At 44.3% G+C, this 144,179-nt stretch overlaps 1 protein-coding gene across 1 annotated transcript; it reads right to left on the reverse strand.

The window, feature by feature from the left end:
* Positions 1–5,808: 5,808 nt before the first annotated feature.
* On the reverse strand, positions 5,809–78,821 carry BARX2 (BARX homeobox 2). Its single transcript, XM_081536558.1, has 4 exons — positions 78,164–78,821; positions 20,704–21,001; positions 15,179–15,263; positions 5,809–6,783 (listed from the first exon to the last, which is right to left on the reverse strand). Exons 1-4 carry the CDS (start codon positions 78,348–78,350, stop codon positions 6,517–6,519), a joined length of 837 nt encoding a protein of 278 aa, XP_081392684.1. The 5' UTR covers positions 78,351–78,821; the 3' UTR covers positions 5,809–6,516.
* Positions 78,822–144,179: the final 65,358 nt, after the last annotated feature.

A 144,179-nucleotide genomic window follows, 5' to 3' on the forward strand; every position in this document is an offset into this window, starting at 1 on the left:
GGCCTGGTGTCTGGTCAGAGGGTATAAAGAGACACGGAGCAGGGTCTGCTACCCTCTGTGTGTTTAAGAAGCGGGTGCTTGGGAAGAGATGCCACCTGGATGGAGGAGGGGAGCCCTGGCAGAACCGGCCCATCAACCAAGGACGTCAAGGGGCACCGACTCACCCAGCAGGCCTTGGGGCTCTCGGAACCACTCAGAGCAGGCGCACGCAGCCGAGACAAAGGAGTGAACTCTAGACCCCGCAGTCCCGTGGGCACGATGACACCTGTCTTGACGGACAGGGTGAGTGCGAAGCGGCTCCAGGCGCTGGCTGCATTCTTGAGCTGAGAGGCTGCGCTCAGGTTTCGGTCCCTCCTGGCCTCCTTACTGACCTGGGGCACTACTTCCTGGTCCTCTCCTCTCCCCCATCCCTCCCCACCTTCTTGTTAAAAAAATGTTTAAAAGGTTTTGTCAGTGAATAATCTTATTCATAAAGCAGGGGTGCTGACAGTTTGCAGAGCTAAATGGGCACTTAACTGCATGTCTAATAAATCTGCACCCAGAGTAAACAGAGGGAAGAGGGTTTGGGAAGGAAAGGTCAGTATGAAAGGGGCCTGTCACGGTGACTTACCAGCCCTCACCAATCACAGCGTCCGCCCGCACCCTCCCGGCCACCACTGACCTGGAGCAGCCAGGGGCCGACAGTGCGCATGGCTGGAAGAGCACACACACCTGGATGGGCACACACACCTGCAGGGGCACACACACCTGGATGAGCTCACACACCTATATGGACTCACACACCTGCAGAGGCACACACAGCTGGATGGGGGAGGAGGCGAGGAGGATCACGCATCCCCTGTCCACAGGAAAGGCCAGAGTAAAAGGAGGTAGGGAAGCCGAAGCAGGCTGGTACAGAGCTCTGTTCTTTTCAGCATCTGCACCCGGATTAGAGGCGGTGTTACCAGGACCTTTCTGCCTCCCAAACCACCCTCCGCCCAGGATTTGGGCAACAATCTGGGATTAGAGGCAGGTTCAGGTGACTTATCGCACACCTGTTGTTCCAGTGTTAATCACCCTCCCAGATGCACAAGGGTCCAACCTAAGGACTCAGTGCTACCTTAGCGGCCTAGCCTGGTAAGGACATGGTGGGGATGCGCCCTCCATGAATCACCTTCCTTGTCTGCAAAGAACATCAGCTCCTGGGTAGGGGCAGGGTAGAAACACAGAGATCTACCTGGAATCCCCACCTTGGCTCCAACACTCACTCAGGTGTGTCTCCGGCAAGCTTACTGAGGACAGAGACGTGTTCCTTGGCCCCTTCGCGGCTCCCCTGCCCTTGGCACCAGCCCTGGGCAGGCAAGGGATGCGCCTGCTGACTCCAGTGGGGCTGACACTGCTGCTGGCCCCAGAGGCTGGGGCACCCCGCTTTCTGAGGGCAGAGGTCGCTGCTGGCTTCCCGCCTGAATGTCAGGCCTCTCTCTGCCGTCTCCCCCAGCCCTCCCTCCCCACAACCTAAAAGTGCTGCCAGCCCCAAGGCTTTAGACGGGCCCGTGCTCTAAGCTGAGCCCCAGGCGCAGCTGCCACCTCCCCCTTCCTGTCCCCCCAATCCTCCAGGACCAACACCTCCCCTTCAGCCACCTTCCACATCGCCTCAGGAGCCAGATCAGACCGCCTCACCCACCTGCCACCAGCTACAAATAGGATTTGCGTCTAAATAGGAGATTTTTTCATTTTTTATTTATTTATTTGTTTTTGGCTGTGCTGGGTCTTCAATGCTGCTTGGGCTTTTCTCGAGTTGCGGTGAATGGGGGCTACTCTCTAGCTGCAGTGCTTTGGCTTCTCATTGCAGGAGCTTCTCGTTGTGGAGCACGGGCTCTAGGGTGTGTGGGCTTCGGTAGTTGGCAGCACATGGGCTCTGTATTTGTGGCGCACTGGCTTAGTTGCTTCTCAGCCTGTGTGATCTTCCCCAACTAGGGATCGAACCTGTGTCTCCAGGACTGGCAGGTGGATTCTTTACCACTGAGCCACTAGGGAAGCCCTAAATAGGATTTTAATTCTGTTTTAGACAAACACCTTTGTATGCATCTTTTTCCCAGGCTGCCAGCTGCATCTCAGGTTGTGATCTGGAGAATCTTTCAAGGGTTTCTTCTTCAAAGCCGCTTCAATGCTTTTCCCCTCAAAGGGTTAGCCAGATGGAGGTGAGCTGACCCTTGGCCCTGCAGGCCAGCAAGTGGGGGCTCTCCATCACCCTCCCCAGCGCCCCTGTCCCTGGGGAAGCAGCCTGGCACCACGTCCCTTGGCTGGTGGGACTCTTTCTGCGCACAACAGATGTTTTGTTTGGCCTTCTCTCTCGTCTCTGAAAAGTGCTGGCAGCCCCCTGCCCTGCCGCCAGCGAGTGAGATGCTAACAGGGGTCAGTGATGGAGAGGTGGTGCGTGGCTCAAAGCCAGACCGACCCTCCTGCTGAGAACACAGAAGCCCTGGGCCTGGAGCGGTGTCAGCAGGTCCTGATCCTCCAGTGCCTGTGTGTGGTTCTTGGGAGCCTCTGTGCAGAAACTCATAACGTATCAACTGGAAAACAGCCTGGAGGAATTCATGCTCTAACAGGGAAACCAAACAAATCCGTGTGCTCTTTGGAAGAATGGCAGGACCACAACGATGATGACAAAAGATGCATTAAGAGGAAGCAGGGAGAGAGAAGGGAACAGGTTAGACTGGCGTAGAGGTGAGCTTAATGAAAGAATGGGAAGACGTGGCTTCAAACTCTTATGCTGGAGGAGGGGAAGGGAGAGGGAGGCAGCAGGGAGGAGGACATTGTCTTCTGCATAGGGAGGGGCTCAGCCTCGCAGAGCGGGACTGGAAGGGTCCAAAGAGGAGGGAGAAGCCTCTGGAGAAGCCTGGAAGATGCAGCTCCTCCCTCCACGAGGATAGCAGAGAGAGGACCGCCAGGGAGTCTGTGTGGACACAGAACAGCAGCCCCCCGCCCTTCAGACAAACAGGCATTCAGTGTATAGAAATCCTGAGAAACAGGTGTGTGCGGGTGTGTGTGTGTGCGGGTGTGTGTGTGTGTGTGTGTGCGCGTGCGTGCGTGCGTGCGTGTGTGTGTGTGTGTGTGTGTGTGTGTATGTGTATAAAGCACATTTCAGCCTTCTAACCCCAGCACTTCCTGGTCTTCAAATATGATGGGGTAAGATTTCTGCGGCACCTACAGAAAATTGCCAGGGGCTCAGGCAATCGTACAGCAGGTAACCAGGGCAGGAGCTCTGTGGGGTGAGCCCCCAGAACGGTCTTTAACCCAGTCCTGTGAAGTCCCTGATCATTTTCTGCTGAGTGGACAACATGCAAGCAGGCTGACAGAGCACAGCTTCTTGAGGAAAGAGCTTCCTGCCCTGCAGTCCGGTTCCAGCCCCAGCCCTTCTCAGGCCGTGGGGCAAGGCCAGGTGAAGTTGAAAGGTGGTGAGAAGTGCAGGGGAATCTATACTCAGCTTGAAGGGCAGATCACTGAGGTCTGCAGACCCCCTTCTCCAAGATGGCTCTAGAACTGACAAATCTCTGAGACAGGCTGGAAACCAGCCCAGTTAAGATTGGTTTCTGATAGATCTGCCTGGGCTAGTGTGAGGGCTCAAAGCTCACAGCATGATCCACTGGGAGACTGTGAGTCAAGCTGGGTGAGACCTTTGTAGATCGTGGAGAAGTCATTCAGGGGGTGCCATGCCCCAGAACGTGAATGCAGAGCTCGGCAAGCAGGCCTGGGCACCCTGGGAGGCTGGGACCTGCCCTGAGAATCCAAGTGGTGGGAGTGGAGGCAGGGAGGCCGCCTCCCAACCCTGCATTAGGACGAAGCTGTGTGCAGGGAGCGGACTGCTGCTGGAAGCAATTTCCCCACCACCACCCTGAGAGAGTGAAGGCAATTTCCAAGCAGGGAGAGAGGGCAGACCAGCCATGGAGACCTCTGCAAGGATGAAGGCCACCAGGCTTGGTTCTTGGTGTGGCTCCCCACCAGCTGCGTGACCAGGGTTAGATGATCAACCTCACTCCAATGAATAAGCTTCCTGTAAAACTGTAAAAAAACAATCCACATTGCAGCCCAAGGGGCAGCATCAGCTTGTAAGAGACTCCTCCATCCTCACAGGGATGCAGGAATCTCACGTGGTCAGCTACCCTCCATGGTCAGTTTGCCTCAGCCCTCTTCCATCCTCTGGAAAACAAAAGGCAGCAGGTGAGCAGACCCCGAAATGGATGCTGGATGGAGAGCACTGAGCCCACCGCACCCAGGGCTTTAGGATCTGCCCACCAGGCGGTGTCACCATGGCCAAAGTATTTGCAGGTGAGTCCTGCCAGCCGGGTGAGAGGAGGAGAACTGGATGCTGGAGGAGAGAATGCTTTTGTTCAGCAGGGTCCTCAAAGGTAGACATCCAGCGGCTGCTGATAAAGAGAGGAGGCAGTCCCCCATAGGGACTTGTGGAGCTGGTTTCTGGGTGCTGGTCACGAGGCTCAAGAACTGGAAGGAAAAGGGAAGGATGGAGGTGGAGGAGGAGCTTGACTTGGCCCCTGAATCTGTGCCCACCGGCTTTGGAAAGGCCCAGCCCAGACCCACCTCTGAGCCACGGGGCTGAACTCCACAGAGCTGAGGCTGGAGGACAAGTTCAAGGCTGGTCAGTGGAAGTGACATTGAGCTCGGGGCTTCGAAAACAGGAGGGAAGATACCCCAAGCTCTTAAGACTCCCCACTCACCCCTCCAACCTGTAGGGCCAAGTGCTGTGCTGTGCTAAGTAGCTTCAGTTGTGTCCAACTCTTTGCAACCCCATGGACTGTAGCCCACCAGATTCCTGTCCATGGGATTCTCCAGGCAAGAATACTGGAATGGGTTGCCATTTCCTCCTCCAGGGGAACTTTCCAATACAGGGGTCAAACCCCTGTCTCTTACGTAGGGCCAAGAAACAATACCAAAGATGACGGGCCAGGAACCCAGGGCTGGAAGGCAAACAGTGTCCAGAGCCAGGATGGGGGAAACCCAGAGTGTGTGCACACACCTCTCCCTGAGCCGTGGTGGTCACTGTCGGACACCTATGAGAAGGACAGTGTGCGAGCCCAGACCACGGACCAAAAACCAGCCTAAGAAAGCTGCATCCTAATGAGGGCCTTCCTAGGGCAGGAGAACAGGACAGAAGGGTTCTTCAAGTGGGAGACCCAGCTGGCAGGACTCACCTGCAAATACTTTGGCCATGGTGACACCGCCTGGTGGGCAGATCCTAAAGCCCTGCGTGGGGTGGGCTCAGGTGAGGGAGGCAGTGGCCGACAGCTGGGTGTGGGCTGCACGAACTGGTTCACGGAGGCCAAGTCCTTTACCTCCACGTTAAGAGAGAGACTGCTTTCTCTTTGTTGATCTCAACGGCCAGGGGAAGGTACGGCCTTAGCAAAGTCGAAGTGGCAGTCACAACACTTGAATCCAGTCCTGTTGAAGGAGTTGTATACTACAAGCTCTCAGGCTTACGATTTTTTTTTTCCCTTAACTTTATTTTTGGCTGTGCTGAGTCTCTGTTGCTGTGTGTGGGGTTGCTCTAGTTGTGGTACAAGGGCTTCTCACTCCAGTGGCTTCTCTTGTTATGGAGCATGGGCTCTAGGGAGCTCAGGCTCAGCAGTTGTGGCACACGGGAATAGCTGTCCCATGGCACGTGGGATCTTCCCAGACCTGGGATCGAACCCGAGTCTCTTGTGTCTCCTGCATTGGCAGGCGGGTTCTTTACTACTAGCACCACCCTCTTTCCATAGGACATATTCAAGAAGATCTAAATACACTCCCCGGAAGAAACAACACACCCCATCCTTTTTGAAAGATTTATTTTTAATTAAAAAATAAAAGTTATCTTAACATATCTGCATTGCAGCTTCAGGGATGGCAACTGAATGAAGCGAGAAAAACAAGGTTTATCAGTTCCTGGATCACCTGGCTACCTTATAATGGGTAAAAAGGCACGCGTGTCTTCAAACAAACAAACTTTATTCTATTAACTCAAAACTCCCTTCCCCCAACTCTTATCTGCCCACCCTCACCGACCACCCGTCCCCACCCCCCAAAAAAACAACAATCAAAAACATTAAATTCTCTTTCAAAACTACAGAAATAAGTGCTGAGTCAGCAAGGAACCTGGGCATGCTGCCCACTCCTCCATCTCTCCCTGTTTCGATGGCTAGCTGCTCTGAGGCTGGTCGGAGTGTCCCCCATCATGCCAGGGGAAGCTTGGACCCAGACAGCCCCACGGTGTCACCCCAGCTGGGGCCGGCAGTTCCAAGGCACTATGTCCCTTAGTCAAGGGCTTGTGTGGCTTAGGCAGCCTTTCAGGAAGAACAGGCCAAGGCGAGCAAGTCTTCCTCAAAAGCTGGAGCTGGGAGCCATGGGCAGGAGGGAGGGAGCCAGCCATGGTCTTCTCCCCCACGTCTCGGGCTCTCGGCAGCTTTCTTCTCCCTGGTCTCCCTGCCCTCTCTCTTTCCCTTCTTCCCAGTCTCCCCCTCCCCCCCCACCAAGAGTTTTATTTTAGCTTGATGGTGGGGGTTCCGGAGAGGCTACTGGCAACTCCTGGGCCCGGCCTGGGGACTCGGCCACCTCCACGGGGACAACACATGCCTTTGGTTCCTGCGTATCGCAGAGCCCCTCCAGGCCCTGGGAGGGCTCCCGGAGCTCCTGGCTCTGAACCTGACTGTTCAGCTTCTCTTCAGCTTCGATCTCTTCTGATGTGGGGATGGAGTTCTTCTTGGGACGACCTTTGGGTTTTGTGGGTGCTTCCTGTCCACCTTTAAGAACCTACGTGGGAGACAAATGAGATTAAATCTAAGAAATAACTTCTTCCCTCCACTTTCCCATTCAACCTACCCCTAAACTAGCGGTCCCCAACATTCTGGCACCAGGGATTGGTTTCGTGGAAGACGGTTTTTCCACAGACTAGGGAGGAGATGGTTTCAGGATGATAAAAGCACATTACATTTTATTGTGTACTTTATTTCTATTTTCATTGCATCAGCTCCACTTCAGATCATCAGGTATTAGATCCCAGAGGTTAGGAACCCCTGCTCTAAACCATTCCTTCCCATCAGTGAAGTTGCAAAGTTTGGCAAAAAATATTCTCCATGAGTCACCTGCAGTCTACAAAGACAGCTTCATTCACAAAAGGTTCGATGCACTTTTAGTCAATATCATTTCTATTAAATACAATGATCATAAATACATTAAAAATCCAACTTCAAAAATAGGGAAATAAATGAAAATTAAAATATGAATGTGACAGCAAGTTGGTAAAAGAAAGAAAACAGTATTTGTCACAAACAGGAAAATAAACACTCATATACCTGTGTAAAAGTGTAATTGGTACAGCTTTTTCAAAAGACAACCTGAGGATGCAAATCAAAAGTCTTTAAAAAAATGTGCATAATGTTTGACACAGAAATTCTGCTTCTAACAATTTAGCCTGAGGAAGTCATCAAAGATTGGGACAATGATTGATGTGCAAAAATGTTCATCACAAAATTGGCAACAACAGCAAAAAAAACATACTCTAAAGTTTCCACCATATAATTGAGTACATAATTATAGTATACAGCAAAGAGAGAAAACTTAACAACCATTATGATCATTATACAGGAGAACATATAATAACATGGGAAATATTATTAATATATTTTTGTGAAAATGGGTTCTAAACCAGCATAATTTAATTTGGTGGCTAAACAACTACACACTACCCTGCTTGCAATCTCAAGATCAAGGATAATTTCAATTCTTTTTCTTTTTTTATGTATTTTTAAATTTTTCAACAATGATCATGTATAAATATTTCTGTAATCAGAAAAGGAGATATCATGAAACATATGGTTTTATGTTGTTTGAAGAAGCAGTAATGCATAGGAGAGAGTGTGTTCTTGTTTTGAAAGTAGAATAACTAGATTAAATACCAACTGTGCCCCTTGTCCACTTTGTTTTTGGGAGAGTCCTTTAAAGACTCTGGGCCTCAGTTTCCTATTCTGTAAAACAGTGATGCATGCGTGCATGGTAAGTCACTTTAGTTGTGTCCAACTCTTTGCAACCCTATGCACTGTAGCCCAGCAGCTCTTCTGTCCTTGGGATTCTCCAGGCAAGAATACTGGAGTGGGTTGCCATTCCTTCCTCCAGGGGATCTTCCTGACCCAGGGATAGAACCTGGGTGTCCCGCATTGCTGGCAGATTCTTAACCATCTGAGCCATAGGGGAAGTCCAAGACTGAAGAATTTCCAGACTGTTCTCTTAAAGCAGGAGCACCATGTTACATTCCAATCAGCAGTATGTGAGGGCTCCAGTGCTCCACATACTCTGCAAAACTTATTTTTTTAAGGGCTTTTTGATGTGGACCATTTTTAAAGCTTTTATTGAATTTGTTAAAATATTGCTTCTGTTTTGTGTTTTGTTTTGTTTTGGCCACAAGGCATGTAGGACCTTAGTTCCCCAGCCAGGGATCGAACCTGCACTCCTTGCATTGGAAGGCTAAATCTTAACCTCTGGACCAGAGGGAAGTCCCAATACTTGTTATTACCTGTCTTTTTGATTCCAGCCATCCTAGTGGTTGTGAAGTTGTATTTCATTGTGGTTTTGATTTGTACATCCCTGATAATTACTTAAGTTGAGCATCTTTTCATGTGCTTATGGGCCAGTTGTATATCTTCCTTGCAGAAGTGTCTATTCAAATCCTTTGCCTATTTAAGAATGTGGTTGTCTTTTTTAATTACTGAGTTATGAGTTGTCTATTAATACTAATATGTTGGACAAAAGCCCCTTATCAGATAGAATATTTACAAATATATTCTCCTGTTCTGTGTTGCCTTTTCATGTCCTTTCTAAAAATGTTTACTTATTTATTGGCTGCATTGCTCCTTGGCATGTGGGATCTTAGTTCCCTGACCAAGGATTGAACCCATATCCCCTACATTGCATGGCAGATTCTTAAGCCCTGGCAAATTAAGAAGGGAAGTCCCACCTTTTCACTTTGTTGATGATGTCCTTCAACAGAACAAAAGTTTTTAATTTTCATAAAGTCCAATTTTGTTGCTACTGCTTGTGCTTTTGGTGTCTTAACTAAAAAGGTTTTGCCTAACCCAGGGTCAAAAGCATTTACTCTAAAAGTAAATGTTTTCTTCTAAGGATTTCTTAGTTCTTTTTTCCTTTTATAACATTTAAATTTAATTGGAGGAAAATTGCTTTAAAATATTGTGTTGTTTATGCAGTATATCAGCATAAATCAACAACAGGTATATGTATGTCCCTTCCCTCTGAGTTTCATAGCTTTTTTTTTAATTAAATTTTTTATTGAAGGATAATTGCTTTACAGAATTTTGTTGTTTTCTGTCAAACCTCATCATGAATCAGCCATAGGAGTTTCATAGTTTTAACGTTTACCTTTAGGTTTATGATTCCTTTTGAGTTAACTTTTGCTTATGGTGTAAGAAAAACCATAAATTCGCATTAAACACCTCCATTTAGCTGGGCATCTACTCAGCCACTGTACTTTCAACCCAAACAGCTAACACAGAGATGTGAAGGGGACTTCTAACAAGCTAGAGATGCTGACAGAATCAATCTCTGGGGAGAAGACGTCTCTATCTTCCTTTTCATACGTCAGTATCTGATTTTGGTTTCAATGTGAGCGCAGGCTGTTGAAAGCACCCAAATGTGCCAAGATGAAATTGACATGTTGAAAGCAGCTCCACTCGGTATGAAAGAGCTTATACAAAATCGAGTTACCCCATGTAGTAATCAAGTTATAAACGAGCAGGTCTAAGGAAGCCACCTAATTGGCAAAGGAAAGTCCAGCCCAGCAATTAGGGAACACCACCCACACAGCTTGGCTAGACCCCACCTGGCTGTTTTCCTACAGCATGAAAAAAAAAAAAAACAATCAGACCATTTTCTAAACGGAATAAAACATTCCAGCACAAGCAATAATTAGGACATAACTACACTCTTGGCTGCTTTCTGCACCTGACCTCTGGCCCCTGCCTCCCAGCACACCTGAGACATGTAATTATCTAGCAACCACCCCGTGCTAGGACTATACACTTGCATGCACTCTGCAGCCCTTCTCTCAGGACCCCTCCTCCCTAGGCATCTCTGGAGCCAATTTACTTTCCTTCGTCCAGGGAGGCCAGGCAATCCGTTGCACGTGAGATCACCTGCCTCTGGGAAAAACACCCAGCACACCACCTACTTTTCACTTGCCTCTGGGAAAAACATCCAGCACACCACCTACTTTTATTAACCTGGCCCGCTGGCAGCCTTCCCCCGAACTCTAAAACTAGATTCTCCCGCGCCCTCCTGCTGGGGTTGTCGGGACCTTCCTCCTCGACCTGCACAGGTGGGCAGGGGACGGGCACATTGACGGGAGGGCCCAGCTGTCAGCGCAGAGAGAAACCTTCTACCTCCCTCACTTTTCAGGCAGAAGTGTTTTGTCATGTTGGAAAAGCAACCCAAGGCAGACCTGAGATTTGAACACAAAACCTCGACTGTCTGAATCTAACACTCTTATTGGTATTTTCATTGCACGTAATGTGCAAGGGAAGTGTTCGACTGATATTTCTACCACATTTATTTTACCGACCTCCTAACCTCCCAGCAGATCCTAGGCCATGGACTCATTAACCCACTGCCTTTTTGCTCCCTTTCTCTACCTGCAGCTCTGTGGGAATGATGAGAGCCATGTTGTTGTTTAGTTGCTAAGTTGTATCTGACTCTTTGCAACCCCATGGATTGTAGCCCACCAGGCTCCTCTGTCCATGGGATTTTCCAGGCAAGAATACTGGGTTGCCATTTCCTTGTCCGGGAGATCTTCTTGAACCAGGGATTGAACTTGCATCTCCTGCATTGGCAGGTGAATTCTTCACGAGGGAAGTCCGGAGAGCCATGTAACTGATGCAATTTCTCTGAAGCTGAGACGTTCACCATCTCCAGCACAGATCTTTCCCCAGCTCACTGTTTAGCAGATTTTATGCTAGAAGATGCGATGTTCCACTCAACTCAAGCCTGAATGCTAAAGCACTAACTGACTGGGGAAGGCTTGCAGGTGGGGAGGATGCAGAAAAACACCTGACTGTTTCAACCAGCATCCCAGAAACTTGCAGAATTCATTTTCAGGTTATTTCTCCTGGCCTTCAAAAGTTTAGATTTTCTGGAGACATGAATTTTGTGGATGGGTAAAGAATTAAAAAAAAAAACAAAACACTGAGACAAACAGCAGCTAACACTTCCTGACTGTATCCTATGGGGCAGACACTGTTCTGAGTCCTACAGCGATTGGCTCAGATTGGCTCACTGACCTCATTTGCATCTCTGTAAGGTGGACATTAGGCATTTAATGATGAGGAAACAGCCGCTTGCCCATAATTACATAGGTAGAAACCGGTAGCAGTTTTACAGAATTGTTGACCAGCTGGAGACTTTCGGTGCACAAGATGACCGCTGTGCGTGGGATGTGGCCCACCCAGTTCTGTGACTGGGAGAGGAAGGTACCACCCATCTGGACCCTTTCACAGAACAGAACCCTACTTTGGAGATGAAAAGTATCCCTGAATGATGAGGTACTTCTGGCCCGCTACGAAGCCCGCTGGACCCTACTGGAACCCAAGCCAAGCAGACACAGAAGGGAGGGTGAGCATCCCACCAAATGTGGGAAACCACATTTACCCAATCCGCTAAAGGTTCTACACGCTGACTGGTAAAAACTAGTCAGAGATGCTATCTCGGTTCTGGCAACATGCAAGTAACTCTGAGAAGCGAATGCTAATCTTTTTCCAGTTCCAATGAGGTTTCTTGCCTTGAGACATCTTTATTACTCAATTATTCTTTTCTTCCCGAGTCCTTGAAGAGACAGCCTTGAAAGTTTTACCAGGGGAAACTATGAAGCAATCAGGATCCCAACAATGCCTTGCTGTTTTGGGAGAGTCAGAACGTGACCCACACCTGAGCCACCTTGTTCTCATCTTCACTCCAGCTGTTCTGAGGTCTTTGCAGGGCCCCCACATACTTCTGTTCCTTCCTTCAGCCTGTGACACCCTTCCAACTTCATCTGGCAGGTGTCTATTCATCCATTAAACCCAACTTAGATGGCACCTCTTCCAGGAAGCCCTCCCTTCTCCTACTGATGCTGAACCTTTTATTTCCTTCCACTGTTGCCCTGATCACTCTGAATAATGAGAAACTCACAGGTCATCTACCCCCACTGACTGAGTACCTTTTTCGAATTTTTTTTAATGGATGGCCTGGTATCTTACTCATTGGAAAAGACCTTGATGCTGGGAAAGGTTGAGGGTAGGAGGAGAAGGGGGCAACAGAGGATGAGATGGTTGAATGGTATCACCAACACAATGGGCATGAATTTGAGCAAACTATGAGATAGTGAAGGACAGGGAAGCCTGGTGTGTTGCAGTCTACAGGGTTGCAAAGAATAGGACGCAACTTAGCAACTGAACAACAACAACTGGTGTCTTAAAGCCACATCTCTATTGCCCGGTGAAAAGTAACTACTCATGAGGAGAAATGAAGTGGACTCTAATTTACGGAAGGGGCCTGCATTCGGTTGGCTTGTGGACTGCTCGGAGATTTAAATCTGTGCAGTTACTTCCATTTTGTTTTCTACGACATTGATAACCATCGACATGCAGGCTGCAGCTGTGCCAGCAGCGCAGAGGCCAGTGGAAAACAGCTGACGTCAGCAGCAGGGGCACACGTGTTCCCCGCGGGCACTGGGCGGTGCTGGCACAGCCAGCGGGCTGTCAGTGCCTCCGTCGTCTGACTCACGAAAAGATCGCTGATAACCAACTCAAACAATGCCTCTGCCACTCAGGAGATGTCAATTTTGATGACGATGATGGGACAGGGAAGGAGGTGGGTGGTGGAACTTGCACAGAAAGCAGTGAAGAGACTTGCCCAAAGCCAAGCAGGGCGGGGCACGGCTGGAAACACAGCCCAGTGTTTCCAGGTCCCAGATCTGGTTCCCTTAGAGATCAGTCCCCTAAAAGGCTCCATGGGTGTCTGAGCATTCTAGAAGTTGAGAAGCAACAACATGTTTAATTGAATCTTATTTGTCTTTCCATTTCAACTTCTCCCTGCAAGCTGTCCCAATATTTCACTTCTCCTCTGGACTCTTGCTTGTGTGTGCTCAGTCGTGTCTGACTCTTTGTGACCCCATGGACCGTAGCCCACCAGGCTCCTCTGTCCATGGTATTTTCCAGGCAAGAATACTGGACTGGGTTGCCATTTCCTCCTCCAGGGTATCTTCCTGACCCTGGGATCAAACCTACATCTCTTATGTCTCCTGCACTGGCAGGCTGGTTCTTTACCACTAGCGTCATCTGGAAGCCTGTTAGCAGGCAATAGCAAGAACCAAAATTTTCAGAGAAAAAATATATATATATTGGATAAAAACACAAAATGGAGAAAACCCAAAATCTATTACCCATTATCAAAAAGTGTCTATTAACTTTTTTTTGTTTCTGAAAACTAGGTGGCTGGTGCAGGGGAAGGGGGTCTTAGTTATTTGGTCATTGTAGAAAATTCATACTCCAGACCTTGATACACCAAGGCTTGTGACCAGATGGCTTAGCAAATTAGGACATCATGCAGGCAGGCCTGAGATGCTCGGTCCACAGGACAAGGGAACGGCCCAGAGACCCAGCGAGGACATGGAAGGGCCTGGGTCAGAGGTTTCTTCCCACTCTCTTCCCAACCCTCCTGTTTTCTTTGGGCTTTGACTTTGACCCTTGGAATTTTCAAAACTGGAAGTGAGACAACTACTTTGGAAAATCTGGATTTAACTGTTGCCTTTTTTTTTGAATAAGAAAAAGAGAGAGGGCTAAACCATTATGAAATGAGTTCTTTAAAATGTAGAGATGTTTCTTTTTTAAAGAGATGTTTTTTATTTGTTGTTGTTGTTCAGTCACTAAGTCATGTCCCACTTTGTGCAACCCCATGGACTACAGCACACCAGGCTTCCCTTTCTTTCAGCATCTCCCAGAGTTTGATCACATTCATATCCATTGAGTCGGTGATGCTATGTAACTATCTCATCTTCAGCTGCTCTTTCTGTTTGCCTTCAGTCTTTCCCAGCATCAGGGTCTTTTCCAAAAATCCGCCTCTTCACATCAGGTGGCCAAAGTATTGGAGTTTCAGCTTCAGCATCAGTCCTAGTGAATATTCAGGACTGATTTCCTTTAGGACTGACTGGTTTGATCCCCTTGCAGTCCAAGGACTCTCAAGAGTGTTCTCCAGCACCACAATTCTAAAGCAGCAGTTCTTCGGCGTTCTGCCTTCTTTATAGTCCAGCTCTTATATCCATACATGACTACTGGAAAAACCATAGCTTTGACTATACGGACCTTTGTCGGCACAGTGTTATCTCTGCTTTTTAATATGCTGTCTAGGTTTTTCATAGCTTTCCTTCCAAGGAGCAAGCGTATTTTAATTTCATGGCTACAGTCACTGTCCACAGTGATTTTAGAGCCCAAGAAAATAAAATCTGTCACTGCTTCCACATTTTCCTCTTCTATTGCCATATAAGTTTATTTAAAAACCAAATAGGGAACGACTCATCTGTAAGGCACTAGAGTGGTATTTGGGAAACCAGAGTCACTATACCATGTGTATCAGAGGAACCTGAGTGCTAGTTAACCTGCCCTGCCTTGGGCCAGCAAAGCAGAATCTTAGGAAGGGCCTTGAGTTCTGCATTCATACCTGCCATCCAGGTTCCCCTGATGCCCACTGGAGTCGAGAATCCCTGTGTCAGGAGACACACAGCTACAAGAGCAGGTGCACCCTGCATGTCCTCTATAAACACAGAGGACTGACTTCTATTCTTAGCTATTGGTGGGAGGGGGAAGAGAGTTCTTTGAAAAGGCCAGCAGGTGGGGTTAAAAGCAGCAACTGACAAGCCTGGAGGCTTTGTCTTTCTTTTATTTCCAATGAAACTGTGAAAAAGAATATCCTTCTGGTCAGGAAATCTAGGTCAGAAAGAATTGCTTATCCTTTTGTTCAAACGGCCTCCCTCCCAGCCAGCATCGTAAAAGCCCTTCCAATCTCTGGAGCTCCATCCACCAAAAGGTCCTTGCTGCCTTCTCGCCAGCCCTGTAGTAAGAATTTTTCCCATCACGATGGGCCCGTGGTTAGGACTTACTCTCTTTCTTACCATTTTTTTCCATTTCATCCTGCGGTTCTGGTACCAGGTCTTCACCTGCAGTTGAGTGAGTCCCAGAGACTGGGCCAAGTCCAACCTAGAAGGCACGAGAGACAGTGGGAGGATGAGGAAGAGGGGAAGGGGCAGCAGAGGTGGGGGTCTGTTACCAACGCATGGACCTCTCCATTAAACCAGTTCCTCCCAAAGAGCTCTGCTTTCCTTCCCAGAATCCTATGGAGGAAACTCTGTGAAGCCAAGAAATAGATGCCCAAACCTAAGAACTGTCTACACTGAACCTGAAGAGAATTTCTGAGCCTTCACTGCAAAGTCCTCTCCCTGACCCGACAGACTCTTTACTCTGATCCTGCATAAAATGAAGGCTCTGACCCCAAATCCAAACTGGGGAGGAAAAGTAAAGTCCCATTTTTCTGGGGGGTAAGCCTCCTGCCACCCCCACCCCCCACCCCTGCTATCTCTCCACACCCCCTTGAAGGTTGCTTCCTATGCACAGGTCACCTCTCACCCAGGGGGCTCTGAGTTCTCACGGGTCTCTGCTTCTCCTGAGTTATTTCTGCCTCCCTAACTCCACTGCTTCTTTCACAATCACAAACGTGCTTACCACATTCTAAATCAAGAACAAGGGCTCAAAAATACATTTTGATGGGTTGACTCAGCCTCCATCCTGCCCTCAACTGTTAAGATGCCAGATTCCAAAGGGAACATTACATCCGTACCCCTCCTGCTCCCCATTCCACAGCTAAGCGTGGTCCTACATTTCTCTGTAGCCTGCAGAGCCACCAGCTTGGGCCACGGGGACTTGGGTACACATCCTCAGCTGCATCCAAGCTTCCCTGGGGCTTCCCTGGTAGCTCATCTGGTAAAGAATCCGCCTTCAATGCGGGAGACCTGGGTTCGATCCCTGGGTTGGAAGATCCCGTGGAGGAGGGCATGGCGACCCACTCCAGTATTCTGGCCTGGAGAATCCACATGGACAGAGGAGCCTGGCTGGCTACAGTCCATGGGGTCACCAAGAGTGGGACACAACTGAGTGACTAAGCACAGCACTTCAGCTTCAACTTTCTCTACCTGAGGAGTAACAAGCGACACCTCACCATCAGGAAGACCAGTGGTGCAGGAGTGAGGGCTCCAGGTGTGGCTCCTGGCGTGCCAGCTGCACTTCTCAGACCCCCTGCTTGGACCAGAGTGCCCAGTTCAACAGAAAAACCGTTTTCCTTCATGGACTTTAGCTCCTGGCTTCAATCCCCATTCACACCTATCTGCTTGCCCAGTAAAAGGGCTTCTGTAAGTTGACAGTTTTATTGAAAGTCATTAACAGACTGAAGCCAATAAATTCCTTGTGCTAGCAGGCCTCACCCTCCCCACTAATGAAGCCATGCATCCCAGGTGTGTGTGCATGCTCAGTTGTGTCCAACTCAGCGACCCCATGGACTGTAGCCCACCAAGCTCCTCTGTCCATAGAATTTTCCAGGCAAGAAGTACTGGAGTAGGTTGCCATTTCCTTATCCAAGGGATCTTCCTGATCCAGGGATTGAACCCATGCCCTTTGCATGTCCTGCATTAGCAGGTGGATTCTTTACCACTGGCACCACTTGGGAAGCCCAAGAAGCACATATGAGAATCCAAATTTTTTCTGTTAAGGTAGACATAAATTCGCAAAAGTGAAAACGAGACCATTTTTTCTCACTCTTTTGGAAAATTTTTTAAATTTAAAAATTGTTATTTATGTTAATATGATAGGTCTAATATTGTTATCCTGTAATGAATAACTAAATATTTTTAAACTTTCTCAACTTTAATACTTAATTTGATAAATATCAATAGTTTAACCAACAAAAGTTCTCTAGGGGGGAGTGGGGCTCAAAAATTTTTAGGAATGTAAAAGTGTCCCAAAACCAAACCCTTTGAGAACTGCTAATGTAAAGCACCTAACAGTGCCTGTCACCCAGTGGGTACGCTATAAGCAATAGTGTTATTAACAACCATATAGCAGTTCATGGTATCTCTGGATAGCTCTTTGGGGGGCATAGGTAAATTTTGTACCATAGCCTTTCTGGCCACAATTTGACATCCCAGGTAGGTATTCATTTAAACACCAAGAGCCCAGGGGGGCCATCCCATGGGTCTCCCAGACCTCTCTGGAGGCAGAGGGCTTCCCCCCTCCCCACAGCCTTCCTGGCCAGTTCACCTAAGGCCATCAGGTGCATCAGTGAATGGAACGATCAGTTCAGTTCGCAGCTCTGCCACGGCACTGGCAAACCAGGATGAGCTCACTTGGGAAAAATGCACTCCTGACTCATGCTGGCCCCAGAAACACACTTCGCTGTCATCAGCTCTCTCTCATTACCTGCCGCCGTTACAGATTCTCACTTCCCTGCGCAAATTCGCTTCAATGGGGTCACCTAGGAGACTGGAGAAACAAACACAGGGGAAGAGGGTGTGCGCCGTGGGAGGAGGCGTGCTCATGGCCCCGGTCACGTACAAGGTGAGGAACAGCTGGCGGGGCAGCTCGGACGGCAGCCTCCACGCCAGCCAAATGGTCCTCCTCTGCAGGCAAGTGAATCAAGCTCACCTGAGAGGTGCCTGGGCAGGTAGCAGGAAGTCCTGGGAGGTTGATTTGGAACTAACGTTTTTGCTAAAAAAAAAATTCTCTGACTTCTAAAATAAGCCTAGAATGTCATCTTGAGTGTGCTGATTCATAAATCCAGATGCCCACTCCACTTCCTGTACTCCATGTGTGTTGAGTACAGCAGGCACTTCTCGTTACACTGGGGTGCATCAGAATAGCAGAATACCATGTGTGTGTGCACGCGCATATGTGTACACGTGCATGTGTGCATGTGTGTGTGTGCTTAGTCACTTAATTGTATCTGACTCTTTGTGACCCTATGGACTGTAGCCCACCAGGCTCCTCTGTCCATGGAATTCTCCAGGTAAGAATACTGGAGTGGGTACCCATTCCCTTCTTCAGGGCATCTTCTCGACCCAGGGATCGAATCCAGGTCTCCTTCATTGCAGGCGGATTCTTTACCATCTGAGCCACCAGGAAGCCCAGAGATCTCATCTATTAATCCCCAAATCACACACCTGCCTCCATCCTCTGCCCAAAGGTGCCTCAAATTGCACATGTCCAAAACAGAACGCACTCTTTCCTCACCAAACTCACTCTGCCCTCTGCCTTCCAGCTTCAGCTAATGCTTGTTCCTCTTTCCCTGGTGGTCCATGCAGAAGCCACAGAATTCTCAGCTCTCTGCCTCACACCAATGGAAATTCTGTCTGTTCCGGCTTCAAAACAGGTCTCCGATCTATTCTCTCGTCTCTGTTCCCACTGGCTCCACCTTAATTCAGGTCTTCAGTGACCCTCCCTGGACTCTGTCCACCTGCTTTCCCTTCTCCACCTCTTCTCTCTCTTCCCTCTCTGTTACTTATTGTGCTACCAATATGAGGATTCCGAGATGTAAATCTCAGGACTTCTCTGGTAGTCCAGTGGTTAAGACTCCATGCTCCCAATGCAGGGGGACCAAGTTTGATTCCTGATCAAGGAACTAAAATCCCACGTGCTGTAGGGCATTGCCTAAATTTTTTAATAAATAAAAATTAAAAAAAATAAAACGTAAATCTGGCCACAGCACTTGCAGCTCTTCATGGCCGCTGACACACAGCCTGCACAACAAAGTCCACATCTTTTGGTCAGACATACAGGGTCCTTCCCACTCTGCAGCCTCATCTCCCCCCACACCCTCCTCCACTCCTGAAGCTGGAGACACCCGACCACCTGCAGGGCCCTCAGCGTGCCCAGCAGCAAGTCTGTGCCTTTTGCAAGTTGTTCCCTCTGTGGGATGCTCTCTCTCTCCTGGGATCAAAGTGCTTCTGAAGTGCTGCCTCCTCTGAGAAGGCTTCCTGGTTGCCACCGGACACACTCAGCAATACCTTTGTGCTCCTGCAGCCCTCGGGAACATGTTGGCATCCACACCCCAAGTTGTGATGTAGTTACCACAGCCACATCCTTCCCCGTGACCTCTTCTAGAGCAGGTCTCTTGTCTGCTATTTTCTGGACCCATAATCCCTGCCACAATGCCTTGCACACAGCTGCTGGGAGCTCAACTAACTGAATAAGTAAACAAATTCCCTTTTAGTCAATGACTTGCAGGCTCCTCTCTCAGATTTTTATCGAGCAGCTAATAAACAGCTTGAGATGCATTTGAGTTTCCTTTCCTTCGCTTTAATAGGGTCAGACCTGAAATGGACAAGGCAGTAAGCAAAGAAAGAGAAAAAGTACCTGGAAAATCCTTCCAATAAACAGGGTCACACATTAGGCCAGCCATTCCAGAGTGAGTTTGAAAGAACAAGGTAGAACACACACTCTTGCACTGTATTTCTTTGTTAAGATGCTAAATTAAAGAAAGCGGGGAGGTACTGAAGCCTCTGAATAAAGCAGGGGTCACAGCCACCCTCACTGAGATATCACAAGGGTTTAAAGAAGAGACCTTCATCCAGGTCCTCCTTGGTCTCAGCCAAATGGTTCTGACTTGCTACCTGTCAAGTCCATCAGGACATCTGACAGCTCTGCAGCCCCATTAATCCAGGCTGCCATGCAGGAGCCAGGTGTGCCTGCTGAGCCAGTTGGGGGTTAGAGGGTGGGGAGAAGCCTGGGAAAATCATGGACCTCAACTCCAGGTCTAGTCCCAGTACACCCAATCCTAAGTGTCAGTGGTTTTAAACGCCAAACCTGTTTCCCAGCTGAGTGCCTGGGCAACCATTTGCTAAGCTTTACCGTGCTTGTTGTATGGTAAACAAGCTTGTTGGGCTTCCCTTGTGGCTCAGCTGGTAAAGAATCTGCCTGCAATGTGGGAGACCTGGGTTCAATCCCTGGGTTGGGAAGATCCCCTGGAGAAGGGAAGGACTACCCACTCCAGTATTCTGGCCTGGAGAATTCCAAGGACTGTGTAGTCCATGGGGTCACAAAGAGTTGGACACAACCGAGCGACTTTCACTTTCACCATGCTTGTTGTACTGTAGTAGTTAACATACAGAGATGCAGTGAGGAGTGAAAATTCAGCATCAGGCAGGCTTCTGGGGCTAAGTATGATGAATTCAGGTGAGCTATGTGTGTGCTTAATGGCTCAGTCATGTCTGACTCTTCTGCGGCCCCATGGACTGTATGTAGCCCACCAGGCTCCTCTGTCTGTGGAATTTGCCAGGCAAGAATAGTGGAGCGAATTGACCATTTCCTATTCCAGGGGATTTTCCCCATCCAGGGATCAAACCTGGGTCTCTTGCATCTCCTGCATTGGCAGATGGATTCTTTACCACTGTACCACCTGGGAAGCCCTCAGGTGGGCTAGCTTTTGTTTAACCAAGGCTGAGATTACTTGAGCCAAGGCATGGACAGACTCCTGCCCTAGTGTTCTGCACAAACCCTAGAACAGTCCTTGTTGCTCTCCGTGCCACACTGAGAGCAAAAGGAGTCTCCCTTCTCAAGGGCCTTACCTGGAACAGTCCCTTCCCCATGTCCTCACCTGTCTGGGGTGGACAAGTACTTCTGCTTCTGGAACTTCTTCTCCAGGCCCATGAGCTGCAGCTCGGTGAAGATGGTGCGGCTCCGGCGGGGCTTTTTCTGCCGGGGCGTAGGCTGCTCAGTCTCGGACTCGCTGCTTCCATGGTTCTCGCCTGGGGCCTCTGCAGAGACAGCCTCGGTGGCCGGGTGGCGGGACAGAGCCTGGGCGATTCCCGGGGTGGTGGGGACCAGATGGGAGATGACTGTGGGCTGTCGGGTGATCACCGAGAGGAGAGGATATGCCCGGAGGGAAGCGGGACCTGGAAGACAAACAGGGAGGCGGGTCACATAGGGGCAGGGAGGGGGCAGGGGAGAGTAAGGGGGCCAGAGATCCCAGAGGACCCCACACTGAGCCCCATCTGTCTGCCTGGCAGGGCCTCCTGTTCACAAGCAGGTATAAATGGGGGAGACAGGACACATGCAGGTTAGATCAGCCTAATGGGTGAGAACATTCAAGTCTTCCACGACAAAGAAGATGGTCTTGAAATTCCTCTGGTTTTAAATGACTCTTTCCTCATCTCTTCCATTTGAATCTCTAAATTCTGGTTTCACAGATATGGGTCAGTGACACAGCAGATGGAAGGAAGTAGTCAGATAAAGCAAGGAACAAAGACTTAAGGAATCTGAAATAGATTTGTAATATACAAAGTACCTGAGAACCACCTCTGGTCTTTACAAAAAAAATACATGGTTGTAAGTATAAATTCTTCCTGGGAAGTCTACAAACCTTGAATCAGAACATTTTTCAGAGGTAGAAAGATGCTTAAAAGTTACTTCAACTCCCTCATTTCAGAGACAAGAAAACAGTCCCAGCCAGAAAGGCTAAAGGACTTAGATGGAGTCACAGAGCTAGAAACAAGCACATTCAGGAGTCAAACTAGGTTGTTTGGGCTTGAACTGTTGCTGCTGCTGTTAAGTTGCTTCAGTCGTGTCTGACTCTGTGCGACTCCATAGACGGCAGCCCACCAGGCTCCCCTGTCCCTGGGATTCTCTGGCTTGAACTACAGGGCAGTTACCACACCATGAATCACACAGATGCATCATTTAGAAGAGGGGCCCAAAAGATTTTAATTCATATGAAAATTCAGATCTGTTGTAGTGGCTGCCTCCAGCACTATGTTAAGGAGGATTCTCAGGCTGGGTCAAAGTCCCGCTGATGGAAGCAAGCTGGGGTTGATTAGCAATGTCTGCCCCAGGGTGGGGGGGGCGGGGGGGTAGCGGGCGTGGTAGTTCCCAGGACAGTTCTGTGCCTCTTCTGAATTTTGAGAGGAGAACTTTCCTGTCCAAAAATATGTTTTCTCTTTTGTTGACCGAAAAGAATTGCACAACCTAAAAGTTGAGAGTTATGTTTTATATTTTAGGGACTTTCTGAAGACACGAAGCCCTTGCAGATAGCTCCAAGGGACTGCTCTGAAGAGGTAAGGGAGGAGCCAGGATATATAGGAATTTTTGCAACAAAGACTAGGTGGTCACAACATCAAAGGATTACTATTAACTAAAGAAAACCATGGACAGACCTAGAGACTGTCGTACAGTATGAAGTAAGTCAGAAAGAGAGAAACAAATATCCTATAAGATCACTTATATGTGGAATCTAGAAAAATGGTCAGTATCCAGTTCCTTCTTCTCCTGAGTCCCCTCAGGATGCGCCGTTGGGGGCAGCTGCAGTGGTCAAAGGTAGTGGGTAGCCTGCAGCTTGTTGGTCTCCCTCCTGAGTTCCCTCAGGCTCACCAAGGGGCGGGGGTAGTGGCTGAGGGCTGAGTGGCTTGAGGGCTGCACTTTTTTTTTGTTTGCTGATACTTTTAAGGCTCAAGTGAAAAAGTTCTTCCTTTCCATTATTCCATAGAATTGCATTTAAAATGTCACTATCATTACCTATGGAAATCATTTTATCCCTCTGGGCCTCAGTTTTATCAGCTGTACAAGTGGGTAAAAGGAGAAAATTTCAAAGAATTCTTCAAACTCTTATATGGGCCTTCCGCGATGGCTCAGATGGTAAAAAAAAAAAAATCTGCCTGCGATGCAGGAGACCTAGGTTCAATCCCTGGGTTGGGAAGATCCGCTGGAGAAGGGAATGGCTACCCACTCCAGTATTCTTGCCTGGAGAATCCCATGGACAGAGGATACAAGACTGAGCGACTAACACTTTCACTTTTTCACTTTCATACTGATGTCATGAAAGCACCTTTCATCCCAAGCCCATCTTGATAGATGATGAAAACAGAGGAGGTTCTGTGGTGCCCTTTGGGACTCAGCCCAGCCCTGACAACTCACTACAAGAGCAAGGCGAATATCTGAGCCAGATAATACTCACGCTCGTTTAGGGTTAAAACCAACATCACAAAAGCTCCCAGGTGCTATGTGTGTGCTCTCTCCTCTAGGCTGGCATTTCTCTTCTTACTCAGTTCCATGCTTCTGTTTTGGACCCCAGTCACAGCTATGAAAACAGGTAACTTCTCCTGTTCTTTGACCACATGTCTGATAAGACCCAGTAGAAACCACAAAGTTGTTAAACAATATATCATCAAGGGCTACTACTTCCAATAACTATCCAGACAAGGCTAACACTTAAGGTTTTCTTCTTTCTTTTAATGAAAAAAAACAAACAAACAGAATCTGGGAATGATATTTTATAATAAGAAAAGTAGGATACCTAGTACAGTGGTTTTGCACCTGTATACATTATGAAATGCTGCTTCTTCAAAAGGAAACTATCAAAAAGCGTCTTATACTACTATTTTTAAAAAATTATTTCTTTTATTTATTTATGGCTGCAATGAGTCTTTGTTACTGCGAAGACTTTCTCTCGTTACAGTGAGCAGGGGCTACTTTTCCTGGTAGCGGGCAGGCTTCTCATTGCAGTGGTTTCTCCTATTGCTAAGCAAAAGCTCTAGATGCATGGGCTTCAAAGATGTGGCACATGGGCTTTAGTTGCTTGGAAGCATGTGGAATCTTCCTGGACCAGGGATCAAACCCGTGTCCCCTGCATTGGCAAGAGGATTCTTAACCACTGGACCACCAGCAAGATCCACTACTTTGTTTCTCATTACCAATGTAACACAATTTGTTATAAAAGAACTTTAAAACAATCGGAAACATACAAAATAGAAGTCTCCCCTCTCAGTTTTCAACCCCAAATCTTAGAGGTAAACTTCCATCACTGCCCCTGTGTATATACAGACATGGGCTTCCCAGGTGGCGCTGGTGGTAAAGACCCGCCTGCCAATGCAGGAGACTTAAGAGACACGGGTTCCATACCTGAGTCAGGAAGATCCCCTGAAGGAAGGCCTGGCACTCCATTATTTTTGCCCACTCCATTATTCTTGCCTGGAGAATTCCACGGACAGTGAAGCCTGGCAAGCTACAGTCCATAGATAGGGCTGCACAGAGTCAGTCATGACTGAAGCGACTTAGCACGCACATATTCACAAACATACATAAGTTCCAAATCTAATAATGTATATTCTAATCTACTGAAACCCATAGTTACAAAGTGTTTATTTGGTAAAATATAGACATGTCATTTTATTTTTTTCTAAACAGATAGCCAACAATTCCCCAAATACTTTACTGACTAGTCCATGACTTAAAATGCCGGCTTTGAGACATTAAGTTCCTAAAGAAATGAAGTTGGGAATTTCTGTTTATCAGAATTCTGAGAGTCTACTGGGGAATTTTAGTCACCATAAGTATGAAAACTTCCTGCTTTGTAGAAAAGCAGCCAAACTAGGACAAGAACCACCCTTCTCAAGGGCTGCTCTCTATTAATATGGTTATAAATAGGTGTAGAGCTGCTACATGAGGGCGGTGGGTGTGCAGGAGGAGAAGGGGTTGGGGAGGTTAGAGTTAGGAAACCAGGTGGAACAGAAAGGGGCAGATTTTGAGGGGGCTGCCAAGAGGCTGCACTTTGGGGAGAGTGAAGACTACTTTGAGGGGATTTCTGAGAAACATTTTAGGGGTGTACTAGGTAAAATCCTTGAATATATTCCTTTAAAAAAAACTAAAGTTCTTCATGTTCAAGGCTTTTGTAATCAGATTTCAGTTGTCATTGAGTAGAATTCGACAGATACACTGGGCCATATGGAGCCTTAGAAATAGATGGGTTACTTTATATATACGTATATCTGTTTCTGGACTCTATCTACTGAACTAATATATGATCCTGTTATAAGACCATTCCACTTTTATTATTGTGGGGTGTTGGGGAGTTTTATTATAGAACAAATTTCCCCTTTTTATTCTTTCTACAAAACTTTTTTGGCTATTGTCATTAAGTAATTTTTTCAGTTGAATTTTGGAATCAACTTGTTAGTCTCTAAAAAAGCAAATCCTACTAAAAATGTATTAGACTTCCACTGACCGTATAGATTAGTATAGGGAAAAATGATTCTTTTGACAGTTCTTGTCTCTAGTAGGCTGAAAGCAATTGTGGGTATTTAAAAATGGCTTTTGGAGATTTATAATATTTGGTTCCACAAAGCTTAAATCTAATGAAAACTTCACATTAAAAGACACAAACAAAACAAAAAACTTCGGAAGAATGGTAGTGATTTAAGGCAACATTCTAATCACCAAAGCTTATAATTTCAGGAATCTTTACCCAATACTCTGATGCAGATTCAGTAACAAAATTGTACTCCCCCAGTAGGCTTCCCTGGTGGCTCAGACGGTAAAGAACCTGCCTGCCAATGCAGGAGACACAGGAGATGCAGGTTCAATCCCTGGGTTGGGAAGATCCCCTGGAGAAGGGAATGGCTACCCACTCCAGGGTTCTTGCTTGGAGAATCCCATGGACAAAGGAGCCTGGGGGGCTACAGTCCATGAGGTTGCAAAGAGTCAGACACGACTAAGCGACTAACAGTTTCACTCAGTGGAAAGAGCACCTTCTGATGTTGGAGATACCCACGAGGCCTCTGGGATGCTGATAAATGTCTGGAGGGCTCAGGGAGGCCGTCGTTGTAAATAAACACAATCGCAGTGAGGCACCATGTTGTGTTTTTAGTATCTGATGTGTCCCTGAGGAAAGAACAGCGTGGCTGCACCAGGATGCAGGGTGGGTTCTGTGTGTGCAGCAAAGCGGTGCCATCTCCTGAGAGGCAAACCAATGGCAGCAGAAAAGCGAGACCAAATATACTCCAGCCAGCTGCTCCCTATCTTTCCTTGTTTTAATATATGACCTGATTTCTAACAAAACAGTACCCAGAGCTTTCATTCCACAAAGCACTTACACACTGCCATTTCACATTCTCACAGAAGTTCTGTGAAATCATCTAGCTCCCTATTCATATTTTGGCTAAAAAATCAAATTTAGGTTTTAAAAATAGAGGGGAAATGACAAATGAGCACATACAATGGAGGGAGGCCACTTGGGTTACTGAGAAGGCAGATAATGTATAACACTATGTATTAAGTATGCCTTTCTCTTTTCCTGAGAATTATCACTATGTGAAAATGTTGACTGAAGACAGCTGCCCAGCCACCCTGGATCATTTACATACACTCGTGAAATTCGAGCACAGTATCTGCTACTGAGGAGGAGTAATGACGGTCATAAACCAAAGACTTTGTTTAAACAGACACATTTTAGTTGACAAAAGGAGTATAAACATCATCACAGTGAATGCATCTTATAATAGCTGTTTTCTTCAACCCAGCCCCCTGACCAATAAGGCTGTAAGATGGGTATCACGTAACTGTGTGTACTGTCAACCTAGAAATAGCTGCCTGCCAAATGTTGGACTGTTTTGAGAATCTGTTTTGGGATTAGAAAACCTGAGCACATTTGTGATAGGCTGATGCTCAGGGACATCCCCGGCAGCCTGGGGAGAAGTAGAACATTCAGGAGGCTAAACAGAATGTTCCATCACATGGATTCTGCAAGTTGTTGTTTAGCGGCTCAGTCTTGTCCAGCTCTTTTGTGACCCCATAGACTGTAACTGGCCAGGCTTCTCTGTCTGTGGGATTGCCCAGGCAAGAATACTGCAGTGGGTTGCCATTTCCTCCTCCAAGGAATCTTCTCCACTCAGGGATCGAACCCTCATCTCCTGCATTGGCAGCTGGATTCTTTACTGCTGAGCCACCTGGGAAGCCCAAGTGGATTCTGCAAACTGAGTGGAAGTGATGCATGTGAATGCAACTGGGCCAAGTGTGGGCACAGTCCAAAATGGCCAATTTCAGGCACAGCTCCCCAACATAATTCTTCCTTCCCTACAAAGATCAGTCTACCCCTAGCTACAGCAGGACTTGAACCCCAGAGCCCCGTGCTGGCACCCATACACCTCCTGGGGGGCTCCTCTTCCATTCCTCCAAGACATCAAGTCCCCACATTGGCTCTCTATACCCACATTCTCGTTGACACTGCTGTTGCTGCTGCTGCTGCTAAGTCGCTTCAGTCGTGTCCGACTCTGTGCGACCCCATAGACGGCAGCCCACCAGGCTCCGCCATCCCTGGGATTCTCCAGGCAAGAATACTGGAGTGGGTTGCCATTTCCTTCTCCAGTGCATGAAAAGGAAAAGTGAAAGTGAAGTCGCTCAGTCGTGTCCGACTCTTAGCGACCCCATGGACTATAGCCTATGAGGCTCCTCCGTCCATGGGATTTTCCAGGCAAGAGTACTGGAGTGGGGTGCCATTGCCTTCTCCGTTGACACAGAGAAGGTCAAAGGTCTGAGTGGATAAGGATCTCTAAGCTGCCTGCTTGACTGATTTATGTCCTGGGAATGTGTGACCTGTATACCTGCAGAAAGCTTCCGAGGAACAGAGGCAGCATACACAGAGGCATGGGTAGAGATGTATTCAGTTAACCTAAAAGACAGACTTGGTGGAACAACTGGGAAGCTCTGGCTGAGTTTCCTGGGAAAAATCATAAAACCACCCACACCAAATGGCTCCCATGGACTCACATCCCTACACACTGGCTGGTAATCTAGGACAATGGAAAGAACGGGACCTCACTGACTCCTGGAGGGACCTTGAGCAGGTTAGCAAAACTTTCTTAGTTTCAATTTCCTCTTCTGTAAAGCAGGACTAATAATAGTTTCCCCGTGTAGATTACTGTAAAGATGAAATGCATTTAATTGCTGTTAGCTTTCTTTTCTTTCCTCTTTTCACTTCAGTGGTTTGATGCTCTGTGAATGAGCTCAGTGGAAGTTGGACTTATCAAGAAAGCAGACTGACTTGTAAGCTACCTATGTGTTATCTTCTTATCCTCTGCACATATACATGAAAAGCAAGATTCAGCAACACTAGAATATGCCAGCTTCTCTTTGCTAAATGGCGCTCTTTAAATGCCCTAACAGCAAAACAAGACAGCTAGAGTAAATCAGTGAGAGGGCTAATCTAGCCAGTGCAAGCGTGCTAAATCGCTTCAGTCATGTCCGACTCTTTGCGACCCTATGGACCATAGCCCACCAGGCTCCTCTGTCCATGTGATTCTCCAAGCAAAGATACTGGAGCAGGTTGCCATGCCCTCCTCCAGGGGATCTTCCCAACCCAGGGACTGAACCCACGTCTCTTATGTCTCCTGCATTGGCAGGCGGGTTTTTTTTACCACTATTGCCACTGATGTCCCCCTAAAACCATCAAGAAATAATTACTGTGGTTTTGCACACCTGGATAAACAATTCACAGCCCTTCCCAAGGTTAGTTGCAGGCAAAGAAGGATAAGGTGGTGGCACACAGGACCGTACCAAAGTCAATTTCTAAAAATTGCAGGGCAAACAGAGATGCATGGTTAAAATTAACATGCCTCATTTTATGTTGAAGGTGGACTAAGAAAAGGCTAAGCTTAGGGTAAGTGGCAACCAGACATGAAAGTTCAGTGCTTGTTTGTCTATAATCTTTTTTTAAGATTCTTTTTAACATGGGCCATTATTTAAAGTCTTTATTGAATTTGTTACAATATTGCTTCTGTATAATGCTTTAGCTTTTTGGCCCTGAGGCATATGGAATCTTAGCTCCCTGACCAGGGATCGAACCCACATCTCCTGTATTGGAAGGTGAAGTCTTAACCACTGGACCACCAGAGAAGCCTCCTCCCTTACCATTCTTGAAGATTATCCATATAGGGACTTTCTTGGTGTAACAGTGGTTATGAGTCTCCCTGATAACGCAGGGGACACTGGTTACATCCCTGGTCTGAGAGGATCACACGTGCTGTGGGGCAACTGAGCCCATGCACCACAACTACTGAAGCCCGTGCACCTTAGAGCCTGTGCTCCACAAGAGAAGCCACTGCAATAAGAATCCCATGCACCTCAACTAAAGAGTGGCCCCTGCCCACTGCAACTAGAGAAAAGCCCATGCAGCCAATAAACAAGTAATTTTTTAAATTAATTTTTTTAATAAAAACACACATAAAGAAAGATTTTCAAATTGTTTACAGTGGGTGAAAGTGAGTTTATATTTATTAAAATAGTATCATATGTTAAAAATTGTTCTCTGTTTCGGTTGATAATTGATGTAATTCATCCCAATACCTAAAGATATACTTACATAAACATTTTAAATACAGTGGTCTACACTGTGATTGCACTTGATGCTTATTCAGTCATTCCTCCCTTTGTGGACATTTAGGATGAAGAGGAACCAGAGATCAAATTGCCAACATGCGACGGATCATCGAAAAAGCAAGAGAGTACCAGAAAAACATCTATTTCTGCTTCATTGACTATGCCAAGGCCTTTGACTGTGTGGATCACAATAAACTGTGGAAAATTCTGAAAGAGATGGGAATATCAGACCGCCTGACCTGCCTCTTGAGCAACCTGTGTGCAGGTCAGGAAGCAACAGTTAGAACTGGACATGGAACAACAGACGGGTTCCAAATAGGAAAAGGAGTACGTCAAGGCTGTATATTGTCACCCTGCTTATTTAACTTATATGCAGAGTACGTCATGAGAAACGCTGGGCTGGAGGAAGCACAAGCTGGAATCAAGATTGCCGGGAGAAATATCAGTCACCTCAGATATGCAGATGACACCACACTTATGGCAGAAAGTGAAGAAGAACTAAAGAGCCTCTTGATGAAAGTGAAAGAGGAGAGTGAAAAAGTTGGCTTCAAGCTCAACATTCAGAAAACTAAGAGCATGACATCCGGTCCCATCACTTCATGGCAGATAGATGGGGAAACAGTGGAAAGAGTGGCTGACTTTATTTTTCTGGACTCCAAAATCACTGCAGATGATGATTGCAGCCATGAAATTAAAAGACACTTACTCCTTGGAAGGAAAGTTATGACCAACCTAGGTAGCATATTAAAAAGCAGAGACATTACTTTGCCAACAAAGGTCCATCTAGTCAAGGCTATGGTTTTTCCAGTGGTCATGTATGGATGTGAGAATTGGACTATAAAGAAAGCTGAGCGCCGAAGAATTGATGCTTTTGAACTGTGGTGTTGGAGAAGACTCTTGAGAGTCCCTTGGACTGAAAGGAGATCCAACCAGTCTATCCTAAAGGAGATCAGTCTTGGGTGTTCATTGGAAGGACTGATGTTGAAGCTGAAACTCCAATACTTTGGCCACCTGATGCGAAGAGCTGACTCATTGGAAAAGACCCTGATGCAGGGAAAGATTGAGGGCAGGAGGAGAAGGGGACAACAGAGGAGGAGATGGCTGGATGGCATCACCGACTTGATGGACATGGGTTTGGGTGGACTTAGGGAGTGGGTGATGGACAGGGAGGCCTGGCGTGCTGCGGTTCATGGGGTCACAAAGAGTCAGACATGACTGAGCGACTGAACTGAACTGAACTGAGGATAGCTATGTTTTTGCTACTACATGTAATGCTGCAATGAAAATCTATCCCTGCTGGGTACATTTTTCAATGTAAGTTTCTGGACCAAACGGCATGTGAATTTTATTTAAATATTTGCTTATCTATTTCTTTGGCTGTAGAGAAAGAATGGCAAGGAAGGGAGGAAAGGGGATATAATGAGGCTGAATGGCCATTTAACTCTGTGACACACTAAGTTTCTATCCCAGAAAGAGTTAATGGAATGCATGCTCCTTTACAGGTTATGGATTTGTATTACTAAAGAAAAAAGAAAATGTTTTAAGAGGCCAACTCAAAGGCTAACAAAACATCTCAGCCATTAACTACCTCATAAAAAAAAAAAAAGCGGGTGGGCATTTTGATGAGTTAAGTATAAATGAATTAGAAACATGTGGAATAAATTTATTCCACCATCCACATGTGACTGCCATAATGTCGATTCTGGAATAAGCATCTAGTTAAATTAAAAACTGAAGAAGGTTCACAAAGATTGACAAAGGGATGGAGTGGGGAGAAGACATTTTGGGTATTTAGAGCCATGAAGATTTGGGAAACAAAGAGGAGATGAGAGAGCAACCCCAGCAGCCTGGACTGCATCACGCCATCTTTTCAGATTCTTGATTTCGCAAAGAGACAAGCTCAGTCTTACCACATTCAACCTGCAGCATCATCAAAACAACAGACGCCCACAAAAACGCACGGCTTCACAGGGAGCTCCATGAAATCAATTAAGTTGGAAGATAGGTGTGTGGACCTTCTCATCCTGCCTAAAGTGACCCACCCAGATGTGGTCATCAACCACCCTCTAGCCGCCACTGCTCCACGTCCTCTGGCACCAAAGCACACATAAGAAATGACATCGTCTTTCTCCTCCTGGCCATTCTGCTGTCTCCATACACCCACACCTGCTTTCAGCCATTCCTCATAACCACTCATGGATGGAAAGCTTCCCAGAGCAGCTGTTGTTTAGTACAGAGATTGAATTCATCACTCCCACCTCCAGGCACCCCCACCCCAGCTTTTTGTATGTGTCCTTATTCACCTTTACTTAATTCAAACCTTGGAGCAAGAGTTAATGTGTTTACCCATATATTGCTCACTAGATTGCAAACTTCTTCAGGACAGAATTAAAAAGTGCATTGTTTTATGGACACAGGTCGGGGTGGGGGAAGGAAGGAGCGGGTGAGATGAATGCAGACAGTAGCATGAAACCATATACACTACTATATGTAAACTAGACAGCCAATGGAAATGTACTCAGGGAACTCAAACCGAGGTTCTGTAACAACCGAGAGGAGTGGGAAAGGGTGAGAGGTAGGAGGGAGAATCAAGAGGGTGGGGACATAGGTATACCTACGGCTAATTCAGGTTGATGTATGGCAAAAACCAAAGCAATACTGTACAGCAATTATCCTTCAAATACAAATAAAAAAATTTTTAAGTGCATCTTCTCAGTGAAAATGCCACTCCTGACTTGATCTGATTTTACCTAGTATCAGATGACTGGGGCTGAAGACATGGTTCTGACACGTTTGGGGTCTGTGGTCTTGGTCAAACCATCCTTCCAACCTTTGGCTTTCTTTCCTAAAAATGACACTAATAATACTTCTCCCAAGCTTGTTGAAAGATAGCAATGGATAATGAGTATAAAATAATTTTGTAAACAATGAAGAACTATAGCAAAAAAAGGCAGTCATTTTTTTTTTCCAACAGTCAAAAAAGCACTAGCTTTCCAAATGTCAGAGATGCCTCTATCTCCAAAGAAATCATAATCCTTCACAGGCAGTCCAGTGGTTAAGACTCCGTGCTTCCACTGCAGGGAGCATGGGTTCAATCCCTGGTAAAGGAACTAGAATCCCACAGGCCGTGTGACGCAGCCAAGAAAACAATCGAAAAAACAAACGTTAATCCTGCTTTCTGTGCTAACCTAATCCCCTCTTTGTCTTGTCGCTTGTACGCTGTCATTTCCAGTTAAGGTCCTATTGTCACAGGGATAGAGGCTACACAAAACTGACCAGGAGGGGCCCTCTGGTTCACTGTCACCATCATCTGTGAAGCCTACCGAATAGCTCTCCCTCCAGAAGCCAATTATCTCACTGGAGACATGAGGCATTACAATAAAAGTTAATAAGTAGACAAAGAAGCGTATGGCAAATGCTAGATGGCAGAAGACTCATGGGAATTCAGGATGGATTTCTGCACTCCAGAGCGTACAGTGGCTGGTCATGAAAAAAGAAGGAGCTAGGGTTCTGAGAGGGAAGGAAGGAACAGATTCCAGAGTCACTGGAACCCATAGGACCTGGAGAAGCACTAGATTGGGAAGAGAGAGGAGGGCAAACAGAGAAGATGCTGGAAGATTCAACACTGAAGCAGAACTGCTGGGATCAGAGAGCTTCTGCCTCTGTCACGTGACAGTGTTTCATTAGAAGAGATATGGCTTGCAGAGGCTTATTTAGTTTGAGGTAAAATCATACGCTGATTTTGACATATGATTCCTGGCAGGCATGCATGGTCACAAACTCATTTTTGCTGAAGGACTCGGAGATGAGTCTGTGGATTTTACATAGAATAAGAGTTGAAGAGCTGACTCATTGGAAAAGACACCGATGCTGCGAAACAATGAAGGCAAAAGGAAACGGAGTGGCAGAGGATGAAATGGTTTAGATAGCATCACCAACACAACGGACACGAATCTGAGCAAACTCCAGGAGATAGTGAAGGACAAGGAAGGCTGGTGGGGCGCAGTCCATAGGGTCGCAAAGAGTCAGACATGACTTAGCAAGTCAACAACAGCAACTCCTTCCACCTCTGTTATTACCAAGCTATAACCCAAGCATCTGTACCTGGGCCATTGTGATAGCATCTGCCAGAATGAGGTAAAATGCAAATTTAAACATGTTACTTTCATGGTTAAAACTGTTCTCCAGATTTCCACTGAATTTAAAACTAAACCCAAACTACTCACCAAGGCCCATGAGGGCCCTGCAGGATCTGGATCTTGCCTGCTTTCTACATCATGGGACAGTCTTCTCACTCCTGTGCTTTGGTCTCACTAGCTTTCAGTCAGCTCCTCAAAGACCCTGAGTCTTTTCCTCAACAAGGCATTGCCCTTTGGTCAGCGCATAACTGAAGGGTTGAAAGTAGAATTCATCTCCCAAGAAGAAAGATTTAAGACCAGCAGGGGATGAAGGACTAGGCCTTGGGGTACATCTTCATCAATGGGGCTAGGAAAGGAAATAGGACCAATAACGCAGACAGACATTGTAGCGTAAGAAGCAAGCACCACAAGTAGGAGTACAGGCTCAGTGGAAATGGCCAGAGAATTTCAAGAAGGATCCACTTTCCATAAGGTTACTCACTAGGAAATCTTTTGACCTTAAGTTTTGAAAAGTTCTCCCCTTCTCGGATACTTCCAGACCTATCTTATGGTATAGGAATCTCCACCAGGCAGGCTGGGAAAATACCCATTGTGCTAGGACCCTAGGCAGTGTCAAGGAGAAGCCACTGAAGAGTATTTTCTGTCAGTGGTCCCCGGGGGCCCAGGCAAGCTCTTGATTACCCAGGAGGAGAAGCAGCCGCCAAACACTGAGCATCTCATGCCAAAATGTAATTTTCTAAGTCCAGTTTAATTTTCTTCCTCTCCTTATACATTCTCTGTGTGTGTACTCAGTCATGTCTGACTCTTTTCGACCCCCTGGACTGTAGCCCACCAGGCTCCTCTATCCATGGGATTCTCTAGGAAAAAATACTGGAGTGGGTTGCCATTTCCTACCCCAAGGGATCTTCCCGACCCAGGGATTGAAGCCATGTCTCCTGCATTGGCAGGTGAATGCTTTACCACTGTGTCACCTGGGAAACCCTGGACCATGAAGGCAAATCATTAAACTGGAGGCCTCTCAAACCAGTGATCAGTAAGCCCCCAGTACAGTCAATGACCAGCACATCTCTCTCTGCTGTGATGACCAGCATAATGCAGGCCTTTCCATCAAGATTCCTCAATGACATGCAGATAGTCATGTGATTTCAATGGTTAAATCTCCTCTTCCTGGTGCCCCATTTTTTCTGATAAAAGTGTACTCTTGAAGCTTATGCAGATACAGAACTGTGTTGCAAAATGCACTCAAACTTTGGAGGAATCTACTAATTGAAAAGAGAGGGATAGAGCTCTGTTATTTGGTGGAAGGCTCTTGTTAGAGAGAATGAAAGAATTCCTCTCCTTTTTTCTTTTGTTCAAGGAGTTAAGATCAAATGGCAGCCAGCATACACCCAAACAGTAGTGGGAAAATTATACAACAGATATCGATATTTACTCATGCTTGAGTCTTGCTCTTGTAGGTAATAAGGGAAAACAATAAAAAAATTCTGCAACACACTGAATGTGAATCATGTGGACCATTGTAACTAACTGGTCAACTGGGACCAAAGAGAGTTGTTTCCTACAGCAAGATGCTCCCTGCACTGAGTCCCATCCTGTCTAAGATCCAACTCTACTCTCAACAATGCCATCCCCTTTCCTTAGCCTCAGTCCGCAGTGAGGCCTCTCTTTCTCTGAGTTTTCCTCATCAGTAGTTGGGGGAGTTGGCTGGTTTCTAGGATCCTTTTCGGTACCAAGGTACAATGACTTTACGAGCAATAACCACACTCGGACACACGGAGTCTCTTAACATTTGTCAACTCGATTGTAAAGTCTTTGTCTTATACTTTCTTTCCCACGATGTACTTCCCATGCTTTGCAAATGGCATCAACTAAATAAATATTAGCTGCAGTTAATGAGTGAGCTAAGAGCAAGAGTATTAATTCCTGCACGTAAACTTCCCCAGAACCACTAAATCTTGTCAGTTCACAAGGGAGTGGAGTGATGAACTATTTACTCATCTGATATCTTCATAGGTGATCCAGATTTTAACCATAAAGGCAAAAGACTATCTTTGAATAAATCTCACCATGCACAATTAAGACCTCGACGCTATTTGATTTATAGGGAATGACACACTGAATAACAAAACACAGAGAGTAGTTTTTTCTAACTGGGCCTTTGACGGGATAAAGTCACACAAAGTCAATGTCTGAACTAGGACCAGAGCCCAGACCTCCAGTTTGTTATTGTTGTCTAGTCGCTAAGTTGTGTCTGACTCCATGTGACTCCATGGACTGTAGCACACCAGGCTTCCCTGTCCTTCACTATCTCCCGGAGTTTGCTCAGACTCATGTCCATGGAAGAGACAAATGTTCTATTAACATCACTTTTTTCACGTCACGTATTGCCTTTCTAGGCAAGAGCCTGCCAAAGTGCTGAGTACTGTTTGGCTTCAGATACTTATTCTTCCACATTCATGTAGTCTATTTTAACGGTTAACGCTTTTATTCTGCAATCTAGTGTTAAAAGCACTATGGTTTTAATAATCTGAGAAGACATGGTAAATATTACCTTGGAAGTTACTAAGGTTTTGCAATTTCACTTCTTTTTTGCAAGCTTAACTGAATCATGATTGACAGATAAAAACTGTATCTACTGAAAGTATATGACATGATGATTTTATATATTTTTGTATATATACCCATTATGAAGTGATCACTGCAATCTAGCTAATTAACACATCCATCACCTCATACTGTTTTCTTTCGGGTGCATGGTAAAAACCTTAAGAGCTACTCTCTTAACAAATGTCAAGTATATAATACATTATTATTACCTTAATCACCTTGCTGCACATTAGGTCTCCAGAAGGTATTCATCTCATAACTGAAGTCTGTACCCTTGGACCAACAACTCCCCATTTCCCCCACCCATTAGCTCCCTACAACCACTCTTTTCTCAGTTTCTGTGAGTTATACAGTTTTTTTTTTTTTTTTTTAATTTTTGGCCACAAAAAGCAGCATGGGGGTAGGATCTTAGCTCCCAGAGCAGGGATGGAAAATGTACCCCTGCAGTGGAAACTAACCACTGGACCACCAGGGAATTCTCAGTCCTACTATTTTAGACTTCACCTATAAAGATCATGCTGTATTTGTCTTTGTCTGACATTTCACTTAGCCTGATGTCCTCCAGGTTCATCTATGTTGTCACAATGGCAGGATTTCCTCCTTTTTCAAGACTGAGTAATATTTCACTGCATAGAGAATGTTTATCTCACATTTTCTTTATTTATATGTCAACGAATACTTAGGTTGTTTCCATGTCTTGGCTGTCGTGAATAACATGGCACTGAACATGAGGGTACAGTTGTCTCTTTAACATAGTGATTTTACGTTCTTTGGATACATATCCAGAAGTGAAATTATCACATCATGTAATCTATCTTTCATTTTTTAGGAACTTTCACACTGTTTTCTGTAATAGCTATAATCATGTGGTCCAGTTTTTAGGAAGTTTGAACATATTAAAGATTAACAGCTAATAATCTTATATTTTTATCAGCCAGTCTGAAAGACTTCTGCTTGGAAATTTTTCCTAAATTGGGCTAGTAGATGTTTAGGAGAAAGGTGGAAATAAGTGTAGATCTCTGACTATATTACAGCTCAATGACCTGAAACACTGACATCGATTTGTTCATAAGAAAAAAATAATAACCCAATCTCTCCAAAAGAAGAGAGGCTCAACAGATGCTAAGTCAACCTCACATGCCTTAAATTCCACCCATAACCTCAAAGTGATGGACAGATGGAGGGGACAAAGGGAGGAGAGTTTACTGGCACCACTACTATGGGCTAAACTTTACACATACATATCTCTCTTACTCCTCACAAAGATTATCTGATGATGAGGGCAAATATCTGGAATCTGTACAGAAATTTGTTTGATTCATGGCCATGCTCATTATTATATCATGCTACCTTTCAAAATCCTAAAATACACCTTACCAAGGACTTTCCCTTTTGGCATTCTATTGTTCCAGACAGTTGATGCACATTCAAGCACAGTTAAACCTCTGCCTCTTCCAGGGTGTGCTTGTGAATTAGGCACTGAATTAGGCACATGGGCTTCCCAGGTAACACTATGGTAAAGAACACACCTGCCAATGCAGAAGACATAAGAGACGTGGGTTCGATACCTGGATGGGGGAAAATCCCCTGGAGAAGGGCATGGCCACCCACTCCAGCATTCTTGCCTGGAGAATTGCACGGTCAGAGGAGCCTGGAGGGCTACAGTCCATTAGTTCTCAAAGGGTCAGAAACAACTGAAGCAACTTAGCATGGGGCACGCGTGTTGGCTCACATGACATCCGAATAGTTAATTCTTATCTCAAGGCTCCATAATTTTCATGACTCAGTGCCCTATTCCCCCTTTTCAAAAGAAACAGGCAAAGGATATCATCTTTTGTTTCTTCTTAAATCACATTAATTTTTTCCCAGTAGAAAGCAACATGTTTCAGTATAGAAAATTTAAATCTACAAAACCACAGACACCAAAAAAAAGCTGTGTACATTCCCACATACAGAAAAACCAGCAAAGCTGGTTTCTGAAAGACACAGGAGGTCCTATTTGGATAGACTCTGGTCTGCCTGGAAGAAAGATGGTGCCATGGTTTTAGTCCAACAAGAAAAAGAGGACAAATAGTTGTGTTTCCTGGGGAACAGCTTGGATGGAAACAAAGTATGACATTCTGAAATCCATCTAACATAGCAATAATGAGCCTATTACCAAGACCAAAGAACTGAGCCAAGCCACACACATGGCAAGGAACTCAGATTTGTAGCCAGATGCCCAGGTATTTTCTCATTTTCCATGAGCCATTTCCCCACTGACCATGTGAGAAGCAGAGAGGCATTTTTATAGAACTTGCAACTCTTATTCCTAGAGGTATACATCAACACCGCTTCTCCCAATTAGTCCAATTTATTTCCAGAGCTGGGAACGAGTTAACAATTGCTGTAGAAAAGTTGTACAAGTACAGATAAATACTACTTCTCACTAGATTCTAAGCTCAGGACTACTGGTTCAAAAATTGTTAATTATTAACAGAAAAAAAATAAGGTCAATAAACTGCAGTGTAGAATTCTACCAAGATATCTCAAAGCACAGAATTTTTTAAATTGAAGTACAGTTGATTTACAAAGGCACAAATTTCTAAAATAAAGATATACAATTCAATATCCTGAGATAAACCATAATGGAAAAGAATATTTAAAAAAAATAATGGATATATACATATATATGTATGTATAATTGAATCACTTTGTTGTATAGCAGAAATTAATACAACATTGCAAATCCACTATATTTCAACAAAATAAATTAATAAATAAAATAAGGCTATATATATGTACTAAATTTAGGGTTGCTATGACCTATAAGATGAATATTAGTATAAGATTTTGAAATTTAATCAGAAAATGGAAAATGGTACAAATGTCAATGTAATAATTGATGTACTTCACTTACATATACTATTTTATACTATTATACTACTATATACATACTATTCTAAACTGAAAAGGGCAATACACCTATAGACTGAGAGTTATCATCTGACAGGGACCCCCAGACAGGCACAGTCCTCCCCAGAACTTCTCTGTCCCTGCCTTCAACATGACAGAAACCAGTTCCCACATGAAGCATAACTAACTACTAGCTCAGACTCAACGAGACTCTGCAGTAGGTTCAACAGTCAAAAAAGATTCATCTCCACTCTTTAGATTCAGCACAGAAAAGAGAGTTTTTGACCAAAGCAACTCAGGCCCCAATGAGAAGAGCTGAACACACAGTGTGTCCTGTAGGCACGAGCTCTCTTCCAGTGGCCCAACCTCGCAGGCCCTGCGCCCAGCATCCCTGGGTCCTTACTTCAGGCCAGAACCCGCCTTCCCTCTCTCATTACACATCTGAGAGATGAGCTGAGCGCTGCCCCAGGAAGCATCATCTCAGTCCTTGGAACGGAGCTGAGAGAATCAGAACACGGCGGGGTCCCTCGCTGGTCTGTTGCATCCACATCATTACCCCACAGCTCATTAGAGGGCTGGCAGAGGCAGGAGTGTGGTCGTGTCATTTAAAGTACAGATAAAGACCCTGGTTGGATGAACTCCCTGGACACTGCAAAAGCCTCCCAAAATAGCCTCACGCCAATCTACACCACACCAGGATCTCAGTGGCAAGCATCCATTCACAGAGAAGATGAAGAACCGCAGTTAGTCTTTTATATTTTTAGGCCTATAGTGAAGTTATTAGAGTCACACTCAGGCTGTCACTTTTCTAAGGTAGCAATTAAATACAGACTCGTGGTGACACCTGTTATCCTGCTCACTCAACTGATGAGGGCACCTGGATTGTCAAAGTTCAAAGGGGAAATAATCAGCACAAATACACCAACTCCAAGTACAGGTCATGGGCGCCACAATTTCTTCTTATTCTTAACCAGCAAGGATCTCTATAATCCTGAGTTTCAAAACTCTTTGGGCATTACAGCCAAAGATACATAGCCATTATAGCTTCCTTCAGAAGCACCAAGCCAGCTCATTTCTGCTAAGGAATTTCTGAGAAAGTTCATGTAAGAAGAGCCTGTCCTGCCAAACTTCTCCATCCCCTACGTGGCTCCTCCCACTGTCCACACACTAATGTTTGCTAGTCTTTCATAACCTGCATTCCCACCTCCACCCCAGCCACACCCTACTCTCCCCACAGCCATCACCAGTGTCACCTCTTGTCAAGGCCGGTAAACAATCTCAGAATCCACACACAGCATGGATCCCAAGCATGAGAGACAAGAGACCCAACTCAGAGTCAGGCATAAGGATCAAGAAAGCACCTCCAGGACTTTCCTGGTGGTCCAGCAGTTAAGGCTCTGTGCTTCCAACATAGGGGACGAGGGTTTGATCCCTGGCAGGGGAACTAAGATTCCCACGTGATGAGAGGTATGGCCAAAAAATAAAAAACAAATGAAATTTCAAAAAAGCACACCCCAGCCTTACCCTCCATGCCATCCTCGGCCCTGAACCCACCTGCAGACCAAACAGAGTGTTTACATGGAGGTCAGCCAGCCCATCCAACATTTCCCACACAAGACAAAGATGAAACAAAGGACAGGAGATTTCTGGGCTTCCCTGGTGGCTCGGTGGTAAAGAATCTGCCTGCCAATGCAGGGGACACACGTTCAATCCCTGGGTCCAGGAAGATCCCACATGCCTCGGGAACTAAGCCCGTGTGCCACAGTTATTGAGCCTGTGCTCTAGAGCCTGGGAGCCACAACTACTGAAGCCCACAAGCCCTAAAGCCCATGCTCTGCAACAAAAGAAACCACCACAATGAGAAGCCCGCAAACCACAACTAGAGAGTAGCCCCTGCTATCTGCAACTAGAGAAAAGCCTGCATAGCAACGAAGACCGAGCACAGCCAATAAATAAATAGATGTGTGTGTGCTTAGTCGCTCAGTGATGTCCAATTCTTTGCAACCCCATGGACTATAGCTCGCCAGACTCCTCTTTCCATTGGATTCTCCAGGTGAGAATACTGGAGTGGGTTGTCAGGCCCTCCTCCAGGGAATCTAGCTAAATAAATAAATCTTTTTTTTAAAGGGGGAGGGACAGGAGATTTCTAAAAAATCCACATCTCTGAAACCGATGGGTCTCTCTGGGCGTGAACTCTGAGAAGCCAAAAAAGGGAGAAAAGAGCCCAGGGGAGGTTGGACCTTGGAAGAAGGGGCCTCCAGGAACAGAATCTTTGAAAGATTCAGGGAAATTAGTGGGTCTTCAGCCACACTTTTACTTCAGAACCGCGAGAATCAGCTAAGGCTTCAGAGAAGACCTAAACTGGCCTATTGACCTCTTTTCTTCAGAAGGAGGAGAACAAAGAAAAGTTAGGGTGGGGGGAGAGGAATTTGTTCAACTAAATCTTGATAAATGTCTTGTGCAAACACAACTTGTGCAATAAAGGACACGATCAATCCTCGGCTTACAACTCTTTGAACACTTTAGTTATGGAAAGGAGCCCAAAGTTTCTAGGACTCAGTGCTCTGTGTTCTGAGAAACGGTTTGCAAGCAATCTGGTCTTTCTTGAGGAGAAGGGAGAGATGCCGAAGATGATGGGAGAGGCACTTAATATACAAATTAGGAGAAGTGGACTCTGGGGAGCAACCAGCATTGCTTGTCTGGAATCTCTGGGCAGTTGTAGGAAGGGAAGCTTGCTGCCTGGGTCAGTTGTGTGCGGGCAGTTCCCATGATATCCTGGAGGCCTGGCTATGAAAGCAAAGTGAAAGGTTTCTCTCGATACTTCTGGATCTAAAGGGAGGAGGAAATGGATATCTAAAGGGAGGTCCAGCGTACAGCATGCTCAGTTGCTCAGTCGTGCCTGACTCGTTTGTGACTCCATGGACTGTAGCCCACCAGGCTTCCCTGTCCGTGGGATCTCTTGACCAGGCAAGAATGTTGGAGTGGATCATCATCGACACATCAAAACAGTTATTGGGACCTTTATTATGGGGCCTATCACAGGAAAGGAAATCAGAAAGTTACAAAGCACCAAAAGCATTCTTGCTCATAAGGTTTATGATGAGGTGGGTATGAGGGATGGAATCTAATTTTTTAATTAAAATAAAAGACTTGGGACTTCCCTGGTAGTCCAGTGGTTAAGACTCCACGCTCCCAATGCAGGTGGCCTGGGTTCGATCCCTGGTCAGGGAACTCAATCCCACATGGTCCAAGTAAGAGTCCGAATACTGCAACTAAGACCTGGTGCAGCCAAATAAATTAATAAAATAACAGATTTGATATTAAATTAAAATTAAAACTAAAAGAAATGAAAAGTAAAATAACTATCAAATAAAGGTATACAATAACTATTAAATAAAGGTATAAATGAGCAATATCACTACTCGTCATCATGACAAAATGAAAGGCTTAATGCCCTGGAGCCAAAAAGAACAATGAACTGGTTCATTAATTGCCATCTCATTATTTGGTTGCTCTTCTGGTAGCTCTATTATTCACTCTAATTATTTTTGGCCCAAACACTTCGGCCCTTGTGAAAATCATTAGTAATAACGCTCTTGGCTCACCTACAAGTTTCTCACAACCAGGATCCCAGTAATCAAGGCACAAGGTCTTTCTTACACTAGCACAGGACAGCAATAGCAGAGAGCTCCAGGCAGACTCTGAACTGTCCCCTGCTTCTCCCTGCTGTCACTCACCCCAAGCAGTGCGAGCACAGCACTTGAAGACACAGGGGTCAGCACAGCATTAGGGAAGCTAATAAGATAAGATAAGATAAGACAGGATAAGATCTGGAAAGGCTTCCCATCCAAGACTTGGAGAAGATCTCATCTGGTAAAGTTTTGGAAAGGAAAGATCTGTACACAACCCAGGAGCTGTAATTAATACTAAAGAAAACAGGGGAAATGAGAACTCAGGCTTATTGGCTCACTGAGAAAATATTACCAGTTCTACATCAGAATGAAAGGTTGAACTTACATAATTCCTTTATCTCAGAAGCTCTAAGATAAGCCATGTGAAGCAGCTTAGTCCCTAGTCTCAGGGCCTAAATTAAATAATATCCAGGACTGAATTGAATCAAAGGTCATTCAGTCCTTACAAACCTAGAGCTAATTTAGATAAAAGTTAAACAATTTCAGAAAAATTGCCATTGGCCTTTTTCTTAAAAGAAGGAGAGACATTTTCAACTCCAAAATCTCCCTACCTTTCCTTAATGTAATGTAAGGAAATTCAAACTCAAATCAAACGAAAATAAGCCCCAAGGTACTTACTGTCCAATCCCACATGCCCTGCCATCTTTGGACATGAAGAACAGATATTCCCCTCCAAGGTGCCCCAAATCGAATGCTTCCTTGTCTCTCTATCACTGACCTTCTTCAGGCCCTTTGGCCTTCATGCCTTGACTTCTGAGACATTTTTTAAAATTTATTTTATTGAAGTATGTATGTGTGTGTGTGCTCAGTAGCTCAGTCATGTCCAACTCTTTTGCAACCCCACGGACTGTAGATTACCAGGCTCCTCTGTCCATGGGGTTTCCCAGATACGAATACTGGAGTGGGTTGCTGTTTCCTACTCTAGGGAATATTCCCAATCCAGGAATTGAACCAGCATTTTTTGTGTCTCCTGCATTGGCAGGCGGATTCTTTACCACTGCGCCACCTGGGAAGCCCTTATTGAAGTGTAGTTGATTTAAAATGTTGTGTTAATTTCTATCGTATAGCAAAGTGATTCAGATATATATATATAAAATATATGAAAATAGTTTTATATATATATATAATATATAAAATACTGAAAATAGTTCCCTGTGTTGTATAGCAGGACCTTGTTTTTAATCCATCCTGTATATAATAGTTGCATCTGCTGATCTCAAATTCCCAATCCAACCCTCTCCTGCCCCCTTCTCCCAGGCAGCCACAAGTCAGTTTTCTATGTCTTCACCACTAGACCACACAGGAAAGTCCCTGAGCTCAATTTCAAAACAGCATCTTAGTCCAGAATTAAATCTTAGAGACAGCATCTGGTAGAGTACTGAGCATTTAGTAGTTTACTCGGAGAAGGCAATGGCAACCCACTCCAATATTCTTGCCTGGAAAATACCATGGATGGAGGAGCCTGGTAGGCTGCATGCAGTCCATGGGGTCGCTAAGAGTTGGACACGGCTGAGCGGCTTTACTTTCACTTTTCACTTTCATGCATTGGAGAAGGAAATGGCAACCCACTCCAATGTTCTTGCCTGTAGAATCCCAGGGACGGGGGAGCCTGGTGGGCTGCCGCCTATGAGGTCGCACAGAGTCGGGCACGGCTGAAGCAACTTAGCAGCAGCAGAAGCAGCAAAGTTTACTGGGCTTCCTGGTGGCTCAGCGGGTAAAGAATCCACCTGCCAGTGCAGGAGACACAGAGTCGAGGGTTCGATCCCTGGGTCAGGAAGATCTCCTGGAGGAGGGCATGGCAGCCCACTCCAGTATTCTTGCCTGGAGAATCCCATGGACAGAGGAGCCTGGCAGGCTACAGTCTATGGGATCGCAAAGAATTGGACACGACTGAAGCAACTGAGCAGGAGCAAAGTTTACTGAATGAATAAATGAATTAAACAGATATAACATGGAAAACATGATTTAACAGCTGTCTGTGGAGCAGGTATGGTTGAAAGGGGGGATGTGGGTTGATCACAGTTTGAATCGCTAAAGACCGATCTCACAGAGCACTGGGCCCAATTGTTGAAAGCATCCTTTAAATGAGACTTGACTCCCCAGGAGAGGGTGATGGGATCAGGGTAATTAGAAATAATGTTCTGTCAAGAATTGCTAATTGAATCAGGCTATGAGCTCCTGGAGAAAAAGCCTGGTCTCAGTAAGTTTGGGAAAAGAAATCATGGGCACAAAGGCACAAAATGATGGGCATAAAAATATTATTATTTTTTTAATTTTAAATTAATTCTTACTGGATTATAGTCGGTTTACAACATTGTGTTAGCTTCTGCTATACAGAAAAGTGAACCAGTTGTACATATACATATAACCATTCTTTTTTAGATTTTTCTCCCACATAGGTCATTACAGAATACTGAGCAGAGTTCTCTGTGAATACAGTAGGTCCTATTATTAACAGTTATCTATTTTATGTATAGTACTGTGTGTATGTCAACCCCTGTCTCCTAATTTATCCCTTCCCTCCTTCCAAGGAATATTAGATAAATGTGTGGATATCATAGTTGGTACCATCCATCTGCTTTTTAAAGTATTTGTTTAGGGGTTACCTTATGCAGGGCACCATGCTATGCTCTGCAGGTAACAAATATGTTTAAGGGGAAAAACCATCCAACAACAGATGACTAGTTTAAGATGTGGTACATATATACGATGGGATATTACTGAGCCATAGAAAGAATGAAGTAATGCCATCTGCAGCAACATGGATGGACCTAGAGATTATCATACTAAGTGAAGTAAGTCAGAAAGAGAAAGATAAATATTATATAATATTACTTACATGTGGAATCTAAAAAAATAATATAAATGAGCCTATATATTTATATGTATAAATGTATAGAAACAGAGAGGGACTCACAGACATACAAAACAAACATAGTTACCAAAGGGAAAAGGGAGGGAAAGGAGGCACATATTAGGAGTATGGAATACTACTAATACACACTACTATACATAAAATAGATAAGCAACAAGGATATACTGTATAGCACAGGGAACTATATTCAGTATCTTATAATAGCCTATAATGGAAAATAATTTGAAAAAATATCAAATTACTTTGCCCTACGCCTGAAACTAACACAATATTGCAATCAACTAAACTTCAATTAAGAAAAAACAGTAAATAAAATAAACCCCACTTTGGTCCAGGAATCCATAATCTAGTAAGGAGACAGGTAAGAAATATACACAGGAAACTAGAAAGCAAGATATTCAATTAAATGTGGAATAAAGCATATAAGAGTTCTGGAAATTTAGTCAAGGGAGTGAAGATTTCTGCCTGGAATGTTCAGGAAGGACACGGCTATGAACCACTCTGATTAACAGGATTTTGATCGGCAGAAGGAACAAATGAATGCCAGCATTCTCGGCAGAGGGAGCATTGTGACACAGGTACAAAGACAAAAACTTGCAGGACTGGTCAGGGAAGAAAAGCCATGGAAAATAACTAGAGACCAGCATTAAATAGTGAAATGTTTCTAAACATTTACTCACTGCCGTCTTTTGAATGTCATTGTCTCTTCTCTGTTCTCCCAAGCGTCTAAAGTATATGAGCTTTCCACATCCTATCATATTATTATCCAAAATATTTTATGTATGTTATTCAATGTAAAGTTATACTATCAGTTAGGAAACTCTTGCATTAGTTCTGATCAGGTCAATGGCCTGAAGTCAGTGTCAATGAAGAGACAGACTAATAGAGAACGTTTATGGAGACTGATTGGAGGTTGAGAGCAAAGAAGACTAGGTCACTCCAGGGTTTTGTGGCTGTGAGCAGGCAAATGGTGGTCCCATTAAATAAGTGATAAGTGTCAGAAGAAAGACCTCCTTGGGAGGGAGGGGCACAGAAAAGAAGATGAATTTGGCCTCAGACTTGCAGACTCTGTTGTCTAAGTGTAAACCCATCGCCTCTACTACACAATCAAGTTACCTGCTGTCTACAGTTTGAGTAGCCTGCTTTTGGCAGATTAAGGAGGGTTGTCTTATTACACTTGAAATGATTACAGTGGGAATGTCTCAGAACTGCTGCATGTCCAAGGGACAGAAATGCTTCTGCCCAAGTGCTCTGAGCCCTTAAACTCCTCGAAGCATTAAGGGACTGGATTTTACTGCATCCGATGGAAATCTCTCTCAGATCCAGCGATGGTCACAAGGATGCAAAACCAGATCAAGAGGATATGTGTACGAATGTATATATAACCCACATATTTTTTTGCATACTTCCAAATTGCATTGTTTATGCAGCTGTCCCCAAACTCAGCTTCTCTGTTTATTTTTGTCCTTAGAGGAAACAGAGAAGAGGGTTCTGCCTATTAGGCGAAGCGAGATCAAAGAGTCCCCTTCCCAGCCCAAGAGGGGATCCCGCTAAAGCCTCCTATCTGAGTGAAGATCAAAACAAGCCTGGTGCCCCCCGAATGGACCAGAATGCTCCCCCAATGGCACCTGTTGGCCTCCTCCCTTCACTGCTCGCACCAAATGGACAGGCTCTGTGGGCGCCTGGGAAGGAAGCATGCAATAACAGTAGGCTCTCCAAAGAGAAAAGCATTTCCCACCAGATTCTTCAGGACTAAATGACTCTCACTGAGCAGGTAGCAACTCTGCTGTTTCAGGAACTAAGGGGAAGAAGAGCCCAGAAAGGTCAGTGGACAAGCTAAAGGTGTCCAACAGTTTACGGGCACTTGTGAAGCAGGCAGATGCAAACGCTTGCTCTCTCTCTTGGGCCAAGAGAAACCAACTGACACCCTCTGTGTTTTCCTTCTCCATCTCTGCTATGTGTCACCCTCTTAATTGGTTCTAATCACCTGAAGCAAGATTAGAAGAGTGACATCTATCCCAGGCACCATTTTGCTTGGCACAGGAGACAGGCCCGCCCTTGTAACCTGTGAATGGGGCATTGTTCCCCCACATCAGCCTGCAGCCTCCCACGATGACCCCTCCGATCTGGGTTTACTTAAGGATGTGGCAATAGCAGTCAGAACTGTAACAAAAATGGCTGTGTCGGCAGGTGTGCCTGTGGATCTCAATAATGCTCCTTCTGGGAAATTTCAGGGTGAAATGGACACTGGATTCTCTCTCACGGAAGTTTTGATCAAATCCTTATTTAGAACGGGTTCCTGCAGACATGTAGCTGCCAAGGATGGAGTGGGAGTTTGGGATTAGCAGGGGCAAACTAGTATACATAGGATGGATAAACAACAAAGTCCTACTATATAGTACAGGGAACTATATTCAATATCTTATGATAAATCATAATGGAAAAGAATTTGAAAAATAATGTATGTATGTGTATAACTGAGTCACTGTGCTGTACAGCAGAAATTAACACATTGTAAATCAGTATTTGTCACTTAGTCGTGTCCGACTCTTTGCAACCCCATGGACTGCAGCTCACCAGGCTCTTCTGTCCATGGGATTTCCCAGGCAAGAATACTGGAGTGGGTTACCATTCCCTTCTCCAGGGGATCTTCGGAACTCAGGGGTCGAACCCGGGTCTCCTGCATTGTAGGTGGATTCTTTACCACTCAGCCACCAGGGAAACCTCCAAAAAAGAAATGATCTTTGGTTCAGCACCCCATCGCTTATTCTGATGCAGTCCTTACTCCTACTGATCTTTCTTTGCCTACAGAAAAGTACAGATTTCCATTGGATCCAAATCCACTTGCAATGGAAGCAATTGAGATAGATCTCAGCAAGAAACAGGTGGAGGCTCTATTACTGCTTTCATATCCCGGCACCCACCACTCCACATCAGCTCTACAACACAACATGCCAACTGGTCATACAGGAAACATAAGCTGGAACCTCATGTGGTAGTAGGACTGTGCCCCCCACAGTCACCACCAGCTTGGGAAATACTCATGCTGAGTGAGCCCTGTGACCAAAGGTGCAGGGTGGGGAGTATACTGAGAAATGGTGGTCCAAGAGTGGAGGCTGCCACTGGGAAGCCGAAGCTTGAGAAACCAGGAGCAGCCTCACGGATGAACGGGGCATAACACTTCGAGGCAGATGCAAATTTCACACAGCCTTCAGGGATGTCCAAGAAGACAAAGCAGCAGTCACCCAATTTCCATGATGAAAATGAAGTTCACAAACCTGTCCTGTTACCATCCTCTTCTAGTTCTCCCACCACCTAGTCTGTATATAAAAAGCAGTGGAAAGGAAGAAATTTCAAAGTAATCAGTGACCACCATTCCAAATGAGCTAGTTCCTGATTAAGAAACTAAAGAGGCCGAGGGAGCCGCTGGGCTCAGAGCTCCTTGAAGTCGCAAAGCTGCCAGGGAGACTACTGCAGCTCAAGGAACAGGATTATTCCAAGGGCACCACTGGTCTTAGCAGCTGCCATTTCTTCAAACATAGTCCGAAAAAGAAGTGACTTGCTCTCCTCCTCCTCCTCTGAACAAGTTCCTGACTGTGAACTGTTTGAGCTGACATGGCTAGAATCACTTCTACCCTATCTATCATGTCTTTTGTTAGACTTGAAGCTCCTCATGGGCTTTTATTGTTGTTTGTTTGTTGTGGCTCTCCTTCAGTGTCTAGAATGTTCTCTTACATACATTAGACATTCAATGAGTCATTGCTGCCTGGAGAAGGAAATGCCAATCCACTCCAGTATTTCTGCCTGGAGGATCCTATGGACAGAGAAGCCTGGCGGGCTACAGTCCATGGGGCTGCAAAGAGTCAGACACGACTTAGCGACTATGCACAGATGCGTGAACGATTGCTGACTGATTACTTGACTGATTTCTCCTTTAGAGGATTTATGAGGAAACTGACATAGAAAAAGATAACCAACCAGTTAATTGTCGGTACTGTGAAACGTTTCCTTTAACTTCTGAAGCATTAAATTTCATACAGCTGTTTCAAAAATAGTTCCTTTTTCTCTTAATAAAATTCTATAAATGAAAGGGTGCTATTATTAGTCCTTTTCCACAGATGGGGAAATTGCAACATTCCAATATTAAACAGGCTGCCTAGTCACATGCTGATTTTTACATCAATTCTCTTAGTCATTCCTTCAAACAGTTGTTGAGTCTATGCTAATACGGGACACCCTAGAGTTTACATGCACACTTTCTCATTTAATCACCATGTTATCTCGCTATAGTGGATATTATTATGCCTTTTCTAGAAACGAAGAAACAAACGCTAAGAGTGTCTAGTTGATTTGTTCATGTTTACACACTTAATGGTGAGGGATTCGGAATTCAAACCAGGTCTGTGCCATAAATAGCTGTGGGCTATTATTAATACGCAATGTACTATTTTTTAAACATATGGGATTTTTAAATATTTATTTTTATCTATTTATTCCTTTGGCTGCACCAGGTCTTAGTTGCAGCATTTAAACTCTTAGCTGCAGCATGTGGGATCTAATTCCCTGACCAGGGACTGAACCCAGAGGCCACAAATTGGGAGTCAGTGTCTTAGCCACTGGACCACCAGGGAGGCTCCTATGATGTATTATTATTCATACATAAGATTTCTCAAAGAAACCTTGAAAAACAGAGCCAGAACTAAACCCCATGCCTCACAACACCAAGGCAACAACCATTTCTCTCTATCCCATTGTACAGTAATTTAAATTTTTTCCTACACTGCTATGAAAGGATATGTATGTCTTCTACATAATTGTTTTTTTCTTTAGCCACCTCCTTATCATAAATTTCAATCTTCCTACTTTCCTTTAGACCAAAAAAATGGGTACTCAAGTCTTAACCATGCTAAGAAATGTGTCTTCTTTTTTTAACATAAAATTTTTAATTCTTACCTTATTTTATTTTGGCCATGCTGTGTGGCATGTGGGATCTTAGTTCCCTGACCAGGGATCAAACCTGTTCACCCTGCACTGAAAGCACAGAATCTTGATCCCTGGACCACCAGGGAAGTTCCAGAAATGTGCCTTGTTGACTTATATCTGTCTCTAGCAAATTCACTTTCCTGTCTAGGTCAAGTTCTTTCAAGACAATATTAGTTCTACTTTCTCATTTTAACTCCCAAATTGTCTGCAGTGTTGATGCTGTCCCAGTCACTCCAATGAAGACTATCTGTCCAGATCATCAACAGCCATCCCCACATCCATACTATGTCTCTCAAGCATGGGTCACAAGTTTGCTCTTATGGACAGCCCCCAGATACTACTGGCACTGCCAGGCCACAGACCACCACTTTGGACACTTCTCAGTCTTTAGCCAGTTGGATTCCTCAGCTGTACTTAACACCTCTGATCACCCATTGCTTCTGAAATCCTCTTCTTGACACTCTTTGCTGATTTTTTCTTTTATCTCTCTGGGGTTTGGCTTAGGCTCCTAATTTTCTCCTGCCTGTTAAGGCTCCATCCTTGGCCTGATCCTACCATTGTCCTGTGTGCGTTCATGTGTGCTCAGTCATGTTCAACTCTTTGCAACCCCATGGACTGCAGCCTACCAGGCTCCTCTGTCCATGGAATTCTCCAGGCAGGAATACTACTGGGTTGCCATTTCCTCCTCCAGGGGATCTTTCCAACCAAGGAATTTGACCTGCGTCTCCTGCATTGGCAGGCAGATTTCTTACCACTTGAGCCACCTGACAATGGAAAGGCACCACTGCCCTAGTTCATCATCTTTTCCCTGGATGATGGCAAGAGCCTCCTAACTGGTCCTCCTGCATTCAGTCTTGTTCCTGCAAAGTCATCCCCCACAGTGATTCTCCCCAAATCCAAACTCAAGTGCTCTTCTCTTGCTTAGAGCCAGGCAGGGACTCTCCAGAGTGTACAGAACAAAACCTCTATGGTGTGGTCCTTTCCCATCCCGCCTCTCAGCGCTTGCTCTCTGCACTTTACCTCCTATTACTATTGAGCTGCCCGCAGCTCCCAGACACATGCTATCTCAAGCCACCTCATCTTTGGTTCTATTTCCCCTCTTCCCAGGATGCTGTTAGCCTCACCCCAGGACTCTCATTCCCCTAGCTAATTCTTTTCATCCTTTAAGACTCAGTTTAGGTTTTCTCATCCATAAAGCCTCCCCTAGCCCTTCCCTCTGCCTCCTACACGGATGGGGCTGAATCTCTTCCTTTGTGTTCCCACAGCGCCTCCATGGAGCATTTAAATTGACTTATGTTTGCAGCCCTTTACTGCTCAGTAAGCTCTTTGAGGGGATAATTCATCATTGTAGCTGCTCCCTCAACCTGGCAAAGAGTGGGCGCTCCAAGAATGTTTTCTGAGCTGACACACACCTGTTTCTCCCACGCCAAACAGAGGTCCTTAAGATGAATAGCCTCAGTACCTTTCAGGTCTACAGGTCTACAGTTCTAATCAAAGAGCCACAGACTCTCCAGGCTCGGGACAAGCAGCAGCTGACTTACACTCTAATCTGTTCTCCCAGCTTTCTAAAACCACTGGTCCGGTCCTCCCACTCTGCCCCTCCAGTCGATCTGTAAGTCTTCCCATGAGAATGGTAATCTCAAAAATAAGTTGCCTAATTAACTCGACTTCAGGAGAGCCTACAGCACCAAAGCCCTATGTGTTTTGAATGCAATCAAGAAAAAGGAGAAAGTGTCAGTTACTCAGTCATGTTCGACTCTTTTGTGACCCCATGGACGGTAGCCCACCAGGCTCTTCTGTCCCTGGAATTCTCCAGGCAAGAATATTAGACTGGGTAGTCATTCCCTTCTCCAGGGGATCTTCCCAACCCTGGGATCAAACCTAAGCCTCCTGAATTGCAGGCAGATTCTTTACTGTCTGAGCTGCCAGGGAAGCCCCTATAAATGCAATACTGATGGACTACTCTACTAGATGGACATGAGCTGATCCACTGACTGCCAAGTTGTCTGTATGATGTTCCCTGAAGAGCTACTGAACATTGTAAAGCAACTATACTCCAATTAAAGATAATTTTTTTAAAAAAGGACAGAATAGAAAGAGAAAGAAGTTGGTAATAGCTTGAAATGAGTATAAGGAAATGTAACTACACTTTCAAAATAGTAAAAAGAAAAAAGAAGAGCTATGGAAAAAAGTGGCTATACTTTTTTCTCTTTCTGAAAATATCTCTAGAGTTGAACTGCAATCCCAAAATAAGTTAGGGAGGTAAAGTAGTCAGAAATGGCTTTCTCCGAGCCACTATATTACCAAGGAACAAAACACAGTTAACCTAAGCATCTGAGGATAAGGAATCTCATAGCTACACAGCCCCTTCTCTCACAAACCCCAGCATGGCCACTGGGCTCTCTTGAGGTTCCATAAAGCAAGTATTAGAACTCAGACTCGGCTTTTGAATTAACATATTTCCTGACCTCCCACGCAGATTCTGATGAACTGAGCAAACCAAATGATGAATGGACCAGAATCAAAAATATTCACACACTTATGCTTTCACTGCCGAGGGCGGGGGTTCAATCCCTGGTCAGGGAACTAAGATCCCACAAGCTGTGTGGAATGCCCAAGAAATACTCTCACACGATGCTCTCAAAGTCCAATAGGAATATCAGTGAGATATTTTTTTCACCTGCTGCAACTAGAATTCCAATGCTTTACAATGAACTATGAATAGTTAAATTCTCAATCAGACTTACTTCAGGACACATTTATCGTACATCTGCTTGGAACAGGCAAACATTTGTATGTAGAGAATCATACTTTACATTTTCCTAAGCTTCCTGTTTGATATTTAAGAACCTCCAAGCACTTGACTAATGAGCATACTGTGTCTATTCAAAAGGAAAAGAGTTCAAAAGAAGTGAAACAGCTTACCCCTGTCACTCCAGGGCCTCATTATAAAATTAAAAGTAAATTCAGTACATCAGTGAACCTCCATTCCTGGTAAAACACAAAGTCCTAACTTCATCAAGAGACATGAATAATATCCTGACCTTCCAAGGGGAAAATGATGAAAAGGGGGAAAAAAATAGATTTATGAAGCAACAATAAGTCATGATTCAAAAACACACAATTCACCCTAATGGTTTTCACTGTCCTACCACACTAGTATTGAGTTTTATTTTTAAAATACAACTTCTAAAGATGCATTTCAGACCATGTTGTCATTAATATTACTACATTTGATACAATTTCATCTGCAATATTATATAAATACTGATTATAAAAATATTACTCTTGGATTTAACTGATGAAAATGAGTATACTTAGATGGACAAACAACAAGGTCCTACTGTACAACACAGGAAATTATTTCAATATCATATGATAAACTGTAACAAAAAAGAATATAAAAAAGAATGTATAAACATGTGTAACTGAATCACGTTACTATACAGCAGAAATTAACACAGCATTGTAAACCAACCACACTTCAGTTTTAAAAATACTAAAAAAAATAATTACCCTGAAGGTCATAAGATTTTCAACCATCAAAAAAAAAAGTTCAATTACATTCATTACAGCATTCAGAAACATGAACTCAGTTTAGCAATGTTCTGCCTCTGTTGGGGCACTGCTTTCAGCCTGCTTCTTCATCCTGCAGCTTCATCTTAATGCTGCCTTCGGTAACTGCTACCCCATCCCAGCCTGGGGTTAGACGCCCCTCCGCACACCAACCTTCCCCATCACAGAATGTGTCATGTCTTGTTGCGCTGGTGACTCCACATTTATTCCTCCGCATATTTCTCTCACAACCACAAGGGTAGAGCTCTGATGCTCTGTCCCCATCATAAGGACAATCTTAGCACAACACCTGTTTTGTTTTTAATGAACTCTAGTTGAAACAACAAGCGCTATTCGATTTTCTTTGTTTTAGCCAGAAAGTTAAGTATGGATCACTCCATCAATTAAGGGTTAGATTGAATTCACTAAGGTTTTCAATGTATACACTAAGTTTTTGATAAACTTGTTTAGAATCTAAGTTTGTATAAAATCCAAAAAATAACAGCCATGGCAATATTTCCTGTGCACAAAAAAATGGGCAAGCGAGCTTATTAATAATTTTTATTTCCAAATGGATCCACACTCTTTATTTAAATTTATTTTTAAATTGGAGTATAACTGCTTTACAATGCTGCTAGTTTCTGCTGTACAACAATGTGAATCAGCTATAAGTATACAAATATCCCCTCCCTCTTGGGTCTCCCTCCCACCCCCCAGGGGGTCCACACTCTTAAAATGATGCTTTCAACATTTTTAGGGCATTTTTCGATAGCCGCTAACTTAGACTAGATTCTTTCATGAAAAAAAATGTTGAATGCCAGTTGCATGCACTGGGTGGCTTCTTTCCATTTCTTACCACTTTTCATCTCTTAAAGTTTTAAAAGGTTTTGCAGTTTGATCATCAGCCTTATGGTTCATGAAGGGGGCAAGTCTGTATGTCTCTATCATAGGGAACTTGAAGGAAGAAATGACAGAGCGTAAAGTTCTGGGGAGCTACACCAGAAACTTGCTGGTAACCCCAGCAGCCCTTCTTGGGGACACTGGGGGGCTGAAGGGCTCAGGAGCTCTCGCTTTGGAAGCATGGTCATCGTCTGCAACTGCAAGTTCACGTCCCCTGTCCTGTAGCACTCAGTGTCCTCATCAAATTCCAGCATATTCTATTACTCCGATTCCTTTTTCATGTTTAAGCCCTTGTGAGGAGTTGCTATGCACTGTTTAACAGCTGCCATTTAACTCTGGTCTACCATCAAATAGGCTACACTTTAGTCTCCTAGATTAACTTGAAATGAACCGTTATCCCTCATGGTGCAGTACAATTAGGGTGAACTAAGAGAATTAAAAAAACAGCAGACACTGTAAAATAGACAAATAAAGCCTTCAACTTCAGGATTCTCACGCTGAAGCAGACCATTCCACACAATAAAGCCTATTAGCTAAGTACGGCAAGCTACATATTATAAATTTTTAGACCCCACCCCCAAAAATGTGGGTGGGGGGAGGAGCAGCAACGTGTGAAAACTGCATGTGTAGGATCTGGGTGGTCCCCAGACTGGGTAAAAAAGTCAAGTGTGTGGAGGAAGCAGGGAAGGCTGAGTGAGAGAGAAACCCATTAAATACAGTAAGAAAGATTTCTGTAGGGGCTTCCCTGGCAGCTCAGTGGTTAAGACTTCTGCACTTACAATGCAGGGGGTATGGGTTTGATCCCTAGCCAGGGAACTAAGATCTCACATGCCCTAAGGTGTGGACAAGAAAATATTACGGAAAAAAACAAGTTCTTGTAAAGAAACACCAGGGACAAACAATTCTCAACAGTTTGTTGCTGTTGCCCAGTCGTGTCCGACTCTTTGCGACCCCATGATGCAGTCTCTTCTGCCCATGGGATTTCCCAAGCAAGAATACTGGAATGGGTTGCTATTTCCTTCTCCAGGGGATCTTCCCAACCCAGGGATCTAACCCTCGACTCTTGCATCTCTTGCACTGGCAGAATAATTCTTTTTCACTAGCTGGGAAGCTTAGTACCTACCATGCACCACTAATATGTTAGACGCTAGAAGCACAAAGAAAAATGAAGCACAAACCTTGCCTGATGGAAGCTCAGAGTCCCACAGGAGGGACAGTCTGACAGTTTCAATATAATATCCCCATGAGGCAGTGCTGCTGGAGTGCAGGAGGAGGGCACTGGTGTGTGATGGGGCTGGACAGGCCATGAGCCCAGCAACCACCCACTAACACTCTGCCCTCCTGCAAACATGTTCCTGGTTTTGATGAAGAAACATAAGGAAATATGTAGGGTTTTTTTTTTCCCCTCTCAGATGTATTTCAGAGGTGAAATTATTTGTATAAAATTATGGAGATTCAGCTCAAAAAAGCAGTATTGGTGCTATTATACCTGCTTCACAATTGAAAAGGAGAGACCCAGGAAAGGATGGTGGCTGGTCCAGAGTCACCAAGAGAGGAGCCAGGCTGGACCCTCAGTCTCCACCGTGGGCCGCCATGCTCTGTTACATTCCTATCAGGTCTTTAAACAGATTTTAAGCCTTCAGATTCTCCTGAAAGGAAAAGAAAGTCAAAACCCACCCTAGGGCAAATGCAGGGCTCACCGGCAATTCCCCCACCTCCCCCGCTGAATTATGGCTTTTTCAGGATGGGGCAGAGTGTAGGGCGCTGGAGGGAGTGACAGGAGGGCCAGGGAGATTCCAGAAACACAAAAGGCCTCACATCCAGCCCCAAACACCCGTTATCCACTGCCTGTGATAGCAGCCTGATTCAGATGATCTTTCTGCCAATCCAGGTGGCACAGTTTCAGTCCCTGGTGAGGGAAGTAAGATCTCGAGTGCCATGCTGCAGGGCCAAAGGTTTAAAATAAAAAAAAAAAAAAGCACAGAAGATGGTCAATAAATTAAAAAAAAAAGAAAAGAAAAGCAGCTGTGGCTTCTAATTTAGAATTGAAATTGTAGCTCACATCGCTGTTTTAGAGAAATCATATCTAAAAGGCTAGAAGGCCTTGCTGTGATGGTGGTGAAGTCATCTAATTATTCGGAGCTTTGATTTTCCTTCCAGTCGAAAAAAAAAAAGCAGAGTGAATTCTAAATCCTTCTCCAACTAAATCTGTGCACAATCTGTGCACAGCTTGACTAGTGATTTCACAAGTTTTTCCAGGCCTATCTTTTTAAGTTGGAAAATGTTAAAAATTTCTTTTCTAGTCTCCAAATAAAAGAAGGGGGCAATGACCCTCTGAGCTACATAATGGAATATTGTTTGTTTGTTGCTCTGGATGACAAAAGTTTATTTAATTTAGAGAAGAAAGTCCTTCACATTCTAATTTAACTACTATTTTCAAACTTGTTTATCAAAATATTTACAAAGCCTTTCCTGTAAAATTGGGCAGGGTTTTTTTTTACAATCAATGCTTTGATTTGTGTATCAAATAAAATACAGAGATCATTGTTAATTCGGGAAAAAAATTAACCCAAAAAGCAACTGAAAATAAACCCATGTAATATGTAGTATGTGCCCCCAAATGAAAACTACATTTATCTGTGCAAAGAACAGACATTACAATTTTCATTAAGCTCTTAAGACTACGTTTTTTAATAAAAAAAAAAAAAAATTTAAATGGGTCCTCCTGGTCATTGTTTTTTAAAAAAGACTTTAGCAAGAATATTCAAGCAGCAATATTGGTAATAAGAACTGGAAACAATGCAAAAATCAATGGAGTGGATAAACATATTGTGTAATATTTATCTACTGGATTCTATACAGAAATGAACATGAGTGAACTGCAGCTACACACAGCATAGGTGATTCTTGGAATCTACATGATTCCAAATCTTGGATGTTTTGTGAGAAAACAAGTCACAAAAATACATTTATAACAAGTTAAAAAACTAGCAGAGCTAAACAATAAGTGATTAAGAGATGATGGACTCTTTGTTCAATCAGTTCATTCACATTTTAATTGCACTGTGGTTTAACTGTAAAACTTGTAATTTGAAAGGGAATGGTGGGTATGAAACCCAACAGTATTTCTCCTAACAATTTTATTTTATTCTTTCCATGGACCATTCTCTCACAATTAAAATGATAAGTAATTGATTTCTTGACCTGTCACAAGTCTCTGATGAATAATCAATCGACTCAGTGATTTTATTTTGCAGTTTATACTTAAAGAAAAAGGGAAGAGGGAATTTTTCCGAGAAAAAAAAAAGATAAATATACGGTAAAACTAAAGGGATTAAGAGATATAAATATATGATGTGCATGTGTGCACACTCAGTTGTGTCCAACTCTTGAGGTCCCATGATCTGTAGCCCACCAGCCTCCTCTGTCTATGGGATTTCTCAGGCAAGAATACTGGATTGAGTTGCCATTTTCTTGTCCAGATCCAGAAATCGAACTTGCATCTCTTGCATCTCCTGCATTGGCAGGCTGGTTCTTTACTAGCTGAGCCATCAAATACATGGTAAAACTACAGAAAACCACAAGGTGTGCAGAGAGAGCTGAGATACGGGTTCCTTAATGGGCAAAGGACTGAGGACAGTGTCAGGCAAGAGCATAGGCAGCCTGAGACAAAATGCCCTTTTTCTTAAACTGAGTGGCGGGTACACCTATTCACTGTTACTCTTTTTTATCGAAGTGTAGTTGATTTAAATGCTGTATTAATTTATGCTGTGCAGCAGTGATTCAGTTACGTGTATATACATATATATATTCTTTTTCATATTCTTTTCCATGACGGTTTACCACCAGATACTAAATAGAGTTCCCTATGCTATACAGTAGGACCTTGTTTATCCATTCTCTATATAATAATTTGCATCTGTTAATCCCAAATATCCCATCCCTCCCTCTTCTACCCCTCTGTATTGTTATTTTTTTCTATCCTACATATCTTATATAAATATTTTTATCTACCTGATATTTATATTAACAATATTAATAATCAGGTGACATTTATTTATTTAAAATTTTTATTGGAGTATAGTCACTTTACAATGTTGAGTTATTTTCTGCTGTACAGTAAAGTATATCAGTTATACATACACATATACCCCCCTTTTTATGGATTTCCTTCCATTTAGGTCGCCACAGAGCACTGAGTGGAGCTCCTTGTGCTATAGTGAAGGTTCTCATTAGTTATCTACTTAATACATAGTGGTGTATATATCTCCCAATCCATCCCACCCCTCCTTTCCCACCTTGGTGTCCAACAATCAGGTGAAATTTATTTAAATCATACCCACCCTGGAACAATACCTAAGGAAATGAAGCATAATGGATAAAATAGTGAACTCCGTCCATCACTAGCACACCTGGCATATTTGGGCATCCAGACATTCCCTAGGGCTCCAGCTGTGTAAGAACTTTACTGCTCCTTGAGGGGAAAAAAACATGTCCTCATCACTCTAGGGGTGTTTTATAGCCTAGAAATAAAGAACTAGGTAAGGAAAGTCAAATCGGTTGTAATAAAAGAAAAATAAATTTAAATATTACTGAAGACCTACTTTGGACCCAGCACCACGCTTTTGAAAATAAGTTCTTCTTCAGGTGTCTAAGCTCCAAATGAGGCAACACAGTTCCCTATGCGTGACCAGGTTTTGATTTCTCCTCTGCCTTCCCTCACATATTTTTGAGTAGAGTTTTTGTCTTTCTATACTAGCATCATAGAGCTCAGAGATTATCCCTTAATGTAGTCAATCTCTATACAGCCTAGAATCCTGCTGTCTCTCCTCTTCTCTCCCATAATCTCCCACCCAAGAAGAGGTCTATCTCCCTACTTCTTTCTATCTGCTTCCTCCTCTATTAGGTGATTTCCTGGTGGCTCAGTTGGTAAAGAATCTGCCTGCAGGAGACAAGGGATCTATCCCAAGGTTGGGAAGATACCCTGGAGAAGGAAACGGCACCTCACTTCAGTACTCTTGCCTGGAAATCCCATGCACAGAGAAGCCTGGTGGGCTACAGTCCATGGGGTCCCAAGAGTCGGACACGACTATTAAACAGGAAGAATAATAGTGTCTCAAGTGCAATGAGGCTGGAAAACAGCAATTAGGAGAGTCATTGATTCTACCCTCTCCCACATTCTAGGCTTCATTTCTCAGCTGCAAGTGAAACAGGGATTATAAGAGAACTAGTCTGCACAGGAAATTACATCCAATATCCTGTGATAAACCACAATGTAAAAGACTATGAAAAATAGTATATGTATAACTGATCACTTTGCTGTACAGCAGTAATTAAAACAACACTGTAATTCAACTTCAAAAAAAATTTTAAAAAGAAAAAAACAGTCTCACATGATTGTATTAGGAATTAAATAAGTTAATTCACGTAAGTCATCAGAGCAGTGCCTAGTACATAGGAACAATTACGTAAGTGTCTGCTATCATGTGTATTTGTTTCTACAGTTCTTTTGTTTATTATTGTTATTATTGTCGCTCTGCGATTTCACCTCTGATTTGGTGTAAGAAAGTCAGATGAAGCGCGTCCCACACATACTTCTCTTCCAGGCAGAATTTTACCTGCAACATCAACCACTTCCTCCTCTGAAGTTACTCTGCCTTCCACCTGTCCTCACACTCTCCACTCCATCCCAGTGGGAAGGGTTAAACCTAAAGGATTCTTAGGCTGGTGGCTGGAGAAACCCAACACAAACAGGAAGTTAGTGCCTCATCAGGTTAATTTCAGTCTCCCACTTCCCCTAACACTCCATGGCTGCTCTGGAACCCAGAAGCCTCACTGGAACCCAAGTGCCCAGACAAAAGCAAGGATGGGACAAGGCACCGAGAGAATCACGCTTGGTCCCTCCAGAAAGCCCTGGCGGCCCTGATCCTGGTGAGCTGACGGTTCCGACGGACACACACAGATGTGTGTGGAAACCACAGCAGAAAGGACCACAGCAGAAAGGACCACAGCAATTAAGCACTTCATCCAGCAATACACACCCTTCCAGGTGGGGCTGTGCTACCGTGATTGCACAATGTTTATTATTAATACTATTACTTCAAGGACCAGGCAACAAATTAAAGTCAGAGAAGAAGCATATAAAAGTTACCCAAACCTCAAATGGAAAGAGGCCAGTAATTTTGCTGCTCCCAGCCTCTCATCAGTCGTCATCCTCATATTTCCTCTGAGAAATCTAAAGATTTCCTCTTTAGAACTATAAAGAAAAGTCCCCCCAGTTCAGTGGAATCCCAACCACTTTCCTGTAAATATTTTTGACCCCTGTCTCTGTGCAGAAAATAATTTAGTGTTATTTCTAGAAAGGCATGGAAATGTCTCCGTAGAGCTAAGAGCCTGATCCCAAGTTCAGAGAGTCTGTGTAAAATTCCCCACTAAGCTCCCGCTTTCTGGCCTCCACACATATCAAGATGACTGCACAAGCCCGGTGTGCGAGGCATCAGATTGTAGCCTAGAAGGACATCACACGTGTGGATCAGTAACAACCTCATTTCACAACCAAGGGACCCTGTTTCCAACAGTCTCATTCAAGGGTCTGCAAACTCTTCCCACGAAGGGCCAGGATACTAAATATTTTAGATCCTGTGGACCACACTCTCTCGGTTGAAAGGACTCCGTATGTACACAAAAAGGAATGGCCATCCCCAGTAAAACTTCATAGACACCGATACCTGGACCTGATATAACTTTCACACATCATGGAATATTGTTCTTCTGACTTCTGTGCACAGATGTAAAACCGACTGTGAGCTCATGGCAACAGGAAGACAGGTGTTGGTCCAGGTTTGGCCTCCCTGGGGTCCAGCCATTTAGAAAAACAGAATGATCCTGACACTGAACAGCTGCCCTCACGTGGAGACTATGCTTGTTCACTGCACCTTGATCTTCTCAGGGCATTAAGTTAATATTCCTTAATCAACCACTCTTGCCCTTACACCAGCGAGGCAGGTCTGTTTCATCAATGCAGAAACTGAGGCACTGAACCGACACAGAATTAGCCTGGAGAAAGGGGGCCCCAGAGGAGGTTTTCTTTTTTAAAAATTTTATGTTTATTGGGTCTTAGTTATGGCCCGCAGCCTCTTTGGTCTTTGTTGCAGCATACAGGATCTTGTAGCTGCGGCATGTGAACTCTTAGTTTCTACATTTGGGATCTAGTTCCCTGACCAGGGATCAAACTCAGGCCTCCTGCATTGGGAGCGCAGAGGCTTAGCCACTCAACCACAAGGAAAGTCCCGAGGGAAGCTTTCTGAGGGCAATTCCACCTTGAACTCTGTGCCCCTGTTGCCTGCTCATCTCGAGTGCACACATCTCCTACAGAGCACTGCAAGAGCACTATTACTGCATCCTAATGGGATAATAGTACCTTTCATGACCCAGGATGGTGAAACTCTTCAATGCATCATTAATACAGATTATCATACTATATATGATAATGAGGCAACCTATGTGGCTGAGCAAGTCCTGGCCCAACCCCAAGTCATTGCTGCTGTCAGTTCTGAGTTACGCCTCTGAGAAGCAGCACGTACTCACAGGGCAATTTCCCAAATGAAATGTTCCATTCTCATTTTCAAATCTGGACAACAAGTGCTGAACAAGCACATAAGGATCCACGCATCAGGAGAAGAGCCTGCTTAAGCCTTCTGCTGACTCCTCTCTCCCCACCCCCTCATTCTTTCCCACCCCCCACCCATCCCTGCCTGCTCCCCTCCCACCAGAGTAGAACACTTTGCTTTTCCAAATTCACCAGGAACGGAGTATTCTCAACAGGCTTCCACAGATCCATATCTCTGTTGTCCACCTGAAACTGTCACAATATTGTTGATCGGCTATCCTCCAATATAAAATAAAAGGTTTAAAAAACAATGAAAATAGGGATTTCCCTGGTAGTCCAATGGTTAAGACTCCTCATTCCCAAAGCAGGGGGCATGGGTTCAATCCCTGGTTGGGGAACTAGATCCCACATGCCACAACTAAGGCACAGCACAGCCAAATAAACAAATAAATAATGGTCTTAAAAAGTAAACATAAAGAGCAGGGAGAAAGATCCGTATCTCCAACTGAGTTCTATTTCTACAATGGTTCTGAGGAGCTTACGGGACCGCTTTGGCGTTCTCTCCACAAATTAATACTGCCCCAAGGCACCAGGACGACACCTCCTCCTTCCTATCCCACCTGCTTCCAGCCAGCCCCCAACACCCCCGAACCTGGATGACATCACTAGAGACTGCCTGCAGAAATCGCCACTATAAACAGTTGGACAGAGATGCTGCCCTGGTCACTGTGACTTCCTTCAGCCCATGGGAGAATTCCATTCACCATTCTTAATCTAAAGGATTTTTCTCACCCTAAGAAAGGGATCCACCAGTTAGTTTCAGTGGCAGATACTTAGCTTCCTAAGATACCAGTGACTAGTTAAGAAACACAATTCCAGGAAAAATCCATGCAGAACCCTGTGAATTCAGCCCCTTCTATACAATGGTCATTATTGCTGATCAGAAGGCAATCGTAAAAGATCCCCATGAGCAACTGAAAGCTGTAAAACAGGGGTTTCCTTTAGAACTCCCTCTGAATCGCAGACTCAATAATATAGAAGGACAAGGATTACCCCCCAACCTGCCACGTCTTTCCACACCACCAATTAGAAAGAAAGGTATCAACTGCATTTCTTTCCTTCTCTTAGTACTCTGAGATAATAAAATAAAAACACTCATATTCTCTTTCAAAAGAAAAGACTTTTCCTAACTCTATTCTTCAACAGAAAGAAAAAAAAACACGCTGAGAAATTTTGCCGCTTTTCTAAAACAGTTCTTGAGATGCACAGCTGTATGATGAAACATTTCCTAGGGGTAAATGAATCCCGAGCAGTTCTTATAAAAAATAAAGTAACAAAGTGCATTTTGTGATGCTGTAGTGTTTGACTTGTTTGTGCCACTCATGTATGAATTCACAAAATTCTGAATTCACACTATAAACCAGAATGGTGGAGAGAATGAAACATACCTACTCATGAAGACTTCAACAGCTCACAGACCACCCAGGTTGCAGAGGACTTACCAGGCAGCCAGTGCAATGACATAACCCACAAGAATGCCCTAGAGTGAAGTGGTTTTTAAAGAATATTTAATTTTTCTTGAGTTTCATTCACCAGGAATAGTAATCATTCTCTAAAGGGCTGTGCTTCAGCCAACCAAGATGAGGTTATTATTATAAGATAATTATTTGTAATAGAAGCTATCAATTACCAAGTACTTATGTGCCAGGAACTAATGCTAAGTGCTTTATACACATTATCTCATTTAACCTACATGACTAACCCTATTAGGTAGTTATTACTATCTTCCTTTTATAGATGAGGAAATTGAGTGTCAGAAAGGCTAAATGACTTGCCTAAGGTCACACCAATAGTAAAACACAAACAAATCCAGGACCATCTGACTCAAAATCCATCCAGTAGGATCATTCTGCTCAACAGCTTCGTATATTTGAGTCATGGATATAAATTACCTCAATCTCATCCTTAAGCTGCCATCTACTACAGTGATTCCCAAACCTGACTTTTCATTACAATCTCTTTTTCAAAATAGAGATTCCCAGAACTCACCCCAATCTGACTGGATAGAATATGAAAGAAATTAATCTCTTATTCTTTTGTTTTAAGCGATGCCAAAAAAATGGCCAGATTTTTTTCTCTCACTTTAAATTTCTCTTGGCTCAGTAATACTGCCCAGGCTTAGTTGCTCCTCAGCATGTGGGATGTTAGTTCCCCAACCAGGGATCAAACCCAGATCTCCTGCATTCCAAGGCAGATGCCACTGGACCACCAAGGAAGTCCCAGATTTTTTTTTTTTCCATTGAACTTAATAATATTTCATGAAAAATATTCCAAATCTTAACTCTCAAGGCAAATGGCTAGCATTCCATTGTTCAGTACTTTCTCTCTGGTTCACAAGAATGAATAAATGAATGAACACAGGCATGCCTGGGAATTCCACTCTGGACTCCCACAGAAAAGCTTTATCCAGAAGAAGAAGCTTCCAGGGGCTTCCCTGGTGTCCAGTGGTTAAGACTCTGCACTTCTGATGCAGGGGTGTCAGTTCGATCCCTGATCAGGGAACACTGATGTCCAGAGACAGTGAGATGAGTTCAGGGTGACCCAGCCAGACGGCAGCAGGCCCAAAATCTGCCCACCACCCACTTCCTCCAAAGACAGCACTGCTGCTTAAGATTCATCTGTAATTGCTCAGAAACATGTGAAATGATCATAAATACATTTGTATAATACATGTGTAAATGAGTTAATACATTCAAAATAAATCCTTAGGGAGCCAGCACTCATTGGACCTTTCCTTACACAGAGCATGGAGCCTCCATGCAAGAAGACATACTTGACTCCTAATTGACACACATTCATATGATCATGAAAAAGGTGATGGGTTTTATTTTCTTGGGCTCCAAAATCACTGCAGACGGTGACTGCAGCCAAGAAATTAAAAGATGCTTGCTCCTTGGAAGGAAAGCTATGACACACTTGGACAGCATATTAAAAAGCAGAGACATCATTATGTTGACAAATGTCTGTATAATCAAAGCTATGATTTTTCCAGTAGTCATGTATGTATGTGAGAGTTGGACCATAAAGAAGGCAGAGTGCCAAAGAACTGATGCTTTCGAATTGTGGTGCTGGAGAAGACTCTTGAGAGTCCCTTGGACTACAAGGAGATCAAACCAGTCAGTCCTAAAGGAAATCAACCCTGAATATTCATTGGAAGGACTGATGCTAAAGCTGGCTACCTGATACAAAGAGCAGACTCATTGGAAAAGACCCTGAAGCTGAGAGAGATTGAAGGCAAAAGGGGAAGGGGGTGACAGACAATGAGATGGTTAGATAGCATCACCGATTCAGTGGACACGAGTCTGAGCAAACTCCAGGAAATAGTAAAGGACAGGTAAGCCTGGCATGCTGCAGTCCATGGGGTCTCAAAGAGTCAGACACAACTTAGTGACTGAACAACAACAACAACATATGATCACAGGATGGAACTTGACATTGAAAGAGATAGACCTGAGTTCCAATCGCAACTCTGCCACTTCCTCACGGGATCGTGTTACGATTTTCTTAACCTCTCTGAGTCTTATTAACACTGTCCTCCTCTGAAAAACAATGATAACCATAACTACTTCCTATCGAGTCTCCACTTAAGTTTAAATTCCTCAGTATAGAGGAGCACCGTTGGCTCCTCTACAAATGGCTCACAGTTACCATTTATAATTATTTTTGTTTTTACTTTCCCGTTCCCTGAAAAGTGAAACACATTCTGTTTATGCAGCTAACTGTCCAGGCTCAATGTCTCAGTATAAAAAAAAAAAAAAAACTAAAAATTCAGCCCTCCAGTAGGACATTCCTTTCTGCTGTCCTCCAAAATGAGGCTTGAAAGCATGCTTCCAAGACACACAGCTGTCTAACATGCTAAGAGCAATAATGAGTTGCCATGATATCCAGGGACAACAAAATTAACAACATTCTCTCCCGAAAAAGTCTCCTCTTGGGTGAGTTACTACTTATTTCAATCAAATGTTCAGTGGTGACAAAGAAAGGACTTGGGTTGGAACCTTAGTAAGATACATCCCCTTCTGTCAGTGAAACTTGTTCAGTTACCATAAATACCCTAAATCCTTGCTCGTCCTTTCCCAAGTCATTCCAAAGAGAAGATCAAAGGTGGAGCTGTCAGATTTGCTGCCAGTAAATGGGCAGTCAGGGCAGCAAGAACAAGACTTGCATTTTATCTTCCTTGGACAGCCGCACACAGCCCGTGGAGTGTGTTTCTCGATAGTATTCACTCCATTCAGAGCCTCAAGACTGGTAAGTCCATCTTAAAGGAGTGAGATTTCACTGGAGAGACCCAGGAACGGGACAGAGTGTGGCACAAATGAAGTTTCAATCTATTCTTCTCACTGCAGCCATTCTGTGCTTCCATACAGATAAGATCAAATGCAGAAGGCCTCGCTCCTGTAGCCCTGAAAGTCTGTCCACTGGCAGCAGGTCTGCTAGATCCACCGACCTTTCAGTCATGTCCAATTTGGCCACCACTCTCTCCAGATGCAGTCATTAATTCCTGCAGACCTCGCCAGACTGCCAAGTGCCGAAGACAGCACAGCGACCCTGGCTATGGACGGTAGGGGTGGGATGTGGGCTATGGGTGCTTTGATCTATTTGCTTCTCCATTTATATATGGATTTTGGAGAGAGGCTTCTCAGCTGGCACAGTTGGTAAAGAATCTGCCTGCCAATGGAGGAGATGCAGGGAAACTGTGGTACCATCCCTGGGGCTGGAAGATCTCCTGGAAATGGCAACCCACTCCAATATTATTGCCTGGAGAATCCCATGGACAGAGGAGCCTGGCCAGCTACAGTCCACGGGGTCACAAAGAGTCAAACATGACTGAGCACTCGTGCACCCTGTACCTTACTTTGGACAGAGGGGTGGTTTCAGAAGGAGAAATGCTTTGGCAAACTCTTGACTGTACAGACTGTTTCCTTCACACCAAGGAGTACATTCCCTCTGACGGGACATAGAAAGACAGAGCTCCCAAAGTGTCAGATTTTTGTCACAGTATCTTAAAGCAACATTTATACATTGGAACTATTCTGCAGAGAAAAGAAGAATGTGTGGGCTGTTAAGAGAGGCTGAACAAAGCACCTGCCACCACAGTTGTCACTGGAGAGTAATGCGGTCCAGGTTAACCTCTCTAAACCACAGGACGACCATCCATCACCCCTAACAGACAGCTCTCTGTGTGATTACCATGGTAACAGTTCTCATTCCTTCCTAACAATCCCTGACACCACACATCAAAGTTTTAAAATCAAATCATGGTTACAGACTATAAAGAGAACTCACCAACTTATGTGCCAACATCCACATGATTCTTCCCAGCTAAGAAGCTACGTTTTTTAAAAGTTTTTGATTCTTTGGTATTCACCAATGTCCCTAGACAAATTTTAAGTTAAACTGTTAATAGCAATGACCACTGGTCAAAAGCCAAGGAAGGCATATCATTTGAGCAGATAAATAGCAAAGCAGGATGCAATCAAAGGCAATTTACTGGGATTTTGAAATATCATTAAGAAAGAGGGGAAAGAATCTCATGACACTTGCCTGCATGATCACTGCTGCATGATCACTGATGGGTATTTAGAGAAAATAAACACACACTTTATCAGCAATTCCCTCCTGCCTCCAAGACCAACTCAGAGCCCATTTATTCAGATGCCAAAGCATTACTTGGGGGAACAGCAGTTATCTTGGTGATAAACAACATCCCCATCCAGCCAGGGTAGGTGAATGAGATCCAAACCCCAATTTCAGAAGCCTCAGTGGTTGTTTCAGGGTGAGCAGTACACATATGTCTAATTATAAAGTTCTTCTTTCCCTACTGTGAGTCTGAATACAGAAAGCTTGTATTTAAAGGTTTCTGTTTCAGGATAAAAACCTATTGAGAAAACCATCAAAAGTCCCCAAGATCAAGAGGTGTATGAATATGTGGAGTCTCCTGTACTATCATTTTCTAAGTTTATGCTATAGAAAATTTCAAACATGCAGAAAAGTCCACAGAATAATGTAAGGAACTTTTTTGTACCCGTGACCAAGCTTTGTCCAATATTTATGCCTGGCTATTCAGTCCTGGGTGTTCACTGGAAGGACTGATGTTGAAGCTGAAACTCCAATGCTTTGGCCACCTCATGCGAAGAGTTGACTCACTGGAAAAGATTCTGATGCTGGGAAGGATTGGGGGCAGGAGGAGAAGGGGACGACAGAGGATAAGATGGCTGGATGGCATCACCGACTCGATGGACATGAGTTTATGTAAAGTCCGGGAGTTGGTGATAGACAGGGAGGCCTGGCGTACTGCGATTCATGGGGTCGCAAAAAGTCGGACACGACTGAGCTACTGAACTGAACTGAACTGATACTGACATTAGGCCTTTTCTTTTCCTTAATAAATAAATTACTACACAGGAAAGTAAAAAATCTGTGTGCAGCCCTCCCAATTCCGTGCACCTGCTTTCCTAAACAATATAACAGTATCAGTCTGCACATTTTCCAGCATTATATACATGGTATCAATCTACAACTTGTTTTTCCTCAGTCTTGTATCTCTAAATCTTATCTGTCTTAATACAGTTAGGTCTGGGTCATCCATTTTCGGGTTTCCTTAGTGGTGCAGTAGGAAAGAATCTGCCCAGCAATGCAGGAGACAGGAGACGAGGTTTCGATCCCTAGGTAGGAAAGATACCCTGGAGAAGGAAATGGCAACCCACTCCAGTATTCTTGCCTGGAAAATTCCATAGACAGAGGGGTCTGGTGGGCCATAGTCCATGGGGTCGCAAAGAGTTGGACACAACTGAGCACACGTGCACGCGTGCGCACACACACACACACACATTCATTTTCATTACTGCATGAATTTAACTGCGTGAATATAATACATATGATTTTTTCCTCTGAAGGCAGTTAGACTGTTTGAGATTTTTCACTAGCATTAGCAACAGAGAAATGAACATTCCTCTCCCAGTGTCCCGTTGCCCACATGCAGTGATTTCTCAGGGCGTAAACAGAGGTGGAAGTGCCGGGTCGAGGGCTTCTGTGTGTACGTGCAGTTTCAGGTGCTGCCACATGGCTTCCAAAGTAATTGTACCAAACAACACTCCCACCATCAGGGGATGAGAGTGCCTATTGTTCTGCACCCTTGTCATCGAGCAATAGCATCAGACTCTTTCGTGCTTGCCTGTCTGATGGGTATGAAACGGTACCTCATTCTCTGTGTTTTCTTGATTACCAGGAACAGTCCTTTTCATGTTCACTGGACACCTAGATCTTCATTTCTGTGAATTGCCAATTTTTCTACTTGCATTTTTTCCTTTTTTTAAGCTGTCTTTTTAAATTTATTTTGGGCTGTGCTGGGTCTTTGTTACTTTTCATGGGCTTTTCTCTAGTTGCAGCGAGCAGGGGCTACTCTATAGTTGTGGTGCGAAGTCTTCTCACTGCAGTGGCTTCTCCTGTTGCGGAGCATTGGCTCTAGAGCTTGGGCTTCAGTAGTTGTGGCACATGGGCTTAGTTGTTCTCTGGGATCTTCCCAGACTAGGGATCGAACCCAGTCCCCAGCACTGGTAGGCAGATTCTTACCCACTGCACCACCAGGGAAGTCCTACTTGCATTTTTTTCTTAATTGGTCTGGAAGAGATGTTTATATATTCTGTGACTTTGGGAAAGTTACTTAATTTCTCAGCTTCCCATTAGAAAAGTAGAGATAACATGTCTTAGGAACAATTGGAAGCAGATCAAAAAGCACTGAGTCCAGTGCCTGCTACACGTAGAGCCTCAGTCTAAGTCACTATTTCCATTATTGTGATGAAGATGAAGAATGAGGTTTAGAGTATGCATTTGTAGCCTTCTTCCCCAGTTCACAGCTCCTTTGGGATAAATGCTGCAGGACTCAGGAAGAGGTCTCTGAGCATCTCTTACTCCCACTTCCCCAAGATACAAGAACAGATCAGGATTCTGCTGTTTACAAGTTTCTATGAGGAATATGTGCAGTGCTGATTCTCCCAGACAGAGCTTAAACGAAACATCCAAGTGACCCATGCTCCAATCTACAAGCGACTGTGATCTTGTCTGCAAAAGGACCATGATCCTGAATTTCAAGTACCTGCATGAAAAGGGAGGAGGGCAGGAGGTGGTAGAAGCTGGCAGGTAAGTCAGTGCTAGAGACCTATTGGTGTTCCTGGGATGGAAGCACAGCCTTGACTTCATGAGATGCCACCAAGCCCAAGACCTCTGCATATCCCTCACATAAGAACAGCAAAAAGACAATCATCCTATCACATATCAAACACAGAAGTGTTTTTTTTAATAGTGACCAAAAGTATACTGACATCACCTCGGTGGCAAGCACTCTGTGAAAATACTTATCTATCCCTACTATCCAGAACCACATGTTTCTAAGGGCATGGTGGTGAGCTAGAGAGATGCAATAAAAAGGAATCACATAAGCCTCTCTGCTCAGACTCAACATATTTAATTTTGTGCCAAGAGCCTCCCAGGTTGGCTTCTACTCAGTTGCATCTTGGCTTCTCCTTGGAGAAGGGCCATGTTCATCTTCATGAACTCTGCCAGGGGAGTCAGGGAGCGTTTACAGCTGACCTCCAGGCCAATCAAGAAGTCCTGACATCAGCTTCAACTGGTAACTGGCACCTCATCTCTCCCTCCAGATTTAGTTTCTACCGGCACTCAAGAAACCAGAGACTTTCCTCAGTGACCCTACTCTCCTGCCTTCTGCAGAGCAATCATGTGTAGCGTCAACTCCAGCCCAAATATAATTAGACCCTCCTCTGATATCTATCTGGGTGTACTGCTTTTCTTTCTTAAATGTGTGCCAAGTTTCCGCTTCCAAGAACTTAAATCGCCATATAAAAATGCCCTGGTGATGATAAGTAATTAGACACTGTAATGGAAAATTAACTGTGTTTTTATTTAGAGCATTCATTTTAACAAGACATTTCTTTTCCTAACTGTTATTAAACTGCAATAAAAATAAATTAAATTCTGAGGGTTTGCAAGGCATTTCTGGTGAAAAACAAACAAACAGCTCTTCTCCTGGACCAAGAGTATTTCTGATTTTATTAATATCACTAAGTTGGTGCAGGTCCTGGTCTGAACCCCATTCTTGATCAATCGTCAGGCCAGTTCTAATCCTGTCATCCGTGTTTCGGAAGGAGAAACAACCATTCCAACATCACAGCAGCTGAAACGGAGGCAGGCATGCCAGGCAGGACGGAGGGCCTTTGCCTCACATGGGAAGTCTATACCCGAAGATTCTCTATTTTTCTTTCTCTCTTTCCTCCTCTTTATCGTACTGTTCCCAAAAGACCTGCAGCCCAGTGATTCGCAACCAGACAGAGAGCACCTGTTGGTTTTGGCAAGTTCTGGGTTAGAAGGGGGTGAATCTAGTGGAGTTGGGGGTCCATGAGAAAAACTCCACCATCTCAAGATCAGAATGGACACTGACACTCCCCAAGAGAACACAGAATGAGCCCTCCATCTATCCATCTAACCAAAGCCCCACGGCCTCTAATCATACTCCAGCTAAGAGGTCATCAACGGTGTTGCCAGGGGACCCAGAGTGTCTTCACTCTGGATGGATGAGTGGCGAGTGCAGCCTATAGGCTCCAACACCAAAGTCCCCAGGCTCCTACAAAGGAGGACGCTTCTAGTCCGTGCCCTGCCTAACTTCCACCCCTGATCTTCTTCCTTCTGACCTCAAAACAAAGTACAAACAGCACCTAAAAATGCTCTGGATTCACACGGGCTCAGTCCTGCACCGTGTGGCCTAAATGCCAGGCAGGGTACTGGTGCTCTTCCCTGAGGGGTCCTCAGCAGGTGTCTAAGTACAATCAGCGTTAGTCATTTCCTCTCCACACAGGGACAGAAGAATCTTAGACGCCACCTTTGTGTCACCCCTACGGTCATCCTGAAGGATGCTGTGCTACATACAAGGTGGAATCAAGTGGCTTCAAGAGTTTCAAAGAAACCTACTCTTTCTTTTTCCCTATTCCGTCTCTTTTCTCATTTTCATCTCTCTTTACAATCTCAACAACACCTTGCCATCCTTACTGCTTTTCACATAGATTTCTTGGATGTAAAAATGTAACAATCTTTTCATTTAGATTTCCGTGGTATGTTAAAGCTAGCAACTGTATACGGGCTACGCTGGGATCACAAATTCTATTTTCAACCCAGAGGTACAACTGACACTGTAGGAAACTGGTTTCAGAAAAGATTTATTATATACACAGTGTCAGTTGAGTTGCATTTAAGGAGGTTAATATGACAATTTTGGTGCTGATGATACCCTTCAGGTGGAGTTCAAAGAGAAAATTCCAGATGGTAAGCAAAAGGATTTAATTGTCATGCGTGCGTGCTCAGTCGCTTCAGGCATGAAGTTCAGTCATCTCCGACTCTCTGCAACCCTGCCAGGCTCCTCTGTCCATGAGATTCTCCAGGCAAGAATACTGGAGTGGGTTACTATGCCCTTAATGTCCACACTTCTACAGTACCCGAACAGACTTCAGAGGACCACAAAGAAAGGTAGGCAGTGGCTCTACAGGTGCTTCGGAGAAAGGTTTAAAATATCCCCACTGTTAGTCAGACTTAAAATAAACTTAAAAATAATGAGACTGCCGTCACCAACCAAGTGTAAATATTTGTTGAATTAAATTACTGAGTTAAATGATACTGAAGATTACAGACTTCTGGAAAGGCATTTTTAACTTGCTAAATTTGGAATCACTTTCTCATTTCCTATTAGAAAAAGCAGAACCAGAGAAGAAACTGCTAATAAACTCGTTAAAACTGACTCCTAAGGAATCCCCTTAGCCTCTCTATTTAGCAGAGGCGTTATAAAATTTAAGGAGGGAAGAGACGACAGCTGAGGATCCCAAAAGAGCTCGGTATCCCAAAAGAGCTCCACTCCAAATATATTCTGACCCTGAGTCCTCTACCCCATGCATTCCTCAGTTTATTTACCCTGAGAATGGGAACAGGAAAGGCAGAGATGAGTAATTGCTAATAAAAGCCCATTTGCCTCTGGCAGAAATACAAATGCCTGTTGATAAAGACCATTCTCCAAACTCACAGTTTATATTTCTCCATCAACATTTCAGGGCTTAGGAGCCAGGCTCCCAAAATCCAATGGGTTTTGGGCTCTAGTTTTAAAAAATTGAGCAGCAGTTTGGGGACTCACTGGATCCAACTCATGAAGCAGCAGCCAGCTCCCTAACTCCCAAAGAAGTCATCACACATGTCCACACCTCATTTCATTCTTAACCAAGATGACACTCAATCTTTATGATAAAAAAATGAACCAAAGGACACCACCCAAAAAAACTTGTTTCTCTTAGACCCACCAAAGAATAAAATGTTCTCAAAGCCACCTCTTAAGATAAACACCCTTCCCCACAAGCCCCTTTTAATTGACTGGTTGACTGTCTCTTGGGTGTGACTGTGCAGATTTATCCCAGGTGTGTAACTGAGTTGGAAAAGTCTTCCTAAGTTCTGAGTACCCTAATATGAAAGGCAGCAGTGTACAGTGCGGGCTGAAACTATGTTTAAGCTGTCATATGTCATTGATGTGACCACAGCACTTTTTTTTTAACTTTTAATTTTGTACTGGGTATAGTCAATTAACAGACAATGTTGTGATAGTTTCAGGTGAAGTGAAGGGTCTCAGCCATACATTACATGAAACATTACATTACATGAAACATTGTTCTCCACATTATGTGGCTGCCTGGATGGGAGGGGAGTTTGGGGACTTTGCAAAAAATAAAAGTATGTCTACTTGGGAAGCTTGGTCTGTGACTGGTATGTTTCCCTCCAGCTCTAAAACTCAACAGTCAGCTCTATAAGACTGGCCACTGGAGGTCCTGGAGACAGTCAACAGAACCCAGAGAAGAGTAAAGGAATTAAACTATAGGTTTCAATAAGATCACTAAAAGTCATGTAGTGGTCATAGGTTGCAAAATGTTCAAATACCATAGTCAGCTCCCCCTAAATGTGCGTGTCCAAATCCTAGGGTAATTCTAGGTTATAAATATCAATAATTATAATGCTATATGTAATTATGCACAGTACATTGATTTATCAGTATCCTCATATGAAAACTCTTAGGGTAAATTGTTACAACTCGTTTTTATGATGCAAGTTACTCATTTTTTCCAAACACTCCTCAAATTTAGAAACTCTGCCCATTTCTAAAGATCAAAATGAAAGAGAGATTTTTCCAAAGGAACCGTGACGATACTTCTGTCCTGAGAAGCCAGTTCAAGCGACTCTCCCACCAAGAAACAGTCATCACAACCAGAAAAATAAAACAATGCACCAAAGAGTTAAATATGATATCATACACTGCAAGTCATATTTTGCTTCAATCACTGTCAACATTCTAATATTTATGAGAGATCATCACTGGCTTCTAAACGACAATATCGTTCCCCTCTGAATAAAGATTACTGTTATCATATTTTAAAATATGAACAACATGTTATAAACTCAATTCTAAACATGTTCCACATTCATCAATGGTCAGAATAACAATTTTTTTTTTCAAATGGAGACTCTCTTTGAATTATTTCATTTTAAATTTAATGACAAATGTTCCTTTAGTTTGGCTTTAAGAAAAGGATTGCTTCACTGAGTATCTATTATATGATGTAAGAGATCTATTAGGAAACTTAAATCCATTTAGAGATTGCTTCCTAAAACTAAAATTACTATATTTTAATAAGAAAAGACCTGTTCAAACAAATAGTTTTTTTGAAGATGAGTATTCCATCAAGGTTAGAGTATCTAATAATAAATTACTGTCAAGTGATTATCTGCCTGATGGAAAATGTTTCCATTTCTCAGTTTACTTGAATACATGCTCTTCTGCCTGAGGAGATCGGTATCATAAATTGACATTTGGATTGCTAAATCTAAACAACACAGATTGCTTAATTATGTAGAGGCTTTTAAAACGCTGTAGCTTTTTCTCTACAATTTTATGTACTTACTGTGGAGGGTGGTCACTTTACTATCTTAGTTTTCATTATTTTATCTGACAAAATTCACTTCTCTTAGTTATTTAAATCTTAAAACAGCAAAACCAAAGGAAGAGACAGTTCAGTAACTTTAATTCCAATTTATGCCTTTCACTTGATTTGAATGTTTTATTCATTGGTTCCACCAAAAGTGCTAAGGTATTTATTTCTATCCTATATATACATATACATATGTATATATAGTTTCATTATGGATGCCAGCAACTTATTGTTGTTTTTTTCAATTAATAAAAATTAAGTTAAAAAAAAATTAAGTTCATCCAATCTAAGATTTGTGAACCTGAATATTACTGTTAAAAGCAAAACTTCCAAAGCGTGGTATTTGCAAAGCCTTTGAGAAGTCGTTAATGGTATTCCCATGATCTAATACATGTAAGGCTTTAACTGTAATCGTAAACCCAGTGAAAGCTTATGATATGAAAGGATGGACTATTGTAGCCAGTTTTCTTGGGTTTAATTCCACTGGCCAATCCCAGTTTCTATATTTTAAATCTCAACTAGAGCAAAATCATAACACACTTTTCAAAAGAACAACCTAAAGAAATCAAGCGCAGGAATGATAGGGAAAGAGCGTCAGTGCCAACAGCCATGCTTCCCGACAAACCATCAAAGAACTTCAAGAGCACAAGACTGAGCAAAACTTTTAGCTTGTGAAATACATGCAATTCACCCTTAACACTCACAAAAGTACATATGAATCATTGTATTTTCCTCTGATTTATGTCCCGCACAAGGTTCAATAAAACACAGAACTTACTCAGCCTCGACTGATGACTGGATCATTGTTTTTGGAGGCTATTTATTACTCTTTTTCTGGCATGATTTCTTCTATGATCCAATTCTGTGACTGCTAAAAGCCAGGAAAAGCTGCCTTCAAGTCAACGCATGGTACAAAGTCACTAAAAAGTTTGCAGGCATTAGCCTATGCCAAGGTGCTTAGGAGAAGCTGTTCTGCTTTGTCCTAGGGACCCCCAGGTATGCAATGTCTTTGCAGGGTTCACGGAGATTTATGATTAAAACAGATCCTCTCTTTTTCGTTTAAGAGATTCAAGTTTTTTTCAGGAAATGATTCTTGATACTCAAAACAAAGTTCAGCCTACCTCCTCTCTTCAAGATCTGTGTGGACGATTCATCCCAGGGTTAATGCACAGCAGACACACAAAAGTAAAAACATCAACATCAACCATATCTGTCTTGTTTCTAAAATTTCTTCTCCATTTCTTGTTTTGTAAATTTCTTGGCTGTTGAAATTCAGTGTTTCAATTCTTGCTCTGGTCTATCTGACCTAACTTCACCTTACAGACAAATTGCATTTTACAAAGGAGTAACTGAATAGAATATTCATTTATTACCAAACACATGTAGGAACAACTTGGTTGTGAAAGAACTTTACTCTATCTATTCATACACTTATTTACTGATTTCCCTAAAGAGCCTGTCAATGGAGCCAACAGAAAATGTAGTATTCCAAGCATTGCGTACCAGCAGTTGGCTCAAACATTACAAAATTGTCTTTGAAAACCACTGCTAACACTTCCCTTTACTTTTTCAATGTTAGTACAATTAAATTCATTTATTTCATATCACCCATGCAACAAACATAACCTCGGAGGGTCTTTCAGTTTGGAAATACTAAGCTTTTTACCTTCAGTTGAAAGCACAGTCAACAGGTTTTTTTGATAAAAATTGTTTTGTTTTGTTGCTATACTCACCTTTGGATAGTCTAAATTCAAATTATAATGATTTTATAATTATAATACCAGGGCACTATGAAACTTAGAGCTTCCCTTAAAGTATTTTTAAAAAAATACCTTTGGATTTATTTTCTACATAAACCTAAGACTTTTAAAATATATTTATTAAGTGCTCTTTATCTTTCCCAAGGGTCTTAGCTCTTATGGAGAAAGGAAACTAGACCTGAGGACTGTTCTTATTGGGAGCATTGTTTCTCACTCGCTTAGAACTCAGGGGGTTGACCTCCTCAGCTTGCCGCACAATGCCACACTTCCCAGTACTACTTCCCCAGAAGGCGATCCTTTAAAGCAAACTTCAGTGGATTCACGATTTTTCTGGGAACCTTAGGATACTACTGATTTACATGTAAAATTCTCACTGAAGACAGGAGGGAGTTGGACGAGTTAACTCAGGTGAGAACACCACTACTTCCTGAAACAATGATTTAGACGCTGAACTAGGTCAGGGGATTGCCTTTTGTGCCCGAAAACAAGCCTTTTCTGCCGGAAAACCACAGCAGCGCTGGGAAGAAGGAAGGTTCTCCTGCTGGTGGATCCCAGGCGTTGCGGAGCCGCCGTTTCTCGGGGGCGCGCTGCCGTGACTGCGTTTCCAACCTGGCCATCGACACCTTGCCGGGCCTTTCCCCAAGTTGCAGAGGCCTCTGCCATGCTAGCCGCGGAGAAGCCTAGTTCCCTTGCAGGGGCCCAGAATTCCCGGGTTCCTTCCTCTCGCCCTTGGGTGGGAGAACAGAGGTGGTCAAGCGCCCGACCCCGGTGCCAAAGCTGCCGCACCCCACTGCGCCCTCGCGGGCCGTCTTACCGGTACAGGAATGCAGGGGCTTGGGTCGCACGACCAGCGACGGGCACACGGAGTAGAGGGAAAGTTTCTCAAAGTAATCGCAGGTCTCCTTGGAGAGGATCTCGTCGATCATGAAAGTCTTGTAGCGCCGCCTGGCTGCTTTGAGTTGGCCGGGCGAGCTCAGCCTCAGCTCCGCGTGGCAGTGCATGGTGAGCCCGGGCGAGCGCCCGCCAGCCTGGGCCGTGGGGCTGGGGCGCCGGCGGGGGCCTCGGCCCGGCTCCTCTGCGGCCGGGAGGCGGCGGGGCTCAGGAGGCGTGCAGAGGGGAGGCGGCACCGGGCGCGCCGGCCGCGCGTCTAGACCCACCCGCGGATCAGCATCTTTGCGGAGCCTTTTGGGGACATCGCAGCTGTCAATCAGCGCGCGCTTCCTGCGGGGCCGGGTGCGGAGCTGCGCCGAGGGCTGGCCGCAGAGGGGCGTCGGCGCCCAGCCCGCCCAGACCGCCTGTGCAACCCGGCGCGGACCTACGCGCCTAGTGCCTGCCGCTCGCGATCGCCTCCTCCCGCCTCTCAGCGGCCAGCGCTCTTCTGCCTGCCTATTTTAAGACACTTGCTTTGGCTCTCCTCCCCGCCCCCCTCCCGGGACGAGCTCCAGGTGTGTGTGTTCAGTGTGCGCGCCCGTGTGTGCGCGCGGTGCGGGGAGCGCGCGCCGCCCCCGCCTGCCGGCCAGGCCTCCGCTGGCCGCTGCCCCCGCCGAGCCCGGCGCTCCGGGCATGCTGCGCCCGGTCTCGCTGCCATCGCCAGCACCCAGCCGGCCGGCACGTCCTGGTCTGTTAGTAAGTAGATAGAAGTGGAGACCTCGCCGTGGCTCCCGAGACTGCGGACCCCAGAACCGGCGCCCCCCACCATCTGGTTGCCTTCTTCCCTCCCCACCTGGACTTCCGGAGGCCGTTTCCCGAGGACCATGGCATCCCCTCGCGTTCCTTAGGCTCGCAGCCCGCACCCAGCCCGCGCGCTCCAGCACCCGGAGTGTGCGCTGGGATCGCGAACTTAATGGTTCCACGGAGATCCCAAGCCATCAATGACCCTAGCGCTGTCCGTTATCCCACCAGTAAACTTAAAAAAAAAAAAAAAGAAATCAGTAAAAACATGTGTTCTTTTTTTATTCTTTAACTCTGTTTATAAACCTTTTTTCGCCTCCAGGAGGGCCAGCGGAGCGTGACTGCCGGTGCGATCGGTCCTCCGACAGCCGGCCCGGTGGTGGCTCCTGGCGCCGAATCCTCGGGCACCGCAGTGTTCCTCCCCCAGGTCCCTGGCGACGCGCAGGGTTCGGGGAGTCTCGAGGATATGCATTCATGAAGTGTTTTGTCTTTTACCTCCTGGATAGCCTAACTTCCGAGTCTGTTCCAATTAGTAGCTGAACGAACTTTTGTTTTCAGTTGAAATTGTTGGGCGAGGGGACCCCATCCAGCATGGGCACCCGGACTGACAGTCCTGCCGGCATCCTCCCCGCACGCCCGCGCTCGGCAGAAACTATCGGTGCTGCCAGTTCCGCGCGATTTTGTCTGGAAATTGGTTGGCGCGGGGCAGTAAGTAGTATTAAGAATTACAGATGCGGATGGCCTTCGCCGAGACTGAGTTTGTGGCTGGTGACAACTCGCGGTGTCGATCGCGGCGGGCTCCCCGCGGAGCTGCTTGTCCCGGAGTCCGAGTCGCCGCGAAGCAAGTGAACGCGCGCGCCTGGGCGAGTGGTTCGACTCCGAAGGAAGGGCCACGCCTGGAGAACTAATAATGAGGCACTTAGAAAAAAGTAGTAATAAACCGAATTATATATAGCCTTACATTAGACGTGACCCGCTACGCGCCTTTGAAGAACTTCATTCCCAAAGTGTTTGCGTGCATCCTGGCTCCCCTCCGCCCCTCCCCTCCATTTAGTACGATTTTCGTATATTCTCATATCTCCTTATGCTCATTCTTCTCCCCCACGGAGAGACAACTCGAGGGCCCGCGGGAGCTGCGGCCATGTGTCCGGGTGGCGGTTCGCGTCCCGCCGCAAGGCCTGGAGGTCGCCCTGCTGGGCCCCGGAGCGCCCCCGGCCGTGGTGGCGGGGTCCGCGGCCAGTGCGCTGCCCGGAGCCGGGCCGAGGATGCTCGAGGCTCAGGCCGGGCAGCGCCGCCCGGCGCCCTCTGGACGCTGGCGGAGCAAGGACACGCTGCGCCACGAGCTGGGGACCGTCCCAGGAGTGCGGCGTTGAAGCAGAGGACATTGTTGAGTAAGGAGTTAAATTTCCTGCTGGAAAGTGCAGCGCTGTCTGCACCGACGAGAAACTGAGTGTTGGGTGCCAGCGGAGGGCGCGGCGTGGGGGCGACCCCCGGGGCCTCTGCAACGCACCCAGCGACCCTGGCGAGGGATCCAGCGTTATCCTCTTGGACCCTCTGTTGGGCCTTCACGGAACGCACGCGCCCTTTGGCCCCTGTCTTTTTCTCCACCTCTTGCCCCATCCTCCCCTCGCCAGCTCTTTCTGGCCCTTCCACCGCCACCGTCCTTTTCCCCCGCTTGCGGCCATTTCTCCTTCCCCCCACGGTTCCCAGCCCTTCGGGCCTCTTCTGCTCAATCGATCTCCCGCTTCTCCCCTTCTCCCCATCTGCCAGCCTGATTTCTTTTTCTTTCTTTCCTCTCTTGCCTTCCTTGCTCCTTCTTGTCCTCTCTTCCTCCCCCTCTCTTCAGGCCCGCATCTGAAGCCGCGCTCCTGTGCCCCTGCATCGCCGCTCTGCCACCCGGAAGGCTGCGGGTGGCTCCCGGGACTGGACTGCGCCGAAGCCCCAGCCACCCGGTCTGGGGGGAACCGACCTCGCCTCTGCCCGCCGCGCCCTCCAGCCCGCGTTCCTCCCAGCGTGCACTCGACCACTGCACAATGTTCGCTCAGCCTCTCCCGCAACTGGTCCTGCGATTGGAAATCTGCAGCGTATTCAAATAGCTACATAATAAATTAAGTAGTAATTCTTGGACTTTCCGTCTTTTCTATTTTCTACCACAGACGCAAGAAATATCAGAAGGGGTCTGAGGGCACAAGTCTCCAGGTAGAGTGGAGAGGGATGCTCAATCTTGGAGTCTGGAGCCTCCAGCTCTGTGTTGCTTATAATCAAAGACAAGCCTGTTTTCTCATTTGTACTTGACCATCATAATATCTATTTCACGAGGTTGGCATTTCACGATCCGTGCCTTTTTACAGCTCTTGCCTTCAATGAGAATGCCCAAAGCACCCCCATCCCCTCCCTCCTTCTCTGCCTGAAAAAGTAATTCAGGGCACATCTCATATGTCACCTCCTCTGGAAAAATATCCCCCACTTCTCAAGACTGTGGTTGCTGTTCCTACCTTAGGGGTTTCTTAACCGAATTACTGTCTTCTGTGTGTTAGTGTCACCCACTGAACAATTCATCTTGTATCACCAAGACCAGCATAGCACGTGACGCATAGTAGGTTCTCAGTACATGTCATGAATTAGTTAATGCATAAAAGTTTGGATCATTATATAATGTGTGTAAGACTCGAGAACTTGGTGGGGCTTCAGATCTTCACTAGTTGTACTGAATTTGTCTTTCTCCTTAAATCCATCTCTCCTTCCTTTGTAGTTTTGATTTTTCAGCAACGGCATCTAGCCCAGCTCCCATTTTGCTCTCATCTCTCTCTTTTCACTCCCTTTCTCCTGATCTCAGACTGTAAAGGGCTTCCGTAGAAGGAAGCACACCCCCAGCTGTCAATCACAAAGTGGGGCTTTGGTCAGGAATAGTCCGGGGTTTAGTTTCCAACATTAATGAAGTGGCTGGAACAGCAAACATCTGCCAAAGAGCCTCAAACCTTTTCCAGCTGCTGGAGACCCACAGACACTTCCCAGTCTCCTGTGACGACGGTGCCCCAGCGGTGTCTGCCCCTCTACCGGGAGGAACACACACAGCGGCGAGAAACAGACCCGTCTGTACCCAGCCATTCTTGCTCAGGCAGGCAGGGAATGGGGTAAAAATGCACACCCCCAGGAGGCTTTAGGAGCTCGGCTCCCCCGCTCCATCTGGCACCCAATTCCTGGGGATAGGGCCCAGCCAGAAAGAAGGAGCAAAGACACCTGTGTAAAGTTTAAGGTTTTGACAACTAGAAACCAAAGACCTGCTCTTTCCCATTTCAGCTGACACCCAGTGTCTCTACTCAACTAGAATACATGAAAATTTAATAAAACAAAATGGTAGTTAAAAATCCTGGGGTGGCATTTAAATTGCCTTTAGGAGCTAACCCTAGGTAAATGCACTCAGCTTCATTTTCTGTGTAACTATCATTTTATAATCTTGGGCAATGTGTCAAGGTAGATACAGAAGTGGCCAGTGCATACATAAGTCTTCTGAGTAAAGGAATTCACTCCCCATCATCTTTTCTCCAAGTAGGGGGAGGGGAGCGAAAGCACTCCTTACACTCCAGTAAAGTGTGTTTAATAACTTGTATTTCAGTCGCTAAGTTTTGAAATAGTTTCAGACATGTAAAAGCAAAATAGGGAAAGCCTTGTAAGTTAATATTCCCCTGGGCTCCAGGGCCATGCCAAAACTACTGCCTGCAGAGCCCGGCCCAGCAGTCTTGCACAAGAAGTCAAAGGAGGCAGACAAGAAAGCCAGCTTATTTTTAATGATGATATTAATTTACAAAAACTGCTCTCATACACTGTAAAGCATCTTTTTAAGAGAGGGTACAAATGCAATCCACTTGACAAATGGGTTGGAAATGTCTGAATAGGTCCTTCTTTCTCGAAACATCTTTCTGGTGGAAAAGTTTAAACTGAAAAAAAAAAAAGACGATTGCTGTATCTACAGAGCACTTAACATTTATGTGAAAAGTGAAAATGCAGTGAATCATCCAAATGTTTCCAAATTTTTAGATGTTTGGTATACAGATTTAAAAATTAACACACACACATTTGTTTTGAGGACCTGCTGTATAGCACAGGGAACTCTGTTCAATGTTATGCAGGAGCCTGGATGGGAGGGAAGTTTGGAGGAGAATGGATACACGTATGTGTATGGCTGGGTTCCTTTGCTGTCCACCTGAAACAATCACAACATTGTGAATCAGCTATACTCCAGTATAAAATAAAAAGTTCAAAAATATTTGTTTTACTGATTATTTCCTTTTTAAAATTGCTCTATCCTAACATTAAACAGTCTTCTTTCTTTTTTTTTTTACTTTTTATTTTATATTGGAGTATATCCGTTTAGCAATGTTGTAATAATTTTAGGTGGATGGCAAAGGGACCCAGCCAAACATATACATGTATCCATTCTCCCCCAACCTTCCCTTCCATCCAGGCTAAACAGGCTTGTTTCTGCCTATGTTTCTCAATTATCCCATTGGATATAGCCAGGAAAATAAAATTTAAGCACTCCTATGTTGTTCATAATGTTGTAGAAATGGATACTGATGTTTGGGACATCACTGGTTTTGATTTGTTCTTTTTTTGTAAATGATATCCCTCACTCATGAGGAAGCTGCCACAAGAGAGGAGAATCATTTTTCAACATGTCAGGGAGCAGTGCTCTGAGCCTAGGGTAAGTGGAAAGAACTTTTGAGTCAGGCAAATGTGTGTTCCATTCACAGCCCAATCAGTTAGTAATCTCCCTGACCTCTGGTCTTCAACCACAACATGGGATGATGATAGCCAACTCAGGTTTGCTGGAGGGCTCCATGGAGGACTGTATGCACTGCACTAATTCATGAGAAGCCAGTGTTCCCACTGCCTTTACTCTGAGTTCAATAAAATAAGCTATTCGCTTTCAAAAACCATCACACATACAACTGAATTTATCAAGAAGCATCCGAGCCACTGCTGTTTCACGTGCTTGGGGAGTTGGTTGGTTTTTTGTTCAATGTTCAGAACCTAGGAAGCAATTTGCTTTCAAAAACCATCACAGAGCTTCCTGGAAGCTCAGTGAGTTGTAAAGAATCCTCCTGTCGATACAGATGTGAGTTTGATCCCTAATCTGGGAAGATCCCACAGGCCTCAGGGCAACTAAGCCCATGTGCCATAAATATTGAGCCAGTGCTCTAGAGCCTCAGAGAAGGCAATGGCACCCCACTCCAGTACTCTTGCCTGGAAAATCCCATGGACGGAGGAGCCTGGTAGGCTGCAGTCCATGGGGTCGCTAAGAGTCAGACACGACTGAGCAACTTCACTTTCACTTTTCCCTTTCAAGCACTGGAGAAGGAAATGGCAACCCACTCCAGTATTCTTGCCTGGAGAATCCCAGGGACGGCGGAGCCTGGTGGGCTGCCGTCTACGGGGTCGCACAGAGTCGGACACGACTGAAGCGACCTAGCAGCAGCAGCAGCTCTAGAGCCTGGGAGCTGCAACTACTGAAGCCCATGCACCCTGCAGCTTGTGGCCGGCAACAAGAGAAGCCACTGCAATGAGCAGCCCGCTCACCCCAATGAAGAGTAGCCCCCACTCACTGCAACTAGATTAAAGCTTTTGTGCATCAGTGAAGACCCAGTGCAACCAAAAATAAATAAATGAACTTATATATATATATATATGTATATATGTATATATATATATGTATATATATATGTATATATGTATATATATATATATATATATATATATAAATCAAGAAGGGATTTCCCTGGAAGTCCAGTGGTTAAGACTCCAAGCTTCCAATGCAGGGGGAGTGCAAGTTCAATCCCTGGTCAGGGAACTAAGATCCCACACACCTTGTGAAGTGGCCAAAAAATTTTTTAAAGAAAATAGATAAGCAACAAGGATTAGGGCAAAAAACCATCACAAAATACAACTGCATATTTTAAAAACCGTCAGAGCCACTGCAGTTTCATATACGTCTGGTTTGGGCTTTTGTTCAATGTCCAGAACCTAGGATCAACCAAGAAATGAAGAGTGGGAGGAGCCGGTGTAAGAGGAAGGGACTATTGTTAACTGAGGGGAATGGCGCTGGCCACCAAGCGTCCCTGAGTGCTACTCAACATCTGGCACCTGCAGCCCAGACTCAGCACATCTGTAGGTGTCAATCATCCTAACCAGCACTTCACAAGAGACTGGCTCATGTATCGTTGTTATGTTTTCTCTCTGCAGAAAACAATGCTAGGATCCTGCACCCAGTGGGTGACAGCTCACCCAAATCATCTCATAAAGTATTTTTATTCTCTCCTCTGCCTCAACCAGGCCTCAGTTAGGTTTCATGTGAATTCTCTGTAATCTGCCCTAATACAGGACCGGCCAGCAACCAACCCAGAGAGGCCAGATTTCAAAGAGAGCGATCAGTCGTTTGGTTGTTGGCATGGGCTGTTATCAAGGACAGAAAGGTTCCTGTGTCAGCCAGCGCAGGGAAAGACTTGTGGAGCCAGTCTGCCTCTGACCACATGAAGGGAAACAACACTCGAATGATTAACTTGTTGGCGAGATTGTTATTATGCTCTTACAGAACAATATTTACCAAGAACACTGGGTGTAGAGTGCCAATCAGAACGTAAGGGCCTCTGCTCTCCAAGCTGGTAAGGAAGAGGAAGTTTGCTCGGACTTCTGGACACAGGTGCTAATCACTCACTTAGTTCTAAGTGTAGAGGAGGTGAGTGTGCATACCTGCCAGAGCCCAGGTTCTATACACTTTTTCAAATAAAGGAATGAGTGAGTAGGAAACAACAGGAAAAGGGGGAAATAAGAGATATTCAAAAACCTTTTTTCCTAAACAAATTCAAGAGGAATCCTTAATCTTAGAGGAGAGGGAAAAAACAGGCTTTAAAAAAACAAAACTGAGGCCAAGTGAATTGTCCAGCCCAAAGTTTGACGTTTGTTTTCCTTCTGCCCTGTGCTCTACCTAGGTTGGCAGGCTTTTAGGCACAGAAAGACATGTAGACTGTTTCCTTTTTTTTTTCATTAGACTGTTTCCTTTTCTAAAGAATAAACCACAATTTAAAATCTTTCTTTTGGTTATAGGCTTTTAAGAAAAAGTTGACCCTAGTGAGTTATTTATGATGAATATTTTTATTATCAGTAGAGATTATAACACAGAAGTGTGCTCAAAGCAAAATGGAGAATCAAAAAAAACCATGGAAAATTCTGGTATTAAATATTTTCTCAAAAAAACACTCAAAAACTTAAGGCAATGCAACTGTATCATTTTCTAGATAATTTGAGTCAAATGAAATTCTGCTTCGATCTTTTCATCTGAGGATTTTTATGCAGAGAAGTATTTCATTTCACTTGAGCAGACAGCCTCACAGACAATTTTTATAGCTCTCTAATGCTGAAGCTTTTCCTTGCTTTTTTTCTGAAAGTTACAGAGATGCTCAGATCTACATAGGCTATAAATTACTAAAGTAAATGAATGAGATGGTGCCAATCTCTGTTGTGTATTTCAATTACACAAGCAGCCTTCCTTTTAAAAAGGGATTTGAAGTCATCACAGAACAGAGAATCCCCAATTCTATTGCCAGTCCACATCCTGATACGTTTACTTAAGTCAATTACTGAGTTTCTTAGATTATGTCTACATAAGCTGCCAAAACATCTGGTCATTTCAATCAGTTCAATAAAAGATTCTGCCAAGTCAGGGGAAAAAATTAGTCAAATTAGTCATTTGTACAGCAGAACAATGGGTTGTTTTCTCAGAGTAGACAGTAAGTGGATACAGCTCAAAAGGTTTTAATTTTCTCTTCTGAAACCGGTTCCTGAAGGAGGTTGCGATTTTTATCGGTTAATGTTTGGGAGGTGTTCTGACAGATCTTCAGTCCAAAATGTCATGGGTATGAAGATGGCTTAGCCATGTCTCTGAGACGATTCTGTGTTCATTTGAATTCGACGTTCTCAAGGTTGGGATCATGCCAGAATTAAGCCAGACTGGTGTTTGTTAAATGTTGAAAAATAAAAGCAGCAGTATTAGCAATCACCGAATAGTGTTTATTCCCCTGGAATTTACTAGCATTCCTGTCCGCCTATGTCCTCACTTAAAGGAAATCTGATACATTATTTGAACGACCACATATATGAGAATACAGCCTTTTCTTTGAATCACTGCTGCATAGAATGCTTCTCTGTAAAATCATCAAAACAATGAAATCCTTTTATTTTTTTCAGCCTCCTATGTGGAATTGTCAACGAGTATTTGTGATTTCAAATCTCTACCTTTCTAGATGACATAGAGACAGCCCTAAGGAGAAACAAATGCTCAGAGAAGGGAAGAGAAAGTGTCAGGACCTCAGCCCAACATTCTGCTTGTACTAACCCGTCTTCCTTTCACATTCATGTTCTCATTCACAGACTAAAAATCTTCTGATCTTAAACAGTTTATAAAATAATTTGGCTCAGAAAACTGTATCAGAACGAAAGCTCCCACTTGCATAAATGCATTAGAAAAAGAAGACATTTTTATATTCTTTTGGGCAAAATGAAATCCAGATAACCTACCTATGTCTAATTTTACAGGGCTTTATTCTCTGTGCATAGATTTAAATGTTTTTTTAAAAAGATACAGACAATTAGAAACAATTACTGTCATAACTGAATAATGTAAACTTTAAGTCTGAGATGATTCACCCTCCTACTGAATATTCCAGAGTACATGGTCACTTAGGGGCTGTCTGTGTATAACTTGAGAAGTGTCTCTATCTTAATTGTTAAAGGTTAATTGTTAACAAATTGGTAAAAAAAAAAAAAAAAAGTCTGTCTTCTTTAGGAGAGAAAATAACTCTTTACTTTGAGGACAAAGAAATTCAAAGAAATCCAGTTTCCTAGGTAGGAAGAAGATAGTTTTTGAAAAGGAGAAAAGGAGTTTTATTTAGAACTTTAGTACAAGGAGAATCTTCATAAATTCTGGGATCCAGTAAAGGAATGATGTTCACGTAGCCAAGGGGAAGGACTTTAGTTCTGACGTGGGGAGACTGGAAGTTGGTAAGATCAAGACATTTTGGAGAATTTGGCAGAAGGACTCTGGGTTAAGAATAGGATAAACTAGGGAGATCAAACGAGGAAAGAAGGTAGATTGTAGTTGACTTCTCGTGGAAATAACAAGAATCTGTTTTCCACCTGGAGGTACTAATTGTGCAGTTTATACTTTCATTTATCCAGTAGGATTTTAGAAAAATACCTTTTACAGTCCGGAAGACAATGGCTTGGAGACCAGAAAGAGAAGAGCATGAAGCAAGGTGTTGGAGAGATGAGACAGGAAGAGCAGGTAGCATTGAACAGAATATGCACAAAGGTTCCTGAACTTCAAAATAATTAACGTATTTCAAAACAAGTGCTCAACCTCAAATTGAAACTTTAGCAGACACACACACACGCTAAAGAGCCAACAAGTAAGTTACTGTCCTGATGACAAACTAGGAAGCAATTTATAAGATAATATTGTGGAATAGAAAAAGAGATCCAAGCAAAAGAGCATAAATTAGTCACACGGTTTGTGGGAATGTAAACTGGTTGACATTTCTGGAGGGCCGTTTGGCATTATGTCTCAGATTTACAACTGATCCAGCAAACCCAACCTAGGAATTTAAACCAAGGTTGTGGTTCTCAAACATGACTGTACACATAACAACTTCCAAGGAGAGCTTGTTTAAAAAATTCTCAACCCCTAAGTCTCTTTCCCAAGAGGTTTGCAGGTACAAGAATCGATGTATTAAATAAATAGCTCTCTTGATTTGACTTCCAATAAACAGGGTGCTGAAGACATAGTAATAAAAGTGGAAAAAGCCATAAGCAGAAGCATATATGTTAGTTGTAAGACTCCTTAAAGTGGCAGGAAATTGGAAAATATGTTATTTCACTTCTCTGAACCTCAGGTCCCCGTCTTTACAATAAAAGTAGATACTCAATGCCACTGCTCTGAGATTAAATAAGGATTCACTTAAAAGGCTTAGATAAAGCTTGACACATTATTAAAGATCAATAAATATTAGATATTATGCAATGTTGAGTGGAGGAAAAAGCATTTAAATACAAGAATGTGGAATACAATTTAATCTTTGAAACACTGCTTACATACATACGTAAATATGGACATGCAGAGTTGTCTGAAAACATGTTCAAATATTAACTGATAATTTCTTGATAGTGAAATTTTGAGGGACTTTCTTTCCTTTCTGTAGTTTTGCATATTGTTTGAATTATTTTGTAATTAACATTTCTCATTTTTCCTCAAAAGCATTTCATTTAAGTTCAAAAATATTGTGTACTTTTAAAACATCTTACATGTGCAGAACACTTCCATTTACAGAAAATTTCCAAATAGCTTATTTCACAAGAGGCTTATAAAGTCCTATGAATGAAAAGGGACGTATCTCATCATTTGTGTTTCACATTTGAGCAATCAGTGTTTTACCTGAGCACCCCACAGACAGCTAAGAATGTTGCAGATCCTAATCTCAGAGCCTCAGGCTCCCCAGGGGGCTCAGTGGTAAAGAATCCGCCTGCCATTGCAGGAGACAGGGGTTCAACCCCTTGGCTGGGCAGATCCCTGGAGAAGGAAATGGCAACCCACTCCAGTATTCTCGCCTGGGAAATCTCATGGACAGAGGAGCCTGGTAGGCTACAGTCCATGGGGTCACAAGAGTCTGACAGGACTTAGCCAGGAAACAACCCAGACCCAGGTTTTTTGAGTTCAAGTTCACTATACCTCCCACTGGACAACGATTCTGCAATACTCCCACTTTATTTTTCCAAACAGGAGGGAAGGAGGTGGGAAGAGTTATAATTACAGTTATACAAATATCTGTTTTTCATCTTCCACATTAAGAATAATGCTCAGCACTTTATAAAACTGAGATGTACTGAATACTATGGAGGCTGATATGAAAACATATTAAAGTCAGGAAATAGCAAAGTTGGTCTCGAATGGTAAGCCGAAGTATCTCATGTGTCCTGCAGCTTCGGTTACTCTAAATATAGACATCCCAATCACCTGTTGAAAGTTAACAGAAATTTCATGAGCAAGGAAAATGAGTTGATAATCATGTAGAAGGTAGACTGTCAACGGGCTTTCTCGGAGTTCTCACAAGTTTTTCACCTCCTAGCGGTCCTCCCCGGCGCCGCCGGCGGGGCTTTAGGGCCCAATCACCTTGGATTTCGGAGGGACCCTGCCGGGAGTCAGCAGCGGATTGTCCCGGAGCCCGCGGTGTCTCGGGCGGCGGCGTGGCCGGCACTGCCCCCTCCCGGATGAAAGGCAGAACTGCGTCTGTGCTGTGGAGTCACGTCTCCCTCTGTTGGCAGAAAAATCTCCATCGCCCAAGACTGGCTTCGGAGCAGGCGCCGGTGGGCTCAGAGCATCACTTGGGCCCAGACCAGCACCCGAGGTCCTCAGGAGGTACCATTCTACTGTATTTCAATGCAGATGTTAAAGGAATGCCCTCCCTGGCTAACTAGTTCCCCTGTCCTCCACTCCAGGGGCTCCCAGACCTCAGGGCTGCCTCAGAAGTACCACAAATCGCTATCATATCCTGAAACAGGGAAGATCAGGCATCCTTTCTGGGAGATGGAAATGGCAACCCACTCCAGTATTCTTGCCCGGAGAATTCCATGGACAGAGGGGCCTGGAGGGCTACAGTCCATGGGGTCACAAAGTGTTGGACACGACTGAGCAACTAACACACACACACACGCACACACAGCAGAAGTGATGGTTCTGGACCTGGCTCTTCAGAGAACTGGCAATTCCACTTTTTGTCCCTTGGAAAGCACGTACTATGCAAGAAATCCAGCTCCCCTGACAGACCACAGACCTGTGAGGAATCCCAAATTCCTGGGAGGAGAGTGGCCATGCAGAAGGGTCTCAAGGAGCCAGGCATGTGAATGAAATGCTTTTGGATGATCTCGCCCCACCATGGTCATGACCTCACAACATGGAGACACGGCAGGGAGCTCATGCACTCCCCTGCCAAGTCCTACCTGAATTCCCAGCCCACAGAATCAGGAGAAATAACAAGTCATTGTTTCGAACCACTTAGTTTCTTGCGCGGCAACAGAAAACGTGCCTCCTAGACGTGTTCAGGCCTGACTTCATAGATATTGGTTCCATCCTATGCTGACATGCTGCTCTGTGGTTGCATTTAGTTGTATGACAAATGTAGTTTAGTCAAACAGTTCAGGTTACAAACTCATCTCGTGTCCCATCATCAGACATCTCGTCTCTGCCAGGACCCAGCTGCAAGGTGGCTGTATTTGCAAATACGTTGTAGTTGTTCACAGAACAGGCATGGTTTTGCCCCTGGGGTGTCCCGTGGGAGCTGGGTGGAGGTAGCATCTCTGTCTGCCAGAGATGCCATAATTTTAGGTCTGCTGGATTTTACAGTGAAACTGGTAGGACAGTTTGAAATGAAGCCTGCAGCTCTGCCAAGGGTTCTTGTATCAGGCTCCACTCAAAATCAGTGGCCTAATGGGGGACCCAGTGCATGAGTCAAAGGAGCACAGCCAAATGTCAGATGCGAAGCCCCACAACCCAAACAGTCCCACAAACAGGGTGCTTTTCCTTTGCAGTGAGCATGCAAGGTGCAGGAGCCTGTGCCTCACTTGGCAGTGGCTGTCGAGCCCCAGACCCTAGGAGCCCTGGAACTGTCACTGATGGAGCAACCACTTCTGAGTTCCCCTCTAGCATGCATGCATCTTGTCAGAGTGCTCCCTAATTCTTTCTTCCAGATTCAACTAGAAAAAATATTATCAATGTCAAGGGCCAGCATGATGTTCCACGGGAGAGCAAGATGGTCAAATCCTTCCGGATTTTATGTGTCAGAGAGCTGGAGACGGAGACATGGCAAGGCTCTGAGACAGGACTGTAAAGGTCTTCCTTCATTCCTCCCAGGTGAGGGCAGACTGCTTCTGCTTATCTTTTCTGATAGGAGTGGAGGTGAAGGAGGGCCTGGAGGTGTGATCGGTAGTTGTCAACCAGGGCCAAAATCCCTGGAGAAGGAAATGACAAACCACTCCAATATCCTTGCCTAGAAAATCGCATGGTCAGAGGAGCCTGGCTGGCTATGGTCCATGGGATCGTGTGAGTTGGACACAATTTTACAGGGAAACGAAGTGATAAAATGTCCCCATGAACAACAAAATGCAAGCAGTGAGGGCAACCCACCCACAGCACAGGCTGGTAGGGCATTGGCACATGTGCAGATGTTAGCAATGGGGTATCTGAGAAGTTGACAAAAGGTGAACCCCAAAATAGCAACTAGCATTCCCTAAAATCTGTAATGGTCTAACTTGAGAGCAGCACCTGACACCGAACAGTTTTAACTGCATGGTTGTACCATTTACATGGGTAACAGGTGAGAACAAGGAGTCCGAGGTGAACATGGAAAGGTCTAGAGAGTCTAGCCTCTGTAATTCTCAAAACTGACCTCCAAGACTCCCTCTCAGGGACTTCCCTGGTGGTCCAGTGGTTAAGACTCTGAGTTCCCAATGCAGGAGTAAGGGTTCAATCCCTGATCCGGGAACCAGGATCCCGTATGCCTCAGACTGAGTCCAAATAAATAAATGAGTGCTTTTTTTTTTTTTAAGTGGGTGTACCATTAAAAAAAAAAAAAAGACTGACTTCCAGAACAGAACCTATACTAAGGAGAAAATTCCAAGAGTGAAATCAGATTTCACAGGACAAGGATAAAAAAGACAATAGAAGAAAAAGCCCAGACAAAGTTGGGTGGAGGAAAAGAGACAGAATCTCAGAAAACAAACTACCATGTTTGTTAATGCTTTTGGAATTTAGAAGGGCCTCTCTCAACTTTGCCTCTTTCTAAAAATTCAGAGAAACTAACCTCACATAAAAAATAGCTGTAGAAAAGTATCAAAATCAAATCTTATGGAAATTCTTACAAGAAAAAAAAAACAATAAGGAGTAACATAACATCCTTACAGATAAGAACATGGCATAATCTTACAACAGAGGACAGTGAGTCTCTATTTCAAGATAAACTTAAATTCATGTTTTAAATAATACAAGTTTATTTCCTTCTGAAAGAATTGAATAGAAGAGCCACCGGTGCTCAGTCATGACTGACTCTGCGACTCCATAGACTGTAGCCCGCAAGGGCCACTGCCCATAGGATTTCCCAGGCAAGAATAGTGGAGTGGGTTGCCATTTCATACTCCAGGGAATCTTCCCAACCCAGGGATTGAGCCCATGTCTCCTACATTATATGCAGATTCTTTACCACTAACTCCACCTAGGAAGAGCCATTAGGGGACCCAAGCAAAGAAGGAGATTGGGCAGAGAGGTAGCTTAGCAGATGGTTGAGGACAGAGTGAGGAAGATGACCAAGTGAGACCCAAGGGGTCGGGGGTGAAAACACTGATTGCCTAGGGTGACTGAGCAAATAAAGTAATTTTGAGGACAAAAATAATGAGGACAGCAGGAGTCATAGTTTTCATTGTCTGAGATTTGAAATGAGGGAAAGGCAAAAGGAATACTCTGCTGTTGGATTGGAATTGGGGTGTTGATGTGCACTCACAGGTTTCTATAGAGATAGAATATGTAAATATAGGTGTGTGTGTGTGTGTGTGTGTGTGTGCATGACCCTGTGCACCCGTGTACACAGTCACACAGGCACATGTTAGTCTGCTTGTGCTGCTATAACAAAATACCATAGATGAACTATAGGCTTAAACAACAGACATTTATTTCTCACCACTCTGGAGCTTGGAAGTTCAATACCAAGGTGCTGGGCAATTCACTTCCTGGTGAGATCCCTCTTCCTGGCTTGCAGACAACCACCTTTGAGAGGAAATCTTAAGTGTTCTCACAACATACACACGCAAAAGATGACTACGTGAGGTGATGGATGTGTGAATTGGCTTGACTGTGGTCATCATCATTTCACAGTATATATATAAATATTATATATAAATATGTATCAAATCATCCTATTATACACTTTCAATAAATACACATATTGGGGATGTCTCTGGTGGTTCAGTGGTTAAGACTCCACGCTTTCACTGCAGGGGTCACGGGTTCTATCCTTGGTCAGGGAACTCAGATCTCACATGCTGCATGGAGCAACCAAAAAATAAATTAATTAAAAATAAATAGTTCAGGAGGGAAGGGACATGTGTACACCTATGGCTGGTTCTTGTTGTTGTATGGCAGAAATCAATACAGCATTGTAAATCATTATCCTCCAATTAAAAATAAATAAATATGTTTCATTTGTCAATTATACCTCAATAAAGCTGGGGAAAAATAAAGGTCCTCTGCACCAGGAACACAGAAAAGAAACCCCAAAACTGATGATGAACATTAAGCCTATGCTTACTTGTTAATTTAAGGCTAAATGAAAATTAAAAGGGAGAGAACATTGTGTAATGGTAATATGCTCTATACAAATATACTAGAGCTATATGAGGAAACTCTAAGGAAAAGCTTTCAGCCTTTTTAGTGATTATATGATGAAAATATTCCATTATATAACGTAGTTGGTAGTTTCAGTGTTGTTATCCTGGGACTGTAAACTATATAATGAGGGATAAACTTTACTTGGTCTTGTCCATTAAAGAAGCTAAAAGTATCACCAATCTAGTAACAAGGAGCATCCCAAGCATACTGGTCTGTTCAGGTTGCCATAAAAAAAAAAAGCACTGATTGGATGGCTTAAACAACAGACTTTTATTTCTCCCAGTTCAGGAAGCTAAAAGTCCCAGATCCAGGTGCTGGCTGGTTCACTCCCCTTCCCAGCTTGTACATGGCCACCTTCCTGCTGTGTCCTCACAAGACAGAAAGAACTGTCTGGTCATCAGAGTAGGGCCCACTCCTTTAACCTCATTTAACCTTGGTTACCTTTTGGAGAAGGCAATGGCACCCCACTCCAGTACTCTTGCCTGGAAAATCCCATGGACGGAGGAGCCTGGTAGGCCACAGTCCATGGGGTCGCTAAGAATCGGACACGACTGAGTGATTTCACTTTCACTTTTCCTTTTCATGCACTGGAGAAGGAAATGACAACCCACTCCAGTATTCTTGCCTGGAGAATCCCACGGATGGCGGAGCCTGGTGGGCTGTCGTCTATGGGGTCTCACAGAGTCGGACACGACTGAAGCGACTTAGCAGCAGCAGCAGCTCCAAATGCAGTCGTTTAGGGGGCTAGGGCTTTGACACATGAGTTTGGGGAAGTAAGTGGACACAATTCAGACCATAGTATCTAGTGCTCATGCTCAGTAGCTTCAGTGGTGTCTGACTCTTTGTGACCCTATGGATTGTAGCCCGCCAGGCTCCTCTGTCTATGGGATTTTTCAGGCAAGAATACTAGTTCAGTTCAGTTCAGTCACTCAGTCGTGTTCAACTCTTTGCAACCACATGGCCTGCAATACACCAGGCATCACCAACTCCCAGAGTTTGCTCAAACTCATGTCCATCGAGTCGGTGATGCCATCCAACCATCTCATCTTTTGTCGTCCCCTTCTCCTACTAGAGTAGGTTGCCATTTCCTCCACCAGAGGATCTTCTCAACCCAGGGATCGAACTCATGCCTCCAAGGAAGCCCATGATACCTTTCAATTGAAACCTGATACCATTTGCAATATTAATTGAAGAAATCAGTACTTCTTGGACTTCCCTGGTGGTCTGCTACTTAGGGTTCTGTGCTCCCACTGCATAGGACACAGGTTCGATCTCTGGTTGGGAAACTAAGATCTCACATGTCATGTGGCCAAAAAATAAAATAAGTTAAAAAAAAAATAAAAGAAACTAGTACTTCTTGAAAAAATAGCTGGCTTTCAGGTCTAGGGAAGAAAATGTTTGTTGTAAGACTAGACCAGCCTGTCTTTCTAGATAACAAGGAAGCTATCAAATATCCCTAGGATCTTACCAAAAAGAATCAAGAACCAACATAAAAGGACTCTCACTGGCCAAAGAAAATCCAATTGGAGCTTCAGAATGAAAATAATTGCAAATCTTTGGAACTCCTCAAACAGGATTAAATCTATGAATTTGAAATTATATTTTAAAAAATCAGTGAGCTATTGATGGAACAACTAGCTCTCTGGATCTCCAAATCTGTGGGTCTGCAGAGGGGTGACTGTCCAATGCCATTTTAGAAATGAAAGAAGAGTCATTACGACTGATACCACACAAATAGAAATGATCGTAAGAAACTACTATGAACAAATTGAACAATGCAGAAGTGCATAAAATCCTAGATATACACAATCTATCAAGACTGAATCTTGAAAAAGTAGAGAATCTAGACAGACTAATCGGTGATAAGAAGAATGAATTAATAGTAAAAAGCTTCCCAACAAGGACCATGACCAGCTGGCCTCACTGTTGAATTTTACCAAACGTTTAAAGAAGAATTAATACCAATCTTCTCAAACTCTTCCATAAAATACAAGCGGAGAGAATACTTCCAACTCATTTTATAAGGCCAGTATTTCCCCAGCACCAAAATTAGACAAGGACAGTACAAGAAAATCACAGGCCCATATACTGATGAAGTGAAAAAGTATTAGTCGCTCAGTTGTGTACAACTTTTTGTGACTCCATGGACTGTAGCCCACTAGGCTCCTCTGTCCATGGAATTCTCCAAACAAGAATACTGGAGTGGGTAGTCATTCCCTTCTCCGGGGGCACCTTCTTGACCTAGGGATCGAACCCAGGTCTCCCGCATTGAAGGCAGATTCCTAACAATCTGAGACACCAGGGAAGCCCCATACTGATGAACATGAATGCAAAAATTCTCAACAAAATACTAGCAAACTGAATTCATTATGTTTAATGTATTCAACAATACATTAAAAGGATCATACGTAGTAATCAAATTATATTTATTCCACTTAAAAGTTTATTTTTTGTTCTGATTTTTAAAAAAATTGAAACATTTTCATAGGTCCCTAAAAATATGAATGACTCCAGGCACTGGGCCTTCTGTGTCCAATGAATTAAGTTGGCCCTGGTCTTTCCACCATCTCTGCACTGGGCCTTCTGTGTCCAATGAATTAAGTTGGCCCTGGTCTTTTCACCATCTCTGTACTCCTAGTTCTAATATTGAGCAAGTCAATATTCAATAAATTTTTGTTGAGTCAAGGCAATATTCTAGACATGCCTACTTCAAAAAAAATTGAAGCTAATGAGAGAGTAGTTTCAGAAGAAATTTCTAAACTGTGAGCTTTATGCAAATAAAGGGGATTTGAGGAAGGGAGAGAGATGTTAACTTGGTGAATGGAATTCAAGTTTTCATCCCCAAACCGGGGAACACCAGGCTGTTAGCATCACTGAAAGGCAAAACAGGAGAAAACAGAAGACAATTTTTGCCTCCTGCAGTATTTTGCAAAGGCCTGGGCCTGCATGGGTTTCGCCCCTGGATTTGGACAGCTGTCAGGAAAATCAGCAGGAAGCGGGAACAAACATATGTCAAGACACAGGCAACATCAGACTGTGAAAGACAGTCCACAGGCCCCACTCCACCAGATGGCAGTGTGTCAACAGGGAGTTGGACAGCCGTCCAAGAGGTACCAATTACAGGAACTTGTGCTGATGCCAAAGCAGAGGCACTGCTTGCTTGAATTACTGCTGATAAATTTTCTTTTTATTATCTAATGAGGATTTTTTATTGCCACAAAGACCACATAAAGGTGTACATTATTATAGTCCTTGCCAAGGATAAGACATGCAATCAAGATAAAGACACACAAATACATCAGTAATATTTATGGATAGTCACTGTACAAAAGTTAAATCACTGAGGACTTCCCTGATGGTCCAGTGGCTAAGACTCCATGCTCCCAATGCAGGAGACCTGGGTTCAATCCCTGGTCAGGGAATTCGTTCCCACATCCCCAACTAAGACCCAGAGCAGCCAAATAAATAAACAAATAAAAATAAATATTAAAGAAAGATGAAGACATGCAAATACACCAGCAATACTTATGAATAGTCACTGTACAAAAATTAAATCATCATTATTTTTTTTTTCTTTAATGTGGCCGCACCAGGTTTTAGTGCAGACTCTTAATTGTGGAATGTGGGGTCTTGTTCTTATATATAGAACGGATAAACAACAAGTTTTGACAGTATAGCACAGGGCTTCCCAGGTAAAGAATTCTTCCCAGTAAAGAGTCCACCTGCCAATACAGGAGACATGGGATCGATCCCTGGATCAGGAAGATCCCCTGGAGGAGGAAATGGCAAACCACTCCAATATTCTTGCCTGGGAAATTCCATGGACAGAGAAGCCTGGTGGGCTACAGTCCATGGGGTCACAAAGAGTTGGACACGACTGAAAAGACTGAGCACATACATACTGTATAGCACAGGAAACTATATTAGATATCCTGTGATAAACTATAATGGAAAAGAATATTTTTAAAAAGAATGTCTATTTGTGCATGACTAAGTCACATTGCTGTATAGCAGAGATTAGCACAATACTGTAAACCAACTCTACTTCAAAAAATTAATAAAATTTAAAATGTATATATCCTCTTTGTAAAGGGACTCCACTCATTTTGGATTAGGGCCCACCCTAATGACCTTATTGTAACTTGATCATCTCTTTAAAAACTGTATCTCCAAATATAGACACATTCCAAGCTCCTGGGAGTCAGGACTTCAGCATATAGACTTGTTTGACACAGCTCCTCCAATAACACCCCAGTTCTCATTCTGTTTCTCCCACTAACTAACTGGGCGATGGAGTCATGCTGAGCAAGTCACTCTCTGGGCCTCAGGCTTTGGCTATAAAATGAGGTCATTGGATGATGTCATCTCTGTGGTCTAGAAGTCTGTGATCATGACAATCAATACAAGTCTGAACTTTGCAAGACCGGGAACACAACGATTTCCAAACCAGCCACAAAGGACAATTGTCTCTGTGCATAGACATTGGTGTGTGTGTGTGTATACAGATGTCCTCTCTACTCTTGTACGTATAAAGACAACTTTCATCCACTTAGGGGAGTTGTCTTCCCCATGCACACAGGCATTCAGTGCTTTCAAGACAACAGCAGCACAAAACACAGTAAGATGTATTTTCTCCAAGTAAGTTGGTCATTTTCCCTTTACCGCATCTTTGAAAGAAAGGAAATGTATTTAAGAACCTACAAGAAATCCGTAGACTGTGTTTTCCAGTCACCTCATCCTCTTTCATAAATCTTTGTTCATGCAAGTGATCTTCTCCCTGCATGGATCACTCTCTCCTGTACCTCCTCCTGCCCTATTTCTGCCAGCAAACAGCTATATCAAGTGAAAGTGAAAGTGTTAGTCGCTCAGTCATGTCTGACTCTTTGCAAACTCATGGACTGTAGCCCACCAGGCTCCTCCATCCATGGGATTTTCCAGGCAAGAATACTGGAGTGGGTTGCCATTTCCTTCTCCTGGGGATCTTCTCGACTCGAGAATCGAAACTGGGTCTTCCACATTGTAGGGAGACTCTACCGTCTGAGCCACCAGGGAAGACCAAACTATATCAAGGCTCAAGTCAAATGTTACCTTCTCCATAAAACCTTCCAGAATCTTCTGCTCTTTTCGCCTTGCTCATCTAGCACATGGTATGCATGCCTGCTAAGTCACTTCAGCTGTGTCTGACCCTTTACGACCCTATGGACTGTAACCCGCCAGGCTCCTCTGTCCTTGGGATTCTCCAGACAAGAATACTGGAGTGGGTTGCCATGCCCTCCTCGAGGGGATCTTCCCAGCCCAGGAGATCGAACCTGAGTCTCTTACGTCTCCTGCATTGGCAGATGGATTCTTTACCACTAGCACCACCTGGGAAGCCCCAGCACATGGTGTGCTCATCTGTAAAAATAATTACAGTTGCCCACACATATATAGCACTTACTTTGTGCCAGGCAGAAGTCTATATACTTTATGTACAACTCATTCAATTCTCACACCTACCCAATGAGGAAGAAAGACACTGCTATTATCCCCATTTAATAGATGAGAAAACTGAGACACAATGAGGTTAATTGAGATGTCCAAATATACTCACAAAGTGATAGAAGTGTGATTCAAAGCCACACACTCCAACTCCAGAGGCAGAGCAAGCCATTCAGTACTAGATTCTATATACCACATTTTTTTGTAATTAGTATTTATTTAGATTTCTGTCTCTCAGTAGATAATATGCTTCTTGGTGATGAAGACCGACTCTTTTTTCCAAAACAAATTACTTTTTATTGAAGCATCATTGATTTGTAATGTGTTAGTTTCAAGTAGACGGCAGAGTGATCCAGTTACATATATATGAAACTTTTTCAGATTCTTTTCAATTACAGGTTATTAGAATACTTTATTGAATATAGTTCCCTGTGCCATACAATAGGTCCTTGTTGTTTACCTATTTTGTATGTAGTGGTGTACAAACTCGTAATTTATCCCTTCACCCTCTTTTCCCCTTTGGTAACCATAAGTTTGTTCTCTATGTCTGTGAGTCTATTTCTGTTCTGTAAAAATGTTCATTTGTATCACTTTTTTAGATTTCATATATAAGTGATATCACATGATATTTGTCTTTCTCTGTCTGACTTACTTCACTTAGTATGATCATCTCTAGGTCCATCCATGTTATTGCAGACAAGGACCATTTCTTAGTCATCTTTTTTCTTACAGCCTGGTACAGACCTGGCCCATGATAGATAGTTTAATAGTGAATAAATGTATCTGTTACTTGATCTCTCTGATGTTTACTGAGCACGTGGTGCCTGGCACCTCCCTTCTCGCTGGATCTCCCCAGCTCCCATTCTTCTCTTAACACCCACTAGAGCATCTCTTTTCCGGCCTGTGTTCCTCAAGTCCAAATAAACTCTGAGGTGTATCTGTCTACCGTTGGGGCTGTCTGTGGGATAGCTGCTGCTAAGTCGCTTCAGCCGTGTCTGACTCTGTGCGACCCCGTAGATGGCAGCCCACCAGGCTCCGCCGTCCCTGGGATTCTCCAGGCAAGAACACTGGAGTGGGTTGCCATTTCCTTCTCCAATGCATGAAAGTGAAAAGTGAAAGTGAAGTCGCTCAGTCATGTCTGACTCTTCATGACCCCATGGACTGTGGGATAGAGATGGGCCCAAATGACTTCTAATAAATACAATACCTAATGTGCATATCTCAGCTTCAGGTTTAGACATGCCCCCTTCTTCTCCCATTCTCTTTGGTCCCCCATCTGCTCATTTCCATCATTACCACAAGCTGTCTGCTCAGAATTACTGGAATAGAGGAGGGGAACAGACAGGTAAGTGGGATACTTATCCATGGGGCTATTCATTCAAAAAGAACCTGACACAAATGGAAAGTCTTGTCCCATAGCCCTCAAATACACGTTTGAAGCATGCAGTTTTGTTAAAGAATCATTTCCCTAAGCTTTATACACAGAAAATATAGACATGGCTTTCACAATATACATCCTCTTTCTCTTAATACAATAAGTGGCTACCATTAACATCCAACCACTGTATTAAGCCCTTTACATGCATTATCTTTTCTAATTTTCACAAAAACCAATGAGAGAAGCTGTTCTTTTCATCTTCTATTTACCAATGAGTCACCACAAGCTCAGTTTAAATAATTTGCTGGGGTTTCCACAGCTAGCAAAGGTCAAAGCCAGGATTCCAGCCTCAAGTCCAGAGCTGAAGTGCTCTACATTTCTCCCTGTGGCCTCTTGGGTCACTCTCAATTGACTCCTAATTTCTCTATCTCTCATCTGCACAAGAGAAAAACATGGGGAAGAGAAAAGAGGAAAAAAACAAGAAGGATAGGAATCGAAGAAAGCGAAGCAGATTAAGATGGAAAGGAGAGAACAGGCTGTAGAGGGGAGGACGTGGGAAGAAAAAGAAGAAACAGGGCAAAGCTACTGTGTACCCCTGACTTGTAGATAAGTTCAGTGTCAGGTATGAAACTGCTGAGTAAGTCTTTTTCCATTTGTTTTATTTTTTTAGTTTATTTTTATTTTTTTCCGATTTTATATATTTTTGGCTGTGCCGGGTCTTCGTTGCTGTGCGTGTGCTTTCTCAAGTTGCAGTGAGTGGGGGCTACTCTAGTTGTGGTGCTTGGACTTCTCATTGCGATGGCTTCCCTTGTTGCAGAGCACAGGCTCTACAATACAGACTTCAGTAGCTGTGCCTCACCAGCTGAGTTGCCCCAAGGCATGTGGGATCTTAGCTCCCAGACCAAGGATTGAACCTGTGCCCCCTGCAGAGGATGTGCGGGGTCCTTACCACTGGACCACCAGGGAAGTCCCTCCATTCGTTTTAAATAACGAAATTCAGTAAATGCACTTCGGTGGGACACGGTAAGGCTGTGTCCCATATGAGCCAAGGCTGTCCATGCAGACATGCCCTGTGGGCAGGAGGAAAACCCAGATACAGAGAACCAGAGACGCTGACCAGCAAGATTGATGTAGTTGTTCTTCCTAAATCTCCTTTCCATTTTTTTCTGTCTCTTTCTGTTAATGTGAATGCATGGAAGTGTAAAATTGAGTCATTTAGTTAGCAAAATTAGGATTAATTTATGTAATCTTCTGTTTAGCCCTGCAGGGTTAGATCAGTAAATGTAGTAAATGTGTGTGTGTGTGTGTGTGTGTGTGTGCGCGTGCATGCTCAGTCTCATCAGACTCTTTGCAACCCCATGGACTGTAGCCCGCCAGGCTCCTCTGTCCTTGAGATTTCTTAGGCAAGAATACTGGAGTGGGTTGCCATTTCCTCCTGCTCTTGACCCAGCGATCAAAACCTCGTCTCTTGAATCTCCTGCAGGCAGATTATTTACCCTCTTGCCACATAGAAAGGTCAGACATTAAGCATAATCAGATGCAAACCAGCCTATTCTATGCCCATCTTGTATTTTTCTCTCCGGCGTCCTCCACACCAATATTCCCCACCTGATTTGGACAATATGTTAGAAATAGTCCCTAAATTTCTCTGTGTATGTAACCCAGCAGGACCCTAGGGGGCCTTCCCTCCACCCCAACATCATCTGCTTTAGCTCCTGTCTGAAGTACCTATTGAATAGATAATAGTATTTTATGCACATTTCCTGAGTTGTTTTGCAGATGTAAAAAAAAAACAAAAAAAAAACTACTTGATGAGCCTGAGCACACAGCCCCAGGCCTCCTGAAGCCTGAGGACTGATTATGTTCAACCCTGTAACACCACCCTGCTCCCTGACCACCAGCAGGTCAGAGAATTGGGTTCCAAAAGATCCATCTGGCGCCCTTCGACCCCCAGCTCCCTTGCCTGGCTTTAAAAATGCTTTGCTGAAACCCTTCAGGGAAACCCTTTATAGAGCATGAGGCACCCATCTCCTTGCATGGCCTTGCAATAAACCTTTCTCTGCTTCAAAGTCCCGACATTTCTGTTTGTTTGGCCTCACTGTGCGTTGGGAACACAAACTTGCGTTAACACGTGTCTTCACATTTCTCATGGAGGAGGAAAAGCTTGTGTTCATTCCAAGTGTGTACACTTGGAATTAAGAGAGGCAACACTGGAGCTCAAGAGGAGAGAGGAGGACTGGGAGTCCTGGCCAGAAGACAAACTGCCCAAATAAATGCTGGAAGTCCAAGAAAAGGCAGAATATAACACTCTTTAAGGGACTAACAGTCTGTCAGCAACTAGCTGTGTGGCTGCAAGCTAATCAGCAACCTCTCTGATGCTTTTATCTGCAACAAAATAAGATGTTCAACTCTAAGATCACCAAGACACTCATCTAGCTATGGAAGCCAAGTTCTGCTAATCCATCCCAAGGAGATTTTTCTGAAGAAAAACAACATCTTCAAGACAAAGGAGAAGGAAGAGTGACAGATAGGAAATTACAGCCTCACTGCTTTCTCCTGATGAAAAGAGACCAATTCACAACAAATTATCCTACCAACTGACCAGGAAAAGAGCTCTAGATATAAGCCAGTCATTTATATTTCAGCTTTTCACTAGTGAAAAAACTTGTCTATTTTAATTGAAGATAGAATTTGCTTAACTACTGAGTTGGTTTAATAGGCTGGTATTAGAATAGAAGATCTAACATGTATCTCTGTAATTTATCGTTTTTCATTCTGAATTCAATCATACATTTTGTATAAGTGCAAATGTAAAACATTTTGATGCAAAATTCATAGAGCAGAAGTCTGCTAAAATGAAATTAAAATGAAATCCTTTCTTTTTGACAGCTAAGCTCAATAACTTTAGTCTCAGATTTATTGGATTGGCCCAAAAGTTCATTTGGGTTTTTCCATAAGATGTTATTTTTAAGCGCTGGACTATAGGTGGGGGTTGGATTAGGGGTCTGGGTGGGGGGAGTTTGTCTCAGCACCCCCTCCCTTCCCTGCCACACCCCAGGCCTCTCCTCTCAGCCTCCAGGTTGGAATAACCTCCTCAGTCACCCCCACTCCTATTTCACTTTGTCTTTCTCCCAAAACTCCAGCTCCCCAGACAGCTCTCCACCCTATTTGCATCAAAACTCAGCTGCCCTGTCCTCCATTTCCTTAGGGCTGCATTCCTGAGAATTTGCAGTGGATTGTGGCGGCCTCCTAAAGGCCTGAATGCTCTGCAGGTGTGTTGGTAGAAAGGAAAGCAGGGGGCAAAGGAGGAGGTGATTCTGTCCAGGATAACTTTGCCCTCTGCCCCAAAGCCTGGAGGGCAATTCCTGGTGCTCACCTTAAAAGGATTCTTAATAAACAGGAGTGATTTCAGGGGCAAATACTCTAATGTATGCTCATAAATATGAACAATTATTTGAAGAGAGTCACCCAGGCAATAAGCACTAAGAAAGCTTGCCATATAAGAGGAAATTCGAGGAGTTAGAAATGTTTAACACGGAAAAGAAGTTTCTTAGAAAACCAAATATCACCCAGGAAGAGGTATCTGATTTGTAATTTTGACTCCAGAGGGTAAAGTAGAAAGAATAAAGGCAGATTTCAATTCCATTTAAGAAAAATCTATGAAAACGTTAAGAAGTACCTGTTAGTGGAATTGAAACAGGAGGGCAGAGAGGTAGGGCACAACCTTTGAAAGAATGACACGGCCACAGGACCCGACAAAAACTGGTTAGATCTTACCAGGTCCAAGATGGTGGGAGATTCAACTTCCTGTGGACCTTGAGACTCATTGTACACGCACTGTAATGCATTAGCTAAATGACACACCCACAGGTACCACAACAGTTCTTAGGCCAACCCTAAAAGGCAAAAAAATCGGGCAACCCTAAAAGCCCAGTTACTGGAAATCCCTGCCCCTTCCCCCGAATAGTTGAACTAATCTTTCCACTTACTAGCCTGTGAAATTACACAGCCCATAAAACCTAACCACCTCACATTTCAGGCCCCCTGGCCTTCCGATGTAGCCCACACTGTCTGTGAGTGCATTTCTCCCAAGGCTGTTCTCCCCTTTTGAGATGGACCACATTCGCTCTTTTATTATTCAGTAGCTAAGTCGTTTCCAACCCTTGGCGACCCCATGGACTGCAGCATGCCAGGCTTCCCTGTCCTTCACTATCTCCCAGAGTTTGCTCAAACTCACGCTCATTGAGTCAATGATGCCATCCCACCATCTCATCCTCTGTCACCTCATTCTCCTACCCTTAATCTTTCCCAGCATCAAGGTCTTTTCCAAAGAGTCAGCTCTTTGCATCAGGTGGCCAAAGTATTGGAGCTTCAGATTCAGCATCAGTCCTTCCAATGAATATTCAGTGTTGATTTCCTTTAAGATTGACTGGTTTGATCTCCTTGCTGACCAAGGGACTCTTAAGTCTTCTCCAGCACCACAATTTGATAGCATCAGTTCTTTGGTGTTCAGCCTTCTTTATGGTCCAAGTCTCATATCTGTACATGACCACTGGAAAAACCATAGCTTTGACTAGATAGACATCTTCATGCATTCTGTTTGTGGAATGTGCATCTCTCAATAAATCCTCTTCTTACCTATTGTTTTGTCTTTTATTGAATTCTTTCTACATGAGACTTAAAGAATCTTTTTCAAAATTTTTACTTTTATTTATTTATTTTTTGACTATGCAAAACAGTACGTGGGCTCTTAGTTCACCGAGCAGGGATGGAACCTGTGCCCCCTGCTTGGAAAGCACAGAATCTTAACCACTAACTGCCAGGGAAGTTCGACATAAAGAATCTGAGCTTCCTTAAGTCCTGACCCCAGGTGTGGGATTTCAGTTAAAAGACTTTGGGTTCAAGTCCTGATCTGGGTTCAGTTTGGGTTCAAGTCCAGCCCGTGGGTTCAAGTCCAATCTGAGTAGTGTGGTTTCAGCACGGTCTACTCTGTGAGATCAGAAACTTGTCTGTGCTCCAGATAATCACATAGAGTTAACTGGTCACACTGAGGAGTTATTTTTGAAAAGGGAAATGTGTTCCATAACCATTCATTGAATACTCTCTATGGTCAAGCACTGGGCTAGCTTCTGAGGATGTAAAACTGAATAAGATATGCTTTCACCCAGGTAGGAAAGAGATATCAACAAGTAACAATGCCCCCAAGTAACTCACATCACTGGCCTCACCAGCCTATAACAGAATGAGATCACACTTACTTTTTATATACTACATTTATTTCAGCACCAAGCCCCACCTGTCTAAATTCCAGAAATAAGCCTCCTTTGAGTGTCTCTCCAATTATTCTCAGTCTCCTAAGATAAAGCTTTCTTATCTGGCCAACGAGGAAAAGGAGCCTTAACAATGGAAAACCGTGGCAATCCTCACAGAGCAGTCTCCAGAGTGACAGTCACAGCTGCAGGGGGAAGCTTGCTTGGGAACTTGAGTGGGAGTGGAGGCGCCTGCTTGAGGCCGATCTTGCAGGGTGGAAAAAGAGCTTCAGAATTCAGTGGCTGAGTAGATGCAGTTTGACCTGGAATTGATCTGGTATCTGAATCCCAACCCCCAAAGGACCTGGTTGGCCCAGAAAACATGGCCAAGAAAAGTTGGATTCACAGGGGAGAAGTGTGTACCCAAGAAGGGCACCTGAAGTGGTGAGTTTTGTTTAGAAGACGGTTTCCAAGCCAAGGATAGCCATGGATCTGTCTGTTTAACTCTCCCTTTTTTGTGCAGTTCTTAATAGCCAACCAGGCAGAAATGTGCTGATGACACTGTCCTGCTAAGGAGGAAGATGAGAACAGAGGGCTTCCCAGGTGGCTCGGTGGTGAAGACTGGGCCTGCCAAGCAGGAAACACAGGTTCAATTCTTGGGTCAGGAAGATCCCCTGGAGAAGGGAATGGCAACCCGCTCTGGTATTCTTGCCTGGAAAATTCTATGGACAGAGGAACCTGGAAGGCTACAGTCCATAGGGTTGCAAAGGAGTCGGACATGTCTGCATAATTCAACACACAGAAATATGTTGATGACACCATGCTGTTAAGGAGGAAAAAGAGAACAGACAGGTCTGAAGGATGAGGAAGATTTTCAGGAGGAGTCTCTTTATGCATGAGAGTTTCTTGCCCAGATTTAGCAAGTGGGACCGGCCTCAGCAGTTCATTCTCAGTTTCTGAATGTCGGTGGTTAACACAATCTTGTGGCCTCTGGCCCTCCTTACCTGCATTTACTCACGTCACAATGCAAACCTGAACCTACAAAGTCAACATCACCTCTGCCGGTCCCATTTCCCTTTCCAGTCCAGACATGTCTCCTGGGTCAAGATGCCAAGCAAGGACAGATGGAATTCCTTCTGCAGAAGTGACCCTAAGGCTCCTTAGTGATCCTGAGCGGGGATTTTATTTTACTGTTTGCCGTGCAAACAGGATGCCACCTATTTCAAGCACAACAGAATAATACACCTCACGGAAATGCCAAGAAGTCCTGGAGGGGGAGGAAATAGCCTTGGTTCTGGAGAAAAAGAAAAATTGTACTAATACTACTACCCCCAAAGAAACCACTTAGAAAAGTCAGATGATTTTCTAACACAGAGAGGCTGAAGTAAAACACCACGAACTAGAATGGATGCCAAAAGGAGGTGTCTTGAAAGAGTCAATATTGCAGCATTAATACCCAGATGGCTCTCTCTAGGGCACGCAAACTCTGCTGGAGAAGGAAGTGGGTAGGAGGCAGGGTGAGAAAGGCAGCTTCACACCAAGCATGGAAAGGGAAATATGCATTTAATTTTAAGCTGTCCTCCTGGGCTCCCACTGTGTGAGCCCACCAGCGAACAGCGGAAGGGAAAACAGTAACATTCTGGGCTTTGTGCGTATGTGTGTGTGTGTACGTGTGTGTGTGTTCTCCCCTCTGTGAACTGTTTATATGGTTCACACGTGTTACCAGGGTAGTGGATTCCAGAGGGGTCCTGCTGAACAGAGGCTCTTCTTTGAATTACTCATCTGGGGGAAGAAGGGGAGGGATGTCCTGTGATCAAACTATTTCAGGAGTACTGTATTCATCAAAATTTTAACTGTTTGTTTATTGCAGAGTTCTTAGACCAATTTACTCTGTTAATGTACATTATGACTTTCCAAACAGAGAAATATGTGGTGTTTCTATAATTTAGATGAATGGGCCCTTTTCTTGGGGAGCTTTCTGGATTTAGAGTTCTAGAAAATGCTGCCTTGAAACATCACAGAAGCAATCCTTTATCCCCGTATCTGATCTGTCATTCAGTCTTGAGATCTGCCTCATGGTCGCCCCATTCCCACACCCTGATCCCAGCAGCAGCCGCCTGGCTGGGCTGGCTGGGTCCGATTCTTCATCCCAAATTCTATTCTACATGTTCCCCATGCCTTATCTGACCAAGCCCAGTCTGACTCCTCCATCTGCCTTTGAGATCCTGCAAAACCATCAGTTTTCCTTTGGTCTTATTCCAAAATGAGAATGAACATTTCTGGGGGGCTACGTGCACAGAACTGTTCTCACTTTACTTCTTTTTTTAAAAAATGTATTTGTTTTTAATTGCTTTACAATATTGTGTTGGTTTCTGCCGCACAACAACGTGAATCAGCCATAGGTAATACATAGGTATACATATGACCCCTCCCTCCTGAACCTCCCTCCCACCTCCCACCCATTCCCACCTCTCTAGGTTGTGACAAAGCATTGGATTTGACCTCCCTAAGTCATATAGCAAATTCCACTGGCTATCTATTTTGCACATGGTAATGTATATGTTGCAACGTTAGTCTCTCAATTTGTCCCACTCTATGCTTGCCCCTCTGTGCCCACAGGTCTGTTCTCTATGTCTGTGTCTCTATTGTTGCCCTGCAGATAGATAGGTTCATCAGCAAGTACCTCACTTTACTTCTATTAGCTCATTCAATCCCGCCCCTCCTACAGCCTCTTTTAAAACTTGACAAATGGGAAACCCAGATAGAGAGAAGTTCAGTTACACGCCCCAGGTCACCAGGCTAACAGCGGCTGGGCCACAATATGAACCTCTCAAGCCCAGTTGCCAAACCAAAGCTCTCTTGCAGCCACAGCTGCCTGCCTTGCACCCACCTGCTTGTCTCTGCTTCTCAGGGAGCCTTCCCAGCTGGGGGGCCCTCTCTCCCTGACCTTGTTCCACTGCAGAAAACGGATGAGACTGGGTCCGACCCTGAAGGCTTTAGTTAGCCCTATTGAGAAGTTTGGACTTTGCTGGGCGGGCCACAGAGAGCAATCAGAGGATACAGGAAGGTGTGTGACAGCATTCAGTGTGTGCTGATGATGGCCTACTCCAGAGAAAGGGTACCAAATAAACTGGGCTGTTTGACAAAATCAGAGAAGGTTAGAGGCTCAGGCTAACACACACAGCCTATAAATGTATGAATTGATTGCATTTTCACAGCCCCACCTGTACCCACTTTCATCACCCCCCCACTTCACAAGTGAAGACTCTAAGGTACAGAGCAGTCAAGGAGTTTGCCCTATGTGACCTAGCTGGAAAGAGCTAGAACCAGGATTAGAGCTGAAACTGTTTCTAAAGTGATCCTCTCGTCGTATTTCCCAAGTGAGCCTTATTCTGCCTCTCCTGAGAGTTTTCATACTGTTCTTTAAACTCTTCTCTGTGCTCGAGATATTCTGTGACTGTTTTTTGGCAGACTGGAAGGGGACAGGTTGGCGGCAGTGAACCTGTGAGAAGCTGCTGCAGGTAACCCCTCCTAGGGATGTCCTCACAGGGTCCTGAATTCAGGCAGAGGCTGGGAAGAGGCAGACAAGTGGGCAGATTTGAGAACGAGCCAGGAGGGAGACCTGGCAGGGATTGAGGTTGAAACTGGGGTGAAGAATAGGAGAAGGAGAAGGAAGACTCACCCCTAGTGGTCAGACTGGAAAACTGGGGGCCCTTCAGTACTTATTGGACTTCCTGGATGGTTCAGATGGTAAAGAATCTGCCTGCAAGGTAGGAGACCTGGGTTCTATCCCTATCAGGAAGATCCCCTGAAGGAGGAAATGGCAACCTACTCCAGTATTCTTGCCTGGAGAATTCCATGGATAGAGGAGCCTGGCAGGCTACAGTCCATGGGGTCGCAAAGAGTCAGACACAACTGAGCGACCAACACATGCGCAATGCTCATTGCCTTGTTTGGAGGTTACCAGAGTATCCTCCTGGCTGAACACCTGGCTCCCATTTCTTCAACCGAAATTCTATTCTGCACACAGCTGACATCATTTTCTTTACCAAATGGTGAGTCAACTATGAGTATTTATAATGCACCCCTTTATTATTTTTCTTTCTAACAGAAATAGAAATTACCAGGAGGCATATACTGTATGTCACACACAGTGCTAGGAATTAGAGAGGATGGGAGAAGACATGGATAAAAGTACTCAAAAAGAAAAAAAAAAACAAAACTGCTCTATTGATAACCCAGAAGGTCCATGAGAGACATGGTGGCCTACTTAAGATTTGAATGGGAAGAAGTTTTCTCTGCCAACAAGTATCCCCTCGTTGATGCCTGAAATTCTCCATATGAGTCCTTAGACCCTCCAAATAGGAGATCTTGGAGCACATGGAATCTGATATTCTAATTATTCATATGAGGACACTGGGCCCAGAGAGATGATGTGATTGGTTCAGCTCACCCAAACTCATACTGAACCAGGATTTAGAGTACTTGAATTCCCTCAACATTCTCTCTCTAAATTTATTTATTTGGCTATACTGGGTCTTAGTTGCAGCATGTAGGATCTAGTTCCCTGACCAGGGATAGAACCCAGGCCCCCTGCGTTGGAGGCATGGAGTCTTAACCACTGGACCACCAGGGAAGTTCCAACATTCTCTAGAATCTTCTTGGATAAGGGAAGGCGAGGCAATACTTTGACATTCCCAGGACTTTGGCGTGAGTTCCTGAGCGGCTTTCCTCTGTTTCCAAAAAAAAAAGGTTGCACAGGAAACTGCTTACGACAGGGGTCCTCAACCTCTGGGCCGTGAACCGGAACCTCCTGTCAGATCAGCGGTAGCATTAGATTAGAAATAAAACACAAGTAAAATAAGTGTAATGCTTTTGAATCATCCTGAAACCACCCACCGGCAAAACTCCCATCCGTGGAAAAATTGTCTTCCACAAAACAAGTCCCTGGTGCCAGAAAGGTTGGGGACCGCTGGAAGAGGCCACCAGTATTTCATCAAAAGAATTCCTTTTTCTGCATTGAGCAGCAAGGATGGTGCTCCCGGTCCTTCTCCAGGTTGCAAAGGGACATTGTCCCCAGGGTCGCCATTACTCCCTCTGCTCAATCCTTTAGGGAGCAGTCTACACAGGGTGAGATGGTTAGATAGCATCACGGACTCAATGGACACGAATCTGAGCAAATTCTGGAAGATAGTGAAGGACAGAGAAGCCGGGCTTGCTGCAGTCCATGGGGTCACAAAGAGTCAGACACAACTTAGCAACTGAACAACAACAGACCTCATTTAAACATCCAGGAGTCCAACTCTGCCTTGGCCGAAGCAGATGGGCCCCAGTTCTCAAATCATAAATCCTTAGCAGGGAGGGATTCTGTCTAGCCGAGCTGCCTGCCTGGAGATAATATTTTATTGTCCCTAATTTTTCAGACAAGGGCCTGAATCCCAGAGAGGTTAACCGACTTGCCCACGGTCACACCTCCAGTAATTAGAACAGTCACTTAAGGTTATTACCTACTTAGACTCCTAGTGGCATAGAATGTCAGTGCTGAAAGTGATCTTACGAGAACAGGGACCATATTTTCAGAACCCAAAACTAGGACATTTAGTTTGGCAAACCCAAGTGCCCTTATGGGGGCAGAGAACACATTATTAGAATTGGTGATGGCCCAGAAAAAGGGGTATGTATGGCTGTGGTTCTTAGACACCATCCAATCAGCGCCCCTCATTCCACAGTGGAGGCAACCGGAGCCCAAAGAGGCTCAGTGACTTGCCGGAGGTCGTAGGCAGAAACGTTTTCTGTTTTCTCAACTCTGAAGGTTGAGTCAACAGGGCGTGGGTGGGGGAGTAAAGAAGGGTCCATTGTTCCAGGCAGCTTGCCCTCCAGTGGACTGACTTGACCCCATAGTGCCTGCCTTAATCCACAGTGGGTGCGGCTGTCCCCTCCACACCAGAGAAATAACATTCAAAGCCAGATAAAACTTGGGGTCTTGAGTTCTTCCAGACCTGGGCAGCGAGGCCGAAAAGAATCTAGAGAACTAAGTCCTTTTCCTTCAGGGGGTAGCATTCAACGGAAAGGAGATGCTACTTTCTGGGGTTTTCTTTTCTTTTTTTATTTCCTCCCAGAAACAAGATGTTAAAATGACAATATATAAGCCAATCACTCCTGTGGCTTTCTAAATTCTAGTGTAAATCAAAGAAACAAGTCAAGTTGACACATATTTAATAAGGATCTGCATAAGCCCTGTCATGAGCGAGGCACTATAAATATGTATTATTAAATCTTCAATTTGCCCCTAACCCTTGCCTCATGCACTGCATGACCTCATTTTATATTTAGTAGCAGAAAAGGAGACCAAAGAACCAGCTCAAGCGCTCAGGGTGAGTCCATTCCCAGCTAGTTCCTTTGGCCTGGAGGCCCTCAATCTCTAGATCAACACTCCTTCCCACATTAAAAAGTGCATTTTGTCGTGTCCTTTTAACACCATGGCCATCCAAATGAGGACTCTGAGCAGCAGATGGAACTCTTCCAAGAGTCTGCCTAACCTCTTCTCTATGCAAATGCTGATACTCTGCTGATGGAGAAATTGCTCCCGGAAAAGCAATTTCCTCCTTATCGTCCTACAGGCTTCTGGGATACACCCTGCTGTGTAGGGTGGGCTCCTGGGCTGTTACCACACCACCCCACCTCCCTGCAGAAAGAGGAATTGCTGGGAACCGCCTGCCCAGACTGAGATTTCAGAGACATGTTTGAATGGGAGCTGTGTTCCCACTCCCCAGTTTAGAAACTGTTTAACTGAGGCTTATTTTCCAGTGTTCTAGTTGCTTTGCACCCTCGGGGCCCTGGAGCTAGCATTCTCAAAGCCTTGCCACCCACAATCCACCCGCTATTGTCAGGGTTCAACAAGCGTTTCATTCATTCCTTCCTTCATTCATTTCCTCTGAATTTGTTTCCAAAGGACCGTAACCTGCCATTCAAGCCCACCCTCTATTCCACTGGCAAAGAATCAAGACGGGAGGTGAATGCCCAGCCTGCACAATGGGCTCCCCAGCTCTGTCCAAATGAGAGCACGTTTCCATGTCCGCCCTTCAGCCCAGCCTTCAATCCTGCCTCGGGTGAAAGCAAGTGACAGCGAACTCGAGAAGAGCTAATAACAACCTGATCTCCCAGATAGCATCTTCTTTAATTATTTAGAGAAAGGGACAGTTGGTTTAAAAACCCGTCCTATTCCAGTTCTTTTGTTAAAACCCTCTTAGAGTCAGTGACAGGTTGTGCAGCTGAGACTAGGAAGGGGCTGGTCCTGGGGAGGGAGTCTGGCAGGAAAGATGCTTTCTGAATGTAAAGGAAGGATGAGGCGAAAGACCCTTTGTTTACAGAACAGTTATGCACACGGTTTCTCTGCCAAAAACTCCAGCAAACACAACTTATGGACTTTATTTTGCTTTTTAAAAATATGTATTTATTGTTTGGGTGAACCGAGTCTTAGCTGTGGCACACGGATCTTTAGTTGCAACATGCAGACTCTTAGTTGTGGTATGTGGGATCTGGTTCCCTGACCTGGACCCCCTGCATTGGGAGTGCAGAGTCTTAGCCACTGGATCTCCAGGGAAGTCCCACCTTGTATATTTTAAAGAGCAGATTAGAGAAAGCCAAGAGAACAGCCAAGTCTAACTTCCATGAGAACTTGTTGGTGCCTATGGATGTAACAGAGGAAGCAAGATCTCTGGAAGCAGCTTTAAGGATCAGCTCTGACACTGACTAGCTGTGTGATGTGTGTTTGTGTGTGTGTGATGTGTGTGTTAGTCACTCAGTCATGTCCAACTCTTTGCGAACCCATGGACTGTAGCCCAGTGGGGTCCTCTGCCTGGGGATTCTTGCTCAGGCAAGAATACTGGAGTGGGTTGCCATTTCCTTCTCCAGGTATGATGTGGGATGGGTTATTTAACTTCTGTAAACCTTCTGTTTCCTCACCTGTGAAATAAACATCATAATAGCTATTCTAGAGGTGATTTGAGGATGAGATGAGAACAGTTTACATAGTAAAGGCACCATAAATGTTATCTTAAACATGAATTTTGTTGGTGTTGTTTTTGTTGCTAAGTTGTGTCTGATGCTTTTACAATCCCATGCACTGTAGCCTGCCAGGCTCCTCTGTCCATGGGATTTCCCAGGCAAGAATACTGGAGTGGGTTGCCATTTCCTTCTCCAGGGGATCTTTCCAACCCAAGGATCAAACCCCTATCTCCTGCATTGGTAGGCAGACGCTTTACCACTGAGCCACCAGGGAAGCTAAACATGAACATGGCACTCCATGAATCAAGGAGAAAGAAAGTCAACAAAGTGACTAAGTGGACTGTTCTAACATTGTTTATGGTGGATTTGTTTCCTTGCTGGACTTCGTGCCCTGGAATATGTACTTGAATTCCTCACATGAATTTAATAAACATGTGCTTAATGAGGATTAGATGCAGCATTCAGTGGCGCTCTGGGTCTTTCCATTTGAGGTCACAAAAGAAAATTCAGATAGAGATCTGGATGCTCACATGCTTTCTCAGTTGATAGGGGAAGCCTGGAGTCAGCTGCTGTTCCTTCCATGAGAGATGAAGTACCGGGCACCGGGAACAGGGAAGAAGGCTAATAGGAGGATGCAGACTAAGGAATCAGCAACATTAGAATAAACTAACAGAACAGGAAAATAGAAGCATGTTCCCAGGGAAATCAATGCCTCCTCCCTTGTCTCTCCTGAGCCCTGTGGCTGCAGTGGACTTGTGTCTGCGACACTTAGCACAGTCCTCGCCTGGACAAGGTGATGTCCAGGTGTTGTAGAAAGTGACAGAAGGATAAACTTTACTAACACCTGAACAGAGTTTAATCATGTGTGTGACACCTCTCTAAGAACTTTATAAATATGAAGTTGGTTAATCTTCAAAACAACTCCCTAACATGGGTATTTTATGGTCTCTATTTTACAGTTGAGGAAACAGAAGCCTGACTGTAATAGCTATGTTTATTAAGTATCTCATATAATAATAATAAACAGCTATCATCACCTTGCTTATTTAACTTATATGCAGAGTACATCATGCGAAATGTCAGCCTGGATAAAGGACAAGTTGGAATCAAGATTACCGGGAGAAATATTAATAACCTCAGATATGCAGATGACAACACCCTAATGGCAGAAAGCGAAGAAGAACTAAAGAGCCTCTTGATGCAAGTGAAAGAGGAAAGTGAAAAAGTTGGCTTAAAGCTCAACATTCAGAAAACTAAGATCATGGCATCCAGTCCCATCACTTCGTGGCAGATAGATGGGCAAACAATGGAAACAGTGGCTGACTTTATTTTGGGGGGGCTCCAAAATCACTGCAGATGGTGACTGCAGCCATGAAATCAAAAGATGCTTGCTCCTTGGAAGAAAAGCTATGACCAACCTAGACAGCATATTAAAAAGCAGAGACATTACATTGCCAACAAAGGTCTGTCTAGTCAAAGCTAAGGTTTTTCCACTAGTCGTGTATGGATGTAAGAGTTGGACTATAAAGAAAGCTGAGTGCCAAAGAAATGATGCTTTTTAACTGTGGTGTTGGAGAAGGCTCTTAAGAGTCCCTTGGACTGCAAGGAGATCCAACCTGTCCATCCTAAAGGAGATCAGTCCTGAGTGTTCATTGGAAGGACTGATGTTGAAGCTGAAACTCCAATACTTTGGCCACCTGACACGAAGAACCCACTCATTGGAAAAGACCCTGATGCTGGGAAAGATTGAAGGTGGGGGGAGAAGGGGACGACAGAGGATGAGATGGTTGGATGGCATCACTGACACAATGGACATGAGTTTGAGCAGGCTCCGGGAGTTGGTGATGGACAGGGAAGACTGGCATGCTGAAGTCCATGGGTCACAAAGAGTCGGACACGACTGAGTGACTGAACTGACTGGTTAAGTATTTATGATGTGCAGGGTTTTAATGTGTCTTCAATGTAGTCCTCAGTTCAGTTCAGTTCAGTCGCTCAGTCGTGTCCAACTCTTTGTGACCCCATGAATTGCAGCACGCCAGGCCTCTCTGTCCATCACCAACTCCCAGAGTCTACCCAAACTCATGTCCATCGAGTCAGTGATGCCATCCAACCATTTCATCCTCTGTCGTCCCCTTCTCCTCCTGCCCCCAATCCCACCCAGCATTAGGGTCTTTTCCAATGAGTCAACTCTTCAAATGAGGTGGCCAAAGTATTGGAGTTTCAGCTTCAACATCAGTCCTTCCAATGAACACCCAGGACTGATCTCCTTTAGGATGGATTGATTGGATCTCCTTGCAGTCCAAGGGACTCTCAAGAGTCTTCTCCAACACCACAGTTCAAAAGCATCAATTCTGCGGCACTCAGCTTTCTTCACCGTCCAACTCTCACATCCATACTCAGAACCATATAAAATGAAGTTATTACTACTCCACTAATTTTTTTTTAATTTATTTAAAATTTATTTTGGGGGGTTCACCATGTGGCATGTGGGATCTTCCCTTACCAGGGATCGAACTCATTCCCCCTGCACTGAGAATTCCATATTACTCTATTTATTAATAGTAGTCTTTTACAGATGAAGAGTGACGTTCATGGAGGCTCAATGACCTGCCTATACTGCAGGAGACCCAGGTTTGATCCCTGGGTTGGGAAGATCGCCTGGAGAAGGGAATGGCTACCCACTCCAGAATTCTTGCCTGGAGAATTCTATAGACAAAGGAGCCTGGCAGGTCCCAGTCCATGGGGTCGCAAAGAGTCAGACATGACTGAGAGACTAACACTTTCAGTGACTTGCTTGTGGTCACACAGACACTAAATGATCTGATTCCACTGCTCCGGACAGCCCCTGGACCTCCAGGACACACTCACTACCCTCAGGAGGTGAGGTGAGACCAGAGATAAGGGCTCCATCTAACATAGACACAAGTGATGTCAAAGTAAAGCAAAAATATCCTAAGTTCTAGCCTTTCCTCCCTTGCCCATCACCACTCCATTGTGGGGCTGAAGCTCTGCTTTGCTGGGTGGTTTGGAGATAACCAGACTTACAGAAAAACCTGAAGTGAGATTCTCTCTCCTCCTCCTCAAACTCTCCCCTGTTCTAGACATTTAATGACAGACATTCCACTCTGTTGCTGTCACCCTTGTGACCCCAGCCTCTCACTCCCACCCCAGGATGTCTCTGCCATTACTCTGCCTTTATCTCAAAGATGAAAAAACAACCGCCTCTGGGAAGGGAAGGGCTCTGAATGAGGTGAGAGAGACAAGAGGAAAGCTGTGGCTGGGGAGCGTGAGAAGGATGGGGACCCGGGACCCAGAGGTGGGACTCAGAGGCATGTTCCCAGAGGGACAGCCAACCCACGCAGGGTGAGACCACAGCCCACGCTCTGTCGGCAGACCGCAGCCCGGCTTCCAGAGCTGAAGCTGGTGACCCGCATTGACATGTGCCTTCTCCAGGGCAAGACGCTCCGCAGTCTCGGGGCAGGAAGGATGAGCAGACAGCCAGGGTCTCCAGTTAGACAGTGGTATGTCTCCATCTCTCCTTCCCTCTGGGCCAAAACTAGAGGTCCAGTGTTTGGCCGGTGCTGCTTGGAAGCCTCACCCTTTGTCCATTCCCAAGGGCTGAGGCACACCTGGCCCAGCAGGTTGGAGCTGGGTGGAACCCTGAGACTGCCCTGACCCAGGGCAATTGTTACCCGGAACAGCCAGAGCGCAACTATCAATCACGTCTCACCTGTGGTTGACATTCCCTTCCCCCAGCTCAGGGGCTTGGGTCCTTCTGGGAGGGACTGGAACCAGGAGAGCCTCTTAGCCAAGGCTTGGGGAGGATGAATTGAGACATGGGAAAAGAGGCGGCCTGCAGCAGCAGGTGGGGAGTTAGCAGGGAGTAACCAGTCTGGGACAATTGCCTAGAATAAACACTGATGTCTGCCACAAGCTTTTCTGTGCCAGCCGGGGCCTGCTGAGCTGACCGTGCTTAAAGGGCCAGTTGCCGAGCTAACAGAAGCAAGCTGAGATCTGTCCTGGGGGAGCTGATGGTGGCAGTGAACCTGAGGGCAGGAGCTCGTGGGAGCAGGAGTCAGGGGATGGGAAGTAAGTCCGAAGGCAGAGCATCCTGGCCCGGAAGGAAGGCTGGGAGTCAGGTTCGGTGACAGATCGTTCTGACTCGAGGCTGGCTGCCCGCTGTCATCTGGGATTGTTCAGTTGAAAAAATGAGACCGAACCAGAAACAGAGCAGCCTCTCTGGATGTTTCGGGCTGAGTCTGCCTTTCACCCACTGCTCTCTCACGCCCAGGAATTCACGTGCTGCTCCATTTCCCCCTGTGGTCCCTCCCAGTTTCCATCCACCTAAGTGCTATCCTTTTCTGTCACAGGAAACTCGCATCCTTCTATTTTCATCTTCACTCCTCTGAAACCCAAACTGTGAAGACGAAAGATTTAACCATATTAAAATCCACACTTTACCCTCATTTTACCAGCAGTGATGTAATCTGTCTCCTACTTCCTGGGGGAGGATGCATGGCCTCCTTCTCCATCTACTTGTGTATCAGGAAACTACTACCTGGATTCAAGGCCCCCTGGACAAGGGAGCTGTGGTTACCTGGAAACTGATCTGCAGTAAATACGCCTCCTGATCTGAGTAGGGATTGTTTGGTCTTCTGGGAAACTGGTTCTACCTCTCTGCCCCCACCTCCACCTCTGCTCCACCCTGAAGATATTTTAATTCAGGACGGGTCACAAGGATGTCCTGGAGCAAAAGCTTTCAGGAGTGCAGTCAGTTAGGTGAAGGTTCATCTGAAGGAAAGAGAGCTGTTCTCTAAGGGAGAATCAAGGAGATCTATTTGTTTTGTAAGAAGAGTGAGGCAGAGAAGAAGGAAAAGGAAGGGAGGGAAGGAGGGACAGAGAAAGAAAGCAAGCAAGCAAGCAGCAGTGGCTGGGGTGCTGCAGGATTCTAATTTGTCTGCCTTTTCTTAAGGTGCAGCTTTCACCTGAGAGGGAACTAAACTGGGCAGAATAAAACTGTGGGGGCAAGACGGGCTGGGGTGTGTGTGTGGTCAAAACAGTGGTGTTACACCTCCTTTTAGGGGCTTCCCTGGTGGCTCAGATGGTAAAGAGTCTGCCTGCAATGCAGAAGACCCGGGTTCGATCCCTGGGTCGGGAAGATCCCGTGGAGGAGGGCATGGCAACCCACTCCAGTGTTCTTGCCTGGAGAATCCCATGGACACAGGAGCTTGGTGGGCTACAGTCCATGGGGTTGCAAAGAGTCGGACACGACTGAGCAACTAACACTTTCACTTCATACCTCCTTTGTCTTATTTCCCAGCCAAAGACCATTCAGAAAAACCCTTAATGATTTCCTTCAGGAAATGCGTACCACTTGGTCTGTGTCAGCTTCATCTTTACATCTCTTCATGGGAAAGGAAGCCTGACTACAAGTTCCTGGCTTCCTTGAAGGCAAAGGCCCGCCTGCCTAACCTAGTGCATCGCATACAAGGCATTAATGAACATTTCTGACTTGACTTTTCCAGGCTCCCTGGGCTCCTCTTATTTGGTTTCATAGTAGCCTCTGTTATGACATTCCTTGGCAGAGGCTCTTAGCCTCCTTGCCATGTCTAATCAGGAAGCTCCTGACAGAAGGGGTAGCCAGGGTCCTCATTAAACCTCTTTGCAGTTTCCCACCTACCAGGGGAGGTACCACCAGCCCAGAGGCCAGCACCAACACACTCAGGGAGAAGTACCTTCAGGGTTTTTACCCTAAGTTCTGGCAGAAGCAGCTCCCCAAAGGACCTACGTGCTGGTTATTGTACTCAAGTTTTGCGCTAAAAGGAGGAAACTAAATATGGTGTCTGATGCCCCCAAAGGCTTTTGGAAAAGTTTTTGCTGCAGAAATGGGTCTTTCCTTAAGGATAGTACTCAGCCAATCAGAGCTTTCTCTGATGATGTCATGCTCTGCTAAGAAATTTTATTGGTGGGAAGGCTTTGAGGTGTTGTGAGGGTGTAGAGTTTCCACTGCAAGCTCAGGGGAAAATTGTCTGTGGCTTCGTTTAAGGTTCTACAGAATTCCATGGTGCTTATATTTCCAACCAAGCTGAGTTTATACTTGGCACTTGTTAAAAATTTGGGAAATTGAGAAACTTTCCTTTTTCCCTGCTGTCAAAAGTTAATGATTCCTCAGTGGTTGGCTATATTCCTGTACATACCTTCAGCAGAGGCCTTGGGAAGATGCTCAGAGAGAATCAGTCCATAACAGTGGGTGGGAATGACGTCACCACGGGTTAGCTTGTAGAAAGGCATCTTTCCGTGAGGACGTTAGCAAGCAGGCTGTATGCGTGCATATATTTCCATCTGATGGACTCTCAGGCATGCACGTGCCTTAAGTTCGCTCTGCACAGAGATGCAGAACTGAAAATAGCTCAGAGCTTTTTTTCTCCTCCTTTCCAATGTGTCCCCAGCTCCCCCAAGTGAAGCCCCTCCTGTCTGCCTGTCTAGGCTGGAGTTAGCACACCAGCGTCTGTGCTGAAGGCTAGCGCTGGTACAGTTTACCTCGAGCTGTGGGGGAGTTCCTTGGTTACCTGCATCCACGAGGCTGGGAGCACCCGCCCATAACCACACATTGAAAGGATGTCGCCGACTGACTCACAGTCTCTGTTATTTCAAACAGCAGGCCGTTTCCGCCCCCACCACCTCTCCCTCGGATAATCGACCCCACCCCTCACCTCATCCGGGAAACCTCAGAGAAGCCCCACCTTGCCTCAGCCCTCCCCATCTTCAGTCCAGTCCTCTCTTCCAGCTTTTATCCTTGTCACCCCTCTTCCCAAATATGTGACACTTAATTACACTGTCTCAAACTGTGTTAGTGACTCATGAGTGTCCTTACATATTTCAGCTCTTCGAGCTTCTGTGTACTAACTACATTTACTTTTCCCCTGTCACATATTAGAGACAGTGCTGGGCATGGACTTGAATGCCCTGGGAATAAATACTGGGGTAGGGACTTCCTGTGGTCCAGTGGCTAGAACTATGTGCTCCCAATGCAGGGGGCCTGGGTTTGATCCCTGGTGAGGGGATTAGATGCTTCAACTAAGAATTCGAATACCACAATGAAGATTGACGATGCCTCTTGCTGCAACTAAAACCTGGTGCTGCCAAATAAATAAATAAACTGGGATAATAACACATGTGTTATTATTATATAGGTATTTTGTAAGATTGAATGAGATGATGTATGCTTGACATATCATTGGAGCTTGATAAATAATAGCTGAATCTGAATCCTAGCATGTAAACTCTTTAGGAATATGTATATATTGTGGTTATTTAGTCACTAAGTCATGTCCGACTCTTGTGACCCCATGGACTGCAGCCCACCAGGCTCCTCTGTCCATGGGATTCCCCAGACAAGAATACTGGAGTGGGTTGCCATGCCCTTCTCTAGGGGATCTTCCTGATCCAGGGATTGAATCCAGGTCTCCTGCGTTGCAGGCGGATTCTTTACTGACTGAGCCACCAGTCATCCCCCAATGCCTAGTCTCTAAGGATAGAGACATTTAATAAATGCCAACTGGCATACCTTGATTTTTATTCATTTATGGTCAAGCCTCATGGCCTCTGGGATCCCCATTCCCTAACCACGGATCAAATCCGGGCCTTTGGCAGTGAGTCCTAACCACTGGACTACCAAGAAATTCTCATACTATGATTTTTAGGATACCTTTCTAGATCAGACATATTCTGCAAATGGGTAATTCGGGGCATCAAGGAATTACAAAGAAAATAAGTTAATACCATTTGATATTAAAGCATCTTCATCCGATGGTCCCCCTAGTTTGGGAGGGGGGCGAGTCAATTGCTTTCAGTGGCATATTCAGGACCAAGGCAAGCAAAATCGTGATAACACATGGTGACACACTTGTCACTACAAAAGACCTTTGTCCAACTACTTCCTCCTATACTTCTGACAGGTCTTACTTTCAGCTGACACTCAGCTAATTAATTCCTTCAGAGGTGTTAACAGATAAGGCATGAATGATAAAATATTAGCTGATAAAAGCTTGAGGACCCAGCCTGACTTGCTTTGGTAGACACCCTATCATATCTGCAAAGTAGCTTCTAAAATGTGAAGACCCTTTGCAGTCTCAAAGGAAACATTTTACTTGAATCATGGACAAGGGCTTCCCAGCTGGTGCTAGTGGTAAAGAACCTGCCTGCCAACTCAGGAGACAAAAGAGACGTGAGGTCGATCCTTGGGTCAGGAAGATCCCTTGAAGAAGGAACCGGCAACCCACTCCAGTATTCCTGCCTGGGAAATCCCACGGACAGAGGATCCTGGTGGGCTACAGTCCATGGGGTCACAAACTTTCACCATCTCCAGCTATTTGCTGGGGTCCTGGTCCAGCCATTGAGATCACCGGCAGTCACTGGTGCCTTCCTGAGGTCAGCCATATATCCCCACTCCCTCCACAGTGTATGTCTGGAATGATGCCTGATCCAGCCTTCAGTTTTCCACACAGCCCTGGCCCCTTGTTTAGACTGTGGGCCCTTTTTTTGGGCCATGGCGCTGCTGAGTTGGTTTCTGTTGTCTGTCTTACCCATGTTAAATTGCTTCAGTTGTATCTAACTCTGTGCAAGCCCATGGACTGTAGCCTGCCAGGCTCCTCTGTCCATGGGATTCTCTAGGCAAGAATACTGGACTGGGTTGCCATGCCCTTCTCCAGCGGACCTTCCCATGTCTTACCGTTTAAATAAAACAGATGACAAGTCTCAGTCTGCCCTTTCTTGAGAGCAAGATCCAAACGGTGGTGCACATTTGAAGTGAGTTGTTCCAGTCTCATTTCCATCCGCACTCCACATTCTTGGCTTTTTATTCTGACATGAATTCCCACCTTTGGCACCGTCTAGCCCTGACGGTCTTCCTAACTTTTCCCATCCTATTTGGACCAGCTCTCCTCCCCAATTTCTAGCCAGCTCAAGCTTCTGCCTGGTATTTCCCTGATCTTGGGGGACAGGTCCACGTTCTACCTCCTACTCCCTCAGAAATCCTCGTTCTTTTTCCTGGCAGCCAGGTCCTGTCTCAGTCCTGTCTTTCCTCCTCCACTCTGGCTACAGCTGAGACTTAACTCGATGCTCTAAAGAGCATAGGAGAGGGAGGAGGACACCTGTAATCTTGGCCTCATCTTTTCCCAGTTTCCTCCTCTTCCTCACAGCCAAGGCCATTGTTGATCATTTAAAACTCTGTAGCAGAGTTGGACACGACTGAAGCGACTTAGCAGCAGCAGCAGCAGCAAGCCTGCAACCATATATTCTATTGTGTGTCTGTTTTTAAATTTTTGTTTATTGACTTATTTTGGCCACACAGTGCAGAAAGTGGAGTCAAAGCTACCCCACCTCCCCCCTCCCGCCCTGCATTCCCACCCCACCCCACCTCCCCCACCCCTACCTCCCCACCCCCACCCCACCTCCCCCACCCCTGCCTCCCCACCCCTGCCTCCCCACCCCTGCCTCCCCACCCCCACTCCACCTCCCCCACCCCTGCCTCCCCACCCCCACCCCACCTCCCCCACTCCTGCCTCCCCACCCCCTGCACCTCCCCACCCACTCCCACCCACACACCCCTTCTCCCTGTAGTGGAAGTGTGGGTTCTTAACCACTGGACTGCCAGGGATGTCTCTGTGTGTGTATTTTTAAAAATCAGGTTTAAAGTCTATTGTTTACTTGTCATGCGGTAAACTGGGGGTTTTGGATGAGGAAATGTAATCACCATATGTGAATGTGGCAGAGACAGTGCTCATGAGAAGCCCCGTATGCTCCCCCTGTTTCCCAGCCTCCCTTGCAGGTAGCTGAGGGCTATGTGCACACTCTGGCCAGTAAACTAGAAACTAGACAGAGAAATGTCATTTCGACCTTTCTGTTCCCCTGCATTGACCTTGAGAGCTGCGTGCTGAGATGGCTCCCTGAGCCACAGCTGATGACAGTGGGTCCCCACTGACCCACACTGGCTTTTACATGAATAAGAAATACACCATTGGTGTGTTAAGGCGCTGAAATTTTAGGGGTTTTTCTGTCTTCACAGCATAGCTTGACATCACTCTGACTCATGCAAGAGTGGAGGTTTATTCCTGCCAACACCCAAGAACTGCTTTTTAGGTAACTTAAAATGTATATAAATTATCAGTGCTGATCATGGAAAATTATAAAATACAAAAAAACAAAATGAAAGAAAATTAAAATCATCTATAATCTTATTAGCCAGAGATAAATACTGTTAACATTTTGGTGTCTGTACTTCATGTCTTTTTTTCCAAAGTCTATATAAATATATATATTTATTTATTATTCTGGAATCTATTTCCTTACTTGACAAAATATCCTGTACATTTCCCCAAAGCAATAAATATTACTCTATGTCACAATCTTCAATCACTGCATAGCATTGCATTATGGCTATATCATAATTTACATACTGTTGGTGTCTGTATTCCTCTGCCTAAATTTTTTTAGTAATGTTTCTGCTCCTTTTCCACATATTTTATCCTTTACTTCCCCTCCCACTCACAGACTGACTCTTAATCATCTACATTCGTAGAATGCAAATGAGACATTCCAAAAATAATTAAAGTGGCCATGAAATTCACAAGGTGATATTTTTGGATGGGGAAGGAAGACGTAAAGTTTTTGCAATGTACTTTTCCTTCTAATTATTATTGTTATTATTAATCTTATTTGCTTGGGAAATCCTAGCTTTCATTCTCTGAGTAATAATAAATGACTTGGAGGGGGCAAAGGACATGTCAGGATGGGTAGCAGGGGGAAGCTATTTAAGTTAGGATTAGGTGTGGCTGCAAGAAAAAAAACCACATCAAACTCAAACTAACAGTAGCTTAAACAAGCAGAACTCTATTTCACTCTCATAGAAGAGTCTGGAGGTAGGCACTCTGATACTGTACTCCATGGAGTATCAAAGCCAGACTTCTACTTGCTTTCCTAAACATTTTCTTCCACCCCCAGTCACCTCACAAAGTTCATATGATTGCTTTAACTCCAGCCATTACATCTACATTCCATCATGAGGAGAGGATATTTTTAAAAAAGAGAAGAAAATGTCACTTTTTTGGGAAATTGAACATATTATGTCTCTTTAGTCACTTGATCGCCTGTGGATGCCTGAGAAGCTTGGAAATACAGTCTTCATCCTTAGTATTCATGTGCCTAGCTAAAATTCAAGAATGTTAGGGCCAAAAAATAAAAAAAAGAAGGCAATGGACTTCCTTGGTGGTCCAGTAGTTAACACAGTACTTTCACTGCAGGGGCCACAGGTCTGATCCCTGATTGGGGAACTAAGATCCCACAAGCCCCATGGTGCTGGCCAAAATATATAAATATATATATATATATACATATATGTATATATATATATATTATTGCCATAGAAGAAGGAGAGAATGGATATTGGATATTGGTAGACAATCAGATATCTCTGCCATTTGAACCACCAGATGATTAATAAACATCCACGTTTTTCTAAAGTAAATAATTTAATTTAACTGAATGTAACTATGAAACTATTTTAGTCCCTCATGGAGGAGGATCAAACTCAAGGAAAATATAGATTACACTAACAGTCAAATGTAATCAAGCTCTTGCCTTGAACCAATGGGCTAAGTAAATACACATTCAGCACTTTACTCCCTGCAGGATTTCTGAAATCAGCCAGCTTCCTCTGAATGAACAAGTATTAAGGGAAAGAACAACTGATAGCCCTGGGCATCTTCGTTGGCACCTGGTTTCATCCAGACGGAGCTATACAATCCATAATGAGCTGCAGATTCTGAGGCACACCCAGGTCCAATTCTCAAATCCCTCAGATAGAGAAAAGGAGAAGAGTAGGTGATATGGAGAGATGAAGAAAGCCAGAGCCTTTGCTCCTGCTGCTTTGACCGTCTAGACTCTCTTGTCCCTTTCCTACATGAAAAATAGCTGCAGGACTTCTCTGGTGGTCCAGTGGCCAAGACTCTGCACTCCCAATGCAGGGGGCCAGGGTTCGATCTCTGGTCTGGGAACTAGATTCCACATGCAACAACTAAGACCAGGCACAGACAAATAAATAAATATTAAATAAAGAAAGAAATGTTGCTCTTCTTTCTCATCATTTAAGGTACCATTCAAATATTTGCTTCTCATTATGCTTTTTCTCTGACTTTAATTTTGGGGTCCATTCACTCATCCATTCGGCAAATACTGAAAAGTCTATTCCAAACCAAGATTGGTACTTGGCCTAGGGTGGGGGGACTCACCAGTGAACTAGACCAGTCTGTGCCCTCAAATCAAATACAACAGTAATTAGGATGGCTAGTGTAGTACTACCCCCAGTGTGCTGGGCTATCTGTCTAAATAAAGGATAGAAAGCTTCTGGAGAGAGGAAACCTGGTGTTTTAATGAACAAATAGTAACAGAGTGAGCACTATATGCCAGTTACTGTTCTGTTTTATGCACATTAAGTATATTGATTCTTTCAAGTCTTATAACAATCCCATGAGTTATAGTCTCATTGTTACTTTGAGTGTGTGTATACTTAGTTGCTCAGTTGTGTCCAACTCTTCTGTGACCCCATAGACTATAATAGCCTGTCAGACTCCACTGTCCATAGGATTTCCCAGGCAAGAATACTGGAGTGGGTTCCATTTCCTACTCCAGGGGATCTTCTCGACCCAGAGGTCAAAACATCTCCTGCTTTTCCTGCATTGGCAGGTGGACTGCTTACCACTGAGCCACGTGGGAAGCCACTGTTACCTTATTTAATAGGTAATGAAACTGTTGCAGTTGGCAACAGTTAGCACTGAAGCTAAAATAAACACACATTCAGTGCTTTACTGTGAGTTTGGCTCCAGTGTGCATGCATCACTAATATGCCATGTTTTATGATGATTCATGCTACCTGAATTCCTAGTATTTAATAAAAGGCCTGGAACATAGTAGATATTCAGTAAACATATGGTGAATAGAAATGAGCCAGCTGCTTGACATTAGGCAAGTTATCCTTTCTGAAGTAGAATTTCTACAGAGAAGAAAGTGGACTTGGAGATCTCTGGAATCCCTTGAAACTCTGTATTTGTTCCCCATTCACGTAGAAACAAAGAGGGTTCTGAAAGAACCCTTAAGGGGTCATCAAATGCGGTCCTAGAGTTCAGCCTACTTTTATCTGTAGCAGATAGGTGGGAATTCCTATATTGATCAAGTTTTCTTAGGATGTCCCACCTTCTTGAATCGAAGGAGTAGATGATTCATCAATTCTATAAATTATATACTGTACCAGGATAAATGGGGATTCCCAGGTGGCGCTAGTGGTAAAGAATCTGCCTTTCAATACAGGAGATACAGGATATGCAAGTTTGATCCCCGGGTTGGGAAGATCCCCTGGAGTAGGAAATGGCAACCCACTCCAGTATTCTTGCCTGGAAAATCCCATGGACAGAGGAGGCTGGCAGGCTATAGTCCATGGGGTTGCAAAGAGTCAGACATGACTGAACAGGCATACATCTTCCAGGATAAATAGGATATCTAAAAAGTTCCTTCATTGGGTGGAAAGATAAAGCACTTTTCTCTTGCATGGACAGTTTTGTAAGAGTATTTTGGTCACATTTCACTTCAGTTTTAAGCGGCATTGGATTATGTTCTGAACAGCTGTGGACTCCTAACAGATAGAACAATGCTTCTAAGACCTCCAGTCTTTGTAAATGTGGCTACAAGCAATGCATTATCCCCAATAGACTGCTCTAAATTATCTTTTTTCAGATTTCACATTGGGCCCCAAAGACCTCAGGATACACTGCCAGACCTTTGACCGAAGCCAGTAAAATCCCCATCCTCTGACCAAATGCCAACTTCGGTCACTACAATTTGGCTGTTCTTCTTCCCCCCGCAGTCAGCTGGCCTTCACATTAGCCTTCCCCACCCAGCTCCTGCTGCCTGGTAATCCCTGAATTGGCAGGAATGCCATCTCTGGTGAGTAATGGTCAGACAGGGGCAGTGCGCTGGGCTAAAAGTGACTGTAGGGAGAACATTAGCGGTCATGAACTTCCCTAAAACTCCATCAACTGTTGTATTATTTCTCTGTGGAGCAGGACTGTGTGCCCTTGCACTTGAGGATCTAATGTATTTTCATTATTTGCTTCACTCTGAAAGCCTCTGACATAACGATTTATCATTTTGCTGAGGCAAGAATTGAACACATGCCCCTTGAGTTAAAAAAAAGTTCACAGTGGATATAAAGTATAAAGTTCACAGTTAAGTCCTTTTGCCAGTTAGTAAGGTTAGTCAAACACCTAATATCTTGTCATGCTCCTTTTGGGCATCTAAGATTTTTAGAAATTATTATTTTATTCACTTATTTGGCTGCACTGGGTCTAGTTCCCTGGCCAGGGATCATACCTGTGCCCCCGGCATTGGGAGCACGGAGTCTTGGTCGCTGGACCACCAGGAAAGTCCTTGGGCATTTACAATTTGGTCTCCATTAATTTTCCTGACAACCCACTGAGATTCTTTTGACTATTATCCCAATTTTATGCAGGAGAGAATTCTATGTTCTAGTACTAGTCATCCATTTCAAAATAGTTGGACGTCTAAGAATGAGTCCTTCCCCCTGAGGTTTATTTTTCGGGAAGGAGGGAAAGGGGCAACCTGTGGGTGTAGAGGTGAGTCCTAGCACACACCGTTGTAGGAAGGCTCTGCTCTTGACTCATGTATGGATTTCTTCCCTTCATCTCCAATCTCTACTTTCATTCCTTTCCTCCATGAATTCTTGTAAGTAACACAGTGTTCTGTATGTATGTGTTTTCTATTTACTTATATGGCTTATTGTGCTGAGATCTCATTTTCTTCCTCAATCTTTTAAATTTAAAAAACAATGTATACATGGAAAGATATCTATTTTTTAATATTTATTTATTTATTTTAGTTTTTGGCAGTAGTGGGTTTTCACTGCTGTACACAGGCTTTCTCTAGTTGCAATGAGCAGGGGCTACTCTTTGTTACAGTGTGCTCGGACTTCTCATTGCGGGGCCTTCTCTCTTGCTGTGGGGCATGGACTCTAGGGCGTGTGGGCTCAGCAGTTGCAGCTGCCAGGCTCTAGAGCACAGGCTCAGTAGTTGTGGTGCATGGGCTTAGCTGCCCTGTGGCATGTGGGATCTTCCCAGACCAGGAGTCAAACCCATGACACTTTTGTTGACAAGTAGATTCTTTACCACTGAGTCCCCAGGGAAGTCCTTCCTTAATTTTTTAAATCAAAGCTATATTTTTAATATCCATCCATATCACTAACTGTGTATCTAGTTCAGTGCTTCGATCAGCAGCATGCTATTCCATAGGTTACATTCTTAGTATTTTAGTTATCCAGTCCCCTTGTTATGGACACCAGGGGGATTTTATATATATATATATCTCATATCCATATGTGTAGAGGTGATGTGTCACAGCACATATGTAAACTCCAACTTTACTAAGTACTGACAGATGGCTTTCCAAGTGACTATACCTATTTTTCCTCCCACCACCAAGGCAGACCGTGGCATTATCCATCAAAGTATTATTTGAATTGGTTTTTTGATTTCTTAAGTTTTTGTATGGTTGGACGATTACTTGAAAGTATTAGCAAGAGAAAGGTAGGGGGAGCTGGATGAGTTAGGGCCCCCCTTGGGCCTCTCCCCCAGTGATTTACCTCTCCCATCCTCCTGTCTTCCTTGAATACCTAGAACCTGCTGGAAGAAATTTCTTCTCTGAAAGTGAAAGTCACTCAGTCATGTCTGACTCTTTGCAACTCCACGGACTATACAGTTCATACAATTCTCCAGGCCAGAATACTGGAGTGGGTAGCCGTTGCCTGCTTCAGGGGATCTTCCCAACCCAGGGATCGAAGCCAGGTCTCCCACACTGCAGGCGGATTCTTTACCAGCTGAGCCACAAGGGAAGCCCTCCCTCTGAATCTTCCCCGTAAACAGCTTTTCCCCTTTTTCTCAGAGTTCTTACCACGCCTCAACAGAGTGTCTTCCTTGTTTTCTGCTCGCAGAATCCAAATTCTTCCCACTTTGGCAAGGTCCAATTTAAGACCTAGTTCTACCATGAAGCCTGTCTAATGATGCTCATCTACCTGTGTCTCCTCTCGTTTTGACTGCCTCTCTCTCTCGTTTGAAGAGTTTTTTAATATTTAATGTAACTCTGTTTTATGTTCCAAAAAGAAAGATCAGGCAAATGAAATATGTCATATCTGGTCAGCCTCGTCATTGGTTTCTTTCTTTCTTTTTTAAAATTTTTATTCATTTATTTGGCCACCCCGCACAGCACATGGAACTTCCCCAACCAGGGATCGAACCCGTGCCCCTTGCAGTAACGATGCAGCATTTTAACCACTAGGACACCAGGCAAGCTCATCACTGGTTTCTTTACTTCATTTGATTTGCACTCTCCCAGCACCTGTGGGAGAATCAGATATTCCAGGGCAGTCTCACCCACCCCCTCAAGTCAAGGATTATAGAAAGATTTCACTAACAGGAGACACCTAGAACAAGCATTACACCTGCAAAGCGTGCATGCAGGGGTCTTGCAAAATTCCTCTCACTGGTTACATGTGTCTTTATTAACTCAGAGTTTGTGGAGTTAAAAATGTGAGGTAAGTTCCAGATGCATCTGTGGAACTCTCTGCTGAGCTTTGGCCTGGCCCCTGTGGCGCTGTCATCACTGATGTTTCAACAACCACCTGCTCATTTCCTGAGCAAACACGGTTCCTGCAGAAAATGATCTCTTTCTATCTCTTTCCCATCATCCACCCACCAAAATCAAATGAATTGGGAAACACACCCTTTCCCACCACTGATACACAATACTGTTTTCCATTCTTAGTTTTCCCATAAAACAGTTTGTAACAAAATTTACTAGTTCCTAAACCAAAATTGACTTTCTTCTTTCTTACATTCAAAATTTTGACATCATTCAGGATGGCATGAATCTAGCTTATAAAAGTACATTTTTCAAACTGTTTGGCAGCTGGAGTTTTACATGACAGTTGTTGTTGTTGTTCAGTGGCTAAATCCTGTCTGACTCTTTGTGACCCCATGGACTGCAGCACACCAGACTTCCCTGTCCTTCACTATCTCCCAGAGCTTGCTCGATCTCATGTCCATTGAGTCGGTGATGCCGTCCAACCATCTCATCTTCTGTCGACACTTCTTCTCCTGCCCTCAATCTTACTCAGCATCAGGGTCTTTTCCAGTGAGTTGGCTTTTTGCATCAGGTGTTCAAAATGTTGAACTGGGGTCTCCTGCATTGCAGGAGATTGTTTACCATTTGAGCCACCAGGGAAACCCAAGTGACAGTTATCGCCATTCAAATAAAAGCCCAAGTTACTGCCTAAGACTTCCAATGATGTTCTTTAAAGAGAAATAACTCAGCAGGCCCCTTGTCCTTTCTTTGTATTCCTCCTAGACTGTGGTCATGATGCCTGGCGAAGAGGGTAGAGTGGGTGCCACTTGGGTATCACGAAAATGACTGAACAGAAAGATAAAAGGAAGCTGGGTCTCTGATGATGTCATGCAGTTATCACACCCACCTTGGACTCAGTTCCTCTAGATGCTTTGTAATGTAAGAAATAAAAACAAAACGTTATCTAATTTGCTCAACCACTGGTTTGCGGGTGTTATCTATTACATGCTGTCAGACTCAAATCCTGATTGTCATCTGTCTCTGTCAAACCTCATCTCTTAAACAATCTTGCACTGGATCCAAGGCAGCTTGGTAGGAAAACAAATCTGATTTTCCTTACAGAGAGCTCAAAGTTTCTCCAGGTCAGATCTCCTAGCGCCCACTTATCACGATGTGTGCTCTGCCTTTCTTTCACCTTATGAACCTTCTATAGCTGAAATGGGATATCACGCAGTGGCTCAGACATTTTGGAACTCTTCCTTGCTGGTGGAGAACTCCCCCAAGGATAAAGCCTGAAAATGCACATTCGCGCTTTGCTAAGTTTCTTGCTGTGAGGGTATGAACGTGCAGCCTGCTTCTGTCCAGGGAGGTTCAGAAGGGAAAGTCACTGGGATGCTTCTATAATAAAAAGGGACCTGTGAAGAACAAATATCCCTTCCTCTTCACTGGAAGCATTGCTGCGTGCTGAGTCATCTTGTGTTCAGTGACATGGTGAGGAGAACAAAAGTCCTGGATGGGGAGGCTTGGGTCCCAGACATGCCTCCAATGTCTGGGAAACCGACTCTGGGCACAAGCTGCCTTTGAACATCTGGCTTTTGTTTATTCCACTTTTGAGTATATTCTGTTACTGGTACTTGAAAGAACTCTAAATGATACAGCAGTGTCAGAATAGGACTGGCTGCCATCTTCAGAATTTGTAGGTCTGTTTCTCTTTTTAAAACCCTTTTTATTTTATATGGGAGTATAGCCAATTAAAAGGTTGTGATAGTTTCAGGTAGAGAGCCAAGAGATTCAGCCATACATATACACGTATCCATTCTCCCCTGAGCTCTAGATCTGTTTCTTTAAGTTCCTCGTTTCCTTTGCCATGTAGATACCTGAACAGCCTGTGTTGCTGGTCATCAAACAAGCCCAAACAGGTCTGAATATGCAAGGAGTGTGGTTCAGGCATTATGCTGGGACTCTACAATGTAATTCCTATTCTAATTCTTGACTTTTTTCGTATTATAGATTTTAATATAATCACCACCTTGTGGTACGTTACTTTAAAAATAGTAAAAGAATTTGGATGCTTGATAAAAAGTCTTTACAAGGGATACAAGATTGCTATTAAATATCAGAATTATATATAAAAAATCCACAAATAGGAATTAAAATATGTGGAGTCAAACTTTTATTACCTAATTGAAATGTTTGAAAATATTTTTCGAGTTTTTTTTTTATGAATAATGAATAGCCTTCAAGCAAGATACCAAAGAATAAATATTTTATTTGCTACAAATAAGTATTGTCTTATTTCCATGGGTACATCCTAATATATTAATATTTGCTCCTAGTTAATCTGGTGGTATTAATTTATGTTTTAGATCGGGTAGGGACTGGGACTTCCCTGGTGGTCCAGTGGTGAAGACTCCATGCTCCCAATGCAGGGGGCCCTGGGTTCAATATCTGGTCAGGGAACTAGATCCCACTTGCTGCAACCAAGGGTTCCCATGCCACAACCAAAGATCCCACGAGCTGCAACTAAGACCAGGTGTAGTCAAATAAATAAATTAAAAAAAAAATCAGGTAGGGACTGCAGAAAAGATAGGCTGAATATTTATTATTTCCATCTAAATCCTCAAGATGCAAATAAATCTTAAATGATTCTTCTGTCTGCTTTCCCACAGTGGCAGAAGGGCTGTCTAGATGGTCAGTGCTAAACCAAGTTAGTGCAGCTCTATTCACCTGCACAGAACACTTGAGTGAAAAGTGAGCATTTCAGTCAATCATCTGAATAGTCTCAGACTCATAGACAAAGCACTTGAATGATAAAACTTCTCACAGAGATTTGGGCAAGTCAGTGTTGCAGTCTTTGTTTTCCTCCTGAAGGAGATACCATATGACCAAGAAGAGTGCTCTGACCTGTTACAATTAGGAAAAATAATCCAGTGTCTCTGTGTGTTACAACCATACACTGTTACAAAGTATGTTCAGTTTCCTGAATGTCAAAGTGGTATTCCAAGAGGAAAGACTGCTGGATAGAGATTGGAAATTCTCTTTTAGATGCGAGTAACGAATTTAGTTGGGCAAACTCCGGGAGATAGTGAGGGACAGGGAAGTCTGGCGTGCTGCATTCCGTGGGGTTGCAAAGAGTTGGACACAGCTTAGAGACTGAACAATAACAGCTAAGTTAGTAAGGAAATATTGGGTTAGCCTAGGATTCTGCTGCTGCTGCTGCTAAGTCGCGTCAGTCGTGTCCGACTCTGTGCGACCCCCATAGACGGCAGCCCACCAGGCTCTGTTGTCCCTGGGATTCTCCAGGCAAGAATATTAGAGTGAGTTGCCATTTCCTTCTCCAATGCATGAAAGTGAAAAGTGAAAGTGAAGTTGCTCAGTCGTGTCCGACTCTTAGTGACCCCATGGACTGCAGCCTATCAGGCTCCTCCATCCATGGGATTTTCCAGGCAAGAGTACTGGAGTGGGGTGCCATTGCTCTGGGTCAGTCAGAAAACCATCCCTGATCTCAATAAGATTTAGAATTCTATGTGTAGTTATTACTAGGGGACTTTGACCACTCTTTGATTTTTATTCTGCTGGCAAGAACCCCAGGGAGGTGGTGGATGACAAGTATCTCTAACCCCCAACAGCGACACTGACAATATTAATCTCTGTTCAAGAGGTGCTGGAGAAAGGAGAGTTTTTGTGACTTGAGTGTACTGTGCTTTCCTTGGCAATACTCAGGCCATGGGAGAGCACATGACTGAAGCACTACAGCCATAGAATCAGAGCAGAAATGATTCAGAAAAGTCCAATCATCTTCATTTCCACAAATGAGAAAACACATCCAGGAGTGTTATCTGGGCAGCTTCTACATGAAACCTCAGATCACTTGATTCATGTACTTACACATTCTTCCAGTACATTATTGGACCAAAAAGCTGTTAAGAGAGTAATGCAGAAAAAATGAGATGCTCCAGGTTTGGGTATCAATGATGTTTATGAATTTACTCTGAAGAACACTAGAAAATAGAAAGGAATTTGCTACAGGTCTCAAAATCTAGGATAAGACTTTACCAAAAATGCCAAAGGATTCCCCAGATAGCCTCAACTTGAGTGTGATGGACTACAAACATCATGATCACTGTAAGGAAGTTGTTCATATCTCCCCATCTTCAGGGTTCTGGCCAATAGTGTATAAAAACCAAGGACTGGGCAGCATGGGGTTCAAAGCCTATCATTATTAGGACTTTGGGGATGGCTAGATTGGAAATGGTGGGATTAGATGTAGGGGGAGGGGTTTGCTTGATGACAGCAGGTCTGAAAGAGACAGAGAGACAGCTAAGAGCAAGCATGTATTGCGTTGGGGTGTGTGTGTGTGTTAGTCACTCAGTCATGTCTGACTCTTTGTGACCACATCAACTGTAGCCCACTGGGCTCCTCTGTCTGTGGGATTCCCCAGGCAAGAATACTGGAGTGGGTTGCCATTTCCTTCTCCATTGGATTGGTAATGAAGTTCATTTGGGTTTTTCCATGACATCTTATGGAAAAACCTGAATGAACTTGTTGGCTGATCCAATATTTATTGCCCAAGTTTCAAAGCTGGGACAGTTGGTGAAGATGGATGTCAGGGTCTCTCTAATCGCACCAAGGTAAGGCACTCCTCCTGTTCATTATAGGTATTAATATTATTACTTAGTATTTTAATAGGCACAGTAATTTGCCTTTCCTTTGTTTTTGCTCTGTTTTTTAAAAATTACTTAAACTCTTATAGACAACCAACAAGGATCTACTGTACAGCACAAAGAACTTAACTCAATATTCTGTAATAACTTATATGGGTAAAGAATCTGAAAAAGAATGAAGATATATGTGTTTGTGTGGTTTAGTTGCTCAGTTGTGTCCAACTCTTTGTGATCCCATGGACTGTAGCCAGCCAGGCACCTTGGCCCATGGGATTCTCCAGCCAAGAATACTGGAATGGGTTGCCATTTCCTTCTCCAGGGGATATTCCCCACCCAGGGATGGAACCCGCATCTCCTGCATTGCAGACAGATTCTTTACCATCTGAGCCACCAGGGAAGCCCATACACAAGCGCGCGCGCACACACACACACACACACACACACACACACATATGTATAACTGAATCACTTTACTGTACGTCTGAAAATAACACAACGTTGTAAATCAACTATACTTCAATAAAATTTAAAATATATATATATGTGAAATCTTTTTAAAAAAGTTACCTAGTAACTCTTAAGGTTACTCTTTCAATGACCTTTAGAATTTTCAGAAAAATCATTCAAATCCTGGAAGTAATACAAAGGTGAGCAGCATGTCTTTTTAAGGTCATATCACTTCAGGACTATAGGGGACTGTGCTTAGTTCATTGTTTACTGTTCATGTAAGGCCCCGGACTTAGTGAATTACTTGCTAAATTCTAGATTTTTATCCAGTAGAGATGCAAATAATTTCTGTCCTATGAAACAGATCATCTCCAAGATTTACAGCCTGTTGAGAATTATTCAGTTTTTTTTAATTGAACTTAACAACCGTATCCTAACTCTTTTGTTAAATTGATTATATATGCTACATTTTTCAGATGCTCTCTGAATCAATCATAACTACTTACTGGTTGCCACATTAATGATCTTTAACATGTATTCATTTTGTATTTGCTGGATAGTTGATATTACCTTTTTGAAAATTGTCCTTTCATATAATTTTTTCCCTAGTATTCTCCCTAAAATGTCTTGAGATTTTGATTGGAACTCATGTCCATTTATAGATTCTTTTGGGGAGAATTTTACACCCTTACAATCCTGAGATTTACTACCCAACAGCTGGTATTTTTTACTTTCCTTAGTGTTTTTCATTTAGATACTACACTTTTGTTTTTTTCCAGCTTATTCTAGGGTAATTCATTTTCTGTTGTTAATGGGAGTTTTTTTCCATTTTTATTTCCTAACAATTTTTAGAATAGAAAAATAGAAAGTGTGTGTGTGTGTTTATCCATAACCTCCCATCTTACTGAACGCTTATAGTATTTCTTTTTTTTTTCTTTTAGTCACACAGCTCGGCATACAGGAGTTAGGGGGGGTCTTAAGTTCCCTGACCAGGGATAGAACCCATAACTCCTGAAGTGGAGGCTCAGAGTCTTAACCACTGGATTGTCAGGGAAATCCCTGAATTCCTATATTATTACAAATAGGTTTTTTTTGGGGGGGAGTCTTTCCAGATATACAATGATATATAAATCAAATCGTGATAATTTTGCTGCCCCCTTGCCAGTATTCGTAATTCCTCTTTCCATAAAGCATATTTAGAACACTATTGAATAGTAAGTGGAAGAGTGGGCACTCCTGTTTTGGATAACATTATCATAGTTAGAGGTCCAGTTTTCAAAGGCACTAGAGAAAGAGCCTATTTTTAGTAAATTGATACAAAGAAAAGATCTCCTTTGATAGTGCAATTTTTTTTTTTAAGTACAAAATTAAAAGCTATAATTTCACATACACATATGGATGTAGTATTGTATTAATGTAGGCTTCAAAATGTATTCTACAACATATCAGCTGGTATTTTAATATATGTCTCATAAATATTGGGCACCATTTTTACCATGTAATATAGACGACTGGGTGTCAGTCTGAGCATATAGTGAAAGTGAAGTGCTCAGTCATGTCCAACTCTTTGTGACCCCATGGACTAGTCTGGCAGGCTCTTCCATCCATGAGATTTTCCAGGCAAGAGTACTGGAGTGGGTTGCCATTTCTTTCTCCGGATAGTGCAATTTTTATGTTCACTTACTCCTCTTTTCCTGTTTAATCATACTTCAAACCTTGACTCCTCCTGTGTATTGAAGATCCGTCTGGCTTCCCTAGTGGCTCAGATGGTAAAGAATCTGTCCGCAATGCAGGACACCTGGGTTCCACCCCTGGGTCAGGAAGATCCCCTGGAGGAGGAAATGGCAACCCACTTCAGTATTCTTGCCTGGAGAATCCCATGGACAGAAGAGCCTGGCAGGCTAGAGTCCATAGGGTCGCAAAGAGTCAGATACGACTGAGCAACTAACACACTTTAGGAGCTCTGCTAATGAAAGCTGCTGCTGCTAAGTCGCTTCAGTCGTGTCCGACTCTGTGTGATCCCATAGACGGCAGCCCACCAGGCTCCGCTGTCCCTGGGATTCTCCAGGCAAGAACACTGGAGTGGGTTGCCATTTCCTTCTCCAATGCATGAAAGTGAAAAGTGAAAGTGAAGTCCCTCACTCATGTCTGACTCTTCGAGACCCCATGGACTGCAGCCTACCAGGCTCCTCCGTCCATGGGATTTTCCAGGCAAGAGTACTGGAGCGGGTTGCCATTGCCTTCTCTGAATGAAAGCTAACATACTAGATTTAATACTATTAGATTAATCAACTCCATATGAGCAACTGTGAGTGAGTGAGTGAAGTCACTTCAGTTGTGTCTGACTCTTTGCGACCCTATGGACTGTAGCCTGCCAGGCTCCTCTGTCCATGGGATTTTCCAGTCAAGAATAATGGAGTGGGTTGCCATTTTCTTGTCCAGGGGATCTTTCCGACCCAGGGATCGAACACAGGTTTCCCATACTGCAGGCAGACTCTTTACCCTCTGAGCCACCAGGGAATCCATGAGCAACTGTGATACTCTCTCAATTTACCTGGCGTCTCAAAAAAATTTTTTTGCTGCTTTGGGAGGTAAAAGGTTTTTTCAGGAAAAAGATGGACCTGCACTTAGAGGACGGAGAAGGCAATGGCACCCCACTCCAGTATTCTTGCCTGGAGAATCCCAGGGACGGCGGAGCCTGGTGGGCTGCCGTCTATGGGGTCGCACAGAGTCAGACATGACTGAAATGACTTAGCAGCAGTCGCAGCAGCACTTAGAGGAAGTGGGAGGAACAGGATGCACTGTGCCTGCTGCTGTTTCTACCAAGGTGCCTCATCCAGGTGAAGGGACAGGGCCAAACAAACAGCTTTCCCGAGTCTGCCAAATGGCCCTGGTCACCACTGCGGCCTTGCCAAGGGTAGGACTCTGCTATAGACTGTGCGGAGCTGAGAGCTGAATACAGATTCCTTTTCTGTGCCTCTGGCCCGTGGAGCAGGCTTGTCTGGCCCAGATTGCACTTGAATAGATGAAAAGAATCTGTTTTCGCCTTGGCCTGGGGCCTGCAGTCGAGACCACAAAGGCTAGCACAGACACACAGGAGTGGAAGGGCAGCTAAGAAATCGGAGAGAGGAAACTTAGGGGATTTTGAGAAGAAATAAACAATCCCTCAAGAACCTTTCCGGCTGGTGTAGATTATGAGTTATTCAAATGGCCCCTTTGCTCTCATTTGGAGAAATGAAAACTGCAAAGATACTAGTTACAGCCTCCTGTGGTTTCACCAGAATCTAGTCTCCCAATCTTTTAAAGAAACCTAGGTAAGAAGAAAGTTACAAGGGACTTCCCTCGTGGTCCAGTGGCTAACACTCTGCACTCCTAGTGCAGGGGGCCCCAGTTCAATCCCTGGTCGGGGAGCTAGATCCCACATGCCACAACTAATACCTGGCACAACCAAATAAATAAATAAATATTTTTTTAAAAAAGAGAAAGGTTACAGGCCTAAAGGTGGGACCCTGGGAGATGAGAAATGTCGTGAACAAGAAGGATTTCTCCCCCCAAACTTGATCCAGGAAAGCAAAAGTTTAACAAAAATTAGAGAAATGCTGGTCCATGCATCATAAAGAGCTTGGGAAAACTGGCAATGATTTTTGTCAATGTGCTTTGTTTGGTGGGTAATTATAAGAACCTGTCCCTTTGTTTAAAAAGAACTGTCTTTGAGTAGCTGGGAAATCAAGTCCTTACTCTCTTCCTATTTTGGTTAGAACCAATGAGATGGAATTTTTTACATGGGAGCAATGACTGTGCCTAACGTTTCTGTCTAGAGGGCTTTGTAGAATACAGTCCCAGGGGTAATCTGGAGGCTCTGTCTGTAGCCCAGACTGGCAATGCAAAAGGAAGTGGGGTCCGCAAGGCCTAAGCTCACAAGGAAGCTCCATCCTTCCAGTTATGAGAATGGTTACCCTTGGCTATTTCCACATTACGGGAAACACTGTGTTTAGGGAAAAAAATATGTAGACGATCAGGACTATCAGAGACCATCATGTGAGGCCTCTTCCATGTTTTTTACCTCCAATTTATTTCTGCCCTTGTTGCCTATATGCTTGTTCCTGGCCTTTGCTACTGCGTTGTTGTGGTTGTTTAGTTGCTCAGTTGTGTCTGATTCTTTGTCACTGCATGGACTGTAGCCCACCAGGCTCCTCTGTCCATGGGATTTCTCGGTCAAGAATATTGGAGCGGGTCGCCACTTCCTCCTCCAGGGGATCTTCCCGACCCAGGGATTGAACCCAAGTCTTCTGCTTGGCAGGCAGTTTCTTTACCACTGAGCCATCTGGGAAGTCCTTGCTACTGTGTGGGGTAGTATTTTTGTATGTCAAGTGTGGGAATTACTGTGTTACCACTGCCCAGGAAGCATGTTAAAATGCAGACTCCCAGGCCCTACCCCAGAACTATTGAATCAGAATATATGGGAGAGAGGAGGAAGGTGCATCTTTAATGATCTCAAGTTTGAGGAGAACTGGACCTCTGAGGGCTCAGAGACATGACTCTAAACCACAGTGTTACTGGGTGTTACATGGTCTTAGGCAAATTATTTAACCTGTCTCAGTTCTCTGGGCTGCTAAACAGGACTCACTATACCTACTTGATATTGTTGTTGTAAATATTAATGACTATATTTCAAGTCAATGTACATAGGATAGCATGGGGCAGAGTTAGTGTTCATTCTACATCAGAGATTTTATTTGCTCTCGTCTGGATAAACCTTGAAGGTCAGAGCCTCCTGAAGTGGCTGCAGGTCAACTGGTTTAAACCTACCATGTCTGTCCCCCTTGACCCTTCATTACCCAATCTCCCCACACACTCTGCCTTCACGAGGCAAGAAGAGCCAACAGACAGAAGCCCTGGTCCCAAGGTCAGGACAGATTCTCCTTTGATCTTGAAACTGCTCCTCCGCCTTGGTCTTCTTGTTTCTTTGTGCCTTCTCTGGTCTCTGGCTTCCGCATCTGCTGCATTGCTCAATGTGGTAGCCTCCTCAGGCTGCCTTGGATGGCTCGGGATTCTTGTCTCTCCGTATCTGCATACTGTCTCTGTTTGGCATTACTCACAACTCCCTGAGGAAGACTCCCTCATCCATTCTCTTTCCTGTGGATCTCCCAGTGGTGTGACTACGTTCTTTATCAGAGGAAGAGAATCTGGACAAACCACACCTTAAGTTCCAATTCTCTGTGGATAGACACAGACGGAACAACAGAAAACAACTGGAGTATTTGTTTAAAAATACTGGCCTCCTGGAGTTACAGCGTTTGGTCCTTACTCCATTTTATGAAAGACTTTGAATATTCTTTTAAACTACATCCCACTCTTTTGGGCTTTCCTGGTGGCTCAGTTGGTAAAGAAACTGCCTGCAATGCAGGAGCCCTGGGGTTCGATCCCTGGGTCGGGAAGATCCCCTGGAGAAGGGCAGGGCAACCCACTCCAGTATTCTTGCCTGAAGAATCCCATGGATAGAGGAGGCTGGTGGGCTAAAGTCCATGAGGTTGCAAGAGTCGGACACAACTGAGTGGCTAAACCATCACCACTCTTTTGCCTTTCAAAGCTGAAACGTAGGTTTGTGCTGTGCCTTTTCAGGAAGGAAGGTGTGCTCGGTAGGGTGTGTGAGAACAATTAAAACAGCATTGTGAGCAAGACAGCTTCCAACCGAAGGAGACGGCTTTTAACTGCTCAAAGCTTGAAATGCCAACTACTTGTGAGTGGGTGGTTATGATTTCTTTCTCTTTTTTCTTATAATTGTAAAGCTTCAGTGACTGGGTACTCTTCCCAAGAGAGCAGTCTAGAAAAGAAACATCTCCAGCAAAGTCGTTCTTCCTTAATGGTTGAATGAAAATGCAAGCTATATAAAAGGAACCTGAAGTAAGAACGTCTTCATTGAATCTCAAAACACCAAGTGTAAATGGACTCATTCTTATGTCTTTGTGATGGAAGGAGTTGTAAAATATTAGTGTCCTTGGTGTCCAGGTGTGAGATGGAAGGAATGGATGCATTCAGTCATTTCCCCAAGGTTGCTCTGTGTGAATCTCTGGTGGAAGCAGAACTTAAGTAACAGCAGCAATTAGCACTTAAGTACCAGTCAGCCCTTGACATCGCTGACCCTCAGTCTCTGGAGAAAGATGCCACGTCTCGTGAGAAATAACTTTTTCCCTGTGTCTCTCTCACATACACACACACATACACACCCACACAAGAAACTTCACTTCTCCTTGGGTTCTGCCTTTTATAGACTAACCGGTATATGCTGATCACATACTTCAGAGACACACCGATAGGGACATGTGAATAAGTAGAACTACACCATCTCTCAGGTTCCGTGATGGCTCAGTGGTCAAGATTCTGCCTGCAGTGCAGGAGATCCAGGAGACAAGGTTCAATCCCTGGGTGGAGGAAATGGCAACCCACTCCAGTATTCTTGCCTGGGAAATCCCATGGACAGAGGCGCCTGGCAGGCTGCAGTCCATGGGGGCCCCCAAAAGCCAGACAGGACTGAGCACGCATGCACACACATACCATCTGCATGGGGGTCAGAGCGTACCAAACCAGAATTCTGGGGACCACCAACCACAGTTATACTGCTTAGAAGTGAAATAAAAAGTGAGGTCTCAGGTTAACTCAGTCACGATGCAGTAATGAAGACAGACTGTAAGGTAAATAGATTTATATTTACAGAAAACCAAAAAAAATGTACAATATAAGAAACATGAGAATAAAATTAATGAGTATCTGGATCAAGTATTGAGGGAATAAGCCATGACTGAGTATGTTTCCTATAATAAACTAAATTTAGGTGATAATTAGTATCAGAGAGCACTAAATGTGTTTCCAACTACTCAAGGATTTTAGTCCATTAAAAAGTGTTCCAGTTCTACAACCTGAGTGGACTCTGGAACTTTTCTGGTTTGATCAGCCAAAACTTGGGGCTAAGGCCTGAGCCTAGAACCCAGCTTTGAAGCCCTTCTCAGGACTCCCTGGGCTTCCCAGGTGGTGCTAGTGGTAAAGAATCTGCCTGCTAATGCAGGAGATGCAAGTGATGCAGGTTGAATCCCTGGGTTGGGAGGATCCCCTGGAGGAGAAAATGGCAACCCCTCCAGAGTTCTTGCTTGAAAAGTTCCATGGGCAGAGGAACGTGGCGGGCTACAGTCCATGGGGTTACACAGAATTGTACACGACTGAGTGACTGAGCACAAGCATGTTCTCAGGATTTCCCAAACAAAGGTTTAAGTTGGACCGCATTTAGGGAGCATCTCTCCTGGTGGTCTCACTTTTTAACTAGACAAAATTCTTAAGCCACCAGCAGGGGCACTGAGTATGGAATTCTAGGCAATCAGCTAGCAGGTGAAGGAAGAACTCCCAGGTCCAATAGTAAGAGAATATTAGAGGAAGTATGATTGGGACAGATGATCATACAAAAACGTTGTAGATAAATATTTTTTGACATGGAAAGTGAAAAAAACTTGTTAAAGAGAAAAGCAGATTGCATACATTATTTTCAATATGATCTGTTAAAATTTTTATAGAAAGACATGTTTATAAAGATATGTAGGAGAAATATATCAAAATCTTAGTAGGGAATATCTCTGAAGTGTAGAATTACAGATTTTCCTATGTTTCTGCCATTTCTCATTTTTAAACAATGAGCTTGCATTGTTTTATCTTTTAAAAAATATTTTATTTGTTTTCAAATATAAGACACTATTCAAAATGTTCCTGAATAAAAAGGGCAT

Source organism: Giraffa tippelskirchi, chromosome 10, assembly GCF_054371585.1.
Source record: "Giraffa tippelskirchi isolate mGirTip1 chromosome 10, T2T-mGirTip1v1.2.pri, whole genome shotgun sequence".
Taxonomy (NCBI): domain Eukaryota; kingdom Metazoa; phylum Chordata; class Mammalia; order Artiodactyla; family Giraffidae; genus Giraffa; species Giraffa tippelskirchi.

Coding starts and splice junctions, on each gene's coding strand:
- BARX2 (XM_081536558.1), bottom strand. CDS start 78,350: ATGCACTGCCACGCGGAGCTGAGGCTGAGCTCGCCCGGCCAACTCAAA. Junction 21,002..78,163: donor GCCCCTGCATTCCTGTACCG/GTAAGACGGCCC, acceptor TTTGTCTTCCAG/GTCCCGCTTCCCTCCGGGCA. Junction 15,264..20,703: donor TACTTGTCCACCCCAGACAG/GTGAGGACATGG, acceptor CGTGCCTTCTAG/GTTGGACTTGGCCCAGTCTC.